We start from the raw sequence: 144,179 nt of genomic DNA, 5'->3' as shown, positions 1-144,179 counted from the left end.
TTCCTAACAGATGTATAACAACGAGCTCTCGTAGTATGCTGGTCGCACGGATTATTTGCCAATATGAACTTTGCAAGGAAGAGAGTTGTGTTTAGCCCATCGTGGGCGAGTGGAAGATGAAAAACATAATGGGTGGACCGCCCAAGATGAGCCAAACCCGGCCTGTGAGCCACAAGGGCCCATAAGGTAGTTATTTGCCTATCACTATAAATAGTAGGCACCCCTTGGAAAAACTAACGTGTTTTTTCCCATATGCAAACACACTCCTTCGAACATAACGTTTTCTCTGCTTTTGCTTCGAAACGCAAATGAGTACGAAAGACGATCGAAGAACTCTCAAGCGCAAAGTGACACTTAATCTGTGACAATACCGGGTATGTTCGTTGTGTGATATGCATGTACAATCGGTGATACAAGTTGATGGTCCTCGGGCATGTTTTTCGCATTGATCGAATTCGTTCCGAATATGTTTCGTATGTGTCGATCGGGGATTGAGTTTTCCCACATCCCCTAAGTGGGTTCCTTTCCCGACTAAGGTCGCATTCCGCCACTTTGAGATCAAGAAGATTTTCGATGCGATAATGGGCGATGCATCGGGCATCTCAGACACATATCGGTTCAGGGCGGGCCAGGAAAGCTGTGACATAATAGCACTTAGAAGCAGTTATGAGCTCGAACCCGAATGGTTAAGTGTACTCAAGGATATGCAGGGCAAGCCAGTCTTCCCTATTGGGCAACTTCCCCCGAGCGATCCCGAGACACGAGGTGAAACAGACTCATGGCAGTCGATCAAGGAATCGCTCGATGCGCGAAAGAAAGGTACCGTGGTGTACGTGGCATTTGGGAGCGAGGCCAAACCAAGCCAAACTGAACTGGGGCTAGAGCTTTCTGTGTTACCGTTCTTCTGGGCACTCAAGACTCAGGTCAGGGCTGCCGACACGGAGTTGGTCGTGTTACCAGACGGTTTTGAGGAGCGAGTCAAAGGGCACAGCATGGTCTGCAAGAGCTGGGTGCCTCAGCTCAAGATACTCGCGCACGACTCGGTGGCCGAGTTCTTGACTCATGCCGAGTGGAGTTCAGTGGTGGAGGCACTAAGCTTTGGGAGAGCCCTAATACTTTTCACATTCTTGGCAGATCAAGGACTAAATGCGAAGCTCTTGGAGGAGAGACAGATCGGGTATCCAATACCAAGAAATGAGTCCGATGGGTCGGTCATGAGGCACTCAGTGGCCGAGTCGCTGAGGCTGGTGATGGTGGAAGAGGAGGAGAGGCTTTACCGAGAGAAAGCGAAGGAGATGAGGCCTATTTTTGGGGACAAGGGCATCCAAGAACGTTATGTCAACAACCTTCTTAACTATTTTCAGGAACACAGGCTTGTGAAACACCAAAAAACAGCTGGGATTTCCAAATAAGCCAAGAAGCTATGACGTGGATTAAGCGTTCTTAGGCGTGCATATTTGTGCTGCTACTGAGTTATTCAATGTTTGGCAAGACAAAGGTGGGTTGCGTTGTACGTGAAACTAGATGTGTTCTTTCATAAGAGAATTTTAAGGAGAAAGTAGTCTATGCATCATTTGATTGACAAAGTATAATTGAACAACCATATAAGTCATGGGTATATATTCTGTATAACTTTGCGTTTAAAATTTGAAATCTCTCACTTCTGATTGACTTGTTTCTCCAAAATGCCATGTGACGTGACCTCTCCACAAAAAAACAACTTCTAATTAGGACTTTGAATATTCTCTGCCAAATAGTTTCTTGAGCAAGACAATTATTTTTCTAGGGACGGAGATTGATACCGGAGGAGTTGGAGATTTCAAAGTCAACACAAATGCGATAATGAAATTGCTCACCACCTATTGAATCCATCTCAAATTACGGCAAATGTAACCGACGCTTAAAGGAATTCACCAAAGAGGTACGAAGTGAAACTTTAATCAAAGAGTTCAAATCCAAAATATCATTAAAACACTCACTCACCCTCAAGGAATCCTTAGAAGAGTTTATATAGACTTGGAACACCTTCCAAGCATAGGCATATCTCAAGACTCCTATAAGTTTATCTTCCAAGACAAGATCAACAATCCTTAGACGAGATATAGATAAAAATTGACCCTTGACACTACTCCAGAAATAAAAAGATTAGATTGGAATTGGCTTTTTCAACCATATATTATTTGACCATATTGAAGTACAAAAACCGTTCAAAATTTCTAAATAAAGGGGAAAATGACACCACAAGTGCCAAAAAACAATTGCATGCACACTTTGCAACATTGAATGACCTTTAGGACTCATAATTGGAAAAGACGGTTTGATAACTTAGATGAGCAATCCAATCAAGTTAGAGGTACCAAAAGGGAACTAGTAGAAATCTTCTCTATTCTTTATTTCATATTCCTTTGTAAAGGTTTAGCATTGTAATAGCAGATAGTCAAGTGTACAAGTGTAAGTGCGGTCATTGTGTCATGATTGTGTGATCTATCTTGTGAAAGGAATAACACTAGCTAGTTTTAATTTGCAGTGCTAATTACTAATGGAATCCAGCTGATGTTAGGCTATTAGTTAAAGAGTGGATGTAGACTTGGGTATAAAGTCAAACATTGTGTGATCCATCACATTTTCAGTGCTCATTATATGCTTTATTTGTGCACTAGCATCACACATGCTGATAAACATCTCACATAATATGGCTTGTTGATTGTTGTATTATTCCACGAAAGATTTTCAGTATCTTTATTCAGCCTATTCTACCCCCCATTCTAGGTTGTATTGTGAGCTTCAACATTCTTGACTTGGTTAGTTGATATTTGTTAATTAAGTTGGAATTTGATGTTAAGCGTGAATAAGCCTCAATAATGGCATGATGAGATATTGTAATGATCTCACTTGTATTTATAGTTCTTGTATGCCTAAAAGATGTTTGATTGATTTCCGTGAGGTTTGATAGCATGTTGGATGTGAAAAATGCGAAAGTGACGAAACTAGACTCGAGAGTGATATTCACATAATTTATACCATTTGCCGATTATACCCGCTTGGCGATTATACCTACCTGTTAAATACCCGCTTATTGATTATACCTACTTGTAGATTATACTTATACCTACCTATCGATTATACCCGCTTGTTGATCATACCTACTCGTCGATTTTACCCATTGGCCAATTCTACCCAATAACTGATTTGTGACTGGGTTGCCTAACTAAACCCTTTTATTACATCGATGATTGCATGATGAGAAGAGAAGAAGGTATATGTTTTGAAGTGCATGTAATTAATCATTAATTGGATGAGATTGAGATGTACATGGCGATTATTATGTTGTTATGAAATGTACGTGAATAATGGCAATTAAGGAAGACCTTCGCCACAGCCAATTCCCTTATATAAGTATGTGTGAAAGACTCCGAGAAAAGACAAATGTTCAGCCGTCTAGAGACAGGTCTGTACAAAGTTTAGGGGACATAAAAGTCCTATAAATTACACACGACATGAGTTGCTTTGTATAGCCTAAGTTGGCTCGTGTAGCTAGAGTTGAGCATCATCATGTGGTCGCACAATAGCATATTTATCATTGCTGATGTGGAGGATGCCTGTGATGATTGGGCTATCTGGCGTGGCAAAAAAGTATTTATGTTTCCGTTCTTTAAGAGTTGGTGGTGACGATGTCCCGTGCGTCGTGATGCCCCGGGAGTGTTCAGGATGCCTCCTGAGTTGAGATGGGTCATGGCCAATGACGAGTTGGGAATAGATATTTCCCATGTAAGTTGATGAGCTACTATGTGGTATTTGTTTATCATTAAATAATATGCCTTGTGCTTGCATTTGAGTGAATAATCTTATGCAATATTGTTGATGGTTTTCATCATCATATCATGTTAGGAAAGATGGTGCACTTACGTTGTTTGTTAAGAGGATATCCAACTTTAGACTTTGAGATTTTATTTACTGGGCTTTAGCTCACTCCTTTATTTTCAGATATGTAGGATTGATCCCCCGTCACCATTGCTTTTCAGAGTTTCCATATATTTTGATTATGAATATCAAGATGTGCTTGTACCATCATGTGACCTCCAATCAAAGCTTAGCATAGGTCATTTGAAAGCTCAGAATGAGCACATTAAATCACTAGAAGACATCAAGTCGAGATTCCAACGTTCTCATATAGAAAATGATGAATCTTTGAAATCTGACAAAACTGACAGTTTTTGCACTTTTCTAGAAATTGGGCTTAAAAACATAGTAAATGGACTCAAAAAATTCTCAAATTTGGATATGTTATAAACAATGCCTTAACAAAGATTTTCCATGACGAACACGGAATCTAAATATTTCTGTAACTACAACTTTTAGTAGCTCAAAAACAGACTAAAATCTGTTTTCCGGAACAGAATCTTTGCTTCTCAAAGTAAGCTCTTTTAATAATCCAATTCATCTCCAAAAATTTTCAAATTTATATATGTTATAAATACATAATTTCTCAACAACTTTTGTGAAGGAAGTTTGTTTAAATTCGGCCCAGAAAAATTTGTACAAAATCGAGAAAGTGTGAACATCACAGAAATACCCATTCTAGGCAGTTTTACACGGTCGAAAATTAAGCTATCGTACTACTCATATCATGTCCCAAGATTGTGAAATTAAAGTATGTAAAATGTCAAGATGTTTGGAGAAACTTTTAAGAAGGAAGTGTTTAGAAATTCAGATCACAAAAGTCTCCACAAAAATAACAAAACGAAGAGGTACAGAGGATCCGAATCTGAGTTTTCCAGAACAAAAGTAAAATTGGCTCCGATTGGAAAACCACCAAACTTAAACCATAACCATTTCCTAGGGACTAAAATTGAGGATGTAACAGTCGAGGCGTTCAGGGAGGGGTGGAAGGCGTACGAGCCGTGCAAGGAGAGCGAGGGCACAAGAAGATGCACTTGCAAGGGAGGAGGCGGGCTGGGAAGATGAAGGGTTCTTATGTTAAAAGGGGGCAAATGTGGAATTATGATCAGTAAGTGAGGGTAAGATTGGAAATTCAAAAAATTCATTAACTCCAATCTTTTGCATGCCGAGAAAGCTAGAAAGCCAAGGCAAGTGAGAGGGAGCCTTTTAGGTATCAGTGATAAAATAGAGTTTATAGAAGAAAACTTTTAGGTATTCAAAGAGCCATATAATAGCACATATTTCATTGCCAGATGGTATTGATAGATCCCGATGTATTCATGTTTTTCATGGGAGCCATCAAGATCGACTTGGCTAAAAGTAAATAACATTAGCCAATAATAAAAAACATAAAAAAAAATCATCACAAAAAGTTTATCTATTGTCCCGTGATAGCACATATTTCATTAAATGAGCAAATCGATAAAAGAAAATTATTCAATCACCAAAAATTTAGAGAATTATAATCATTCCTCATAAATTACGATTTATTCATTGTAGCATCATCTACTGAAATTAATCCAATCTTCTTGTTGAAAATAAAAAATAAGTATGTTATAAATTTATGGGATAAATGCACTAGAAGTTTTAAAACTTGTCACAAAAGTGCAATTGAGTTCTAAAATTTGCAAAACGCGCAATCAAGTTCTAAAACTTGTCAAATTGATACAACCAAGTCATTCTGTCAACTCTGTCCAACTTGGCTGACGAAAAACGTTTACGTGACTTTTTTTTAATATTTTCTCTTCCTACATGGCAACGATGAGGCTAAATTGTTTTGGACAAAATGTGACTTTTTATACAAATTTTATTTATATTAAATAAAAAAAAAGTTAAATGAGAGAGAGAGAGAGAGAGAGAGAGAGAGTTGGAAACCAGGCGGTGAGGGCTCTGCCTACGCCCCACCATTGTCGGGAAGGGCTGGCAATGACGGGGGGGGTGTGGGGTCTACGGGGGTCATTGGGCCCCAGGCAAGGATCGTCGACCCTTGCTGACTGCAAGCGAGGGCCTGGGCGAGGATCACGGTCCTCACTCGGCGACCTTTGCCCAATTCTAACCGAGGACTGCCAGTGAAGGGGGTCATGAGCGGCGGAAGCCCTCGCCGCCTCGTTTCCAACTCTCCCTTTTTTAAAAAAAATTAGCTTATTTTTTTAAATATAATTCGTATAAAAAAATCAAATTTAAACCAAAACGACGTCATTTTGGCCATATGTTTCATGCTTTAGTCACGTCATCTGTTAGTCAAGTTGGATGAAGTTAATTGAAGGACTTGATTGCATCAATTTGACAAGTTTTAAGACTTGATTATACTTTTTGCAAGTTTTATAATTCAATTGCACTTTCGTAACAAGTTTTAAAATTTTCAATATGCACTTACCCCTAAATTTATCGACCAACTTGTTCTCGTGCTCTGCCCCTCGACGTACCCCACGCAAAAAACCCATGTTAACTAACAGTCAATCATCAGATAGTGAAGGGGTAAGATGAAACGGGAAGGGAGAGACGAGAGATCAACATCTAATCGGATCCTGGAACTTCATGGTGGAAGGAGGACTAGATTGTTGCTATCAGAAGTAGAGGACAATTCTTAATGTGTGGAGAGCGTTGTCTTCGTACAATGATTGGGGGAACCATTTGGCAAACACTGGCCACATGAGATTCTAGATGTTATCGGTAAGAATATCTAGCAACAGCCCACAGACGTCATGGATGAGGAAAGTTTCGCGACTCATGGCTCTATTTATAACTTCGCGGTCTTATAAGCTAAGCTCACACAGTTGTAAATACCCATTTGAGCGTGTACTAGCTTTTGTTGAGCTCCCCACGAAGTTTGGTCTATAGCGCAATGGCCGATACACATGATAATCTCCACATAGTGATGCTTCCGTGGTTGGCCTTTGGCCACATGATGCCATACATGGAGCTAGCCAAGTGGATCGCCAGGAAGGGTCACAGGATATCATTCCTATCGGCCCCGAGAAACATAGATCGCCTCCCGAAACCCCTGCCGGACCTCGCTCCTTTCATCAGCTTCGTGAAGCTCCCCTTACCAGCCATCGAACGCTTGCCGGAGGGCGCCGAAGCCACCAGCGACCTGCCTTACGACAAGGTCCAGTACCTCAAGAAGGCTTATGACATGCTCCAAGAACCCGTGGCCCGGTTCCTCGAATCTTCATATCCAGATTGGATCATGTACGATTTCGCTCCTTATTGGGCTGGCGAAATCGCTTCAAGGCTCGGCATAAGGAGTGTTTCCTTCGCTATTTTCAATGCTGCCAGCTTGGGCTTCCTCGGGCCAACATGGGCTTCGAAGAGGGGAGACTACCGGAAAACCCCAGAGGATTTCACCATGCCCCCCAAGTGGGTTCCGTTCCCAACTAAAGTCGCCTTCCACCAGTTCGAGATCAAGAAGATTTTCGATGTGGTTACGGGCAATGCGTCGGGCGTCACAGACTTATATCTCATGGGGGCAGGCCAAGAATGCTGTGACATAATAGCACTTAGAAGCAGTTATGAGGTCGAACCTGAATGGCTAAGCCTCCTCAACGATATGCATGCCAAACCAGTCTTCCCCGTAGGGCAACTTCCCCCAGGCGATCCCGAGATGCGAGGCGAAACTGACTCGTGGCGGTCGATCAAGGAATGGCTCGATGCGCAAAAGAAAGGTACCGTGGTGTATGTGGCATTCGGGAGCGAGTCCAAACCAAGCCAAACCGAACTGACCGAGATTGCCTTAGGGCTAGAGCTTTCGGGGTTACCGTTCTTCTGGGCACTCAAGACTCGGCGCGGCTCGGCCGACACCGAGTCGGTCATGTTGTCGGACGGTTTTGACGAGCGAGTCAAAGGGCGCGGCATGGTTTGGGATAGCTAGGTGCCTCAGCTCAAGATACTCGCACACGACTCGGTGGCCGGGTCCTTGACTCATGCCGGGTGGAGTTCAGTGGTGGAGGCGCTAAGCTTCGAGAGAGCCCTAATACTTTTCACATTCTTGGCAGATCAAGGACTAAATGCGAGGCTCTTGGAGGAGAGACAGATCGGGTATCCGATACCAAGAAATGAGTCCGATGGATCGGTCACGAGGCAATCGGTGGCCGAGTCACTGAGGCTGGTGATGGTGGAAGAGGAGGGGAGGCTTTACAGAGAAAGCAAAGGAGATGAGGCCTATTTTTGGGGACAAGGACACCCAAGAACGTTATGTCAACAACCTTCTTAACTATTTTCAGGAACACAGGCCTGTGAAACAACTAAAATCAGCTGGGATTTCCACGCAAGCCAAGAAGTTATGATGTGGTTTAAGCATGCCAAGAAGCTATGATGTGGTTTAAGCATGCTTAGGCGTGCATTTCTGTGCTGCTGCTGAGTTGTTCAATGTTTGGCGAGACAACTAGATGTGTTCTTTCATAAGAGAATTTTAAGGAGAAAGTGGTCTATCTATCAATTGATTGATGAGGTATAATTGACCAATCATATAAATAATGGGTATATACTCCGTATATTTAAACTTTGAAATTTCTCACTTCTGATTGACTTGTTTCTCCGAAATGCCATGGGATGTAGCCTCTACACAAAATACATTCTTCTAATTAGGACTTTGAATACTCTTTGCCAAATAGTATCTTGAGCAGATCAATAATTTTTCAAGGGACAGAGATTGATACCGGATGAGTCGGAGATTTAAAAGTCAACACTGATGCGATAATGAAAATGCTCACCACCTATTGAATCCATCTCAGATTACGGCAAATGTAACTGACGCTTAAAGGAATTCACGAAAGAAGTACGGAGTGAAACTTTAATCAAAGAGTTCAAATCCATAATATCATTGAAATACTCACTCGCCCTCAAGAAAACCTTGGAGGAGTTTATATAGACTTAGCTCGGAACACCCTCCAAGCATAGGCATATCTCAAGATTCCTATAATTTTATCTTCCAGGACAAGATCAACAATCCTTCGACGAAATATAGATAAAAATTGACTCTTGACACTACTCCAAAAATAAAAAGATTAGATTGGAATCGGCTTTTTCAACCATTTATTATATGACCATGTTGAAGAATAAAAACCCTTCAAAATATCTAAACAAAGGGAAAAAGGACATCACAAGTGCCAAAAACACAATTGCAAGAACACTTAGCGATGTCGGATGATCTTTAGGACTCATAATTGAAAAAGACAGTTCGGTTACTTAGATAAGTAATCAATTCAAGTTGAAGGTACCAAAAGGGCACAACTAAAAACTATTAGTGTAATCAAGTCCCCGAACCTGGAAAATTCTGGTTGCGTAGAAAGTGAACCAATCTCCCGTGCCTCGCTTGGTTTCTAGCTAACCCTAAAAGGCTACTGATGACTACCGCTTCACATAGAATCCTTTAGGATTAATCCGAACTTAAAATGAATCCAAAGTCGCGTGAAGTAATGGCTTGGGAGAGCCCACGCCTAATTGAGGGCTGTCAGCCCGTCTTTTGGGCATTACCTCTAAACCCGTCCTTTTCCTCCAACACCCCATGTCAACAGAAAAGAGGGTCGCGACATCATTACTATTTACTTTTGTTTTTGGCATACGAGTTGTGCAACTAATATTTCTTCATGCTGATTGAACGAATGGATCCTTCTCCTAAGTGCCATGCGCCTTATGTTTTATTCTCTTTGGTGCTGACAAAAAAGAGGAGAGTACGTGATGTGTTGTTTATAGGGAAAATGACACAAACAGTCCATGAACTTTGACCCAATGTGCAATTTGGTCCCTGAACTTTTAATTTGTTCAATGTAGTCCCTAAACTTTAACTTAATGTTCAATTTGGTCTCTGAACTTTTGATTTGTTCAATGTAGTCCCTGAACTTTTAATATGTGTTCAATTTAGTCCCTGAACTATTTAAAAATGTTCAATGCAGTCCTTCCATTAATTCAAGTGCAGGGACTATATTGAACATTTTTATATAGTTCAGGGACTAAATTGAACACATATTAAAAGTTCAGGGACCACATTGAACAAATTAAAAGTTCAGGGATCAAATTGCACATTTAGTCAAAGTTCAGGGACTGTTTGTGTCATTATCCCTTGTTTATAAGGTTCAAGCAATCTATGCCACGTGATAATAGTGACTACTATGTGAGCACGACTCAAGATTATTGATTTGACTGACACAATAGACAACTACTTTGAGCCCCGCTGTGATATTATATGAAGTTTTCTTGCAATGCACAGTTATATTTTCACTATGGATACCTATGTTGCCTTATTAATTTGAGATTATTTGAGAATATGTTGTCTCTTAATGCCTGTCTCAAATTGGATTAAATTTTAATATATTTATCTCGGCAAAAGGACACTATAAGTGCCATAAGTTGTGTACGGAGATCACTTTGGTGCCATAACTTTTTTTCAGATCACTTTGGTGCCAAATCGGAGGAAAAGAGATCACTTTAGTGACTCCGGCCAAAATTCCGGCCAAAAAAAGAGCCACGTCAGATTTTCGGCGAGCCACGTCAGATTTCCGGTGCACCATGTCAGCATCGGAAATTAATAAATAAAAAAAGCCACGTCAGATTTTCGGCGGCTATGTCAGCATTGGCACTAAAGTGATCGTTTTTCAAAAAAGTTGACACCAAAGTGATCCGAAAAAAAGTTATGGCACCAAAGTGATCTCCGTACACAACTTATGGCACTTATAGTGTCCTTTTGCCTATTTATCTCACTATTCTCATTGAAAGATTCAAGAGACGTGGTTTGGTCCTTATGAAGAAAAATCTACTAAAAAGCGGTCTCTTTACTTTAATCGCGACTATCTTCATATCCTATTTATTACATGTCCGCGGGACATTTTGTCATCATAAAAAAGGGGAGGATTGTTGGGAAAACATCCCTATGGAATTTTGATGATTCCAAAATTCTCTTTGGTACTAATATACACTATGATAAGTGTAGATGGTCATTTAGTTTTGCATGTCTCAATGATTCCTTTGTATCAGCAAAGACAAGAAACTACATTGTGATGATTAAGTGAGCTAGTACCAATACGAATAGTATCTCAAGATAACTCGGAGGTATCTGTGTCAAGCTAGTGTTCTTGGAGGTCTTGGAAATTGATAAAGGTGGAAAGATCATTGATATTGTCATCGCGCGTCATTTTATTGGTATCGTCACTGAAGATCATCAACCAACTTGCTCACAATATGCACATGCTGATGGTGAAGTTTCGGATCGTGCTAATGATGGGTTAACACTAATGATGGTGAGATATGCGTATAGAGATGATGACTATTGATGGTACTGAAAATAGCTGTTACAAAACTGGGTTCTTAGCTGAAAAACTAGGAAAGATATGAGAAAAATAACTTATAGGTTTCGGCCTTAGTGAAGTGACAGCTGCAACAGACTATTTTGGGAAGTCTGTCGATGTTAGAAGAATAATTGTATGGGCAATCCTGATTCTAGCAAAGGGCTTCACCTATCCTCAAATAGCTAGCTGGATCTTGTTGAAGGTCTCCAACGGTTCACTTGAAGACTTTTATAAATAAAGATCAGCGAAGCTTGGAAGAGGTTGGACACGAGATATACTGCAATTGTGCTTTGAGCTAGAAATCCTCTCTATTCTTTATTTGATATACCTCTGTAAAGGTTTAGCATTGTAATAGCATATAGTCATATGTACAAGTGTAAGTGCAGTCATTATGTCATGACAATATGATCTACCTTGTGAAAGGAACAACACGTGCTAGTTGTTACTTATAGTGTAGATTACTAGTAGAATGCAGTCGTTGTTAGGCTATTAGCGAGAGAGTGGACATAGGCTTGGTTATAAAGTCAAACCACTATAAATCGTTGTGTGATCCATCTTCAATGCTCATTATCTGCTCTATCTGTACATTAGCATCACACATGCTGATCAACATCTCACATAATCTGGCTTGCTGATTGTTGTATTATTCCGCGAAAGATTTTTTAGTATCTTCATTCAACCTATTCAACCCCCCATTCTAGGTTTTATTGTTAACTTCAACATTCTTGACTTAATTGGTTGATATTTGTTAATTTAGTTGGAATTTGACGTTAAGTGTGAGAAAGCCTCAATAATGGCGTGTTGAGATACTATAATAATTAGACTTGTATAAATGAATTATTACATGCCTAAAAAAGGTGTTTGATTGATTTCCGTGAGTTTTGATGGCATGTTGGATGTGAAAAATGTGAAAGTGACGAAACTGGACTTGAGAGTGATAGTTACTTAATTTTGACCATTTGTCGATTATATCCGCTTGTCGATTATACCCACTTATCGGTTATACCCGCTTATCAATTATACCTAACTGTCGATTATACCTGCTTGTCGATTATACATGCTTGTTGATTTTACCCACTAGTCGATTCTAGCTAATAACTGATTCGTGACCTGATTGTTTGACTAAAGCCTTTTATTACATCGATGAAAGCATAATAAGAGAAGGAGGGTATATGTTTTGAAGTGCATGTAAATAATCATTAATTGCATGAGAAATGACAAATTATTAAGATGGGCATGGCAATTGTTACGTTGTTATCAAATGTATGTGAATGATCCATGTGAGCAAGACCTTTGCCACAGCTAATTCCCTTGTATGAGTATGTATGAAAAACTCTAGGAAAAGACGGATGTTGTACCGTCTAGAGACGAATCTCTACAAGGTTTAAGGGACATGAAAGTCCTATAAATTAGACATCATATGAGTTGGCTTGTGTAGCTTGAGTTGGACATCATCACGCAGTCATAAAGTGGCATATTTATCTTCACTGATGTAGAGGACGCTTGGGCTATGTGGTGTGCCAAAGAAGTATTTATGATTCCATTTCTCAAGATTTGGTAGTGAAGATGCCTCGTGTATCAAGATGCCTTGGGAATGTTCAAGATACCTCACGAGTCGAGATGGATCCTAGCTAATGACGAGTCGGGAATAGATATTTCCTTTGTAAGTTGATGAGTTATTATGTAGTATTTATACATCATGAAATACTATGACATTTGCTTAAATTTGAGTAATTAATCTTATGTAATATTGCTAATGGTGAAGTCAACTTTCCGATCATCGGGTACTCTTTTAGCTCTGAAGATCCCTTCTATTTTTCTAATCTAACGCTCGACCGTGAGAGGATAAGATTTCCCATCATTAGTTGTTGGCTTCGCCTTTCTGAACTGGGCAAAGGTGTAGTCTCTATTATTTCGAAAATCAACAGCTCCAATTGCACTCAATTCTTTCAGCTAACGATGAAAATCGAGCACTACTTTGCAAGCTCCAAATATATCATTTTGGGTGACAGGCTACTAGTGATCATCTCTTATTCCTGCGAGTCTGAGCTTGTATCATCTCCTTTTCTTATTGAAGCCGTGCCTCAAGAACCTTGAGGCAGATTCTTGGTACCAGAGGTAATAATTCGCTTGCCCATATTATTCTTGTAAAAAGAGGCAAGTGGCTCTGAGTTAGAACTCCTGATTATGTGGATCCAAGAATGAAACTACACCTTAGTATCTAAAAGATCAATCCATTAACATCTATTACACAATCTCATGGCATATCTATACCTAGAAGATCGTAACATAAGCTCTAATACCAACAAAAGTCACACCCTTAACTCTATAAGGATAGGGGCAATGACACGGCCGACCTTTCACCCAAAGGACGCAACCTCAAACGTAATCATAACTCAACATGATATTGCAATCTATACATTGATACACACACACATTTGATAAAAAGGTCATATGGTTACAGTATCATAATTTCTATAGTCCTTCAAAAAGATATATACACATATCCAACAAACAATTAACTCAGAAGCTCATCTCCAATATAAACAATTCATATCCAAAATCCCACTATCCAAGAATCCTCCTGCTGACGATAATGCTCGCGACCTATTTGTGGCTCGCTGAAGAACCTGAAAAGCAAGTAGATGAAAGGAATGAGCAACCACAACTCAATGAGTAATATATCTTTTCTAAGCGGATCAAACATTCACCATGCACCTTTATGAAATAGTAACATGTCTCATCCAGTTCGAATCTAGAATACAATTATGTAAAATATCAAAAGTGATGATATCTTTCCACAAAACTTGTTATGTATAAGTTCAATCAACATTATCAACAAGCAATGATCTATTTCATTGATTAATCTCGACCAAATCAACGTCAACGGCCATCCATTAACTGATCTAATGCTCAACATATAACTATAGTCACAATTTAACGCCCGTATCAAAGGCGACCAAGCTTACCCTCCTTGACTAGGTCTACCACCTATACCGGCAAGTCGTTCGGCCTAGAAGGACGTTTTGATACAGTATGCATACTTACTCCCCTCAATGGGTACTAAACATAATGATATGAGCATAATCCATCAACCTCAATCTCCAATAACTCAACCAAAACCAGAAACCATATGATAAACCGGTTTCACATACCAAATCATACAATCTTTCCATTTCTCAAATAAAATGCATTTCATAAAGCATTTTTCAATCAATTGCATATAGCTTTAGCAATTCCCTCTACAAAGCATTTAATCAAGACGTTCACAAATGATCATTTCAAACTATCTTAAATAATGCTTTCCAATGCTTTGTCAATTAACTAAAAATATAGTAAAAGTTCGATCCAATTTATGCAAAAAACATGCTCTTTCATAGCTCATCCTATATATAATTCTACCACTTTCAAGATATGAGGATTTACCACTCACTTGGTAAGGCCGAAAACCAACCTACTATGATTTAAGGGTGTGAAAAAGAATCAGAAACCGCTCGAAACTGGATCGAACTGGCCCGAAACCAGTGGTTCCCGTGGGGACCAGTCTGGTTCCTAGTTCCAATTTACTAGAACTAGTGAGTATCGGTCTGGTTCCCGGTTCTAGGTGTGGAACCACCCATCTGGATCGAACTGGTATATCTATATATAATTTTTAAAAAAAATTTCCAAAAAAAAAGAAAAAATTTTAAGAAAAATGAAAATCTTAAAATCCCTAATCTGAAACTCAACGTCCATCAACTGAGTGCTCGTGTCACCTTGTCTGAGTCATCTTTCTATCTCTCACTCATGATTGCGACTTTCAAGCTCAACATCTATCGATTCACGGCCTCGACTTTCAACTCCCATCAACTCACAGCTGCACCTTCGGCCGTTCATCGCCTCCCTCTCTTACTTTCGGTCACCTCCATTTGCGTGAAGCTTGGTGGGACCGGTTCTATAGACCCAACCAGAAACCGGACCAAACCAGCGGTCCGATTCCAAATTCCAATTTTTCGGAATAGATCCTTAGTGGGCGGTTATCGATTCCATGGTGGGAACAACCCACTTGGACCATGCTCACCCCTACGATGGTTACTCGAGCCGACGCACTCGTATTCCTATCAATTAATCGAAATACTATATCAAAAACCAAGTAATACACTATCCTAACGAATAATTTGACTAAACTACGCTTATCAGTCGATAAAACAACACCTACATGCTAACGAGGAAACTCGTTTATAACAAACCATCATCTTTCTCCATTACAGTATTAACCGTTACGCGTAACTCGAACGAGAAACTTCAAAAATTCGTTCCAATCAAACTGTACTTTGGAATCAATTTTCGCTAAACCCCACAGCTCCATAGCACCCTTATCTATCATTTCCAAATAAATCTAAATCTCAATGACTTCTCAATCGAACCTCGTAGATCAACTTTCACATAACTCCAAATTTAAGACCAAACTTCAAAAATTACTCCGATTAGATGAATAATAGATTTGAAATACTTATCCGGCGTTGCAATCCGTAATTGATTCGGCTTGTGTAGAGTCCGGATCGACTACACTCTAAAATTTTTCCTCTTTCCTCTTTTCCCCATGGACAAGTTCCTTTGTCTTCCTGCTAAGTCCGCCACTGGTCTAGCTTCTTCAATGAGGCTACTGAAGAAAATTGAAAAGTGGTTTAATGGGCTGAGGCCAATTGGCTTTGGCAATTACTGATTACATTCTGGTATATAGTCGAACTTGATAAATTCATATAACATGTCAACTGCAGTGGAGGGATATTATGAAATGAGTCTAATGATATAATCACTAGGCCATGGATGTGAAGAAGACTTAAAAGAGTCGTCCGAGGTATCTACTAATAATCCTCCTCTTTGTAAGAAGCGAATAATAGATAAAACCATTGCATGGGATAATTTTCGGAGAATCATAGATGAGAAGACAAAAAAACATGTATGGTATGCATTCATAGTTTATATTACGTATTTTGAACTTCTTATGAATCAATTATATTTCACGTGTTCGTTTTTTATGGTTTGTTGCTTTTAGCAATTGGAGATTTATGTTGTTATCTTTTATTAGATTTATGTTTAATATGTACCAGTATTCATAGTTTGGTTGCTCAATGTCGCATTATTGATGGTTATAAAATTTGAAATAGTATGTTTGTGCTTTCAAGGAATACAAAAAATAAATGAAACAAAAAAGTAATCAATTGGTCCCGGGTTGACCTTGAAACCGGACCAAAGCCATAGGGTTGTTCCGATCCTTGGTCCCAAGCTCAATAAGGTCGGTCCCCAATCCCAAAAATGGGGGACCAACACTATGCGGGTTGGTCTCGGGATTAGGTGCTGGATCGGTCCAATCTGGACCATGCTCACCCCCACATAGCACCCTCTTGCCGAATTTTAGATGATTAAAACACTAACAAATAAATAAAACTTAATTAATAATTACATGTGATAAAAAAGAATTTAAAGAAGAAAAGTTCAGGTATTTAAAGAGCCATATAATAACACATATTTCATTAGCAAATGATATTGATAAATCACGATGTATTCAGATTTTTCATGGGAACCATCATGACCAACTTGGTAAAAAGTAAATAATTTTAGTCAATGACAGAAAACATAAAAAAAAAAATCATCACAAAAAGTTTATTTGTCATCCCATGGTAGTACATACTTCATTAAATGAGTAAATTGATGAAAGAAAATTATCCAAGCGCCAAAAGTTCATAGAAATATAATCATTCCCAATGAATTACGACTTCTTCATCGCAGCATCATCTACTGAAATTAATGCCATCTTCTTTTTGAAAATAAAAAAATAAAATGTGTCATAAATTTATCTACCAACTTGTTCTTGTGCCCTGCCCCTCGACGTACCCCTACCCAAAAAAAGAACCCAGGTGAACTGACAGTCAATCGTCTGATAGTCAATCGGTAAGATGAAACGGGAAGGAGAGATGAGAGATCAACAATTAATCAGATCCTGGAACTTCATGGTGGAAGGAGGAGGATAAGATTATTGCTATAAGAAAAGTAAAGAAAAGTAAATGACAATTCTTAATTTGGGAAGAGCGTTGTCTTTGTACAAGGCCAACACAGGCCAGATGAGGTTTCTAGATAATGTTGTCCATAAGCTAGTAAAGAAAGACCACAGACGTCATGGATGAGGAAAGTTTCACGACTCATGGCTCTATTTATATATAACTTCACGGTCTTATACACTCACACACTTGTGAATGTGCGTTCTAGCTTGTGTTGAGCTCCCCCACGGGTCCTGTTCTATACCGCAATGGCCGACACACATGGCAATCTCCACATAGCGATGCTTCCCTGGTTCGCCTTTGGCCACATGACGCCATACATGGAGCTGGCCAAGTTGATGGCCGGAAAGGGCCACCGGATATCGTTCCTATCGGCCCCAAGAAACATAGATCGCCTACCGAAACCCCCTCCGGACCTCGCTTCTCTCATCAGCTTCGTGAAGCTCCCCTTACCGGCCGTCGAACACTTGCTGGAGGGCGCCGAGGCCACCAGCGACCTGCCTTACGACAAGGTCCAGTACCTCAAGAAGGCTTTCGACATGCTCCAAGGACCCGTGGCCCAGTTCCTCGAATCCTCGGATCCCGATTGGATCATGTACGATTTCGCTCCGTATTGGGCTGGCCGGATCGCTTCTAGGCTCGGCATTCGGAGCGTTTTATTCACTATCATGATCGGCGCCGGCTTGGGCTTCATCGGGCCAACATGGGCTTCAAAGGGGGGAGACTACCGGAAAACCCCGGAGGATTTCACCGTGCCCCCCAAGTGGGTTCCGTTCCCAACTAAAGTCGCATTCCACCTATTTGAGATCAAGAAGATTTTCGATGTGGTTACGGGCAATGCGTCGGGCGTCACAGACATATATCGCATGGGGGCAGGCCAAGAATGCTGTGACATAATAGCACTTAGAAGCAGTTATGAGGTCGAACCCGAATGGTTGAGCCTCCTCAACGATATGCACGCCAAACCAGTCTTCCCCGTAGGGCAACTTCCCCCAGGCGATCCCGAGACGCAAGGCAAAACCGACTCTTGGAAGTCGATCAAGGAATGGCTCGATGCGCAAAAGAAAGGTACCATGGTGTACGTGGCATTCGGGAGTGAGTCCAAACCAAGCCAAACCGAACTGACCGAGATTGCCCTAGGGCTAGAGCTTTCAGGGTTACCCTTTTTTTGGGTGCTCAAGACTCAACTCGGCTCGGCCGACACTGAGTCGATCGTGTTGCCTGATGGTTTTGAGCAGCGAGTCAAAGGGCGTGGCGTGGTTTGGGGTAGCTGGGTGCCTCAACTCAAGATACTCGCGCACGACTCGGTGGGCGGGTTCTTGACTCATGGCGGGTGGAATTCAGCCGTGGAGGCGCTAAGCTTCGAGAGAGCCCTACTACTCTTCACATTCGTGGCAGATCAAGGACTAAATGCGAGGTTCTTGGAGGAGAGACAGATCGGGTATCCGATACCAAGAAATGAGTTCGACGGGTCGGTCACGAGGCAGTCCGTGGCCGAGTCGCTGAGGCTGGTGATGGTGGAAGAGAAGGGTCGGGTTTACCGAGAGAAAGCGAAGGAGATGAGGTCTATCGTTGGTGATAAGAATGTTAGATGTATGCCCTAAAGTTACTATGTAATAGTTACATGTTAGGGATTTAAGTTGTACTTTCAATTACATTATTTATTTAATGGCAAGGACGCATTCATTCATTTGTCCAATTATTTAAATATATGAATGATTCCATAAGATCAGTTGTGACTGGACCTATTCTTGAGACGTTAAGAATATGTGTGACAGGTTCACAGTTAGACTGAATCTTTAAATTGTTCTCGGTCGATGGATCATTGAGTGGATATTAATGATCCTGTTGAGACCGGTGTGTTCGTAACTTCACCAATAAGTATTGGATACTTAAGGGAATGACGAGTCACGAGTCATTGGATATTGCGATACCCGAGTTAGAACACAGGTGCTTGTATCAGACAAGTTCACTGAACGTGACATGCATAGAATGATTAGCAACATGGAAACTTTTAGCGTGGTCAATGTCTAATCGTTCGTGCTCTGGTTTTGTGTAAATAATCCTTAGACCTGAGGTACAGTGTTGACTTGTATGTTGGATGGCTATGGTTCACAGGTGCGTATATTGCCGCTTCGTTGATTCGTCTCTGTACTTGATGGCCATAGTTCGTTCACATACGAAGTTACACGTGTGCGCAAAATGGAATCTGTCTCCTTGTTATATGCAAGGTACAATAATGATGTCCTATGCAATCTAATCTTGACACTGCATTGAAATCCTCGGCCGGGGTTGTAACCGAGAATGAACTGTTCATGTCTCATATAAAATGTATGTCAATTAGATTTGTGCATATGATCGAATTGGTGACTTGACAAATACTCCATGGTCTTTGTTCGATCGGGACATAGTAAGGCAGAGGATTGAATTACACTGTAACCAAAGCTGACAGGTTCATTATGTTCTTAAAACATTCACACTATCTAGGTAGCCATGACATATTGCTAGATGTCAATCGTGGCTTGTAGGACCTAGAGGTTGATCGGGACAATCAATTCTCTTGGGAGTACTAACGTGTTAGTGCAAGTCCTACTACTAGATCAGTGATGAACCTAGGGATGTCACACACCATAACCAATTTAGAATGACGTTATACGGAGGATGCAATATTGCAAATATGTTTGCAATTATAGCAATCGATTAGTCAGATTGAGATTAAATTAAATATGATTTAATTTAATTTTATTTCAGTCATGATCGTGCGTGCATATGATGCACACGCAAACCTAAAGTGGCACATGTTAATGTGCCATATGATTTTACACTCTTAATTTTATTAATTAAAAGTGTACACGGTCAACAACGGTCAGCTCCTTACTGATCGTGTGTGTTTTAATTTAAAATAAAAAAAAATGAAAATGATGATGATAGCGCATGCACACGGTCAGCAGTTGACCGTGTGCATCACCCACGGTCAGCAACAGTTGCTGACCGTGGGCATCATCCACGACCAGCAACCATTGCTGATCGTGTGTTCTATGCACACACGATCAGCAATGATTGCTGATCGTGTGAAGGGTGGCGATCAGCAACCGTTGCTGACCCCACTAATAAAGTGCTATCAGCAACGGTTGCTGAAATAGTGACGCAGAAAGGGTGCAATTAAGGGCATTATCATGCGTTCGTCGGAGTTAAGAAAATATGTTTCTCTCTTCCGACGACGTGACTGAAATATCGAGAGTGCGGAGAATTGTCGTCACGGGATTGCTAGCACAATTATATTGGTGATTACCCGCAAGTTCTTTCTTCCGTTCGTCGTGCGATTGGTGGTGTGTCTCGAACTAGAGGTCCGACGCTTGTGGGGCTTGAACCGAAGAATATCCGAACCGAAATCATTTTGGGCACGCTACGAAAGGTAATTCGTTTAACCCCTATGGTCTTTCCGATTTTTGATTGAAATGCACGAACAACGCCTTTGGAGATACATGTATGGTTATAATTTTCCGCTGCGTTTATATTTAATTTTAACTATGCATGTTCCGTAGAAAACCAACAATGGTATCGAGCCAATCCTTAGGCGTTCTCGTGCGTTTAATTGATTTTGGTTCATATATATATTTTTGCGATCCAATGAGCAATTTACTTTGTTGAGAGAATTGCTTGCTCTTAAGTGGCCTATAGAAGTTGATTAATTTATATGATAAATTTGATCAACTGAGCAAAAATCGAAACTAAATCAATTTTGAATCAAAAATCTGTACCTTATTTTCTATTTGCCTTTTCTTCTGCAAAATGATTCACGACTATGAATCGAGAGGCGACAACGCTACCATCAGTTGGAATCACGCACGTGAAATTTGTTTCACCTGTTTTGATTTCTTGACGTGGCTTACGTTGCTCGGCCATGAATTTGATTCAGTGCAGAATTTTATTTGTGCCTTCCAAAGCTTTAAATTTAGAATTTATGGCTCGTGAGGAAGGGTGGTGATCATGGAAAAACCCCTAATCAATATGATTGATGTATGGATGAATGTATGATGATTACAGGTATTTTTTGGGGTTGTAATTATTAAATGGAGGCTGCGTCCTTCTTTTTATTTCCATGTAATGTATTTTTTTTTTAGTATAGTTTAGTATTATCAATTGTTGATGTAAACATTACATGAAGAGGAGCCATTAAAGCCGGAGAGCTCTATGGGCCCGGTACGTGAAGAGTTCAAGGATCCAAGAAGAAGTGAAGAGCGGATCTCTATTATTAAAACATTAAAATGGCTAAATGGGACTCATTGGCTCGAGACCCATTGAGCCATAATTCCATGATCACCACGTAGGATAGATTTTTATGCATTTGATATCTATTTATTTATTCAGTTGTTATGCATGTTAAACCGGTTAATGTGCAAAGTGAGACCATTAATAACGACCCAAACCTCCTTATTAATTATATTAAGTCGAAACGGGTTTCGGACTCGTGGCCTTCCATCGTCATGGTTTGGTCCAATATTATAGTGGTTGATTGACCGGCTATGGATACATAGGGGTCAATTGCCATTTATAATATTGGATCACTCCATTATGCATGTGATGTTGTGGGGTTGGAGCCAAACGATTTCCAATAACTGTTAGGTGAGGGGATCGTTTGTGTTTTCAATACTTGCATGAGATGATGTGCTAGACTTAATTATGATCATGATGTCAATAACTGTCAGGTGAGACATTCATGGTCTAAAAGGCCAAAGTTATGATTGGGACTCGCATGTGATGTGTTGAACAAGTTAGTTCACTCACTAAGTTAATAGAACACCAATAACCGTAGGTGAGGTGGGCTATGGCCAGTGGGACTCAATCCCCACTAGTAATCTTTACCCAACAAAGATTACCGTTTTCCCATTTTAAGGAGTATGGGATTCGAAAAATTTAGTGGGAGGCACTATTTCATTTAAAGGCCAAAATGAAATGGTTATTTTGAAAGACAACGGCTAACAATTTATTTTCTGCACGATATATTATTACTCCGAAAATGGTGACCACAAACCCACTCGCTTCTATACTTGACAAGAATTGTTTGACTGGACCCAATTTCACTGACTGGGTGAGAAATTTGAGAATTGTTCTCAATTCGGAGAAAATCGGGTATGTACTTGATCAAAAGATGCCAGACTCATTTCCTGAGGGTGGGACCCAAGAGGAGCGAGTCACGTATGATAAATGGCGTGATGATGACTTAAAAGTTAGGTCATACATGCTTGCTTCAATGAATAATGAATTGCAGAAGAAGTATGAAACTATGGAAGATGCTAGGTCGATCATCTTGCACTTAAAAGAATATTTTGATGAGAATGGTCGAACCTCTAGATATGAGATATCTAAGGCATTGTACCGTATGAGGATGGCTGAGGGATCATCGGTTAATGATCATGCTTTGAAAATGATCCGGCACATAGAAGAGTTGGCTAGGCTTAATCTTGTTATGGATAATGAGTTAGCTGTGGATTTGATCCTCCAATCTTTGCCCGATTCCTTCTCTCGGTTTTGTCCAAAACTTCCACATGCACAAAATGGAGAAAACTCTTGCTGAGTTACATAGTATGTTGGTAGTTTATGAGAAGGAAATGCACAACACGAGGCCCAATGTGGTGGCTATAGCTAAGGCTTCTTCTTCAAAGAGTAAAACTGTTTTGAAGAAAAAGAAATGGAAGAAGCCTATGAAACATGCTGTGCAATCAAAGCCCAAGGTTGAAAAAGGGAATTGTCACTACTGTGGTGTCAAAGGGCACTGGAGGAGGAACTGCAGGAAGTACCTCGCGAGCTTGAAGGTCAAGCCAAAGGACCAACCTTGCGAAGGTATGGTGTCTATGCTTATTGAAACTAATCTTATGGTTAGTGCTGAATCCAACTTATGGGTTCTAGATTCTGCTGCAACCTCACATATTTGTATGTCTTTGCAGAATCTGGAAATAAGCAGGATGCTTAGGCGAAATGAAATTGTCCTAACATTTGCAAATGGAGCAAGAGTTGCTGCGTTAGCTATAGGGACTTTTCGTTTATGTTTGCCTTCTGGACATGTATTGGTATTGAAAAATTGCTTGCATTATAAGAATGCTGTTAGGAACATCATCTCTATACCTCGTTTGAGTAAAGAGAATTATGAATTTTCTTTTGCTGATGATGTATGTTCTATTTATCATAATAGGAGATGTGTTGGTTCTGGCTTATTAACCAATAATCTTTATACCATTACAATGTTCGGTAATGCGATTACCAATGCCAATAAGCAACAAAATAATGATATAAATGCCATAACTAATAAACGCCCTAGAGATAGTCCAAACCCAAAGTATGTTTGGCATCTTCGATTAGGTCATATTGGAGAAGATAGAATCAACAAGTTGAGTAATGATGGATATATTAATCCATCAATGTTTGAGCCATACTCGGCTTGTGAGGCATGTCTTCTAGGAAAAATGACCAAAGCGCCTTTTGTGGGACATAGTGCGCGAGCTCCTGACATACTGGGATTGATACATACAGATGTATGTGGACCAATAAATGAAAATGCTAGAGGTGGTTATTCTTACTTCATTACATTCACCGATGATCAGTCACGGTATGGTTATTTGTACTTAATGAAGTATAAATCCGAATCTTTTGAAAAGTTCAAGGAATTCAGGGCTGAAGTTGAGAAACAAACAGGAAAATGTATTAAGGCTCTTCGATCTGATCGAGGAGGTGAATACCTTAGTACTGAATTCCTAGACTATCTTAAGGATAATGGCATTGTATCACAGTGGACACCTCCTGGAACTCCAGAACACAATGGTGTATCTGAAAGAAGAAATCGCACTTTATTAGATATGGTGCGATCTATGATGAGTTACACTGATTTGCCTATATCCCTTTGGGGATATGCCCTCGAGACAGCCGCATATGTACTGAACAGAGTGCCATCCAAATCTGTTCCAACTACGCCTTATGAGATATGGCATAGTAGGAAACCAAGTCTTAATCATGTTAAGATTTGGGGTTGTCCAGCTTTCGTCAAGAAGCTAAAAATGGAAAAATTGGAGGCTAGGTCTGAACAAGGTCGCTTCATTGGATATCCAAAGGAGTCTCTTGGATACTATTTCTATTTTCACTCTGACCTAAGAATTTCGGTCAGAAGGCATGCTTCTTTTCTGGAGAATCAGTTTGTCCAGGAAGGTGGTGCTGGACGGAAAATAGTCTTACAAGAAGAGAAAAATGAAGTACCAAATAACCAAGTTCAAACACCGATCTCTGATTCAGTGGGAGCTTCTGATACACAACCTCTTAGGAGGAGTGCGAGAACGTCTCGTCCACCTGCTCGTTATAGACACTTGGTTGAACATATTGAACCATTATTCATTGTGAATGATGGTGATCAACCTAGTGATCCAAACACCTATGAGGAGGCGATGTCGGACATCGATTCTGGTAAATGGCTAGAAGCCATGAAATCCGAAATGGATTCAATGTATTCCAACGAAGTTTGGACCTTAGTTGACCTGCCTGATGGTATTGTACCAATTGGCTGTAAATGGATTTTCAAGAGGAAGATGAATGTTGAGGGTCAAGTTGGAACTTACAAAGCACGGTTGGTGGCGAAAGGATATCGTCAAAAAGAAGGAATCGATTATGACGAAACTTTCTCACCTGTAGCCATGCTAAAATCCATTCGGATTATGTTGGCTATAGCTGCACACCTAGATTATGAGATATTCCAAATGGATGTCAAAACGGCTTTTCTAAATGGCTTTCTTGAGGAGGACATCTATATGGAACAACCACGGGGTTTTGAATCCAATGGTGAACGTCGGAAGGTGTGTAAGCTTAAGAGATCCATTTATGGACTCAAACAAGCCTCCAGAAGTTGGAACATCCGTTTTGATGAAGTAGTCAAATCGTTTGGTTTCATCAAAAACCCGGATGAACCTTGTGTATACAAGAAGGTCAGTGGGAGTGCAATAGCATTTCTAGTTTTATACGTCGATGATATACTTTTGATCGGGAACGATGTACCGATGATATCATCGATCAAACTATTCTTGTCACAGAAATTCTCCATGAAAGATTTAGGAGAGGCAACCTGTATTTTAGGTATCAAGATCTATAGAGATAGATCGAGACGATTGATTGGCCTCTCACAATCTATGTACATAGACAAAGTGTTAACACGTTTTAACATGCAATGTTCTAAAAGAGGATTATTGCCTTTTAGGCATGGAATCCATCTTTCCAAGGAGATGTGTCCCAACACTCCTGAAGAAAGAGAGCGGATGGCAAAGATACCTTACGCATCTGCTATTGGAAGCATAATGTATGCTATGTTATGTACGAGACCTGATATTGCACATGCTGTAAGCATTACTAGCAGATATCAGTCTGATCCAGGGGAAGAGCACTGGATAGCAGTCAAGAATATCCTTAAGTACTTGCGAAGGACTAAGGATTTATTCTTGATATATGGAGAAGGAGAGTTTAAAGTTGAAGCTTATACTGATTCCGATTTTCAATCGGATCCTAATGATTATAAGTCTACATCTGGGTTTGTCTTTACACTTAATGGTGGCGCAGTTAGTTGGAAGAGTTCCAAACAGAGCATAACTGCTGATTCCACCACTGAGGCAGAGTATGTAGCTGCTTCAGAAGCAGCAAAGGAAGCCGCTTGGACGAAGAAGTTCATTTCTGAACTTGGAGTCGTTCCTTCCATTGCACAACCAATAACATTGTTTTGTGATAACAATGGGGCAATAGCTCAAGCGAAGGAACCAAGGTCTCACCACAAGTCCAAGCACATTGAGAGACGCTTCCATCTCATTAGAGAAATTGTTGGGAGAGGTGATATCGCCTTGCAGAAAATTGCCTCAGCGGAAAACGTGGCAGATCCCTTCACTAAGGCCTTACCTCAGTCTTCTTTTGAAAGACACATTGACAAAATGGGTTTGAGGTACCAAACAAATTGGCTTTAGTGCAAGTGGGAGATTGTTAGATGTATGCCCTAAAGTTACTATGTAATAGTTACATGTTAGGGATTTAAGTTGTACTTTCAATTACATTATTTATTTAATGGCAAGGACGCATTCATTCATTTGTCCAATTATTTAAATATATGAATGATTCCATAAGATCAGTTGTGACTGGACCTATTCTTGAGACGTTAAGAATATGTGTGACAGGTTCACAGTTAGACTGAATCTTTAAATTGTTCTCGGTCGATGGATCATTGAGTGGATATTAATGATCCTGTTGAGACCGGTGTGTTCGTAACTTCACCAATAAGTATTGGATACTTAAGGGAATGACGAGTCACGAGTCATTGGATATTGCGATACCCGAGTTAGAACACAGGTGCTTGTATCAGACAAGTTCACTTGAACGTGACATGCATAGAATGATTAGCAACATGGAAACTTTTAGCGTGGTCAATGTCTAATCGTTCGTGCTCTGGTTTTGTGTAAATAATCCTTAGACCTGAGGTACAGTGTTGACTTGTATGTTGGATGGCTATGGTTCACAGGTGCGTATATTGCCGCTTCGTTGATTCGTCTCTGTACTTGATGGCCATAGTTCGTTCACATACGAAGTTACACGTGTGCGCAAAATGGAATCTGTCTCCTTGTTATATGCAAGGTACAATAATGATGTCCTATGCAATCTAATCTTGACACTGCATTGAAATCCTCGGCCGGGGTTGTAACCGAGAATGAACTGTTCATGTCTCATATAAAATGTATGTCAATTAGATTTGTGCATATGATCGAATTGGTGACTTGACAAATACTCCATGGTCTTTGTTCGATCGGGACATAGTAAGGCAGAGGGATTGAATTACACTGTAACCAAAGCTGACAGGTTCATTATGTTCTTAAAACATTCACACTATCTAGGTAGCCATGACATATTGCTAGATGTCAATCGTGGCTTGTAGGACCTAGAGGTTGATCGGGACAATCAATTCTCTTGGGAGTACTAACGTGTTAGTGCAAGTCCTACTACTAGATCAGTGATGAACCTAGGGATGTCACACACCATAACCAATTTAGAATGACGTTATACGGAGGATGCAATATTGCAAATATGTTTGCAATTATAGCAATCGATTAGTCAGATTGAGATTAAATTAAATATGATTTAATTTAATTTTATTTCAGTCATGATCGTGCGTGCATATGATGCACACGCAAACCTAAAGTGGCACATGTTAATGTGCCATATGATTTTACACTCTTAATTTTATTAATTAAAAGTGTACACGGTCAACAACGGTCAGCTCCTTACTGATCGTGTGTGTTTTAATTTAAAATAAAAAAAAATGAAAATGATGATGATAGCGCATGCACACGGTCAGCAGTTGACCGTGTGCATCACCCACGGTCAGCAACAGTTGCTGACCGTGGGCATCATCCACGACCAGCAACCATTGCTGGTCGTGTGCTCTATGCACACACGATCAGCAATGATTGCTGATCGTGTGAAGGGTGGCGATCAGCAACCGTTGCTGACCCCACTAATAAAGTGCTATCAGCAACGGTTGCTGAAATAGTGACGCAGAAAGGGTGCAATTAAGGGCATTATCATGCGTTCGTCGGAGTTAAGAAAATATGTTTCTCTCTTCCGACGACGTGACTGAAATATCGAGAGTGCGGAGAATTGTCGTCACAGGATTGCTAGCACAATTATATTGGTGATTACCCGCAAGTTCTTTCTTCCGTTCGTCGTGCGATTGGTGGTGTGTCTGAACTAGAGGTCCGACGCTTGTGGGGCTTGAACTGAAGAATATCCGAACCGAAATCATTTTGGGCACGCTACGAAAGGTAATTCGTTTAACCCCTATGGTCTTTCCGATTTTTGATTGAAATGCACGAACAACGCCTTTGGAGATACATGTATGGTTATAATTTTCCGCTGCGTTTATATTTAATTTTAACTATGCATGTTCCGTAGAAAAACCAACAATGGTATCAGAGCCAATCCTTAGGCGTTCTCGTGCGTTTAATTGATTTTGGTTCATATATATATTTTTGCGATCCAATGGGCAATTTACTTTGTTGAGAGAATTGCTTGCTCTTAAGTGGCCTATAGAAGTTGATTAATTTATATGATAAATTTGATCAACTGAGCAAAAATCGAAACTAAATCAATTTTGAATCAAAAATCTGTACCTTATTTTCTATTTGCCTTTTTCTTCTGCAAAATGATTCACAACTATGAATCGAGAGGTGACAACGCTACCGTCAGTTGGAATCACGCACGTGAAATTTGTTTCACCTGTTTTGATTTCTTGACGTGGCTTACGTTGCTCGGCCATGAATTTGATTCAGTGCAGAATTTTATTTGTGCCTTCCAAAGCTTTAAATTTAGAATTTATGGCTCGTGAGGAAGGGTGGTGATCATGGAAAAACCCCTAATCAATATGATTGATGTATGGATGAATGTATGATGATTACAGGTATTTTTGGGGTTGTAATTATTAAATGGAGGCTGCGTCCTTCTTTTTATTTCCATGTAATGTATTTTTTTTTTAGTATAGTTTAGTATTATCAATTGTTGATGTAAACATTACATGAAGAGGAGCCATTAAAGCCGGAGAGCTCTATGGGCCCGGTACGTGAAGAGTTCAAGGATCCAAGAAGAAGTGAAGAGCGGATCTCTATTATTAAAACATTAAAATGGCTAAATGGGACTCATTGGCTCGAGACCCATTGAGCCATAATTCCATGATCACCACGTAGGATAGATTTTTATGCATTTGATATCTATTTATTTATTCAGTTGTTATGCATGTTAAACCGGTTAATGTGCAAAGTGAGACCATTAATAACGACCCAAACCTCCTTATTAATTATATTAAGTCGAAACGGGTTTCGGACTCGTGGCCTTCCATCGTCATGGTTTGGTCCAATATTATAGTGGTTGATTGACCGGCTATGGATACATAGGGGTCAATTGCCATTTATAATATTGGATCACTCCATTATGCATGTGATGTTGTGGGGTTGGAGCCAAACGATTTCCAATAACTGTTAGGTGAGGGGATCGTTTGTGTTTTCAATACTTGCATGAGATGATGTGCTAGACTTAATTATGATCATGATGTCAATAACTGTCAGGTGAGACATTCATGGTCTAAAGGCCAAAGTTATGATTGGGACTCGCATGTGATGTGTTGAACAAGTTAGTTCACTCACTAAGTTAATAGAACACCAATAACTGTTAGGTGAGGTGGGCTATGGCCTGGTGGGACTCCAATCCCCACTAGTAATCTTTACCCAACAAAGATTACCGTTTTCCCATTTTAAGGAGTATGGGATTCGAAAAATTTAGTGGGAGGCACTATTTCATTTAAAGGCCAAAATGAAATGGTTATTTTGAAAGACAACGGCTAACAATTTATTTTCTGCACAGATATATTATTACTCTGAAAATGGTGACCACAAACCCACTCGCTTCTATACTTGACAAGAATTGTTTGACTGGACCCAATTTCACTGACTGGGTGAGAAATTTGAGAATTGTTCTCAATTCGGAGAAAATCGGGTATGTACTTGATCAAAAGATGCCAGACTCATTTCCTGAGGGTGGGACCCAAGAGGAGCGAGTCACGTATGATAAATGGCGTGATGATGACTTAAAAGTTAGGTCATACATGCTTGCTTCAATGAATAATGAATTGCAGAAGAAGTATGAAACTATGGAAGATGCTAGGTCGATCATCTTGCACTTAAAAGAATATTTTGATGAGAATGGTCGAACCTCTAGATATGAGATATCTAAGGCATTGTACCGTATGAGGATGGCTGAGGGATCATCGGTTAATGATCATGCTTTGAAAATGATCTGGCACATAGAAGAGTTGGCTAGGCTTAATCTTGTTATGGATAATGAGTTAGCCGGTGGATTTGATCCTCCAATCTTTGCCCGATTCCTTCTCTGGTTTTGTCCAAAACTTCCACATGCACAAAATGGAGAAAACTCTTGCTGAGTTACATAGTATGTTGGTAGTTTATGAGAAGGAAATGCACAACACGAGGCCCAATGTGGTGGCTATAGCTAAGGCTTCTTCTTCAAAGAGTAAAACTGTTTTGAAGAAAAAGAAATGGAAGAAGCCTATGAAACATGCTGTGCAATCAAAGCCCAAGGTTGAAAAAGGGAATTGTCACTACTGTGGTGTCAAAGGGCACTGGAGGAGGAACTGCAGGAAGTACCTCGCGAGCTTGAAGGTCAAGCCAAAGGACCAACCTTGCGAAGGTATGGTGTCTATGCTTATTGAAACTAATCTTATGGTTAGTGCTGAATCCAACTTATGGGTTCTAGATTCTGCTGCAACCTCACATATTTGTATGTCTTTGCAGAATCTGGAAATAAGCAGGATGCTAGGGCGAAATGAAATTGTCCTAACATTTGCAAATGGAGCAAGAGTTGCTGCGTTAGCTATAGGGACTTTTCGTTTATGTTTGCCTTCTGGACATGTATTGGTATTGAAAAATTGCTTGCATTATAAGAATGCTGTTAGGAACATCATCTCTATACCTCGTTTGAGTAAAGAGAATTATGAATTTTCTTTTGCTGATGATGTATGTTCTATTTATCATAATAGGAGATGTGTTGGTTCTGGCTTATTAACCAATAATCTTTATACCATTACAATGTTCGGTAATGCGATTACCAATGCCAATAAGCAACAAAATAATGATATAAATGCCATAACTAATAAACGCCCTAGAGATAGTCCAAACCCAAAGTATGTTTGGCATCTTCGATTAGGTCATATTGGAGAAGATAGAATCAACAAGTTGAGTAATGATGGATATATTAATCCATCAATGTTTGAGCCATACTCGGCTTGTGAGGCATGTCTTCTAGGAAAAATGACCAAAGCGCCTTTTGTGGGACATAGTGCGCGAGCTCCCGACATACTTGGGATTGATACATACGGATGTATGTGGACCAATAAATGAAAATGCTAGAGGTGGTTATTCTTACTTCATTACATTCACCGATGATCGATCACGGTATGGTTATTTGTACTTAATGAAGTATAAATCCGAATCTTTTGAAAATCTCAAGGAATTCAGGGCTGAAGTTGAGAAACAAACAGGAAAATGTATTAAGGCTCTTCGATCTGATCGAGGAGGTGAATACCTTAGTACTGAATTCCTAGACTATCTTAAGGATAATGGCATTGTATCACAGTGGACACCTCCTGGAACTCCAGAACACAATGGTGTATCTGAAAGAAGAAATCGCACTTTATTAGATATGGTGCGATCTATGATGAGTTACACTGATTTGCCTATATCCCTTTGGGGATATGCCCTCGAGACAGCCGCATATGTACCGAACAGAGTGCCATCCAAATCTGTTCCAACTACGCCTTATGAGATATGGCATAGTAGGAAACCAAGTCTTAATCATGTTAAGATTTGGGGTTGTCCAGCTTTCGTCAAGAAGCTAAAAATGGAAAAATTGGAGGCTAGGTCTGAACAAGGTCGCTTCATTGGATATCCAAAGGAGTCTCTTGGATACTATTTCTATTTTCACTCTGACCTAAGAATTTCGGTCAGCAGGCATGCTTCTTTTCTGGAGAATCAGTTTGTCCAGGAAGGTGGTGCTGGACGGAAAATAGTCTTACAAGAAGAGAAAAATGAAGTACCAAATAACCAAGTTCAAACACCGATCTCTGATTCAGTGGGAGCTTCTGATACACAACCTCTTAGGAGGAGTGCGAGAACGTCTCGTCCACCTGCTCGTTATAGACACTTGGTTGAACATATTGAACCATTATTCATTGTGAATGATGGTGATCAACCTAGTGATCCAAACACCTATGAGGAGGCGATGTCGGACATCGATTCTGGTAAATGGCTAGAAGCCATGAAATCCGAAATGGATTCAATGTATTCCAACGAAGTTTGGACCTTAGTTGACCTGCTTGATGGTATTGTACCAATTGGCTGTAAATGGATTTTCAAGAGAAAGATGAATGCTGAGGGTCAAGTTGGAACTTACAAAGCACGGTTGGTGGCGAAAGGATATCGTCAAAAAGAAGGAATCGATTATGACGAAACTTTCTCACCTGTAGCCATGCTAAAATCCATTCGGATTATGTTGGCTATAGCTGCACACCTAGATTATGAGATATTCCAAATGGATGTCAAAACGGCTTTTCTAAATGGCTTTCTTGAGGAGGACATCTATATGGAACAACCACGGGGTTTTGAATCCAATGGTGAACGTCGGAAGGTGTGTAAGCTTAAGAGATCCATTTATGGACTCAAACAAGCCTCCGTAGAGTTGGAACATCCGTTTTGATGAAGTAGTCAAATCGTTTGGTTTCATCAAAAACCCGGATGAACCTTGTGTATACAAGAAGGTCGATGGGAGTGCAATAGCATTTCTAGTTTTATACGTCGATGATATACTTTTGATCGGGAACGATGTACCGATGATATCATCGATCAAACTATTCTTGTCACGTAAATTCTCCATGAAAGATTTAGGAGAGGCAACCTGTATTTTAGGTATCAAGATCTATAGAGATAGATCGAGACGATTGATTGGCCTCTCACAATCTATGTACATAGACAAAGTGTTAACACGTTTTAACATGCAATGTTCTAAAAGAGGATTATTGCCTTTTAGGCATGGAATCCATCTTTCCAAGGAGATGTGTCCCAACACTCCTGAAGAAAGAGAGCGGATGGCAAAGATACCTTACGCATCTGCTATTGGAAGCATAATGTATGCTATGTTATGTACGAGACCTGATATTGCACATGCCGTAAGCATTACTAGCAGATATCGATCGATCCAGGGAAGAGCACTGGATAGCAATCAAGAATATCCTTAAGTACTTGCGAAGGACTAAGGATTTATTCTTGATATATGGAGAAGGAGAGTTTAAAGTTGAAGCTTATATTGATTCCGATTTTCAATCGGATCCTAATGATTATAAGTCTACATCTGGGTTTGTCTTTACACTTAATGGTGGCGCAGTTAGTTGGAAGAGTTCCAAACAGAGCATAACTGCTGATTCCACCACTGAGGCAGAGTATGTAGCTGCTTCAGAAGCAGCAAAGGAAGCCGCTTGGACGAAGAAGTTCATTTCTGAACTTGGAGTCGTTCCTTCCATTGCACAACCAATAACATTGTTTTGTGATAACAATGGGGCAATAGCTCAAGCGAAGGAACCAAGGTCTCACCACAAGTCCAAGCACATTGAGAGACGCTTCCATCTCATTAGAGAAATTGTTGGGAGAGGTGATATCGCCTTGCAGAAAATTGCCTCAGCGGAAAACGTGGCAGATCCCTTCACTAAGGCCTTACCTCAGTCTTCTTTTGAAAGACACATTGACAAAATGGGTTTGAGGTACCAAACAAATTGGCTTTAGTGCAAGTGGGAGATTGTTAGATGTATGCCCTAAAGTTACTATGTAATAGTTACATGTTAGGGATTTAAGTTGTACTTTCAATTACATTATTTATTTAATGGCAAGGACGCATTCATTCATTTGTCCAATTATTTAAATATATGAATGATTCCATAAGATCAGTTGTGACTGGACCTATTCTTGAGACGTTAAGAATATGTGTGACAGGTTCACAGTTAGACTGAATCTTTAAATTGTTCTCGGTCGATGGATCATTGAGTGGATATTAATGATCCTGTTGAGACCGGTGTGTTCGTAACTTCACCAATAAGTATTGGATACTTAAGGGAATGACGAGTCACGAGTCATTGGATATTGCGATACCCGAGTTAGAACACAGGTGCTTGTATCAGACAAGTTCACTGAACGTGACATGCATAGAATGATTAGCAACATGGAAACTTTTAGCGTGGTCAATGTCTAATCGTTCGTGCTCTGGTTTTGTGTAAATAATCCTTAGACCTGAGGTACAGTGTTGACTTGTATGTTGGATGGCTATGGTTCACAGGTGCGTATATTGCCGCTTCGTTGATTCGTCTCTGTACTTGATGGCCATAGTTCGTTCACATACGAAGTTACACGTGTGCGCAAAATGGAATCTGTCTCCTTGTTATATGCAAGGTACAATAATGATGTCCTATGCAATCTAATCTTGACACTGCATTGAAATCCTCGGCCGGGGTTGTAACCGAGAATGAACTGTTCATGTCTCATATAAAATGTATGTCAATTAGATTTGTGCATATGATCGAATTGGTGACTTGACAAATACTCCATGGTCTTTGTTCGATCGGGACATAGTAAGGCAGAGGGATTGAATTACACTGTAACCAAAGCTGACAGGTTCATTATGTTCTTAAAACATTCACACTATCTAGGTAGCCATGACATATTGCTAGATGTCAATCGTGGCTTGTAGGACCTAGAGGTTGATCGGGACAATCAATTCTCTTGGGAGTACTAACGTGTTAGTGCAAGTCCTACTACTAGATCAGTGATGAACCTAGGGATGTCACACACCATAACCAATTTAGAATGACGTTATACGGAGGATGCAATATTGCAAATATGTTTGCAATTATAGCAATCGATTAGTCAGATTGAGATTAAATTAAATATGATTTAATTTAATTTTATTTCAGTCATGATCGTGCGTGCATATGATGCACACGCAAACCTAAAGTGGCACATGTTAATGTGCCATATGATTTTACACTCTTAATTTTATTAATTAAAAGTGTACACGGTCAACAACGGTCAGCTCCTTACTGATCGTGTGTGTTTTAATTTAAAATAAAAAAAAAAAAAATGATGATGATAGCGCATGCACACGGTCGGCGCTTGACCGTGTGCATCACCCACGGTCGCAACGATTGCGACCGTGGGCATCATCCACGACCAGCAACCATTGCTGGTCGTGTGCTCTATGCACACACGATCAGCAATGATTGCTGATCGTGTGAAGGGTGGCGATCAGCAACCGTTGCTGACCCCACTAATAAAGTGCTATCAGCAACGGTTGCTGAAATAGTGACGCGAAAGGGTGCAATTAAGGGCATTATCATGCGTTCGTCGGAGTTAAGAAAATATGTTTCTCTCTTCCGACGACGTGACTGAAATATCGAGAGTGCGGAGAATTGTCGTCACAGGATTGCTAGCACAATTATATTGGTGATTACCCGCAAGTTCTTTCTTCCGTTCGTCGTGCGATTGGTGGTGTGTCTCGAACTAGAGGTCCGACGCTTGTGGGGCTTGAACGAAGAATATCCGAACCGAAATCATTTTGGGCACGCTACGAAAGGTAATTCGTTTAACCCCTATGGTCTTTCCGATTTTGATTGAAATGCACGAACAACGCCTTTGGAGATACATGTATGGTTATAATTTTCCGCTGCGTTTATATTTAATTTTAACTATGCATGTTCCGTAAAAAAAACAACAGTGGTATCAGAGCCAATCCTTAGGCGTTCTCGTGCGTTTAATTGATTTTGGTTCATATATATATTTTTGCGATCCAATGGGCAATTTACTTTGTTGAGAGAATTGCTTGCTCTTAAGTGGCCTATAGAAGTTGATTAATTTATATGATAAATTTGATCAACTGAGCAAAAATCGAAACTAAATCAATTTTGAATCAAAAATCTGTACCTTATTTTCTATTTGCCTTTTTCTTCTGCAAAATGATTCACGACTATGAATCGAGAGGTGACAACGCTACCGTCGGTTGGAATCACGCACGTGAAATTTGTTTCACCTGTTTTGATTTCTTGACGTGGCTTACGTTGCTCGGCCATGAATTTGATTCAGTGCAGAATTTTATTTGTGCCTTCCAAAGCTTTAAATTTAGAATTTATGGCTCGTGAGGAAGGGTGGTGATCATGGAAAAACCCCTAATCAATATGATTGATGTATGGATGAATGTATGATGATTACAGGTATTTTTGGGGTTGTAATTATTAAATGGAGGCTGCGTCCTTCTTTTTATTTCCATGTAATGTATTTTTTTTTTTTTTTAGTATAGTTTAGTATTATCAATTGTTGATGTAAACATTACATGAGGAGGAGCCATTAAAGCCGGAGAGCTCTATGGGCCCGGTACGTGAAGAGTTCAAGGATCCAAGAAGAAGTGAAGAGCGGATCTCTATTATTAAAACATTAAAATGGCTAAATGGGACTCATTGGCTCGAGACCCATTGAGCCATAATTCCATGATCACCACGTAGGATAGATTTTTATGCATTTGATATCTATTTATTTATTCAGTTGTTATGCATGTTAAACCGGTTAATGTGCAAAGTGAGACCATTAATAACGACCCAAACCTCCTTATTAATTATATTAAGTCGAAACGGGTTTCGGACTCGTGGCCTTCCATCGTCATGGTTTGGTCCAATATTATAGTGGTTGATTGACCGGCTATGGATACATAGGGGTCAATTGCCATTTATAATATTGGATCACTCCATTATGCATGTGATGTTGTGGGGTTGGAGCCAAACGATTTCCAATAACTGTTAGGTGAGGGGATCGTTTGTGTTTTCAATACTTGCATGAGATGATGTGCTAGACTTAATTATGATCATGATGTCAATAACCTGTCGGGTGAGACATTCATGGTCTAAAGGCCAAAGTTATGATTGGGACTCGCATGTGATGTGTTGAACAAGTTAGTTCACTCACTAAGTTAATAGAACACCAATAACTCATTAGGTGAGGTGGGCTATGGCCTGGTGGGACTCCAATCCCCACTAGTAATCTTTACCCAACAAAGATTACCGTTTTCCCATTTTAAGGAGTATGGGATTCGAAAAATTTAGTGGGAGGCACTATTTCATTTAAAGGCCAAAATGAAATGGTTATTTTGAAAGACAACGGCTAACAATTTATTTTCTGCACAGATATATTATTACTCTGAAAATGGTGACCACAAACCCACTCGCTTCTATACTTGACAAGAATTGTTTGACTGGACCCAATTTCACTGACTGGGTGAGAAATTTGAGAATTGTTCTCAATTCGGAGAAAATCGGGTATGTACTTGATCAAAGATGCCGGACTCATTTCCCGAGGGTGGGACCCAAGAGGAGCGAGTCACGTATGATAAATGGCGTGATGATGACTTAAAAGTTAGGTCATACATGCTTGCTTCAATGAATAATGAATTGCAGAAGAAGTATGAAACTATGGAAGATGCTAGGTCGATCATCTTGCACTTAAAAGAATATTTTGATGAGAATGGTCGAACCTCTAGATATGAGATATCTAAGGCATTGTACCGTATGAGGATGGCTGAGGGATCATCGGTTAATGATCATGCTTTGAAAATGATCTGGCACATAGAAGAGTTGGCTAGGCTTAATCTTGTTATGGATAATGAGTTAGCTGTGGATTTGATCCTCCAATCTTTGCCCGATTCCTTCTCTGGTTTTGTCCAAAACTTCCACATGCACAAAATGGAGAAAACTCTTGCGTGAGTTACATAGTATGTTGGTAGTTTATGAGAAGGAAATGCACAACACGAGGCCCAATGTGGTGGCTATAGCTAAGGCTTCTTCTTCAAAGAGTAAAACTGTTTTGAAGAAAAAGAAATGGAAGAAGCCTATGAAACATGCTGTGCAATCAAAGCCCAAGGTTGAAAAAGGGAATTGTCACTACTGTGGTGTCAAAGGGCACTGGAGGAGGAACTGCAGGAAGTACCTCGCGAGCTTGAAGGTCAAGCCAAAGGACCAACCTTGCGAAGGTATGGTGTCTATGCTTATTGAAACTAATCTTATGGTTAGTGCTGAATCCAACTTATGGGTTCTAGATTCTGCTGCAACCTCACATATTTGTATGTCTTTGCAGAATCTGGAAATAAGCAGGATGCTAGGGCGAAATGAAATTGTCCTAACATTTGCAAATGGAGCAAGAGTTGCTGCGTTAGCTATAGGGACTTTTCGTTTATGTTTGCCTTCTGGACATGTATTGGTATTGAAAAATTGCTTGCATTATAAGAATGCTGTTAGGAACATCATCTCTATACCTCGTTTGAGTAAAGAGAATTATGAATTTTCTTTTGCTGATGATGTATGTTCTATTTATCATAATAGGAGATGTGTTGGTTCTGGCTTATTAACCAATAATCTTTATACCATTACAATGTTCGGTAATGCGATTACCAATGCCAATAAGCAACAAAATAATGATATAAATGCCATAACTAATAAACGCCCTAGAGATAGTCCAAACCCAAAGTATGTTTGGCATCTTCGATTAGGTCATATTGGAGAAGATAGAATCAACAAGTTGAGTAATGATGGATATATTAATCCATCAATGTTTGAGCCATACTCGGCTTGTGAGGCATGTCTTCTAGGAAAAATGACCAAAGCGCCTTTTGTGGGACATAGTGCGCGAGCTCCTGACATACTGGGATTGATACATACAGATGTATGTGGACCAATAAATGAAAATGCTAGAGGTGGTTATTCTTACTTCATTACATTCACCGATGATCAGTCACGGTATGGTTATTTGTACTTAATGAAGTATAAATCCGAATCTTTTGAAAAGTTCAAGGAATTCAGGGCTGAAGTTGAGAAACAAACAGGAAAATGTATTAAGGCTCTTCGATCTGATCGAGGAGGTGAATACCTTAGTACTGAATTCCTAGACTATCTTAAGGATAATGGCATTGTATCACAGTGGACACTCCCTGGAACTCCAGAACACAATGGTGTATCTGAAAGAAGAAATCGCACTTTATTAGATATGGTGCGATCTATGATGAGTTACACTGATTTGCCTATATCCCTTTGGGGATATGCCCTCGAGACAGCCGCATATGTACTCAACAGAGTGCCATCCAAATCTGTTCCAACTACGCCTTATGAGATATGGCATAGTAGGAAACCAAGTCTTAATCATGTTAAGATTTGGGGTTGTCCAGCTTTCGTCAAGAAGCTAAAAATGGAAAAATTGGAGGCTAGGTCTGAACAAGGTCGCTTCATTGGATATCCAAAGGAGTCTCTTGGATACTATTTCTATTTTCACTCTGACCTAAGAATTTCGGTCAGCAGGCATGCTTCTTTTCTGGAGAATCAGTTTGTCCAGGAAGGTGGTGCTGGACGGAAAATAGTCTTACAAGAAGAGAAAAATGAAGTACCAAATAACCAAGTTCAAACACCGATCTCTGATTCAGTGGGAGCTTCTGATACACAACCTCTTAGGAGGAGTGCGAGAACGTCTCGTCCACCTGCTCGTTATAGACACTTGGTTGAACATATTGAACCATTATTCATTGTGAATGATGGTGATCAACCTAGTGATCCAAACACCTATGAGGAGGCGATGTCGGACATCGATTCTGGTAAATGGCTAGAAGCCATGAAATCCGAAATGGATTCAATGTATTCCAACGAAGTTTGGACCTTAGTTGACCTGCCTGATGGTATTGTACCAATTGGCTGTAAATGGATTTTCAAGAGGAAGATGAATGTTGAGGGTCAAGTTGGAACTTACAAAGCACGGTTGGTGGCGAAAGGATATCGTCAAAAAGAAGGAATCGATTATGACGAAACTTTCTCACCTGTAGCCATGCTAAAATCCATTCGGATTATGTTGGCTATAGCTGCACACCTAGATTATGAGATATTCCAAATGGATGTCAAAACGGCTTTTCTAAATGGCTTTCTTGAGGAGGACATCTATATGGAACAACCACGGGGTTTTGAATCCAATGGTGAACGTCGGAAGGTGTGTAAGCTTAAGAGATCCATTTATGGACTCAAACAAGCCTCCAGAAGTTGGAACATCCGTTTTGATGAAGTAGTCAAATCGTTTGGTTTCATCAAAAACCCGGATGAACCTTGTGTATACAAGAAGGTCAGTGGGAGTGCAATAGCATTTCTAGTTTTATACGTCGATGATATACTTTTGATCGGGAACGATGTACCGATGATATCATCGATCAAACTATTCTTGTCACAGAAATTCTCCATGAAAGATTTAGGAGAGGCAACCTGTATTTTAGGTATCAAGATCTATAGAGATAGATCGAGACGATTGATTGGCCTCTCACAATCTATGTACATAGACAAAGTGTTAACACGTTTTAACATGCAATGTTCTAAAAGAGGATTATTGCCTTTTAGGCATGGAATCCATCTTTCCAAGGAGATGTGTCCCAACACTCCTGAAGAAAGAGAGCGGATGGCAAAGATACCTTACGCATCTGCTATTGGAAGCATAATGTATGCTATGTTATGTACGAGACCTGATATTGCACATGCCGTAAGCATTACTAGCGATATCGCCCGATCCAGGGAAGAGCACTCGATAGCAGTCAAGAATATCCTTAAGTACTTGCGAAGGACTAAGGATTTATTCTTGATATATGGAGAAGGAGAGTTTAAAGTTGAAGCTTATACTGATTCCGATTTTCAATCGGATCCTAATGATTATAAGTCTACATCTGGGTTTGTCTTTACACTTAATGGTGGCGCAGTTAGTTGGAAGAGTTCCAAACAGAGCATAACTGCTGATTCCACCACTGAGGCAGAGTATGTAGCTGCTTCAGAAGCAGCAAAGGAAGCCGCTTGGACGAAGAAGTTCATTTCTGAACTTGGAGTCGTTCCTTCCATTGCACAACCAATAACATTGTTTTGTGATAACAATGGGGCAATAGCTCAAGCGAAGGAACCAAGGTCTCACCACAAGTCCAAGCACATTGAGAGACGCTTCCATCTCATTAGAGAAATTGTTGGGAGAGGTGATATCGCCTTGCAGAAAATTGCCTCAGCGGAAAACGTGGCAGATCCCTTCACTAAGGCCTTACCTCAGTCTTCTTTTGAAAGACACATTGACAAAATGGGTTTGAGGTACCAAACAAATTGGCTTTAGTGCAAGTGGGAGATTGTTAGATGTATGCCCTAAAGTTACTATGTAATAGTTACATGTTAGGGATTTAAGTTGTACTTTCAATTACATTATTTATTTAATGGCAAGGACGCATTCATTCATTTGTCCAATTATTTAAATATATGAATGATTCCATAAGATCAGTTGTGACTGGACCTATTCTTGAGACGTTAAGAATATGTGTGACAGGTTCACAGTTAGACTGAATCTTTAAATTGTTCTCGGTCGATGGATCATTGAGTGGATATTAATGATCCTGTTGAGACCGGTGTGTTCGTAACTTCACCAATAAGTATTGGATACTTAAGGGAATGACGAGTCACGAGTCATTGGATATTGCGATACCCGAGTTAGAACACGGTGCTTGTATCGCAAGTTCACTGAACGTGACATGCATAGAATGATTAGCAACATGGAAACTTTTAGCGTGGTCAATGTCTAATCGTTCGTGCTCGGTTTTGTGTAAATAATCCTTAGACCTGAGGTACAGTGTTGACTTGTATGTTGGATGGCTATGGTTCACAGGTGCGTATATTGCCGCTTCGTTGATTCGTCTCTGTACTTGATGGCCATAGTTCGTTCACATACGAAGTTACACGTGTGCGCAAAATGGAATCTGTCTCCTTGTTATATGCAAGGTACAATAATGATGTCCTATGCAATCTAATCTTGACACTGCATTGAAATCCTCGGCCGGGGTTGTAACCGAGAATGAACTGTTCATGTCTCATATAAAATGTATGTCAATTAGATTTGTGCATATGATCGAATTGGTGACTTGACAAATACTCCATGGTCTTTGTTCGATCGGGACATAGTAAGGCAGAGGGATTGAATTACACTGTAACCAAAGCTGACAGGTTCATTATGTTCTTAAAACATTCACACTATCTAGGTAGCCATGACATATTGCTAGATGTCAATCGTGGCTTGTAGGACCTAGAGGTTGATCGGGACAATCAATTCTCTTGGGAGTACTAACGTGTTAGTGCAAGTCCTACTACTAGATCAGTGATGAACCTAGGGATGTCACACACCATAACCAATTTAGAATGACGTTATACGGAGGATGCAATATTGCAAATATGTTTGCAATTATAGCAATCGATTAGTCAGATTGAGATTAAATTAAATATGATTTAATTTAATTTTATTTCAGTCATGATCGTGCGTGCATATGATGCACACGCAAACCTAAAGTGGCACATGTTAATGTGCCATATGATTTTACACTCTTAATTTTATTAATTAAAAGTGTACACGGTCAACAACGGTCAGCTCCTTACTGATCGTGTGTGTTTTAATTTAAAATAAAAAAAATGAAAATGATGATGATAGCGCATGCACACGGTCGGCAGCTTGACCGTGTGCATCACCCACGGCAGCAATGCTTGCGACCGTGGGCATCATCCACGACCAGCAACCATTGCTGGTCGTGTGCTTCTATGCACACACGATCAGCAATGATTGCTGATCGTGTGAAGGGTGGCGATCAAGCAACCGTTGCTGACCCCACTAATAAAGTGCTATCAGCAACGGTTGCTGAAATAGTGACGCAGAAAGGGTGCAATTAAGGGCATTATCATGCGTTCGTCGGAGTTAAGAAAATATGTTTCTCTCTTCCGACGACGTGACTGAAATATCGAGAGTGCGGAGAATTGTCGTCACAGGATTGCTAGCACAATTATATTGGTGATTACCCGCAAGTTCTTTCTTCCGTTCGTCGTGCGATTGGTGGTGTGTCTCGAACTAGAGGTCCGACGCTTGTGGGGCTTGAACTGAAGAATATCCGAACCGAAATCATTTTGGGCACGCTACGAAAGGTAATTCGTTTAACCCCTATGGTCTTTCCGATTTTTGATTGAAATGCACGAACAACGCCTTTGGAGATACATGTATGGTTATAATTTTCCGCTGCGTTTATATTTAATTTTAACTATGCATGTTCCGTAGAAAAACCAACAATGGTATCAGAGCCAATCCTTAGGCGTTCTCGTGCGTTTAATTGATTTTGGTTCATATATATATTTTTGCGATCCAATGGGCAATTTACTTTGTTGAGAGAATTGCTTGCTCTTAAGTGGCCTATAGAAGTTGATTAATTTATATGATAAATTTGATCAACTGAGCAAAAATCGAAACTAAATCAATTTTGAATCAAAAATCTGTACCTTATTTTCTATTTGCCTTTTTCTTCTGCAAAATGATTCACAACTATGAATCGAGAGGTGACAACGCTACCGTCAGTTGGAATCACGCACGTGAAATTTGTTTCACCTGTTTTGATTTCTTGACGTGGCTTACGTTGCTCGGCCATGAATTTGATTCAGTGCAGAATTTTATTTGTGCCTTCCAAAGCTTTAAATTTAGAATTTATGGCTCGTGAGGAAGGGTGGTGATCATGGAAAAACCCCTAATCAATATGATTGATGTATGGATGAATGTATGATGATTACAGGTATTTTTGGGGTTGTAATTATTAAATGGAGGCTGCGTCCTTCTTTTTATTTCCATGTAATGTATTTTTTTTTTAGTATAGTTTAGTATTATCAATTGTTGATGTAAACATTACATGAAGAGGAGCCATTAAAGCCGGAGAGCTCTATGGGCCCGGTACGTGAAGAGTTCAAGGATCCAAGAAGAAGTGAAGAGCGGATCTCTATTATTAAAACATTAAAATGGCTAAATGGGACTCATTGGCTCGAGACCCATTGAGCCATAATTCCATGATCACCACGTAGGATAGATTTTTATGCATTTGATATCTATTTATTTATTCAGTTGTTATGCATGTTAAACCGGTTAATGTGCAAAGTGAGACCATTAATAACGACCCAAACCTCCTTATTAATTATATTAAGTCGAAACGGGTTTCGGACTCGTGGCCTTCCATCGTCATGGTTTGGTCCAATATTATAGTGGTTGATTGACCGGCTATGGATACATAGGGGTCAATTGCCATTTATAATATTGGATCACTCCATTATGCATGTGATGTTGTGGGGTTGGAGCCAAACGATTTCCAATAACTGTTAGGTGAGGGGATCGTTTGTGTTTTCAATACTTGCATGAGATGATGTGCTAGACTTAATTATGATCATGATGTCAATAACTGTCAGGTGAGACATTCATGGTCTAAAGGCCAAAGTTATGATTGGGACTCGCATGTGATGTGTTGAACAAGTTAGTTCACTCACTAAGTTAATAGAACACCAATAACTGTTAGGTGAGGTGGGCTATGGCCTGGTGGGACTCCAATCCCCACTAGTAATCTTTACCCAACAAAGATTACCGTTTTCCCATTTTAAGGAGTATGGGATTCGAAAAATTTAGTGGGAGGCACTATTTCATTTAAAGGCCAAAATGAAATGGTTATTTTGAAAGACAACGGCTAACAATTTATTTTCTGCACAGATATATTATTACTCTGAAAATGGTGACCACAAACCCACTCGCTTCTATACTTGACAAGAATTGTTTGACTGGACCCAATTTCACTGACTGGGTGAGAAATTTGAGAATTGTTCTCAATTCGGAGAAAATCGGGTATGTACTTGATCAAAAGATGCCAGACTCATTTCCTGAGGGTGGGACCCAAGAGGAGCGAGTCACGTATGATAAATGGCGTGATGATGACTTAAAAGTTAGGTCATACATGCTTGCTTCAATGAATAATGAATTGCAGAAGAAGTATGAAACTATGGAAGATGCTAGGTCGATCATCTTGCACTTAAAAGAATATTTTGATGAGAATGGTCGAACCTCTAGATATGAGATATCTAAGGCATTGTACCGTATGAGGATGGCTGAGGGATCATCGGTTAATGATCATGCTTTGAAAATGATCTGGCACATAGAAGAGTTGGCTAGGCTTAATCTTGTTATGGATAATGAGTTAGCTGTGGATTTGATCCTCCAATCTTTGCCCGATTCCTTCTCTGGTTTTGTCCAAAACTTCCACATGCACAAAATGGAGAAAACTCTTGCTGAGTTACATAGTATGTTGGTAGTTTATGAGAAGGAAATGCACAACACGAGGCCCAATGTGGTGGCTATAGCTAAGGCTTCTTCTTCAAAGAGTAAAACTGTTTTGAAGAAAAAGAAATGGAAGAAGCCTATGAAACATGCTGTGCAATCAAAGCCCAAGGTTGAAAAAGGGAATTGTCACTACTGTGGTGTCAAAGGGCACTGGAGGAGGAACTGCAGGAAGTACCTCGCGAGCTTGAAGGTCAAGCCAAAGGACCAACCTTGCGAAGGTATGGTGTCTATGCTTATTGAAACTAATCTTATGGTTAGTGCTGAATCCAACTTATGGGTTCTAGATTCTGCTGCAACCTCACATATTTGTATGTCTTTGCAGAATCTGGAAATAAGCAGGATGCTAGGGCGAAATGAAATTGTCCTAACATTTGCAAATGGAGCAAGAGTTGCTGCGTTAGCTATAGGGACTTTTCGTTTATGTTTGCCTTCTGGACATGTATTGGTATTGAAAAATTGCTTGCATTATAAGAATGCTGTTAGGAACATCATCTCTATACCTCGTTTGAGTAAAGAGAATTATGAATTTTCTTTTGCTGATGATGTATGTTCTATTTATCATAATAGGAGATGTGTTGGTTCTGGCTTATTAACCAATAATCTTTATACCATTACAATGTTCGGTAATGCGATTACCAATGCCAATAAGCAACAAAATAATGATATAAATGCCATAACTAATAAACGCCCTAGAGATAGTCCAAACCCAAAGTATGTTTGGCATCTTCGATTAGGTCATATTGGAGAAGATAGAATCAACAAGTTGAGTAATGATGGATATATTAATCCATCAATGTTTGAGCCATACTCGGCTTGTGAGGCATGTCTTCTAGGAAAAATGACCAAAGCGCCTTTTGTGGGACATAGTGCGCGAGCTCCTGACATACTGGGATTGATACATACAGATGTATGTGGACCAATAAATGAAAATGCTAGAGGTGGTTATTCTTACTTCATTACATTCACCGATGATCAGTCACGGTATGGTTATTTGTACTTAATGAAGTATAAATCCGAATCTTTTGAAAAGTTCAAGGAATTCAGGGCTGAAGTTGAGAAACAAACAGGAAAATGTATTAAGGCTCTTCGATCTGATCGAGGAGGTGAATACCTTAGTACTGAATTCCTAGACTATCTTAAGGATAATGGCATTGTATCACAGTGGACACTCCTGGAACTCCAGAACACAATGGTGTATCTGAAAGAAGAAATCGCACTTTATTAGATATGGTGCGATCTATGATGAGTTACACTGATTTGCCTATATCCCTTTGGGGATATGCCCTCGAGACAGCCGCATATGTACTGAACAGAGTGCCATCCAAATCTGTTCCAACTACGCCTTATGAGATATGGCATAGTAGGAAACCAAGTCTTAATCATGTTAAGATTTGGGGTTGTCCAGCTTTCGTCAAGAAGCTAAAAATGGAAAAATTGGAGGCTAGGTCTGAACAAGGTCGCTTCATTGGATATCCAAAGGAGTCTCTTGGATACTATTTCTATTTTCACTCTGACCTAAGAATTTCGGTCAGAAGGCATGCTTCTTTTCTGGAGAATCAGTTTGTCCAGGAAGGTGGTGCTGGACGGAAAATAGTCTTACAAGAAGAGAAAAATGAAGTACCAAATAACCAAGTTCAAACACCGATCTCTGATTCAGTGGGAGCTTCTGATACACAACCTCTTAGGAGGAGTGCGAGAACGTCTCGTCCACCTGCTCGTTATAGACACTTGGTTGAACATATTGAACCATTATTCATTGTGAATGATGGTGATCAACCTAGTGATCCAAACACCTATGAGGAGGCGATGTCGGACATCGATTCTGGTAAATGGCTAGAAGCCATGAAATCCGAAATGGATTCAATGTATTCCAACGAAGTTTGGACCTTAGTTGACCTCGCTCGATGGTATTGTACCAATTGGTCGTAAATGGATTTTCAAGAGGAAGATGAATGTTGAGGGTCAAGTTGGAACTTACAAAGCACGGTTGGTGGCGAAAGGATATCGTCAAAAAGAAGGAATCGATTATGACGAAACTTTCTCACCTGTAGCCATGCTAAAATCCATTCGGATTATGTTGGCTATAGCTGCACACCTAGATTATGAGATATTCCAAATGGATGTCAAAACGGCTTTTCTAAATGGCTTTCTTGAGGAGGACATCTATATGGAACAACCACGGGGTTTTGAATCCAATGGTGAACGTCGGAAGGTGTGTAAGCTTAAGAGATCCATTTATGGACTCAAACAAGCCTCCAGAAGTTGGAACATCCGTTTTGATGAAGTAGTCAAATCGTTTGGTTTCATCAAAAACCCGGATGAACCTTGTGTATACAAGAAGGTCAGTGGGAGTGCAATAGCATTTCTAGTTTTATACGTCGATGATATACTTTTGATCGGGAACGATGTACCGATGATATCATCGATCAAACTATTCTTGTCACAGAAATTCTCCATGAAAGATTTAGGAGAGGCAACCTGTATTTTAGGTATCAAGATCTATAGAGATAGATCGAGACGATTGATTGGCCTCTCACAATCTATGTACATAGACAAAGTGTTAACACGTTTTAACATGCAATGTTCTAAAAGAGGATTATTGCCTTTTAGGCATGGAATCCATCTTTCCAAGGAGATGTGTCCCAACACTCCTGAAGAAAGAGAGCGGATGGCAAAGATACCTTACGCATCTGCTATTGGAAGCATAATGTATGCTATGTTATGTACGAGACCTGATATTGCACATGCTGTAAGCATTACTAGCAGATATCAGTCTGATCCAGGGGAAGAGCACTGGATAGCAGTCAAGAATATCCTTAAGTACTTGCGAAGGACTAAGGATTTATTCTTGATATATGGAGAAGGAGAGTTTAAAGTTGAAGCTTATACTGATTCCGATTTTCAATCGGATCCTAATGATTATAAGTCTACATCTGGGTTTGTCTTTACACTTAATGGTGGCGCAGTTAGTTGGAAGAGTTCCAAACAGAGCATAACTGCTGATTCCACCACTGAGGCAGAGTATGTAGCTGCTTCAGAAGCAGCAAAGGAAGCCGCTTGGACGAAGAAGTTCATTTCTGAACTTGGAGTCGTTCCTTCCATTGCACAACCAATAACATTGTTTTGTGATAACAATGGGGCAATAGCTCAAGCGAAGGAACCAAGGTCTCACCACAAGTCCAAGCACATTGAGAGACGCTTCCATCTCATTAGAGAAATTGTTGGGAGAGGTGATATCGCCTTGCAGAAAATTGCCTCAGCGGAAAACGTGGCAGATCCCTTCACTAAGGCCTTACCTCAGTCTTCTTTTGAAAGACACATTGACAAAATGGGTTTGAGGTACCAAACAAATTGGCTTTAGTGCAAGTGGGAGATTGTTAGATGTATGCCCTAAAGTTACTATGTAATAGTTACATGTTAGGGATTTAAGTTGTACTTTCAATTACATTATTTATTTAATGGCAAGGACGCATTCATTCATTTGTCCAATTATTTAAATATATGAATGATTCCATAAGATCAGTTGTGACTGGACCTATTCTTGAGACGTTAAGAATATGTGTGACAGGTTCACAGTTAGACTGAATCTTTAAATTGTTCTCGGTCGATGGATCATTGAGTGGATATTAATGATCCTGTTGAGACCGGTGTGTTCAGTAACTTCACCAATAAGTATTGGATACTTAAGGGAATGACGAGTCACGAGTCATTGGATATTGCGATACCCGAGTTAGAACACAGGTGCTTGTATCAGACAAGTTCACTGAACGTGACATGCATAGAATGATTAGCAACATGGAAACTTTTAGCGTGGTCAATGTCTAATCGTTCGTGCTCTGGTTTTGTGTAAATAATCCTTAGACCTGAGGTACAGTGTTGACTTGTATGTTGGATGGCTATGGTTCACAGGTGCGTATATTGCCGCTTCGTTGATTCGTCTCTGTACTTGATGGCCATAGTTCGTTCACATACGAAGTTACACGTGTGCGCAAAATGGAATCTGTCTCCTTGTTATATGCAAGGTACAATAATGATGTCCTATGCAATCTAATCTTGACACTGCATTGAAATCCTCGGCCGGGGTTGTAACCGAGAATGAACTGTTCATGTCTCATATAAAATGTATGTCAATTAGATTTGTGCATATGATCGAATTGGTGACTTGACAAATACTCCATGGTCTTTGTTCGATCGGGACATAGTAAGGCAGAGGGATTGAATTACACTGTAACCAAAGCTGACAGGTTCATTATGTTCTTAAAACATTCACACTATCTAGGTAGCCATGACATATTGCTAGATGTCAATCGTGGCTTGTAGGACCTAGAGGTTGATCGGGACAATCAATTCTCTTGGGAGTACTAACGTGTTAGTGCAAGTCCTACTACTAGATCAGTGATGAACCTAGGGATGTCACACACCATAACCAATTTAGAATGACGTTATACGGAGGATGCAATATTGCAAATATGTTTGCAATTATAGCAATCGATTAGTCAGATTGAGATTAAATTAAATATGATTTAATTTAATTTTATTTCAGTCATGATCGTGCGTGCATATGATGCACACGCAAACCTAAAGTGGCACATGTTAATGTGCCATATGATTTTACACTCTTAATTTTATTAATTAAAAGTGTACACGGTCAACAACGGTCAGCTCCTTACTGATCGTGTGTGTTTTAATTTAAAATAAAAAAAAATGAAAATGATGATGATAGCGCATGCACACGGTCAGCAGTTGACCGTGTGCATCACCCACGGTCAGCAACAGTTGCTGACCGTGGGCATCATCCACGACCAGCAACCATTGCTGGTCGTGTGCTCTATGCACACACGATCAGCAATGATTGCTGATCGTGTGAAGGGTGGCGATCAGCAACCGTTGCTGACCCCACTAATAAAGTGCTATCAGCAACGGTTGCTGAAATAGTGACGCAGAAAGGGTGCAATTAAGGGCATTATCATGCGTTCGTCGGAGTTAAGAAAATATGTTTCTCTCTTCCGACGACGTGACTGAAATATCGAGAGTGCGGAGAATTGTCGTCACAGGATTGCTAGCACAATTATATTGGTGATTACCCGCAAGTTCTTTCTTCCGTTCGTCGTGCGATTGGTGGTGTGTCTGAACTAGAGGTCCGACGCTTGTGGGGCTTGAACTGAAGAATATCCGAACCGAAATCATTTTGGGCACGCTACGAAAGGTAATTCGTTTAACCCCTATGGTCTTTCCGATTTTTGATTGAAATGCACGAACAACGCCTTTGGAGATACATGTATGGTTATAATTTTCCGCTGCGTTTATATTTAATTTTAACTATGCATGTTCCGTAGAAAAACCAACAAAGAACATCCAAGAAAGTTATGTCAACAAACTTCTTAACTATTTGCAGGAACACAGGCCTGTGAAACACCTAAGATCAAAGGGGACCACAATACAAGGCAAGAAGTTATGACCTGGTTTTAGTGTTCTTAGCTAGGAATGTCTAGTGCTTCTGCTGAGTTATCCAATGTTTGGCAAGACAAGGTGGTTTGCTTTGTATGTGAACTAGATGTGTTCTCCGTTGTGTTAAGGAGAAAGTAGTTTATGTATCGATCGCACTATGGACGAAGTATAACCGATTAATAATCGCGTGGTATGCACTCTAACTTTGTGATTGAATTTTGAGTTCTCTCACTTCTTATTGACTAGTTTCTCCAAGTGTGAATGTCACGTGACATAACCGCCACAAAAAATACCTTCTTCTAATTAGGACTTTGGATGTCCTTTGCCAAATAATTTCATGAGCAGCACAATTATTATTTTAAAGGCAGAGATTGATATCCGAGGAGCTAGAAATTTAAAAGTCAACACAAACACGACAACGAAAATACTCACCATCTATGGACCACCTCAAAATATGACACAGATAACTTAACACTTAAAGGAATTCATTAAAGAGGTATAGAGTTACGGTGATATTCTAATCGAAGAGTTCAATTCCAATATATAATTAAAACACTTACTTACCCTCTGAGGAAACCTTAGAGGAGTTTAAATAGACTCAACTTGGAACAACCCCTCTAAGTATAGGCAATTATTGAAATTACGGGATAATTATCCATAAAGTCCTAAAACTATTATATGGTGGCCAATTCAGTTTTAAACCATTCAATTATGTCAATTTAGTCCTAAAATATTTTACGATTTGTCAATGTAGTCACTCCGGCCAATTTTGGCCGGAATTCGCTAACATGGACGTCGGCCAACATACGTGGCTTGAGCAGCGCTTATGTGGATGATTTTTGAAATTTTATTAATTTTTTATTAATTTTTTTTCCTTTTTTCTTTTTTTCTCCTTTTCTTTTCGCCCATGGCTGGTCTCAAGCGATGGCCGGGCCAGGCGAAAAGAAAAGGAAATAAAAGGAAAATTTCAAAATAAATCCAAAAATTCCAAAAATCATCCATGTCAACATAGCCATGCCACTAAGATGATTAACATCCACGTCAGTGATTTCCCAAAATAATTATATTGACAAATCGTCAAAAGATTTAGAACTAAATTGACACAATTGAAAGGTTTAGAACTGAATTGACCGCCGTACAATAGTTTTATGACTTTTTTTACAATTTTTCCTCGAAATTACTATAATTTAATTCTCCAAGACAAAACTAATAATCCTTGGACAAAACATAAATAAGAAGATTGACTCTTGACTATACTTGACTCGAGGAACAAAATACCTTAGAATGGACTCAATAAGATCATAAAAAGTCTAAAGGATAATGATACAAATAGTCCATAAACTTTGGTCCAATATACAATGTAGTCCATGAACTTTTAATTTGTTCAATGTAGTCCCTGAACTTTAGCCTAATGTTCAATATGGTCCCTGAACTTTCAATTTGTTCAATGTGATCCCTGGACTTTTAGTACATGATCAATGTAGTCCTTGAACTATATAAAAATATTTTTAATGTAGTACTTCCATTAATTTAAGATCATGGACAACATTGAATATTTTCTTATAAGTCTAGTGACTAAATTGAGCATGTACCAAAAGTTCATAGACTAAATTGAACAAATTAAAATTTTAGAGACCACATTGCATATTGAGCAAAAGTTTAGGGATTACATTGAACAATTTGAAAATTCAGGAATTACATTGCACATTGGTCAAAGTTCATAGACCATTTGTGTCATTTTCCCAAGTATAAAAGATTTGTTCTTGCATTTCAAAATTGAGTATCTGGGACATAATTCTTTAGAAGACTTCAAATTGCATGAAACTTAATTCTTTTGAAAGTGTACGCATAGAAGGCTTTCCAATCATGTATTATTTGACCATATTGAAGAACAAAATCCCTTTGAAATATCTAAACAAAGTGATCTTTAGAATTCTGTCAGCATAGATGTGCTTATTCTTCAAGTAAGTTTGCATTAAGTGTTGGAAAATGTTTGACCCTTTCGAAATGACCCTTTCGAAGCGATCTTTCATCGAGGGTCCTCTTCGTTTAGGAGGTAAATGCCATCCTCAACTTACCTTTGCACTGCATGATTAACATTTAATGGGTTTCGACTGTAATGATTAACTGTACAAGGCTATAAAGCAGAGGTTGTTAGACATTCAATAGCACAAGAAGACAATGTATTGAAAATGAGAAACTTTCTTTATTGAGGTGTCAAGGCACTGGTCAATGAAATCCTTTTTCCGGTTAGTCACATTTTCAAAGGGCAAACATGTTTTCATCTACTCCGATTCATTAGTGCAAACCTCCAGGATGGTAAACAACCAGAATTTAGAACAATGGCCAATGTCGTGAACAATGTTTGATCTGCTAGCATGAGATTTCAAATAAAACAAAATCTCCTCTATGATTTCGTGGAACCCTCACAAATGTAGAACGAATAATACTTTATCGCTTAAGTGACGCAAACATCCGTACAGGGAAACACCATTCAAGTGCGACATTCTCCACACATGCTCTTCGGCGGACTAGTAGACACAACTGAAACGACGCAACAATACAAAAATGTCTTTAGAATGAATTGATGTGGCACTTCGAAATCGTCTTTCGAATGAACGGACATCATTGAGATTGATGTAGCAAAATACGGCTATCCACTTTCATTCGAGTCTTTTCCATTTTCATTGTCCGACACTACAACTTAATATTACAATCAACATGAGAATTCGTACATGTATATGCGGCTTGCGAATGTGACCACGTTCACGCGAAGAGGCGACTCCTATCTTTTACCCTGGGCAATTGTGGCATGCGTAGCATTTGTCACGCAGTCAAAAAACACAATGACTAAACAAAAGTGCCAGAGCGATGAACAATATGCATACATGCCCTGCAGAAATACCATACTCGCAAACATAGTTGCGCTCTCGTCTTGATTTCCATGTGCTTAGTCCGGTCAGCCAAAGCGACAAAATTGTTCGACGTCCATTGCCTATTTTGTGGCCAGATCAGTTGATCGAAGCTCGAAACTAGTCAACACAAAAATTGTTGCTTTCCATTTCCTTCATCCACTAAGGTTGAGGTCGCTATATTTTCTCGAACTGAATTCAAGCCACACGTAACAAGCTTAATTAAAATGCATCAAGAATCATGTTGTACCTCCAATAAGACTTTTTTACGACTGAGGACTTTAGTATAGTTGAATTTACATTACCAAAATAAGGGAGTTTTACCATGAAAAAATTAAGTGCGCAAGTACGCCATACCACAATGAAATGTGTTATACTACTCATGAGAAGTACATACCAGGAAATACAGTCTAGCAAGTGACCTATTGATTTTTGTTGCCCCTCCCTCCTATGTACCTTCTTTCCACGCCGAGAAGGCAAGAATCACATCTTAAGTAATAACAATAGATGCATTATCTTGGAAAAGAACAAGCCTAGTGAAATTTACCCAAACTTGGACCACCAGATGAACCTAATTCAGTGTGTTTTCACACAATAAAGGGGAAAGAAAAGCAAAGAAAGAATCAAATGAAAGCTCAACAACAATACTCCTGAATAATAGAAACATAAACATGCAAAGCAGGCATAACTTTGTCTTCAGGGAGACAACGATTGTACAATCCCATTTCCTCGATAAGCTGATGAAATTCCAGGGGAAATACTACAAAAGATGTCTATATGATATCTGGATCAGTGTTCTTTTTTCTTTTCTTTTTTTGTTCTATTTTTTCTTGATAATAAGATATCGGCATAAGATGCAGAGCCAGAATACCCAGTCTGATGGAGATATCGTGCATTCAAGCAGCAACCCTAAATCTGTCAGGCATCAGGATCAACTATTCTCCGTTTGCAGCGATTTGTCTAAGTTACTAAAAACCAACATCCTATAAATAATATCATCTGTACCCAGAAGACCACAAGAAAACAAGAGTATGACTATCAACATCGACCACATGGGCATCTACTATACCTATATTTAAGCACATACATCATATCTAGTGAAAGAAAAAAATAGAGATTCCTTTATTCCCTAAACAAATCGCTCAAACGATTGCACAGAACAGTATGAAAGCAACTTGACGTACAAATCTATTTATTTGATGGAGAGGTAAGCTTATTTTCATCCGGATCATGCTTCATCGTAGAATCGCCACCCATCAACTCCTGGAAACCTTCAACCTTCACAGGTTGAGCTCTAACCATACCTACATTCCTACAGGTAAACGAAACAGTTAAGAGTTTGAGCGACAGCCCAATGAACATGGAATAGACAAATAGTTTCCTTACTGAGTCTGCATTTGGGGCATTTGAAGAGTAGACATTGGTCTGAACTGACTATTGTGTTGAGAATGGAGATTGGACATTGCCGCAATCTGCTGCTGTCGGAACTGTTGCATCTGTGGGTGTCTCATATTGACAGCATTGAATGCATTACCATCAATTGGTAGATCTGATGGGTTTTCAATTTTCACTTGGACCATGGGCCTGCTCTTATCAAAGTCCATGATGGGACGAGGACTAGAAGCCTGCCGTCTTCGTAAAAGCTCTAATTGCTGAAATGTCAAACCGTGAGAAAACTGCTGCATCTGTTGATTCATCTGTCTTGGCATCTGCAGATTCATTTGAAATTCGTCTTACAACATTGTGCTATCCTTCACTGAGTAAAAGAACTAGATGATAAATGCTTTTCAATAATCATTTGGCCAAACTATTTTTGAAAAACCACATTGAGAAATTTATAATGAAAACAAAAACCAGATAATCAACTATTTTTAAAGTATATAAAAATAAGTTGCTTTTACCGCCAGAAAGATAATTCTTGTGACCAATTCTTAAATTTGATGAGAACAAATAAGTGCCAAATTGAAGTCTTAACTTATCCTATCACACATGATCAAAGACATATCAATTCCACTTGCACTTGATGAATCTAAGGCTTCCTCAACATACTATTTGGGTATGTCACATTAAGCCATTTGCATCAGATAAGAATGTGTTATCTAATGCATCATCTGATGAAACATCTCATTCAATATATCTAGTAAACATAGTTCTATACTCACAATTTCTTCAGCCTCTCAAAGTAAATTTGTTCGACACAACTACATATAAAATTAAAAAAGGGGACAAGTCCTTCCCCGCATCATGTACTAGTAAGGCAATTGCTGAAAAAACGCCTTGAATGATCTAAATCAATGTCAATTGGTAAGTGTGAATGCCAAAACTTGTGCAATGCTCTTGTGACATGCAATCTTTTGCTGTCATAACCAAAAATCATTATTACTTAAAACCGCTATAAATAAACTAAAAACAAGTTAACCAAGAAACAAAAGAATCCACACATTACCTTAGTCAATGATCAATTTTAAAAAATTGCCATTATAACTCTAAAGGAAGACAAGATCACCCTCATACGAAGACCCAGAATTAGACCTATTATGCCCTATCCTCAATAACTTTAATAATCTGATGGGAAGCATATGAAGAGCACAGCTTATTATAATTTAGACTCTAAATCATCTTTTGTTTTCTAATATTTAATTAAAATTTCTGCTCTTCCAAATGTTTTTTAAATTTTTTGCAATCACTGCCTTCAAGTACCCAAGTTTTGTTGAATGACCAATGGCCGTACATTTAGCATATTAATCCTGTTGACTTATTAATTTGTTTTAGACATCATATTCAAGCAATTTAAAGTACATTTGAAAGAACACTATCCACACAATTTGGAAACAATATATAATATAGCTGTAAGAGCAGCATGTAAGGATATGTGGCAACATTCATCATGTAATCTAAAATTTTAAATCACATGAAAAAGGAAATCATCACATTGAGAATCCCAATTCATTAAAGCCCATGGACATGATTAAATGATTGAAATTACCCAAATTCTCAAATATTATATGCTTTTGATCTTTTGAGATCCCTGAGAACCTCTTCTTCGAGATAGTTATTCGCTTATGTTCCTGGGGACACCCTATAGTGAATATCGGAACCATTTTAATCATCCGTTTGGTAATTCTCACAGCTGACTATCATTGATATCCATACCTTCAACTATCAAAATTCTCTCGCTAGGTATCATTTTCTTTTGTCATCAATTTTATTGAGTCGAGTAAACCATCGTCGGACATAACACCCCCTTATCTACTAACATACGTACTCAAGGTTGTAACTCCAAAATGTCAGAGATGCTATTTTATGCAGAGGGGAGATGGATATGCAATAACTCTCCAGACAGGTTAAGACTTCAGGTGTAACAAATTCATTATTAACGATGCCGAGAAAAATTCCTTCCGAGGGAATTATATACTATTTTATCAATCCAAGGACATAAGTAGTATCCGTTAAATTGAGGATGTAAAATGAAATTTCTAAAATGTGAAGGTTCAACGCACAACTGCAGGTTTAGCAGAGCAGAAAATATAATTTCCCAATAAGTACTTAGCATTGACCAAAGGAATTTATCAAGCAATGCAAACAGAAAATCTCAAAATACATACTTGCTGGGGAAGTCTAAGGGCCGTTTGCTGCTGTGAATGCAATAAGGGCTGCATTTCTGGTACTTGATGCTGACTTTGCTGAGAAAAGTTCTTAGGGCCATCCTTGACAAGCTCCGCTAAGGTCCCAAGATTGCTGGTAAGGAAGTCAGAAAATTAAACATAAATAGAATAAGAAGAAAAACTACTATGGCTAGCGTACATCCTCCAATCACAATCATTGCCTAAATGCCATTACTTCTACCAATACTGAATTTCTTTGGCAATTCAACAAAGCTTGCGCAAGCATGCTTTCCCTCTGCCAAAGCAGTTGAGCCCAGTAAGTTCTGAATCTTAAATTTTGATGACACATCAACAAAGTTGAACTGGTAAGTTTTGGTTCAACAATCCTAGCATTCCTAATTCATGACAACGACAATGAAACAACAACAAGGAGAATCCTTTTCAGCCATAGGGCTCGAGACTTCACTAAGTAAAATTTAGGCTTAATAGAGAGAATAATTAAAATTCTAACTTATGAAAAAAATAACTAGTACCTTCATCAGAAATTTAAACGAGGCGAAAGAGCAGGTGGTGGAACAAATAAGAAAAAAAAAAGAGGATAGTCACTAGAGAGACTTCAGAATTACATATTTCATTATGCTCTATCGAGGATATCTTGAGCTTACCTGAACCCAGATACTTGAAGGAACATTTTAAGCAATTCAATGGCCGAATATTGCTTCCTGTAGCTATCTGCAAGGACTTTCAAGTTTTGGCTGAGTTTACAGATATGCGAACCCAGTAACTGAGCTAACACTTCCATTGGAACTTCTGTGGCACCTTCAAAACCCAAACTAGTCAACATTCGTGCAACGACTTTCTGAGAAACAAGTGATGCTCGTTCTTCACCAAGATGTTTCCCACTCCCTTCTAAACCATTTTTCCCTCTATATAAACTTCCTCCCTGTTCAGAGCTCAGGTACTCAGGCCTTATGCCAAGTCTCTCGATCATAACTGGGCTCCTGGTTACAACTTGAGGCAACGAATCAAGAACGCCACGAAACTCCACTTTACTCTTGTCTTCTAACCTATATGATACTGGCAATGCACTATCAGGTACACAATTACCCATGAACATCACCTCTGGTAGAAAAGATGTGTCATCATCAATTCCAACATCTTGAACAGGACTTGCAATCATGCTGATGGGTGTGTGCTGTGTGGGATTTAAAAAGCCAGCTTGATCATCCTTGTAGACGACACGCTTTCTCTTATGTTTCTCCAGAAGTTTGAGATAACTAAACATATCTTCAGGCGTGCGCTTGTTTGAACCTAGACCCCCATTGGATAATCTATATGGTTTACTGGCTCTATGCTTCTCAATAAACTGATCGTACCACGTCTCTGGCAAGTCTTCCTTTCTCAATCTCTGGGATGAAGCATCTACTTCTGGATCACTGTATCTTGGGCCAACACCAAAAGTCGCTCTAGATTGAGATTGCATACCCTGTCACACAGCAAGCGGCAGTTTATTGTTTATCCAAGGTCCAATCCAAAGATGTCCGCAGAAGGACGAACGCGCAGCAATTTGCCCAATACTCAAGCTTTTTGTTGCAACATTCAAGTTGAAAACAGAGGCAAATACTATGCCTCAGAATACACCTCTCAAAAGTAAATCAGCCTAACCCAAATCCGACAATTCTTCCAGAATACGGAAAAGTAATTAATCCTCGCAGAAAGAATTTTAAAGGGAATGTAACCGAATCAAACTATCAAAGTGTTCCACGCCTAACTATGGACAAGCAATCCCACGACCTTATCACATTGCAGGGACTTCATTCCAACTCAACTTCAGTGGAATGAAATGAAATGATCCAATTTCACAAAGATGATAACTCAGCAAAATCAAATCTTTGTTCAGACCAAACGATCGATGAAATTAGGCTACGATACCTTCGACGACGTCGAGACTTCTCGCTGAGGAAGGCCATCCTGCGAAGCACCGTCGAGCGGGAAGTACAGATCATCGCCGTGCAACTGCAAATCTAACGAAATTGTCCAATTCGCCAAGAGATGAAGAGAAGGAAAAGGGTGAGTTCAGATCAACAACAAACGAACGAACTTCAATCGAGAGGAGGAGTAGAATCACGGAGACAGACATGCGGGATTGAGCCTCGAGACGGCGACGGCGGAAGAAGAGGAGCCCTTCGCGGCGGCGGCGGCGGCGGCGGCGGAGGCGGAGGCGGAGGGAGGGGAGCGGAGGAAGAGGGAGGCGCTGGCCTTGTCGAAGAGGAGGGCGCGAGCGCGGAGCTGGAGGTGGAGCTGAGCCCTAGGTTTGGAGTCGTCGGCACGCATGAAGGAGTCCCAGGAGGAAGGGGAGGAGAGGAAGGGGGCGAGGCTCAGGTAGCCGGAGTCGCCCAGCCACGTCCGCCACACCCCCAAGCTCTCCAGCTTCCTCGCCAGCTCGTAGCCCCGGCCGTCGTCGCCCAGGAGCGCCATCTTCCCTTCCCCTTCTTTGACACCCCCGTCCTTCGAAGTGAGGAAGAAGAAGAGCGTCGGAGCGAATCGGAGGACGAAGGAAGGCGTTGTTGTCTAGGAGTTGTGCAAAAGAAGCCGCCTAAATCGGGACCGAACCGGACCGGACCGGTCACTTCGGGGGCGGTTTTGTACTGTTCCGATTTCCGGTCCCCAGAGAAACCAAACTGGTGATTTTTCGGTCTGGTTTCCGTTTCCGTGAGTGGAACCGCCTCCGGACCACCCGAAACGAACTGATTATATATATCTAATTTCTTACAAATTTATTAAGAGTAAGCCTTAATCCCTTCACATTGTTCACAACACAAAGTCACGAACAGAGGTATTAAACTGTTGTTTCAACCTTTGATTGCTAATCATAAGTTCCATTGGCCTGCCTGGAAATCGAATCAGACTGGTCGGTTCGGTCTAATCAAATTTCAGATAGCACCGATCCGATTCTCGATTTCACCGGTTTGGGAACTGGTCCCATCGGTCCAATTCTTGATTCCTATATGAGAACCGGACTGCTCGGGAACCGATCACCCTTGTCGTTGTTTCAGGAACCGGCACGTAACCCAATTGCCAAAACTTGCCCAATGGGCTCAGGTCCTGGGTTCGGGCCTAGGCCCGTTTGGACCTAGATCAAGTCAGGCCTATCGGCTTTCAATAGCCACCTTAGGCTAGAATTTTTTAGTGGAGGTCGAATGGCCCGATCTTCGGGAAGGTCACACTGCGGTCCCCTCCCCCTCCCATTTTCTTCGCCAGTTCTTAATCCTAGAGGTGAGCATAGTCCGGATTGGACCGGTCCAACACCTAACCCAAGGACTAACCCATATAATGTTGGTCCTCAATTTTTTAGATTGAGGATCGACCCTGTTGAGCCTAAATCGATGACGAGACCAACCCTATGGGTTCGGTCCGGTTCCAATGGGTTCGATCCGGTTTCAAGGTCAACTCGGGACCAACCGATTATTTTTTTTATTTTTTGTATTCCTTGAAAGGACAAACATATTATTTCAAATTATATATCCATCAACAATGCGATATTAAGCAATCAAACTATGAACACCAGTACATAATAAACATAAATATAAGATAAGGTAACAACATAAATTTCACACTTGTTAAAAGCAACAAACCATGAAAACAAACATGTGAAATACAATTAAACCATAAGAAGTTCAAAATACGTAATATAAGCGATTAATTATACAACTTCATATCTTGTTCATTTTTTAAAATAAATAAAAAAAGGGGAGGCAAGCAAGGCGAGAGGCCGAGGCGAGCGAGCTAGGCCAAGGCGAGTGAATAGAGCAAGGCGAGCGAAAAGGGTTTCCATTTTTTTTGGGTCAAATTAGGGTTCGATTTCATTCTACTTTCTAATTCACACGGCAAACTGAACTGCATAAGAAAGAAGGGAATAGAGGAGAAGGTGCTAAGGTTTAGAGTTGACAGAAGCATATAATATATAACATCTAAGACATATTATATATTACATATAATATAGGGTTGGTTCGGGTTTGACCAACCCTAAACTCTCAGGACTGAGGACTAACCCGCACAGTGCAGGGTCCAGGGGTCCTAGGACCAAGTACTGACCCAATCCCCCTGGAAACTGAACCAGGACCGGCCCCAGTCGATCCAAGGTCAGTCTAGGGTTGACCCTGGACCGATGCTCACTCCTACTCAATTCTCACTTACCACTTTGTAATGGTATCGCTCTCCAAAATCGTTCGACAATCCCATTTTTCCCCTTTCTCGTTACAACGATTAAATCGCGCTTTAAATATCATAATGGAAGATAACAACAACCATTTTCCCTGGTCTGGTCTACCCTGCTCCTAGCGAAACACATTCGAGTTGTTCAGTGAGTTCCGCCACAACGACGTCCATATGCTGGCTCCAGCCAAGCAGCTAGCCTTGTTCGACGACGAGGAGACCGAACGAGTGGATGATCGGAAGGAAATTCGGGGGCAAACATCGCGAGTTGGTTCTCGTTAAGATGCTATCCCAAAAGAAACCTCTACCTCCCGGAAGACAACTTCCAGACAACTGTGGCGATGTCTTCACGGGGAAGACCAGTCAATGTCGGGAGGACATTCTGGCTCGAGATCAATGCAAATGGTGTCAAGAAAGACCCTTTGCATGTGTTATGTAGCGCCAAATTATTCGGCGAATCCACGAATGGGATGGGCCACCAAAAGTCGCACGAAACTAGACATGATCTAGAGATGTCTGAGGCCCGGGGGAGCTCTTCAAGTACAATGCTGCACATCAAAAGCCCATTCAAGTATTATGAGGCGAGGAATCCGGGGGAGCTTGCATTTTGTTGTTTTGGGTCGTGCAATCCTTCGCCTTCATGGACGATTCCAGCTTCATCCACTATGTGCAAACCCCTCTACAACTTCAGTTCATGCTTGTTCGTGAACAACACACACTAGTAAATAAAAGTTGATATACAAAGAGAAAAGGCATTGTAGGTGCAACTGTTGTCCACAGGTAACCTTCAAGTCTCTTTAACTTATGACTTATGGACCAATTCTACAAATTACGCATCGAACTCTGACGTTTGAAGAAGTTAATATTAGCATGACTCCTGAAACATGGCTATCGAATAACAAGAGTTGCCAATATGAGCGTGGCATGTCTGGTAAAATCTTCAGCATCACCTTAGACAATGCAAACGTTAACGCCTCCATCTAGAATCTAGTCCAACGGATAAAGCCTATGTACAATGACTTTTTTTTTCATGTACAGTGCATGTGGCCCTACATTAATCTATGCATACAAGACAATTTTCGTCAGCTATACGATTTTGTAGTTATTATACATAGGTGGATTCAATACATTAGATCCATTTGACTCGAGCAACAAGAGCTGGAGGGCTTCTACACGATACAAGAAAGAAAAGTAGAGAATTTCTCTTTGGACGTAAAAACGAGGTGGAATTTCAATGTATAAGATATTGAAGGCATGCAAGAAGATGGATATGCTCACGGTATACTCCACTACTCATAGCCCTGGTATTGGTCTCTCTCCAAGCTTGACCCCGGTCTCGGGACTTCGCAAGTCAATGAAAACCAGAAAGTCAAGCCTTTCACTTCATTTTTCAAGCTCTTGAACATGGGTTGAGTTCATACATTATGAATTCTTTCCTATCCAAGACATACTACCAATTCCTTTGAAGCTTCTACCATGCTCCAACAAGATTAGAAAGTCGTTGCAATCTTTAAGGACTTGCTTGCAGATTTTTAGTAATGCAATGGATGCTTTGTCGTCAAGCGATTATTTAATCAATTACCTGTCTCGTACTATTTCTATAAATGATGTCGGTTGAACTTTTCTTATTGGCATGATGTTGGCTGCATGAGCGAACAAGGATGGTGATTCCTTCTTCAATGATGTGGGACAAGCCATGAAAGCCAAATTCCTCAACTATTACAAAGACATTCCAACTGTTTTTTTTCTTTTTGGCTGCCCCCGTCTTGGATCCAAGGTTCAAGTTAGAGGGGCTCGGTACACTACTTTTTAAGGCTAGTGAGGAGGTCCAAGTGGAGCACATATGAGCAACGATGAGGAATTAGCTCCATTATATGTACGATATATACGCCAATCAATCAACGAACTCTACCCCACAAACGAAGATGGCAACCTCATCGAGCAGTGACCAATCGTCTATATGATCTTTGCTTTGTAAAAAGAAAAAAACCCTACCTCAACCCCCAAAAGATTAATCAATAACTCAAAGAGTCTCAAACACCTTATTGATTTAATAAAAAAAAAAGAATATAAATATAATACGCATACAATGATATCAACTCAAATAAATTGCCGAGCAAAGATAGAATTGACAAATGTTGACGCAACACAAGGGCTTATATTAGTTGTAGTCCATGTTGGCCACGAAAACGGCACGCCCAGGATCACCATAATCAGAAACCGAAACACGTTAATGGAGAAATTATCTATTCACGTACCTGGTTTGAAATCCATCGAACTTGACGCGGAATTTGCGACGGTTTCCGAACACGAACTCAAGTGCTTCTCCCCTATACCCTTCGTTAGAACACTGGCCTAATAAGATTGCCACTCACGAGAAGAAAGTTCTCTCTAGATCCGTATGTGAGTCAAATTGTGCATCATCCGATTAGGGGAGGGACTTGAGCGTTATTTATAGAGTCTTCGACCACGAGCCTTCTCATTACGGACCGGGCCGTACTCGGCCTACACCAGCCAGCCTCATATTAGACTTCTTAAGAACCCATATATCTTACCTTTATTAGACCAAACTAATTCAGTTAATTTCAATTAATGAAGCCCACATTAGGAAATTCTTACATTCTCCCACTTGGGCGATATTAATTGAAACAAAACTGTGTGCGCACCCTTATATTGGTCTAGAGATTATTCTTAATAGTCAATCCGATCCCATAAAGTCTCGAACACTGAATCATGGCGGTAACTACATGTACTCACGCAGAGCCTTCTATGGTCACGAGTGCTTTCAACTTTACTGATATGGATTCAATATGGTAGTGTGTCAAATGGACAATACCTCATAATGAGTGATACTTCATGTGTTGTCCATTTTGTTAGTCCAAATTCTCTCTCCTTAAGTGTCACAAAACCTAGTGTGTCACCAGATAATATCCTTCATGGTTCCAACGAACTTGCATATGTCTTACCTTGATAGTTAACTGTACTTTATGTGTAACAAGACATATCGTTAAGGCTAATACCAAAAATGCCCCATAGCCTGTACTCAAGGTTTACACAATGCCTCGAGATTTTCATCAAATATGTGTACGCAACTTGATAAATCTACATTCACAAATACCTCATTGAATGTAAAAGAGTTTATATATATTCAAATATTACAAAATGTAACAAAATTAGATACAAACTTCATAAGAGCAACATAAAACTAAACAGCTCCCACTAATTAACAGTATCTCATGATACTCCTAAGCCCATGTTAATGACATGTCGATCAAATACACAAGGGCGAAGGCCTTTAGTTAGCGGATCTGCAATCATATCATCTGTTGAATTGTGTTCTACTACAATGTCACCATCCTGAACTTTTTCCTTTATAGTCAGGTACTTGACCTCCATATGCTTAGACTCCTTGAGACCTCTGTTGTTGTTAATAAACAACACTGCAGAGTTATTATCACAATACAACTGTATGGGCCTATCCACAAAATCAAATACGGTCAACTCCTTAATGAGGTTCCGGAGCCAAATTGCCTAAGTAGCGGTCGAAAAGCATCCTACAAACTCCGCTTGCATGGTAGAGGATGTCATTGATTTCTGTTTCTAACTTTTCCATGATACTGCACCTCCTGCTAACTTAAAGATGTAACCTGTTGTCGATTTCTTTTCATCCTGACAGCCAACAAAGTCTGAATCCGAATACCCAACCAGCTGTAGGTCCTGAACATGTTTGTAAATCAGCATATAGTCTTTTGTCCTCTTTAAATACCTCAAAACCTTCTTGGCAGCAACCCAATGATCGTGACCTGGATTTGACCGATATCTGCCTAGAAGTCCTGTTGCAAAAGCAATATCTGGTCTAGTACATACTTGAGCATACATAATACTCCCAAGTGCACTAGCATAAGGTACATTCTTCATTTGGGCTTTCTCAAAATCTGAATGAGGACATTGTGACAGACTCAACTTATCACCCTTCCTGACAGGAGCAATTCCTGGCTTGCATTGCTGCATGTTGAATCTTTCTAAGATACGATCAACATATGCCCTATGAGATAAACCCAATAGTCGGCAAGAACGATTCCTATGAATCTCAATGCCAAGGACAAAAGACGCCTCACCAAGGTCCTTCATATCAAAGTTCTTTGACAACATCCGATTTGTCTCATGCAGTAAACCAAGGTCACTGCTTGCAAGCAGAATATCATCAACATAGAGTATAAGGAAAATGAATTTCCTCCCACTGACCTTGCTGTATATACACTGATCTACTTTGTTCTTAACAAAACCAAATAAAGCGATAACACTATGAAACTTCAAGTACCATTGTCTAGAAGCTTGCTTGAGACCATAAATAGACTTTTTCACTCTACATACAAGCGTACCTGAATCATCTGCCGCAAAGCCTTCGGGTTGCATCATATAGACTTCTTCATTAAGATCTCCATTAAGAAAGGCAGTTTTAACATCCATCTGGTGTAACTCCATATCGAAATGAGCTACCAATGCCATGATCACCCTGAAAGAATCTTTAGAAGAGACCGGAGAAAAAGTTGCTTCATAGTCTACTCCTTCTCTTTGAGTGAAACCCTTGGCTACCAGTCTGGTTTTAAACTTCTCAATCTTTCCTTTGGAGTTCCTTTTAGTCTTATACACCCATTTGTAGCCAATGGGTATATGACCTCAGGTAATTCAACAAATTCCCAAACACCATTATGCTTCATAGACTGCATTTCATCTCTCATTGCATCCAACCATAGTTCCGACTGAGGACAAGAAACAGCTTCTGCATAAGTCACTGGATCAGCCACAGAACCGATATCGTAGTCTTGGTCTCTTATATAGACTAAATAGTCCAGTGGTATAGCTGATCGTCTCTCCCTAATGGATCTCCTTACTGGAGCAACAACAGCCTCATTCTGCACCTGAGAGCCTTGAGGAACTTCATTAGGAACTGTCTCGACAATAGGATCCTGAGCCTCAACAGGTTCAGTCTGTGGTGTGAGAGTCTCCACAATTATCTGTATAGGAGGAGAAAAAGATACAACATTACCCATCGTATTATTATCCTCAATAGTCTGTGAGCAGCTACTTTCTTCGGCCACATCAAACTCTAGAAACTTCGCTGTCTGTGATTCCATAATTATTGTGCCTCCATTGGGATTATAGAACCGATATCCCTTCGAATGATCCGGGTAAGATACAAAGTAACACCGAGTGGTTTTGGAGTCCAACTTACTTAATGTTAGATTATATAACTTCACTTCTGCAGGACATCCCCAAACATTAAGATGGTTTAAGCTAGGCTTACGTCCGGTCCATAACTCAAAACGAGTCAATGGAACAGCTTTAGTAGGTACACGATTCAGAATGTACAAAGCTGTTTTCAAAGCTTCACCCCACAGAAAACCAGGTAAATTTGTCCTACTAATCATACTCCTCACCATTTCCATAAGGGTGCGATTGCGCCTTTCGACTACACCATTTTGCTCAGGACTCCCAGACATAGTAAACTGAGCCACTATCCCAGAATCCTCTAAGTATTTGGCAAATGGCCCCTTAAGCTGTCCGGCATCGCCATGCTTGCCATAATACTCTCCACCTCGGTCAGATCTAACAACCTTTATGACTTTTCCCAACTGTTTCTCGACTTCAGTCCGCAAAATCTTGAACTTATCAAGAGACTCAGACTTTTCTTTAATCAAATATAGATAGCCATATCGAGAATAGTCATCAATAAATGTGATAAAATAAAAATTTCTACACAAGGTTGCCGTATAGGGTCCACTTATATCAGTGTGAATGACCTCCAACATGTCAGAACTTCATACCGCAGTTTTCTTCCTTATCTTGGTCATTTTACCTCTACAACAGTCTACGTATGTCTCTAGGTCATTTTTAAGAGCAGGCATGATGTTAGTCTTTATCAGCCTTTCTACTCTATCCTTAGAGATATGACCAAGCCGTTTATGCCACAATGCATAAGACTGTTCCTTAGGTAGTGGTCTCTTGGAAACAACCTTTTCAGCCGTATAAGCGACGTATATGTCATTGGGAGACAAACACAATCTGTACAATCCGTTGGACATATTACAGCACCCAACCTTTTTTGAATTAAGAAACAAAGAAATAACATTGTTCTTGATTTCAAAAGAGTAGCCATATATGTCCAAACACGATACGGAAACTAAGTTCCGTCTAAAAGAAGGTACATAAAAGGTGTCTTTTAACATCAATCTAAAACCAGAATCTAGAATTAAAATAACATCTCCCACAAACACAACATTGACTTTCTCGTTGTTTCCCACAGTGAGTCTTGATTCATCATGATTTGGCTTCCTCCGATTTATGAATCCCTGTATGGTAAACGCAACATGATTAGTTGCACCGCTATCGAGCCACCAAGAACTGGATGATGCTTCTGATAGGTTGGATTCACAAACAAGTGCCAAAGAATCATTACATGTAGGCTCACGTTTGGACAACCAAGCTTTAAACTTTCCACAGTCCTTCTTTATGTGACCTTTCTTCTTACAAAAGAAGCAGCGGTCACCATCCCTTTTGGAGGATGTTTTCTTTGGATCCATATTGTCAGATTGACCGGTAGTGTCATGAGTACCTTTATGAGTACGATTTCTAGACTTCTTATCCTTCCTTTTGTGGGAACCAGAAACATATAAGGCTAGATACCCTTTTTCCTTCTTAAGTTTCTCTTCCTCTGCCACCACCCTTGCTATCAAGTCATTAATTGACTAAGTCTCAGCTTGGGAATTGTAATTTGTCTTTATAATCCCAAAATCAGGTGGAAGGGTGTTCAGGGCTTGATGCACAATGCAAGCATCAGGAATGGAAACATTAAGAGCTTGAAGCTTCGTCTTTAGGTCTACCATCCTAAGGACATAATCTCTAACCCCAGCAGTACCATCATACTTCATATTGAAGAGCTTTTGAAGAAGTGTACCAACCTCAGCATTAGATGAAATGCGGTTTCTAGCCTCTAAGGCTGCCATCATTTCTTTAGTAGTACAGTCAGCTGGCAAACCACTTTTCAAGTGTTCTTGAATGGATTTCTTCATTGTCAATAAGCAAATCCGATTGCTCTTTTCCCAGGCAGCATAGTCCGTTTTCTCAGCTTCAATACTGGTGGCCGTGATATCTGCCGGCTTATCCTTTGTAAGAGCAATGTGAACATCCGCCAGCTCCATTCCAAATAGAAAATCCTATTTCCATTTCTTAAAGTTCAACCCAGTAAGGACCTTAATGGAAATGGAATTGCCGTTTACAGAAAAGGTGACTGGAAAACAGCAAACAATACAATCAGCATCATGTGAGTACTTATCCAGAGAGTTACATACATCATCACATAATCACCTTTGAGCAGAAAATATGACATGCAGTTGTACACTCTCCACATGACAGCGGCCATGAGAACATATTCTAATCTTTCATGAAATCATCACCTTTGGGTGTATGAACCACTAAGATCAGTCATTTCTCAAGCACATGCTATACATGTACCCCTCCATGAACTAATACAAGATCACCTCCTTTGGGAGTATGATCACGCAATAGAACAGGAGACATCCCACCACAATATGAGGCCGATATTTCTCAAACCCAGTCAAGTGTACCACTTTGGCGGTCACTACCCAACTGAATCCTTGAAAATCTCTCATACCAGGGATATGAACTTTATGTATAACATTCACTATATACATGTAATGCTAGACGTAAAGACAGGGGTGTATATCTCTAAAATTACATGTCATGCTAATTATATTGTTCCATTCATTGATAGACAATGAATTACACTCTACACAGTCCTTATGCGGTGCTATACATGTGAGCTACCATATGTATTTCCGAAACCATAGAGAAATACAAGAAAATACGCAAAAATACCCTAAAAATACGCGTATATAGGGTTCTATACATATTTTCACATCTGTAAAAGCTTCAAACATGTAAAATAAATACACCACAATGTAGAGAATCTCGATACGAGCGCGTTGGTACCAAGAACGTCCAAAACGGACGTCGGACGCGCCCTCACACGCCGCCGGAAGGCACGGCGCATGCGCTCGTGTTCAGCCGGTCAAACCGGTTTGAACAGTCGGTCCGACTGGTTGACCGGTCCAACCGGTCAACGGTCCGGTCCGACCGGTTGACAGGTCGGGTCAACAATCGGGTCGGGTCGAAACTCGGGTCGAGTCAACGGTCGGGTCGGGTCAGGATCCGGGTCGGGTCAGGATCCGGGTCAACCCGGATCCGTGCCCTCGCTGACGTCAGCCTGCTGTTACCGGCGAAAAACGCGCCGGTTCGGCACGGCCGCGCGTGGCCTTCACGCGTCGCCTCGTCCACGGCGCGTGTCGGCGCGTGCAGCCTCATCCGGTGACGTGCCGCCCATCAATCTTCTCGTCTCGACGAGTAGATTCCAAATATGTAATAAAATTTTACATTCAACCGACAAAAAATTTCGAAAATGGGTAAAAACCTCTCGAACATAACGAAAACGGTCCTAATCCGCATGTTTCAGTTCTAATCTATGGCAGGCTCTGATAGTCCATGTTGGCCACGGAAATGGCACGCCCAGGATCACCATAATCAAAAACCGAAACACGTTAATGGAGAAATTATCTATTCACGTACCTGGTTTGGAATCTATCGAACTTGATGCGGAATTTGCGACGGTTTCCGAACACGAACTCAAGTGCTTCTCCCCTGTACCCTTCGTTAGAACACTGGCCTAATGAGATTGCCACTCACGAGAAGAAAGTTCTCTCTAGATCCGTATGTAAGTCAAATTGTGCATCATCCGTTTAGGGAAGGGACTTGAGCCCTATTTATAGAGTCTTCGACCACGGGCCTTCTCATTACGGGCCGGGCCATACTCGGCCCACACTAGCCAGCCCCATATTAAATTTCTTAAGAACTCATATATCTTACATTTATTAGACCAAACTAATTCAGTTAATTTCAATTAATGAAACCCACAATAGGAAATTCTTACGGTCTATACAGGTAAAAAGTTCAGCTTATTTTTGGGAGTCATTGTGGTTTTGTCCTCCAGGCAAAAACTTCAAGTTTCTTTTTGCGGTTTTGGGGGTCGTTGAGGTTTTGTCCAACGTATGAATTCCTTCGGTGGCAAGTTCGAGATCTAATTCTGGTTTTTGAAATTTTGTCCTTAATTGACCCAAATGAAATTTTTAAGTTCTCAATTGACTAACAACCATTATCCCAAAAAGAAGGTACTATTATATTCTATCATTTTATTTGGCAAAAGGACACTACAAGTGCCATAAGTTGTGTACGGAGGACACTTTGGTGCCATAACTTTTTTTCGGAACACTTTGGTGCCAAGTTGGAGGAAAAGAGATCACTTAAGTGCCAATTTGGCCGGAAATCCGACGTGACATTTTTTATTAATTTTTGACGCCGACGTGGCTCGCCGGAGGATGAGTCAGCGTGTACAGTCAACATTTTTTATTTTAAATAATTTTTTTCCTCTTCTTTCCTTTTTCCTTTCTTTTCTTTTTTTTCTTTTCTCCCCTCGCCGGCCGGTTGCCGCGGGGCCGGCCCGCCACCGGCCGGGCCCGGGGAAGGGCCGGGCGCGGCGGCCTTGCCCATGGCCGGCGAGGCGGCCTCGCCGTGATCCGGGCGAGGCAACCGGCGACAGCGAGGCCGCCCCTCGTCGGCCATGGGCAAGGCCGCCCTCACCGAGATCGACGAGGGGCGGCCTCGCTAGATATGGGCGAGGCGACCCTCGCCGCGACAGCGAGCCGCCGCCTCGCCCATGGCCGGCGAGGGCGGCCTCGCCTGTCACACGGCGAGGGCCACCTCGCCCGAGATCTCGGCGAGGCCACCCCTCGCCCATGGTCGGCGAGGCCGCCTCGCCAGTCGCCGGCGAGGGTCGCCTCGCCCAGATCTGGCGAGGCCGCCCCTCGCCCATGGCCGGTGAGGGGCGGCCTCGCCTGTCGCCGGCGAGGGTCGCCTCGCCCAGATCTGGCGAGGCCGCCCCTCGCCGGCCATGGGCAAGGCCGCCCTCACCCAGCCCTTCCTGGGCTTTGCCGGTGGCCGGGGCGGCCACCGACAACCGGCCGGCGAGGGGAGAAAAGAAAAGAAAGGAAAAAGGAAAGAAGAGGAAAAAAAAAAAAAGGAAAAAAATTATTTAAAATAAAAAATGCTGACCGTACACGCTAGTAAAAAATTATTTAAAATAAAAAACGTTGACTGTACACACTGACTCATCCTCCGGCAAGCCACGTCGGCGTCAAAAATTAATAAAAAATGCCACGTCGGATTTCTGACCAAATTGGCACTTAAGTGATCTCTTTTCCTCCGACTTGGCGTCAAAGTATTCCGAAAAAAAGTTATGGCACCAAAGTGTCCTCCGTACACAACTTATGGCACTTGTAATGTCCTTTTGTCCATTTTATTTCATGGAATCTATACGGCAAATTCTCTCCACTTTCTTTCCGAATGATAGGATGGTTCTTTGTTTTCCACTTTGTGTTTGGGCCTTATGGCCTTTAATCTTTATTTGTCTTGTTCAAGGCCTTTATGGCTCTATGTTTATGAGCCTTCTCGGCTTCTATTCCCAACTGGTGTACTTATTTCCACTATAACTATAATCTTTATTTGTCGAGAAAAAATGAATTGATCTACGACCTCTGGGAAAAGTGCCAAAAAAATCGTTGAATTATTGCATTTGTACCAATTTAATCATAAACCTTATAATTTGATTAATTTAGTCTTAAACCTTTTCACATTGGTAACAATTCGGTCCATCAAGCTAATTTAGGTCGGAAATCACAGATGTGGACTCTGGCCGTCCTATATGGCACGGCCCATGCTGATGTAGACATTTTTAATAATATTTTAATTTTTTTTTCATTTTTTATAATATTTATACAATTTTTTTCCATCATTTTGGTTGGTAAGGGCCGCTAGCCCAAAGCTGATGGGGCAGCGAAGGCCTGAGGCAAGGCCATCGCAGCCTTGCTAGCCAAAATGAAGGAAAAAAGGAAAGAAAAATAAATAAAAAAAAGAAAAGAAAAGAACAAAAAAATAATATTTTATTAAATTAGTATTTAAAAAATGTCCATATCAGCGTTGGCCATGCCACGTAAGACAGTCAGTGTCCACGTCAGAGAGTTCCTGCCTAAATTGGTCACATAAACTGAGTTGGAACCAATGTGAAAAGTTTTATGACTAAATTAATCCAATTAAAAGATTTATGACTGAATTGGTACTAATGCAGTAGTTTTAGGATTTTTTTGGTACTTTTCTGAGAGGCAGTAGATCAATCCTTTTTTTCTCGACAAATAAAGATTATAGTTATAGTGGAAACAAGTACGCCAATTGGGAATAGAAGCTGAAAAGGCTTATAAACATAGAGCCATAAAGGCCTTGAACAAGACAAATAAAGAATAAAGGCCACAAGGCCCAAACACAAAGTAGAAAACAAAGAACCACCCATCATTCGGAAAGAAAGTGGAGAGAACTTGCCGTATGGATTCCTTGAAATAAAATGCTAGAATGTAATAGTACCTTCTTTTTGGGATTAGTGCAAAAACATTACTTAAGATATTGGTTGTTAGTCAAATAAGAACTTAAAATTTCATTTTGGTCAATTAAGGAAAAAATTTTAAAAACCATAATTAGATCCCTAGCTTGCCATCAAAGAAATTTAGACGTCGAAATGAATATGCCCAAATATTTCACTTTGAATTTTCAACGGCCGATTTCAACCAACAGCGAGCTGAAATCTGATTAAAGCTTTTTTCTATAACATTAGCTTCTCCATTATCAAATCCTCAATTGATCAACAATCAAAATGTGAAGTCCCGTTTGTGCGATTATCGCTTTTTTCTTCGTTTTGAATAATATTTTAGGAGTTGCAAAGGTGTCGACTTCACAATTTGGCTGAGCACATGGCTTGCTTATGCCATTATGATGTTCTCTTTGACTCTGATTGTACTCAACGCATGGTGGTTTGAGAGAGAAACAAACACAAACCACCAATTCCATTTCATTTGGCATATTTGAATACCCAATGCTCCCTGTACCCAGGTGCACCACCCATTTTTCCAACGGACTTTAGACGTTCATGATTACATTCATGACTTATATTGCGAAAGGTATTTACTGTATATTGAAAGCATCCCATTTAAAATAATGTGCACCTTGATCATGTGAATCTAGAGTGTTGTGATTGCTTACTTTGACAAAAAAGAAAAAGGAAGGATTGGAATAGTCATTTTATGGGAAAAGAGTCACTTACCTGGACAGGTCGATAGGGCGATCGAGAATGCCTATGCATGGCCGAGGTTGGCAACCTCCATTGCACTCTCGGAGAGGCACTAGCCTAATGTCCGCCCAAGTAGGGTGAGCCTAGTAAATACTTGGATGAAATAGCTCTGCTTTAGTTTGGTTGCAGAGTGAAATAGTTATTTCAAGATCATACTATTGTTTGCACCTTGATCACGTGAATCTAGGGTGTTGTGATTGCTTACTATGATGGTACGTTTGCATCTCAAAAAAGAATAAGGCAGGATTGGAATAGTCTTTTATTGGGAATAGAGTATAGCAAGTATAATGATGAAATAGATATGTTTTAGTTTGGCTTGCATAATGAAATAGTTAGAGTAGAGCAAATTCCATATCCCTAATGAGTTTCAAATCCCTATGACTGGCTTCATATCCCTAATGAGTTGAGCCATAATTACTGCTAATTTTGAGTGAGCCCATCACCGCCGCTCCACCATGGTACCAATGGGAGTAGAGTCACCATTATCCTATGACATGGCAAGGCAGAACCTACGCCAGCAAACGAACCAAGACTTCATGAGGCCAAGGAGCGATTGGGAGAACCGTCACATCCAGTGAAAATTAGTCAGGTGCTCAAAGAATCTTGCACACCCCCATTGATTTAATTAAAAAAAGAATACAATACAAGGGGGCCTCTATGTGGAACTAAAGCCCTACCGTTAAAGAGTGGACCCTGGCATGCTTGAACAGCACCACACACTCGATACACACACAAGCAAATGGACGTTGAAACAATACCCGCTGTCCGTGTTTTGCTTCCGAATTTGTTCCTACATGACCCCAATTCGATCCAGAAATAGCCCCAACCCTTCCTCCCACCGTCCCTCATCTATACCAGCATGAACATATACAGAAAATTAACATGTGATCCCATGGTAAAGGAACCAGACATAGGGAGCATTCTTGAGAGAATGGCACAACCGGTGGACCATGTAATGAGCTCAAACGGGGCCAATGAACCCAAAAGGTTGTTGCATATAAAATTTCTTGATCCATGTATCCATGCAGAGAACCACTGCTGATAGTTAACATCAAGTTTGTCGAATAGGCCAATGAAAAGTTGTGGTTAGCACGAGGACAGCTCGAATAATTACAAGCTTCACCATATTAGACTTAATGTATCCTCATAATTCGCATCTACTTGCTAGTGAAACATCAAGTTATTGCGCATTATAAATATTTAAAATTATAAAAAAAACAATTAAAACAGCAATATGGAAAATTGAAAATTGAAAAAACTCTTATTTCCCTCTTACATTAATTTTTTTGGGGGGCCAACGTTTTCTTATCATCACATTGACAGAGAGTGACAATAATAATTGCAATGTCCCCCGTGAATGCCCAGTCACATGCTTCTCATAAATGCATAACTGTTCGTACATTTGTAGTACCGATTGATTGATTTCCATCTTAGGGTATAGTTTTTATTTTTTTGGTCGAAATCTAGGGAAAAGTTAAGCAGCAGAAATATCAAAGATCCTTTTGCGTGATTAATTATAATGTAATATGATAGATTTCTATTTAGTATTCGAACATGACAAATTTATTTACAAGTTAATTTAAAATTTGGAACATATTCACCTCATTTAAACTATATGAATTGATTTTCGAATCTCTTGAATTGCTCAAAAACAAAGTAGAATCATAAATTCGGCCGGCAATCGCTTGAGAAGCAAACACAACAAATGATAGTTGTGTCGGCAGAGTCCCTTGTTGTTTGAAGGCTTCTTCTGCGTCCCAACATTTAAGTTATTTTAATTTTTAAAAGGCCCAAAATTATAGTTATCATCTATATATTTATAATCTATTACAGTTTACATATATACACACTTACATAAAAATGCAATTTTTCCTAGTAATGGGTGCCTGAAACTCTTTAAATACTGGTCTAAGACTTATTTAACGTGATAATTCTTGTCCTATCCACAACAGAAAATTACGAGAAACGAAATTTTTGTACTTTTGGGAGTGTTTCTTCTAAAAATGGCTTCCCATTGAGCTGATGTCGATTGAAGATAGAACGGAGCAGAAGATAGTTGACATTGAATAAGCAAAAAATAAAATGTGTCATCTGGAATTGCATATGTCAAAGCCGTCATAATCACTTGGATGAATATGCGACATCAAATGTCCCAAACTTGCCGCCTTACATATGGCAACCTCCCTTCTCAAATACCACAGGTGAGAGATAGGAAGCATATTTCAGGAGCTCCTAATAATTTCCAGGAACAACAAAAGGTTCATGTAAACAAGTGCTTGTGGATAACTTATTAAACAAATTTCATATGGAACGGTCGATGTAATGAGAATTACAAAATGTTTTCGATCGGTTACTTGACCAGTGTGTCCGAGGCGCTCATTAACAAAAGTCGGTTGCGAAATCCCATTAGAATGGAATGTGTGTATGGGTAAACTCAAAAGGTGGCTTCTTCCATTTGCTCATAGGCACCGTGTGACAAGATAAAAGCTCCAATATTAGCTGTGGAGAGATTGATGCATGGGGCTGCCTGTACCATTGACAAATGAAGGCTGGTGTTGATCCTCCATTTGCTGTCAGTCCCCCGCAGGAACATTTGTGTGGATGGTAAGTCAGCTGAGGACAACGGTTTCTAACAGTAGAAACCGGTTTCCAAGACCTCCCTAACCCCACTCACTGACCCACCGACACCGTTCTCATGGTTTTGGCTCAAACGGGAAAGTCACTATGTTTGTGTAAGTGAGAACTTTTTTACAAAAGGAAAAGAAAAAATATAAAAAATTTATTTGGGAAAATATCATAGACACACCCCATTTTTCACCGGCAAAGCACTTACGTACATCCGTTTTCTAAGCACCAATTTATATCTTTGAGTTTTGCCTTCTAGAGTCCACCTTGCGTTTTGATATCGGTTTTCCTTTCCTTACTAGCTGTGATGCGTGTGCGTGAGAGGAAATGTGTTTGAAGTGGGATTTTCGATAGAGAATGATCATCACCAAGGTATATAGGACACACCATCAGCCAAGGATAAAGATCGGAATACATGGAGTTCACCGCCATGGCCTAAAGGATTTCAAATTCACCATCTAGGCATAAAAGATTTTAGATTCATCTCCAGCCAAGGATAAAGGATTTCAGATTCACCACCTAGGCATAAAGGATTAAGTCATCCGTAAAAAATAAATAATTTCGGGATAGCAGAAGTTCACCACCAAAGTCTAAAGGAAACTTATCAGCCAAGGATAAAAGACTTTATGGTTTACCACCAAATAAATTCAGATAAAGAACCGAAATAAGAAGTTCACTCACTAGAGGAAAATCTCACGTATATTTAAATGCGAGTCTAGTTTGGTTTGTAAATGAGATTGTACATCTATTGGGAGAAGTGTCAAAAAAAGTCCTAAACCTTTTGCATTTGTGCCAATTTAGTCCTAAACCTTTTTTTGGTGCCAATTTAGTCCTAAACCTTTTGCATTTGTGCCAATTGAGTCCTAAACCTTTTTTTGGTGCCAATTCAGTCCTAAACCTTTTGTATTGGTGCCAATTCAGTCCTAAACCTTTTGCATTAGTGCCAATTGAGTCCTAAACCTTTTTTTGGTGCCAATTGAGTCCTAAACATTTTGCATTGGTGGCAATTCAGTCCTAAACTTTTTATATTTGTGCCAATTCAGTCCTTCCGATTAATTTAGGTAAAAAAGATTTATGACTGAATTGGCACAAATGCAAAAGGTTTAGGACTGAATTGGCACCAATGCAAAAGGTTTAGGACTCAATTGGCACCAAAAAAGGTTTAGGACTGAATTGGCATAAATGCAAAAGGTTTAGGATTGAATTGGCACCAATGCAAAAGGTTTAGGACTGAATTGGCACCAAAAAAAGGTTTAGGACTAAATTGGCACAAATGTAAAAGGTTTAGGACTCAATTGGCACCAAAAAAAGGTTTAGGACTAAATTTGCACAAATGCAAAAGGTTTAAGACTTTTTTGACACTTTTCCCTACATCTATTTATAGAGTGATTTTGCTAAACAAAAGAAAACGACTATTGGAAATATAGAAACCGAAATGAGTCTTGGAGTATTCACATAATTATGACCGACATCATAATATAGACTAAAACTAGGACTAAATGCATTTAACTAAGATCAAATGCATGATAACTAATATTAGACTCTCCAAATTCATCAACAAACCATAGAAGCCGAAAAGCCATCTTAGAAGATACACAAACAGCTATGGAAATCGATTAGAACAACCTTCTGTTGCTATGTCGTCGATTAGTAGCCTCAAAATCGACAACAAACTTGTAGATCGACATCTTGGTAGTCAATCGACAATCATGAAATCAACAACTAGTCCATTGAATCAACAACTTTCCTATAGAATCGACATCTTCAACCTTGAATTCATCGAATCAAACTGTAACCGAAATTGGCCTTTGCTTGCAGGAGTACGGATTGTGCTAGATCAATCGACAAGATCTGTGGGTTGAGCTTAAGAGTTGTCCGATAGATCCTGATGCTCCCACATCAAGATGCTCTTGACCTAATCCTAAGTTCTCCAATCCTAGAAGAACCTTTGAGCCAAGCCAAAACCAAAAAATAACACCCTAAATGCAATCGTCGTCACCAACCACTGCCATGCCCACCTCCGCCTAGCCCGCGTCATCTGTCGGCGACCTCGCCATCATCCGTGTGCCCCCTCCCACTCCCTCCTTTGAGCTGTTGCCATCACTCTTCTCTATTATGCTCGCATGCTCTTCTTTGAGAGAGAGAGAGATGCGCTGTCAGGGCCAATGACAGCCATCGCCGCAAGATTTGCGATCTCGAACCAAGGTCTTTAAGCCCTTATAACCTAGCTTGACCTCAGTTCAAGGTATCGTCGACGACTATCATGACCTCACTATGGTCTTTCCAAAGGTGCACAATGTGCAGGATGGAAGGGAGAGAGAGGGTCGTGCAAAGAGTAAGGGAGACAAAATGAGAACGAAGAGAAACTAGACAGAGAAGAAGCAATTGAGAATAGGACACAATGGTCGATGATGGGTGGATGTAGGGGAAAATTACTAAAAAAATTTCCTAAACATATTGTACATATACCAATTTAGTTTTAAACCTTTCAATTTGATCAATTAAGCCCTAAGTCTTTTGACAATTTGTCAATATAGTTCATCTGATCAATTTTAGCCGAAAATCACTAATGTGAATGCATCGCCAATATACATGGTATGATCGATGCTGACGTGGATAATTTTTACAATTTTTTAAAATAATATTTGAAATTTTTATATTTTTCTTTTTCTTTTTTTAAAAAGAAATTACTAAAATATATATTTAAAATTCAGAAAAAAAAAATTAATAAATTGAAAAAATTATCCACATCAATGCCAGCCATCACAAGCTATGCCATGAACAGCGGTCAGCATCCACGTCAGCGTTTTGAGGTCAAAATTGATCAAAAGGACTACATTGGTAAATTGTCAAAAGCCCTAAGACTAAATTGGATTGAATGGTTTAAGACTGAACTAGCATCCGTACAATAAGTTTAGAACTTCTTTGATAATTATCCCAATACAAAGGCGGCTAATGGCGATGCTGAGGTGGGATGACGGTGGAAGTTGGTTCTACATTACGGATGTGGCAATTATTGGTGGTGGGTGGTAGAGAGATGAGAATATGTGGGAGATTTAGGGGCTTAGGCTGCGTTTGATAGTCTAAATTTGAACTCTGATAGAATAGCAAAATATCTTATTTGGTGTGTCCTCAGGACCGGATAAACCCACATACACCCGGATAAAATGCCATATAAAAAATCCGAGTTAGGAAGCGGGATAAACCAGAATTGGATAAAAAATATTTTAAAAATAACTTAATAATTTTCTTTCAATGATGGAGTGATGACTGATGGAGTGACGCATCTAGAGACCACCTCCACGATAGCTGATCATCGTCACTTCCAATCACTGTACAATCATCCTTGCCTCTGACCACTACCGATCGACATCGTCGTCCAGCCGATCATGCTCTGACAATTCAGGGTGAAAAGGAAAAGTTATACATCATATGGCCATCACCATTGAATAACTCGATTCCGTCCACCTCCTCTCCGCCTCTCACTACCCTTGATCGTTGGCTTCGACTTCAAATGGCACCTGAGTTTTGCCGCGGCATCCACCACCCGTCGCCAACCTTCACCTCTATATTGGTTGTTGTTGCCTAGTCTATCAGTTTGTCGCGGCCGCTACCTCCCTGATCGCTTTGCGACGCCCTCGGCAACCCAAGGCTTGTCTTCGTCGGTGTTCGAATTACCTCTAATACGGTGAAGTTGAGCGAGGACTGCAGTCTGGAGATGGATCTGGCGAAATTGGCGGTGAAAGAGATAAACCTAAAGGAGTTAGAGAGAGCGGGTTTGAGACTCCAGTCATGATCTTAAAAATTAGAGGGAAAGGAAAAAAGATTTCATGATGCAGATTCATCAATTCGACACGAGGAGTCTGAAATTGGACCTAAGTGGGAGAGTGCGAAACAGAGGGTCACATGGGCTAACATGCCTCCCCTAGGGAAGGGGACAATGCACGTCGGCAGCTTGACGGGATGGAACAGACTTTCCAATGTGTTCGAGCTTTCTGTTGATTTTCTATCTATAGATTTTTCTAACCTTCATAAAAAGCAATAAATGTGTGATGGACCAAAATAAATTTCTTGTTAAAATAAAAAGAGAATAATCAGATTTCAGAGAAGATAGGAAAAGGGTCAGAGCATTCATTTTTCCGCTGCTTCAGATCCCAACACTCTTCATCCCCACCATCCTTTTCTTTCTGAAGGTAGACTAATCAAGGGAATTTTTAAATATCCGATTATAGTTTTTCGACGGGCCCTCGCCATTCACGCAATCGATTTTTTGCGTATTGAGCAGACATGTGTATTTTATATGTGCAATATCAAACCAATTTGCAATCGATACATTGAACCTCATAATGCGAGCAATGTAACTACATTGTAGCATAGGTCGTCTCGGGTCAATGTAGTTGATGTTGCTTTCTCACTAGCAGCAAACGAGCGCATTGGTGTGTGCCAGCTTGAGAATTATTCTAGTGCCAACATGTGCTTACAATGGAGTATGGACCATACAAGATAATTCATTCATATGATGGAACGAAAGGCGAGAATGAATTATACATGCATGATGTTGCTATGGATGATGGAGAAAGCAACCAAAGCAAGCCCACAAAGCTTCACTTAGAAAACTGTCGGTGTGAAGCTAAGCGGGCAAGGACAGTGTGCTTAAGATGAAACAAACATGTTTGGTCTTCACCATAATGACTATAAGCTTTCCCTCTTACAACACCCTTATTGCTAGGTTGGTACATCTTGCTCCTCCCTAAACAACCCTTGTCCTGATATATATATAAAAAAAAAAAAAAAAAACAACCCTTGTTCTTTTGGAAAACGAGACAAGTGATACCTGAACTTTGGCTCAATATGTAATGTAGTCTCTAAACTTTTGATTTATTTAATGTGGTCCCGAACTTTAACCCAAAGTGCAGTGTAGTCCCTAAACATTTAGTTTGTTCAATGTGGTACATGGACTTTTGGTATATGTTCAATTTAATCGTTAAACTATCTGACAATATTCAATATTTGTCCTTGTACTTGTATTAATGGAAGGACGGCATTGAACATTTTCATATAGTTGAGGGACTAAATTGAACATACACCAAAAGTCTAGAGACTACATGGAACATATTAAAATTCATGAATCGCATTGCACACTAGGCTAAAATCAGGGATCACATTGATTAAATTAAAAGTTTAAGGACCACGTTACCTATTAGGCCAAAGTTAAATTACTATTTGTATCGTTATCCCTATTCTTTTCCTCGAAAAATAGGTAATTGAGAGAGAGTACTGGGACCTTGAAGTGAGAAATTATTCAACAATTTGGGGCCCAAACACGACGCCCTAGTAAAGCACCTTTGCATACCTTTGTTTCCTTTATAAATCCGTCGACCACATCTTTTCATTCCTGGAAACAGCCATCACGCATCCCTCTCTAGCCAGGACCAGCAATAGAGCAATGGCAATTCATCCACGCCTCCCACTTCTCCTGATGCACATTGTTCTGGCTCTTCATGCATTTGCTTCTTCATCCCCAGTTCAAGATCCTGAACTAGTCGTGCAAGAAGTAAATGAGTAAGTACCCTCGGATTATTTCCTCAAGGCACTAATCTGCCTTTGCTACTCACAATCTGATTTTCTCCATATGCTCTCTTATGGTCTTCCACAGGAGCATCCGCAATGCGTCGAGAAGGAACCTCGGCTTCCTCTCCTGCGGGACAGGCAACCCGATCGACGACTGCTGGCGGTGCGACCCAAACTGGGAGACGAACCGGCAGCGGCTTGCCGACTGCGCAATTGGGTTCGGCAAGCATGCCATCGGGGGCCGGGATGGCAAGATCTACGTCGTCACGGACCCGGGGAACGACGACCCGGTGAACCCCAAGCCAGGGACGCTGAGGCACGCCGTGATCCAGGACGAGCCCCTATGGATCGTGTTCGCCCGGGACATGGTGATAAGGCTCAAGGAGGAGCTGATCATGAACTCGTTCAAGACTATCGACGGCCGGGGCACGAGCGTGCACATCGCGGGCGGCCCGTGCATCACCATTCAGTTCGTGACCAACATCATCATCCACGGCCTCAACATACACGACTGCAAGCAGGGCGGGAACGCGTATGTGAGGGACTCACCGGATCACTACGGGTGGAGGACCATCTCGGACGGCGACGGGGTGTCGATATTCGGAGGGAGCCACATTTGGGTGGACCATTGCTCCCTCTCCAATTGCCACGACGGGTTGATCGACGCCATCCGTGGAGCCACGGCCATCACTCTGTCCAACAACTACTTGACTCACCATAACAAGGTCATGCTCCTAGGGCATAGTGACACTTACACTAGTGACAAGAACATGCAAGTCACCATTGCCTTCAACCACTTTGGGGAGGGGCTAGTCCAAAGAATGCCCAGGTGATTACTGGCAATGATTTTGTCTTACTTTTATCATTATACTAACCACATTTGATTTTCTGAACTAATAAAGAATGGCAAAAGCTCGAATTTTATTGATTTAATTATCATTTATTTATTTATTTATTTTTGCAGATGTAGACATGGGTATTTCCATGTGGTGAACAATGACTATACCCATTGGGAAATGTATGCAATCGGTGGCAGTGCGGCACCCACAATCAATAGCCAGGGCAACAGATTCGTTGCTCCAGACGACGTCTTGAACAAGGAGGTGAGACGATTACTCTCTATTATTATTTTCAAAGACAATTTTAAAAGTTAAAATTAGGAAGAATTTGGGTGGTCCAGGAATTAATTATCTTAAGTATGCTCCTTTATTTTCGAATTGTCGCGCGAAAAATTTGAAGACGGGCGATTTTCAAGCAATGCGTACACTAAAAAATTCAATTTTTTCGAAGTGATCTTAGTGTTATGAATTTGCATTTTATCGAAATGTAGTATGATTAAATTTGGAATTCCATGTGAATGACACGGTTAAGTGTGTGGTTTTGGCTCTCATCAGGTGACTAAGCACGAGGACGCGCCGCAGAGCGACTGGAAGCACTGGAACTGGAGGTCCGAGGGAGATCTTCTGATGAACGGGGCTTTCTTCACGGCCTCGGGAGCCGGCGCATCCTCGAGCTATGCGAAGGCCTCGAGCCTGGGCGCGAGGCCGTCGTCTCTGGTGGGTTCCATCACGGCGAGCGCGGGCACGCTCGGTTGCAAGAAGGGCAAGCGTTGTTAATCAGTTAATCCATAGACGGATTAGTGATTACCTTGATCTGGCCTTAATTAAGTTGCTTTGCTTGGGGGATTATTAGTGAGAATGACTGCCAAAACGGGGGGAGAAAAGTGGATGGAAGGGGAAAGAGAAGGAAGGGCAAGGAAATAACTATGGCGACTGTAATTACACAAGAATTATAGCGATAAGCAGAATTATAGTGATAATGCTTATGTTTCTCTTCTATGATGGGAATTCGGGTTGCATATTCCGACTGAATTCACCAAACACCTAGACATTGTCCGATCGATAAAGTCCACAATAAGCCCTATCGCGAATGTTAGTGGGAAATTATTCAGTTAATCGATGTGCGCATTCCGATCATTCGAATTGTCCATCTGACCCAAACAATTGCCCGCTCGGACCGGCTCATTTCTATAACAAAGAGATTGGAAACCTCTTCATATGAATGGCCGGGGCATGAAGTGTGCTCAACTGAGAAGCCTAGTACCAAAACCAATCTCTAAAACTTGACAGTTCACAGAACTTTTAGCTCGTTTTAACATGTAAAAGGCTGATGATTTGGCAACATATGCATGACAAAGCCTCCAGACTGATGAGTGATTGAACAACAATGTGATCAAACGGGACCAAATTGTTTTCTTCTTGGTGGGCTCTTTTCAAGTACCATTATTGAAGTAACATGCTCGTCCATTCCATACGACGGAGGGCAATGCTTGCTCTCAGCTTCCATTTATTAAAGCTCCTCTTGTCCCCGACAAGCTCAGATTTGCCATGAATGACCACCAACGCACCTCCTACCACCATCACCCCATCTTATCCACAAACAGCAAATGCAGCGTCGGCAGACAAGGGAAATCTTCTTCTGTCTAGAAAATGGAACAGTCAGATTTTCTTGGAAATGTATGGTGTTTTTCTATCAGATACATGATCAGGAGGCTAACCATGCTGCATTAGAGAAGTTCGTGTCCTTTCGAGGGATCTCCGATGTGAATCTCATTGTTTTCTAAAGCATGAATCGATTGGTGTATCGAATCAAATCGGGATAATTTCTATTACCCCCCAATCCGACTTCAAGATGTCTGTGCTATGAATGTGTTCTAAATAAGTGATCGATGTCTTACTGGTACCGCAAAAACGAGTGCTTGGATGTACGATGACCGTCCCTTACAGAGGCATTTAGATGATGAAGAACTTACGGAGACATTTAGATGATGAAGTTTTCGCTTAAACTATTTTTGGAAGACCGTATTACGTAATCGTCCATGCAACCAATCATGAAGCTCCAAGAGTCATTATAATATGAAGTTTTGAAGAAAAATAGTTAAGGCCTATTGTATAACCCACTGTTTCAGGATTGGTTCGACCGGATAGTCATCTAGTGCTTCTGGAGTAGGACTACCAAATGGAAAACAGCTAAGTTCTTATCATATAATTCGTGATGTGGCGATAAAAGTGGAGAGACTTAGATCCCGAACATGTGCATATGAAATTGACGACCTACACATACTCAAAACATGCGAGACTTTTGTCAGATCCCAAGCTTATTGCATTATTGAAAGACACGAACGCCAGCTATTGTACCCTTCAAGATGTCCCCGTCTTTTTCGAACACTCGCCCTAGGATCCTGCCAGCCCCACTCCACTCTGAGAGGAAAAGGGTGTTGATTCATGGACGGATTGACAGCCTCTATAATTAGAATTCTCTAAAGTTAAAGTTATTTTGAAAACATTAGTGACAAGTGAATTAGATGACTCAGATCGGATGTTGTTTTGCCTTGGGTCCATCCACACATTCACCCGTCCACCGTGCATAGCTGCCGAGCCAACCGTAACCATGGCTCCGGCCGCGCATCTGTCGCCCGATACCGACACTCCCTGCTCTTGTCGTGCGAATGATGCCTCCGTCTCCAAGCACCCATCGTGCCACTGTCCCTCGGCTCTTTGCATGCTCTATTCGTCACAGGTCGAGTTTTGGCTCAAGGACATTGGACCTGGTGACAATGAGGGGGTCGCGGCCATGGAGCCCTCCTCCATCCGCGAAGATGACGAGGCAAGAGAGAAAGGTATTTTGGTCAATGGATAATTTACTAATTAAAGTCATCCCCTTATATATATATTTTAATCAGTAAACAAATGAGATAAAGAGAGCTATAATGCGGTTCAATAACGGTGCACGCCTGGTAGGACACCCCTTTATAAATTTAGAAGATTCCAATCCTAATTTGGAACAGGCTCCTTATGTGCGTGACACACATACACGCACAGAGTGTCACATGTGGCATGATATTGCATAAGATTATTCAAGGTTCACCAGTTAACATGGCAGAAGGACACGAGAGAGCTTCGTATGTCAGTAATTAGGCCGCTCGTGTGGCCTTTTTTGGGGGGCGAACCCTCTCATGTGATGAGGACCTTCACATTTATTATTTTGGAATGTGTAACATTTTCAAAAACTCTGAAAGTTCATTCAATGTAAAACTACAAGTTGGGAATTGAGGAAAATAAAATATTGGCTAAAGTATAACTTTGGTTTGGACTTCTTAGATTGCGATCAGGTTGGCAAACTCATTGTGCGATCAAATAATTCCATCACTCGTTATATAGACAAGAATTGGAAACCTATTCAAACTAAGTAATCACTCACATAGAAAACCTGCGTGGATTGGGAAAATTTCTTTTTCAAGCTCAAACTCGAAACATGTTTTTTTCAATATGTACCTTGACTCGATGTTTATCGTTTTTCTGGAATTCGAACTTCGCTTCTATCTCTCATAGTCTCAACTATCACAGACAACTTTCAAGCCACATTTGAATTTCGCCATAAATGTGGACCACATTAGAACACCAGCTCCATCTGCACCTTTAATCGCCCCCAAAAGGATTTTTAGACACAATGTCTTGTACTAAAAATAAAACAAAACCATCGTTACATCCATATATGTCAAGAGATCGAAGGCGTACCTTGTCAAATTCAACAGCTACAGAAACTGTTGGCTCTATAGGCTCCACCTTGCTACATGCACCATATGTGTCGGTTACCACGCTAACGCCCACTACCTCGCCAAATTTTTTGTTGCAACTCTACCTTAAGCTAAATACCGTCCATATCAGTGTAAACATTGTCAACAACACTTTTACCCATAAATATTGAAGACTCGTCAAACGTAACTTTTCTACTAACAACAAGTGAATTTAATTCCAAGCACCACAATCGATAGCCCCGCTCACCTTGTACAGCCTAGATATAGTACTTTCTTCATCGAGCTTACTATTACTCACTCGAACATAATACGAACAACCAAATATTCTAATAATAGATTTAACAACAAGATTACCTGACCATGCTTGTTCGAGATTTCAACATCTAATCGCAGTCGATCATGATCTATTAACCAGGTAGCTCACCATACTAATCGCATCCATCAAGAATTTTCTCGCTATACCAGCACTAAAGAGTAGTTTTTGGGATGTCTCTAGTAATGTTCTAATCATCAACCTTGTAATATGTTGTGGTTCACTGACATTAGTGTGGTGTCTCACTATGCCTTTTTTCATGCAAAATTTGTTGATCTTCTTACCAATCTCCTTTTCGATCAAAGTGCTCAATTGTCTTATCCCAACAACAACATCAAACTTGTACCTCTGTACAAACATCCACAACTTTTAGCATAAATCTATCACTTTTTCTCAAAGAAAATCACGTCGGTTTACGAACATCTAAGTGAATCACTCTTCAATCTTTGTGGTTTCTCTACTAATTTTACTGAGCTGCACTTCTCATTATTTGCCCGTGACACAGCACCAGTATACATACAGTTCTTAGGCCACATAATCATATAGCAGATTCCTTTCTCGTAAAACCTTTAAGCTTTTCTTACCAATGTGCCCCAAACGTATATGCAACAATTCAAACTTGCAAACAAATGCATTCAACATCTCCACAACAAAATTCACCATTATCTCACCTTGAAGCTTACAAGCCACTGTGCTTAATTCATCTCATTATCACTAAGGCAACTCAAATAACCTTCAAAACTCTACCTTCTGAAGTATACGACCACCCAGCTCAATCTAGGGTACTCAAGGAAATTAGGTTCTTCTTCAACTACAGAACACACATCACCCTGTCAATATCCTTAAGTTACCATCATATATTCTGATTTTGACATCACCAAAACCCACAACATCGTTTCCCAATTGCACTTTACCACTATTCGTGCATTAATAAGTAGTAACCCATTCCTGTTTGATGTAGCGCGAAACTAACAGCCAAAATCCATAATTCATCTGTCAAACAATGAATTATCAGTGATAGATGAGACATAGCCAACACTATCCAAAGTATAGTCAGTTACAGCCGCAACATCATTTATAAACTCAACTCCAATTCCCTTGCCATTCTTGTTTTTCAATTTAAAGTAATCTCTTCTTATATGTCCCCTCTTGTCACAACTCTAACAAACAACACCAATGATCTTATATTGACTTCGTCTATTCACATTCACACTACTCCTACTAATACGAGTACTAGATCTCTCTATCTTCACCAATGAAAGTAGTAGACATAGGTTTACCAAATTCTCTCTTCGAAGTCATCACTTAGAGTCAAGTGGCGGACCTCATTAAATTTTAAGCTTCAGTAATAGTAGTATCCCAACTATTGGGTAATAAGGATAATAGGATTAAAGCACCTACCTTATTATTTAAGTCAATCTCAACTAAACTCAATTGGCTAAATACCACATTGAATTCACTCATATGCTCAATAACCAACATAACTTCGCCCATCTTTTGAGTGGAATAATGTCGTATCAAGTAGACCTTGTTGATCGCAGAGGGCTTCTCATACATGTTCGACAGCACATTCATCAACCTCATGCTGGTCTTCTCTTTCACAACGTTAAATACGACGTTACGAGACAACGTTAGTCAAATAACACCTAATGCCTAATTCCAATCAAATTCCTTCATTGAATATGATTTCTCCCTAGATAGAGGTAAGGGCAAATTTCTCTAGTAGAGATTATCCTCAATCGGTATATTCTAGAAACCAAAACCCTTCACATCAAATCTGTCGATGGTTACTTTTCTTTCTTTTGCCGCCATTGATTCGCTTCAACTCAGTCAAACTTGGCTCTCACAGCAATTGTTGTGGAAGCGATCAAACAATAAAATAAACAAAACGAAGATATAGACCAGACACGAGATCTACGTGGTTCGATCGATGGAACCTACTCTACAAGGAGAGTAGCACACACTTCCACTATAATTAAAGCGGTACAACGAAAATTGCAACTACACTTTAGTCACTCAAATACTCATAGTGTTTCAAAGTACTTAATTACACCCAATAATTCACAATAGTTAAGCATCACAATTCCTCGTAAAACAATCTCTCAATCTCATAAAGAAATTCACAAATTTTACCCACGAGATTTAATTGACTTCAACACTCTCAAATTGATTCATAGTGTAATTTATGAAGACGCAGCCTCTTGGATATTCTTCCTATTGTTGGCTCAATAAAAGTTGACACATGATGCTAACACGAAACGGAGATAGACAAACCTTAGTATCTTGCGCGAGAGAGAGAGAGAGAGATCACCACTAGCAATGCAGTGATCTTTGTCAGACGACGGCGGTTGTGCGAATGATGCTATCAGATAAATGAGAATCTTGAAGGACACTGGCTTCTCTACCGCTAGTGAAGTACCATCACAACATATAAGTTTCGATGCCGTTAAATCGATTTGTTACTTATTCTCTACAAGTTTCATACCTCATGCATAATGAATTAGAATGGTCTCTTTTTTTTCATTCCAAAAGCATTGTCGGGTTAATGCCGCGAACAAAGTGCAACTCGCCTTTGTCCGCAGACAAGGGAATTCATCATTCACACAAAACCGAGAACGATGCTTGTATGTCTTCGCATTACAGCTTCGTGTTATACCTGATATCCCCCGACGGTTTGCTGTTAATGACATCTTTCTGTACAACCTGATCAAGATAGATCGATATCGTCAATGCTGCACAGAGAAAGGCTTAGCAAGAATTAGGTTGATGAATATTTGGCGCTTCAACCCGTTATATTCCCAAAAAGAAGGAAACAGATTAAGAGCCGCAGAAAACGATGAGCTAAAATTAGCTTGAAGCCAGAAGAAAGAGGCATGCACATTCATGGCTTTCCTCACAAACAGCATGCCTTCACCTCCGCATTGACCGCTCCATCCTAAGTTAATCGACCCAACTCTCTTCAAATTCTCCCCCCAACAACGTTGTCTCTTTCACCTACCAATTCTGCAGCTGTTTCTCTGTCAAACCTAAGAGAAAACATCTGCACGAATATCTCCGTCCCCCGAAAACTTGAGCAAAAGCCGAAAGATGGCACGTCAACTTGTTGTCCTCGCCCTAGTGCTCATTGCCGTCCTCGGCTTGGCATCCGCCCAGGCACCAGCCAGCGCCCCGGTTGCAGTCTCCACCGGCGCAGCGTCGGCCCCCGTTGATGACAGCACGATCGGAGCCATCGACGAGGGTCCCGTCAGCGGAGATGACGCCGTCGAGGCCCCGATAGGCGGGCCCATCCCGGAAGGAGCTTTCCCTCCCACCGAAGACGGAACGGCCCCAGCACCTTCCACCGCAAGCGGCGCCACCGTTGCCAAGGTCTCCGCCGTCGCAGCAGTCGCAGCTGTCGCCGGGTACTTCTTTTAAGGGACGAACTACGATAGCTTTCATTAAGAATGTCAAAGAATATGGTACCTTGTTCATCACATAACGATTAAAGAACGGTGCCCTTCTAAGACGACCCTTTTCTATTTCATTTGATTTGTGATTGCTTGTTCATTCCCACAAAACGTTGATGAAGGTGCAATAAAAACGGGACACGCTTTTCGAGAGGAAAGCATAGCAATGAAAGTCGCAAAATGAGAGAACAAACAAATCTTGGGCGTCGATCTAATTAAAAGAGTCCACCACCGTCAAACAATGTGGTTGTTTAAGCACCAGGTTAGAACTCGACTATAGTACCTTAAGAAGGCGATGCACAGGTTAAAACCAGCTCAATACTCCGTACTCCCATCGTGCTCGACCAAGTTGCAGGAGATCCTACGCGCTCGATCAACTCACGGGAGACCCTTCGTGTCCGCGCGCTTCTCGCTCGCCTCGTTTGACATAGGAAAAAGAAAATGCAACGACTATCGACATCGGAGCGCCTTTCTAGCGAAATGATCTGTCCGAACCACATTTTGAATGTTCAAACTTTTAGTTCAATGGAGGCGGATAAGAAAGGAGGTCGTCATTCATCGAAATTGAGTACCTATCTGGTTCTTCAAAACGTCTCCAGTTTTGATTTTCAGTGACAATCAGAATGAATAATCTTTAGACTTCGTGAAAACGTATCAGGTATATGAGTATAATATTTTCAAACATGCGTAAACTTTATTTTTAAAACATATCTGGTCGTATTACCTTTAAAGGAAAATTTCAATTATCATCCTCACTTTTTTATACACATCAATTTGCATCCTCTTCCGACCAAACAAAAAAAATTCCGCATCCTCACTTTAAAGCTAAGAGGAGCAATGCGCCGTAAATTCACAACTTTCAGCAATCACTGCAGACATACATATCAGACGTTGCGAAAGTAATTCACATTATCTTATGATCCAACTCTGTCCAGAAAGAATCGAGTTCCGACCTCAAAATGTACGTCATCTAAAGTAATCGAAGAAGGAAATGGTAAAACCGAAAACAAAACCTTCTATTCACTATCCCCTATCCATCTAACCTGCAACCTAAGAATGCAATTAAGCTTCTTCTGTATGTGACTGAATGAGAACTACCGGTCGAATCCGGCATGGTGAGACCTCTTGGCGGCAAAATCAGAGCCATCCTAATCTCCTATATCCTTAATGAAAGAATGAGCACCAGAAGTACATTCCTTGAAAGTAAGACAGAGCAGTAAAAAGGCATGTATTATACACCACCTCCGGACGCAATGGCAAGAGAATATACGAGTGTATGGCAGGGTCGGTCTCAGAGCTAAATGGAGGTGCCACAGTTGCAAATGGTCAAGCATTTCTGGGCAATTTTCACCAGGCATGTCAACCAAGTCGAGTTCCTCGTCATGTATCAATACATCCCCTTGAAAACTGGATTTGTACGGCATATGCTTGCCCCATACTCCTCGTACTCTGCTTTCGTATGGCAAGCCTGCACACATATAAAAACCGTTATAACCAAAGAATTCGACAAAAGAAAAAGGCATAATTTTAGATTCTTTCAACAGATTATAGTCACTATTCAAATGAACTACAGATTAAGTAATTCAACAAAAGTAATCCCAAGTGCATGGTCCTGAAAGAATAAAGAAATGTTTTTAAATGGTCATTTGTAATCCACAAGTAAGTTCATCCTCCTAAAAATTGCAAATACAATGACAGTCGAAGCTAAATGCGATGCAAAGAGAACGGCAGGTTCAGTCAAAGGTGGATTTAGAAAAGTACAATAGTGCAAGTCGAACCTTATACAATAAACAAGATTTGACCACATCAAAAACAGAATTAACTTATGAAGCACCGGAGAAAGAAACAGTCGATGTATCAACAGTTGACTCCTCTTCTTTTCTTTTGTTTTCTTTTCTTTTCTTTTTAGAATTGCTCAGTCGAATCTGATGCTCACGCATCAAGTTTTCTTTTTCCTTTTTTTTTGAAATGAAGAATGCTCTACTGATAGAAACCACAGACCGACCAAGAGTCATGAAGGATTCTACCCCTAGCTTAGTCAATCCACATGAAAGCCACTAGAAGCAGCTCTGGCGAAGTGGCAACAAGTGGCACCGACATTAAGAGGTATACTGATACAGGCAGAGGTCCATGGGAAAGGAGACTGAAATGGTGAAGCAACAAAGTTCTTGCCTTGAAAGGCACTCAACAGAGACTAGGACCGTGACCTAATTATATTGGTTGAGCCTGACGTTACTTTAGATTAAAGAACGCTTAATACAAGCAAGATGGCCATTGGACCTGTTGATGGTAACGAACAGATGGGACAGAAGACTAACAACAATGACACATGCCAAAGAAAATTCGCAATTGGAAGTGCTAGCAATTAGTGTGGGCATACGAGAACGGCCTCAAAACAAAGGCAAGACTGGCGGCTCTATGGATGGCGACACGGCTTGAGTGACCGACTGCATCCACAGATAACGACAGAGATTGATGGTGACAAAGAAAGTTTAACGAGTTCGCCATTGACTGTATGAGAGATTGTCAATAAGAGTCGTAGGCCAGGTGCCAAGGACTTGAAAACAAGTCAGCGACGAGATCAATGGCGAAGGAGAGTAATAATAATGAAAGAAGGTGGTGATCGATGCTGACAATAGATTAGGAGCATTTTTTTGTACTTAAGGCAAGAGGAAAACACAAAGCTAGGGTTTTTGTTTCCTCTCTTTCTTTGAGGCTTACAGAAACAGGGAGAGAGAAAACAAAAATGGTCACCTCGTTACTCACTTGACTTGAATAAGATTTCTAAGAGCTCTATTTATAGAGCATAGAAACACACTCATATCTGATACATAAATCCCTAACTTGATTATTTATAAACCCCACACTTCATTAAAAAATTTCCACCAACTAATCCCTAGTTCTGCTAAATATAGTTTAACAGATACTAAACATGTGTCTATCATTTCAAAACTCTATGGATGATTTTCTGGAAATTCGGTGTTTTCAGTCTTCAATTTTTTTTTTTTGTCGAAATGTTTTCGGTCTTCATTACATTGATCATAGAACAACTCAATCAAGTTCTGTAATTAAAATTCGGACTAAAATAATGATTTGACTTATGCTCTGCAGCATAAGTATTCAATACTAAAAATGCAAAGCCAAATTCCTAGTCTTATCAGACAAACCCTTATTCTCCCTTTACCAACAATCTTTCATAAGGTCTCAAGCATTAAGACCATCATACCCAACAATTCCGAGGAAGACCCTATTTAATTTTTTTCATCTTCATTCTATATAACACACTCCCTATGTTAAAGCAATTTTAAATAAACATCAGTAGCGCAACGGATACAGCATTAATTTCCACAGAACTCGATACGAATTGAGAAGAGTTCCAATACACAGAAGAAGGAAATCTAATCTGTGCAGTATCATGTTCCGACTACGAGAATAAGCATGAGTGACATACCTCAAAAAACTCGGGGGTCGATCCAAGTACAGAGCCCCCAAACCAAACAGCAAATTTCTGAATAGGATGGCTAACAACATTTACTTCTACTGGTTGTGCCTGAAGGCAAGATAAGAATGGCAAAACCATTCAGCCAATTAGTATGACAGGAAATAGGCTTAGTCGGTAGATCTCAAGGAGTTGATACAATCCAGCGAGCTCACTTTTACTTCACCACCAAGTCGGGCATCAGAAGCAAGAACACGGGCATCCACAATCTTTTTCAAATCCCGCTGTAACCTTCTGTGGAAATCCTTAAACATGGTAGATCCCCCAGACAACACAATATTCTGCAATCTCACAGAAGGAATTTGACACATACAAATGAGCCAACCAAGATCCTGGTCAAGTACTACATACAAACAATCCAACAAGTTTCAACTATTTCCATCCATTATTTCCTTGCAAATAGAGCTTTTCTTCGGTCTTTCAACTATATAAATGAATCTTCCATATGTGTATTTTAATCTTCTAAGTATACAATAAGTATTCCTGCATTTGCTCTTATTGGTTTCTGCAGAGAACTAAAATAAAACAGCTGTACAGAGAATATAAAGATCAATCTTATAAATGAGATGAGACTGTTGTAAGTTTATATAAGCATGTACTAAGTTACAAATATAGTTAAGGTCATTTATCATTATTCTAGACTAACAATACTGTACCTTGTATAATGCCCTCCGTGTGTCTATCGGTGCAGATTGAATGCACTTGTCAATGACAACAGGCAAAGGGGAAGAAAAGTCAGAGCTGTAGATCTCTGGATTAAAGAAAACCTGAAATCGAAACAGATTATTACTATAACAAAGATGCAGCAATAACTATATAAATCAACAAAGAACATTTTCAGATTGAACGTGTATACACATACTTTAAGAGAATGATAATAAGTAAGTTACGGATGAGCATCGGGTATATTTTGATTCCTTCAGCTTCGATTCACGAAAGGGTAGCTAGTCTTTCCCAATATCAGGTATTATTGAGTTGTCTGACAAGTGGAAACAAAGGAGAGAAGTGTGTTTCCAAAACCAGGTAGTTGAACTGGTTGAATTGGCAACAGAGCTTCAGTCTAATCGGATTTTGTACGTTCAGGTAAAAAGATGGATAAAAACACGCTGCTGACTCAGTTCAACAGGTATTTGCTCCTGACTTACAATTTGAAGGAGTATATCACACCAACTCAGATACATCACTTCTTAATACTCTAAGGACAAACAATAGCTATAAATAAAGAACTGGGATTGTATTTCCACCAAAAATAAAAAGTGAATCGGAGGCACATGAGTAATCAACCCAATGACCAATAATTTAGAGTACCGAGCACTGTGCCACCTAAAATGCATGGTCTTCCTTGTTTGAGAATGTACAATGGATAACATCAAGTTCACATGCAATGAACAAGCGGTCCAACCGGTTGAACAGCGAAACATAGCCTAAAGGGTTTAAAGACTGAACCGGTTTTGAAACCCATGGAAAAGGATAAAGGAAGAGATTTGAGAAGCTAACCTCAGGTCCAAGAAATCGTTCATATCCTATGTCACAAGTGTATGGTGCTCCTGTCTTTGGTTTAACACCTTTCCACTGCTTAATATACTTTGCTGGTTCCTTGTCATGCTTATTGAATTCCTGACATATCATTACCAAGTTTGAGTCTCATCAGAAAATAGATTCTAATCCTCAAGAGAGATACCTAGAAATGGAGAATCGGCATAAATTTCAAGTTGAGTTGACCTTGACAATGTCAGAACAGGTATAACAATAAGTTTCCTTCACTTTCCTCGCTACTTCAAAGGAATCCTCCGGTGGTACGTGTTCCCCTCTTTCCTACATGAAACAACATCCCTCCTCTAGTAAGACTGGCTGGACATTAATCATATCGTACCATGTTCAAATGATAAATCATAATGAATTAACACTAAAAAAAAATCAGGGATGTAAACAAACAAAAGTGTCAGGTCATGACTGGGCTTGAGGATTCATTTGAATGAGTAAATTTACTAGTAAAGATTATGGAAAAGAAAATCTATCGAGCATATGGAGAAATAAAGGAAGTTGAAGAAGTCTTCCTTTCTCAGATAAGTAGTTGGGGACATTGGAAACAAACGAATGGCTGCATGTGAAATTAAAAGGAAAGCAAGCATCATTGTCCATTCAAAGATACCATTGTGCTGGAAGAATACAATTTACTAGAAAATAGACAACATTAACTTACAAATAGGGAACTACATGAGATAGATTTCAGGAAGGTCACAGAAAATGCTGGTACTTGCCCAAAGCGAAGCAAAAATAATCTCATAAATAAGTTAGTCAGTAATGTCATCATGAATCTCAAAGTCATGCACAATCGCAACACGTAACCAAGTATGACAATAAGTGGGGTCCTAAGCTAAGCCTCGGCTAAACCTTGAAAATCTTAATGCCAGAATCCCTTTTAGATCTTTCCACGCAATAATTCTTGCTAATATAATCATTGGCATACTCAGTGATTGGGATTTTTAATGTTGAATCGTAAAAAAAGCATTAGCTCAAACTCTTATTTGGTGTCAAAACCTATTCCTTGACTTAAGAGAGGGTAGAATAGTGCCACCTATTCTAGGGCATGCGATGCATTGCAAAAATATTATCATTACCATCTTAAATCAAAGTACGCTAATTTATAGTCATTCATGCTCCCATTATAACCTACAACACAATATTCGCAAGATAGGATTGAGTAACTCAACACCACATCAACTAATCTTGAACATCTTGGATCCGAGCCTTTGTTTAGTACTATTAAAACACGAAAGTAATGGAAAATTTGGGTCCATTCTCATTTACTCCAATTAAAGACTGAATAGATTCGACCCATAGCACAGGATTCCATAACAACGTATGATTTTATGTGACTCAAATAGAAGTCATTACAATTTAACCAAAAGGGTGTATTTTATAGACTCCACAGCAAGGTTTTGAATGATTGGGCAATTTTTTCAACTTCAGTATTGCCTTCAGCAGGACACACTCCAAGGTTTTAAAAGTTTAATTTGTTTATTTTCTTCGAAAAAATTGCTCAAAACTAAGTTGAAGGCATATGAGGCTTGCAAAGCAAAAGGTCAACTCTTCTCAAGTCATTTGCAAGACAAAGTACTTAGAATCGGTGATTGTTGGTTAGTGATACATATGATTGATCAAAGAAGTCTCGAGTTGGATATCTAGTATGTATAGATTCCATTGTTGGTGAAAAGAAACAAAGCTTTTTGTAATCAGCCCACTAAAGTCAAATCACTAAACCAAACAATTGATTTTTATGGGGAGATTATTACGTACACTTGTTGTATACTTCTTTTCTCTCACCCACAATTATGTGAGAGAAGGCGTATACACTCTACGTGCGCAAAATCATATCTGGTTTTGTATTTTTGTTGCAATACTCCTTAATTTTTGTCCAAGGACAATTAAACTTACAGAATAAACTGTACGAGGCTATAACTTGTACAAGTGCAAATAATAGAAAACTCAACCAGCAAAATTTTACCCTCAACAAACTAACGCTGCCTTCCTAGGAAGAAACTTTTGCAATCTAAAGATTTCAGATCACAAGGATATGTGCTGACATGACAACAATCACATTCTTATTTAGACAAAGCAAGATTTAAGGATAAGGTACCCGCATGAGCTGTTGAATAAAGAGAGTAACATCTTTTCCAGAAATGGGTATTGACTTAATGCTGCTCCCAATAACATAACCATCAGCGACGGGCACAACGTGAGTAGCACCATCTCCAACATCCACTACAACGCCTGTCATCTCACACTAAGAAAAGCTATTGTCATTCTAAAGGAAAAGGAAGAAAAAAGAAGAGTACAGAAGATGAACAAAAGGCCTAATCGTTGTGGCACGGAAAACACAAGGACATCTAGACTATTTTTCATGCATTCAAAAAATATTGATTCCAATAAACTATTTTCTTAAGTATTCTTGAGCGTTAGACCAGAATATCTAACTTAATTCCCCACACAAGATCAACCAAACAAATAAGGCAATTGTTTATCTTTTCAATTATACCTAAAACCATGTAACCAGGCTATCTTTGTTAAGTAGTAAAACAGACAGAAATTTTAGAAAAAAGTCAGAACTCCATTCTAATCATTTGAACCATATCAAAACAAACCTATCCAGTAACATGAACAAAATAATTCAAATATTGCAGCAGTAAACGCATGTCAATGTCACAATTTCAGATTAAAATACCAGAGATTGTCCTAGGTGAAATCCACCATAGAACCAGAAGCCTTAAACAAAACTAACAAGCTTTAAACACACTCATTCCACAATCCATCAGATCATGAGAAGAATTAATCCTGGTTAGTTAATGGAAGTTAAAAGTAGGCAATCTGAAGATCATTAATGTTCAATATCAAGCAGTAAGCACGAGTCACTTAGATTCCAGTTCAAGAAAGCATCAATTACTGCTTCAGTTTAAATAGCCAAAGAAGGTTCATATCATAAATCTAAAAATCCAGAATACAGGCACCAAAGAGGTAACCTACACCCAATCAAGTTCAACAATCTCATGTCGCATTTTATTGAATGACTGTTCCATATGCAATACCCAAAAAGAAAAGGCAGAGATCACATGTACCGTGGAGTTTTATTAAAAGATTGAAATGTATCAAGAATATTGAGGTGTTGAGTTCGAGGTATTTCACCACAAGCTCGGATTTCCAACCCAAATGCAAAGTAAACCACACTCTTCAATGCATAAACAGATTGTATCTAAAAATGATTTGTTCTACTGATCTCAACTACCATAACCATATTTCAGACAACCTTAGCGCAATCATTTCTCCAAGGCCCAACTTACACTAAAGAGAGAAGATTGTACTGTTATGCAGCCAACCCTCCGTCCATTGCTGCTCAAGGATTCTACAAGAACTATGCTGATCTACCTGTACATTCTACCCACAGGATGCCTCCATTTTCAAGTTTATACAGGAGAAAGGACTACGAAGAAGTACGTTCTCGTTACTACAAAGGAAAATCTCCAGAAGCTGATCTCAAAAAATAGAGAATACAGACGGATTTGCCTCTAGAAATGACATGACTTGCACTAATGGATAAAAATGAGGAAGCACTTAGCAGTTTCATTAGCACTCTGAAATAAATCTTTCCGGGTGCTAATCACAGTGGAATTCCAAGAGGTCATTCAAAAATTTCAAAAATATTCCATCGAGACATCAACATCTTCCTACAGCACCAACTCCATTAAATATAGCATCTGCAGATCCTACAACTCTGCCATCGATAAAGATCTATAGAGCAAAATACCTTCCTCGTAAACAGTTTATCTTAGATGACTGAACCTTACGATAACTCCAGTCCAAACCATGTATTTCTAAAACGAATGTCTAAAGTTCAATGCAAACCTTGGAAGTGGTGTACCCAGCAGCAAGGGCGAGCACCGGCTGCACCGCAATGTAAAGCCCGGGAACATTGAAAGTCTCGAACATGATTTCGCCGGTGTACTCCCGACTCTCCGGAGCAGTGAGGGGACTCTCCGTCAGCAGGAAGTAGTGATCCTCCGGATCGCACCGCAGGTAATTGAAGATGCAATGCTGCCAGAACCTCTCCATCGCGTCCCAATTATCGACCTGCCCGTGCTTGATCGGGTAGGTCAGGTTGTAAATGCTGCTGGATCGGGATCTAGCGTGCGCCTCCTCTCCGATGTAGAAGTCGAGATCGGCCATGACCCCGGCGCTGTGCTGCGCCAGCCAATTGCTGCTCTTCGAGGAGCTCCGCGACTGGTTCTGAAACGACTCGTTCACCGCGACCACCGTAGGGACTATGAAGCAGGGCTCCACGTTACCGGCGAACCCCATCTTAGTGTACCTGCAGATCGAATTCCACGCGGAAAAGAGCCATTCAAAACCCCCACCGAATCGAGCTGAGGGGCTCGCTCGCTCGCGCGCGCGCGCCCCCCCACCGGCGCTGCATTAACAGCTCAAAATTGGCAAAAAACGGGGGCGGAATCTCACCCGGTTCCGTTATCGATGACGACGGCGGGGCGAGAGGCGGCGGGGTCCATGGAGAGAGAACGCGGGGAGGAGGAGGACGAGGAGGGAGCGGCGACGGAGATGGACCTGCGACAGAGATCCGACGAGAGAGCGCGGGAGGCAAGGGATCATGTTCAGGCGACGCGCCTACAGAAGCGCCGACGTCGTCGTCGTCGTCGTCGTCGTCGTCGTCGTCGCCGTCGCCGTCGCCGTCGCCGCCCCCGCCGTCGCGGCGGCTCCGGATGGCGAGCAAGAGGAGGCTTCCCCGAGCGGGCTCTCGTCGGCGTCGGCGGCGGCGGCGCTGCTGCTTGCTCAGGCGCGACGGGCGCGCGACGGGGAAGGAGGAGGAGGAGCAGGAGGAGGAGTAGGTGAAGTGGAGGAGTCGTGCATCGTTTGGTAGAGAGAGAGAGAGAGAATGGATGCTTAACTTGGGAATGAATCAAAATTCAAGATGAAGAAGAAGACGTGGACGACGACGACGACGAACAGCGAAAAGGACTGAGCAACCTGAGAAATTTTGCAGAAAGAAGAAAAGTTAATGAATTATAATGAGAGAGAGAGAACCAGAGAGAGAGAGAGCAGCAGCAGGAGGACAACGAACTCGGGCTAGACTCAGCAGCGCTTTGCTTGCTGCTTCTCCCTTTTGTTTCTGCTTTTTTGGGCCGGAGCCGGTTTGATTTTGCGAGTTTGACTCGGTGGTGCGCGTCCCGTGCGTGCGTGCATGGTACGGTGGCCCACTCTGGGCCGTTCGATAGGGGGAGACACTGGACGGTCGCTGCCCCGCGCGACGTGGGTGGGACCCGGCGTGACGTCGGATATTAACGACGTAAAACACAAGGTTGCTTGGCGACAGGTTCATGTTATGTCGTGTGTCCTCGCCACCATCGAAGTACACGCCTGACCGACCGCCGGACGAGCTCGGATCAGGCCCACCCCCGAGCTCGAGGCATCAAGCCCCGTTCACCGGGCTAGGCCTATATCTCACCCTTTACGTACTCTAGGTAGGAATGTGCCATTGCGATTTCAAATCTTAAACCGCCGTAGAAATTGTCACCAATCGATTTCTTAGGCTGATAGGGAAACTAAGGTAACGCATGATAACCATTCTGGTTCTGTCCAGAACTGGTTTTCTGTTCCCAGAAATAATTTTGGACCAGAAACCCGTTTGGTAACGCAATTCCATTTTTCTATTTCTGGAACAACTTTTTGTTCCAGAACCGATTCTGAACCAGAAATCAGAACCAAAAAAAAAGTAGGTTTTCTATTTCTAGACAAAAAATGAGAATCATTTCTGAGAGAACTCTTTCTTTAAAACACATGTTTATCTGGAAGTCACGATCTTTGAGATGGGAAAAAAAAGCAAAAAATCAAAAATTTCAAAACTTCACATAATGGTTTAGAATCTGTGGCTACCCACTTTGAGCGAAATTTAAATTTTTTTAGGTGCGGAAAAAAATCAAAAAAATCAAAAAATCAAAAATTTCAAAATTTCACAAAATGACTTAGAATACCTATGGCCACCCACTTTGAGCAAAATTTAATTTTTTTTAGATGCCAAAAAAATTAAAAAATAATCAAAAAATCTAAAATTTAAAAACTTGACAGAATGTCTTAGAATACCTGTGGCCACCCAATTTGGGCGAAATTTAATTTTTTTTAGGTGCCGAAAAAAATTAAAAAAAGCAAAAAATAAAAATTTCAAAACTTCACATAATGGCTTAAAATACATGTGGCCACCCACTTTGAGAGAAATTTTATTTTTTTAGGTGCCTAAAAAAATAAAAAATCAAAAAAAATCAAAAATCAAAAATTTTAAAATTTCACAGAATGGCTTAGAATAGCTGTGGCCATCCACTTAAAGCGAAATTTAAATTTTTTTAGGTGCCGAAAAAAATAAAAAATAAAAAATCTCACAGAATTGCTTAGAATACATGTGGCCTCCTACTTTGAGCGAAATTTAATTTTTTTTAGGTGCCGAAAAAAAATAAAAATAAGCAAAAAAGCAAAAATTTCAAAACTTCACAGAATAGCTTAGAATACATGTGGCCACCAACTTTGAATGAAATTTTATTTTTTTTAGGAGCCGAAAAAAAGAAAAAAAAGCAAAAAATAAAAAATTGCAAAACCTCACAGAATGGCTTAGAATACATGTGGCCATCCACTTTGAGTGAAATTTAATTTTCTTTAGGTGCCAAAAAAAATTAAAAATTAAAAAAAATTAAAAATAGCATTTGGGCACCTAAAAAAAATTAAATTTCACTCAAAGTGGGTGGCTAGAGGCATTCTAAGTCATTCTGTGAAGTTTTAAAATTTTTGATTTTTTTTTTGCACCTAAAAAAATTTAAATTTCGCTCAAAGTAGGTGGCCACAGATATTCTAAGTCATTCTGTGAAGTTTTGAAAATTTTGATTTTTTGCTTTTTTTTCACCTCAAAAAATTAAAATTTCACTCAAAATGGGTGGCCACAGGTATTCTAAGCTATTCTGTGAAGTTTTGAATTTTTTGAGTTTTTGAATTTTTTTGGGCACCTTAAAAAATTTAAATTTCACTCAAAGTGGGTGGCCACATGTATTCTAAACTATTCTGTGAAGTTTTGAAATTTTTGATTTTTTGATTTTTTTTTTTGCACCCAAAAAAATTTAAATTTCACTAAAAGTGGGTGGCCACAGGTATTTTAAGCCATTCTATGAAGTTTTGAATTTTTTGATTTTTTGATTTTTTTTTTTGAAAAAATTCAACAAATTTCCTATTTTCCCGAAATCTGAATTTTTTTTTTATTTTTTGGAAATTGTGATGAATTTTTCTAGAATTTTTCAGTTTTTTTTGGATTTTTTGAATTTTTTTGAGATTTTTAGGAATTTTTGGATTTTCTAATTATTTTTATTCCATTTCTAAAAAAATGGATTTTTGTTCCTGGAAATAGAATTTTGTATTGTTTATCAAACGGGTTTTTGTTTCAGGAAATAGAAATTTTGTGCTATTATCAAACGGATTTCTGTTCTAGAAATAAAAATTTTTGGTCATTATCAAACGGGTTTCTTTTCTCAGAAACTCATCCTGGAATCAGAAATAGAAAAATCTATTTCTGTTTCAGGAACTCATTTTGGAACAGAATGGTTATCATTCGCTGCCTAAAATTCTACTGTTAGGAAGAAAATCGACTAAATCATATTTTTTTTGTGGAGGCTACTATTCCTATCTACCCAGTGGTAAGCAGTCGAAATTACTTTATCCACTCAAGAGATCCCTAAGTTCCCTCTCTATTTTTTTCTTCCCAAGAGAGAAGAAATACGAAAAGAACTTATAGAAAGATCTCTTTACCGTACCGGAGAGTACCTTGCCCCCGTCTCTCCTAAATCGACTAATCACTTAGAGAGCAACAAATACACAAAACTAAATATTTAGGTCGTTGAGTTTGGTGATGCGTGACGGGGAGGATTAGCAAGTTCAGTATAGCATTCCTTGATTTTTAATCCTATCTGGGGGGTTTCACCGCCCACCTTCTGGTAAAATTGCCCCATCATGAGACAGACAACGACCCAACTCCATCATGCTATGTGTGATTGGTAACTCCATCATGCCATGGGTTATTTGGTGTCATTTCAAAAAGTGTGCAACGCATTCAGAGCTAAAGTCTCATGGATGAATCCAATCCATATCAATTAGACATTCGAATGACATTCAAACAAAGGAAGACGAATTCAATCCAAACAACATGTATAATCCATAGACCTCGCGGATATTCAAAATTCTAAGTTGATCCGGCGAGTCGCAAATCCGGTCCGACACGCAAAAAAGCCATTCCAAATCAAACAGGTGGAAGAATTCAATTAATATGTAAACAAATAACCCAAATTGTGTATAGTGATTTAAATTCAAAGTTAAAACAGCAGGGAAATCTAATCCCATCGAAAATCAACATATAAGCAAACGAGCATGAGTCCGATACCCAATTAATGCACCATGTTAATTCTTATTCGATGTTATGCAATTCAACGATGACAACGAGCAATTCGAAATCAGCATGTAATTTCAAGGCAGCATATGATTCAGAACATCATTTTTTTTTTGGTCAGAACATCATATGAGATGTCATGCATTTTTATGTGCTTAATCATGCATATGGCCTAATTTTATCATCAACATGCACAAATATTCAACATGTTATTCATCATCATCATATTGCAATTGACCTTTAAAAACAAAACCAATCATATTTAGTCAGCGTGCAAAACACTTAACGTGCAAAGCATAAAAGTTCATGATTTCAATGTACAATGCAATTGTTAAACTTACTCATGCGAGGAGGTATCCAGCTCTCGATGATCCTACAAAACTTGTCACAAAGCTGTATCCATATTCGAAAAGCATCTCATTGGCGCTTTAGTGGTGCATTCTGATTTAATTGATCATAATTGGATTTAGATAAACCTGTCAAAATAGATCATTAGATCATTTCTTAACTCATATTTAATAGGTTATGTTGTTATACATGTTATTTATACTCGGTAAATTGATCATAAATGGATTTAGACCCAACTCTATGGATCATAAATGAATTTAATATGAATATTAAGTGGGTTCCCAGCTTATCTAGACTCAACTCACTTCTGTGACTCTCTTCACTCTCTCTCACCCCTCACTTGATCTCGCGCTTGCTTGCTATGTACTCCCACCTCAATTGAGGTACAAGTTTTCCTAAATTTGGTTACATATGTTATGAATAGGATATGGATTGAGTATGAATCACTAAATTTGCATTGCATGGAAATAAGTTAAGGCGATTCGATCCACCCGTACGACATTTAGATTTAGCCTAGGAGAGGAATAAACAGTGCCCCTTCGGTATTTGACAGGCTAAAAACTCACGCACGGTTTTTTCATGCTACAAGTCAAGGATGAGGTCTTTCGGCACTTCCTAAGGACAACGTCAGATCATCCTAGATCATAGTGGTCTTTCCCAAGGTTTGTAAAGCTGCCTAGGCTTTGATTCTTTTGGACAGGGGATCTTGTTCCAGCCACAGAACGGGAGTTCGAGCCATACAAAAGAAGACCAACTGAAGAAGGAAAAGCCCCCAAATCGTTTCAATCCCAAGTTCTCGTCCTAAACTGCAGTACTAACGACATGAATGTCAATCGGTTGAGCACTGTCAATAAGGCATCATCCTTCCATTTCATCCATGAGATAAACAACTTCCTCACGGACTTCATAATTGTTTAATTTACAGAACAAAATTGTGACCCGTACAGACAGGCCTAGACTGTCCCTCTCAAATGGGCAGAGAAATCCCCATATCATGCAACCTTAAAAGAGAGAGAATAACTACAAAAGGTGAAGGAAAGTTATACAGCTCTCCATGAGAATTTAACACCGTAATGCGCTAACATCGTAAGCTCCACTTGCGTTACTGTCTTGATTCACAAGATTATTGCCATGCTTTCTTCCCTCGGAACTGTTTACCAGATCGCCCTTGTTTCCTCTTTTTCTCCTGGCGAGATCTGTGTACTTTCGCTCTCTTAGCAGCTTTAGGCATAACCTTTCTGTGTTCCTTCTGCTTGTTGCTCGAACCACCCGTCTGTCCATCATAGTTAATTCAATGTCGTTAAGGTTAAATCTTGCGAAGTAGCATCAACTACTTGTCTTTGGGGGATATGCCTTTTATTGCAAGTCAAAACATCAGTTTGTTGCTAAGAGCTGCCAACTTCTAGGCAAATAGAATTACATATCGTACCTTCTTCTGCTTTATGGCAGCTCGAGCTTGGTACTTTCCTCTTTCCTCCCTTCCAGCCTTCACGAGCACTAATCTTTCTTCTTTACTTAGCTTTTGTTTCACATGAGCCTGAATCCCACAGCATACCATGCTTAAGTAAATACTAAATAGGAATACAGAAGCACTCCAAGTAAAAAAAGGTCAAAGCAGATGAACAGAGTGACAGGAGACGAGAGACTTCATCCAAACAAATAACTTCACCATTTGAATTATATCAACAAAAAACTTCAAGAAAACTTCATGGGGCAACTATTATCACGGTGATAAGTAATGATGTATGGGGCCAAACAAAGTACCTCAAATTTTGCAGCTTTTTAAAGCGTAGAAAGTAAACATGGGGCCAAACAAAGTACCTCAAGTTTTGCAGGATCCACACGCTTGAAGCTTAGTTGATCAGAACTGGGAACCTTAAACGCTGACTTCGTTTCCACACCCTTTCCCAACAACCCATGCTTGGTCAAAGCAACTTTTGCTTCTTTCTTGGCCTGATAAATAACCCGAAGCTTCAGAAAATCACATATTTTCAAAACCAATCGACCTTACCATGTTTAGAGAAACATATCTCTTCGGAATCAACTGATGCAACAACACATCATACGCAAATTTCAGTACCTTTAGTTGCTTGATACGCTGAAAGTCCTCATTAGAAAGAATGCCATCAGCCGAATCAGATGGAGGCTGACTCAATTTTGTTTCAGCTAATTTCTTTAAAGCCCTAAGACTTGTTTCAGCGGCATTAATCTGTCCATCAAAATCAGTGAATTTCCTCTTCCTTGTCTCAGAGATTTTAGCTCTGGATCCAGTTTTTTCCTCACCGCTATTAGTTTCACAGACAGGATTAACTTCATCATGCACCTCTTCATTATCATCGCCACAATCTGCCTTTGCATCCTCATCATCATCCTCGTCCTCATCTTCATCTACCTCATCACTGCTTACTTCATCCAAATCTTCAGCAGAAGAGCTATCTTCTCCATGCACACTGTCACCCTCCAAAGATTCATCATCACATTCATTATCATCAGTGGATGCGTGGGTTTCTTCATCATCACTTGTAGCATCCTCGTCATCTGACCCACAGGATACAGAATTGTCAATGCCAACGCTACCTCCATCATCACTGTCTTCAGCGTCAATGTCCTCATCACTACCAATGCTGTCGTCGTCCTCATCGTCTTCATTATTCTGTAGCAGTTCAACACCAGGAACAGCACTGGCAACACTTACTTCACCATATGCCTTTGGTCGTGCTGTTGGGTCACTGGGGCGTCCTCGGTCTTTCTTTACCAGCATTGAGGGACAAAGCTGTGATATGTCAAAACAGCAAATAAGTGAGACACCCTCTGAAAAGAGTAATTATAAAACACTGGAGAGACAGAGAGAGAAAGTATACCTCTCTAAATAAAGAGATAAGAGACCGAGCAGCTGCTGATATTGCCTTCTCGTGTGATTTTTTATATAAGACGAGATCTTGCAACAAGTCTTCATTCATCAACTAGATTCCAGAACAAATATGTTAGTCAGAAAACGAAATAAAAACTATCAGTAAGAAAGTGACTCAAAAATCGAGACGAAAAAAAGGAACTAGGATGATCAAATATCAAACTCATGACTCCAGCAAATTAAGAAAGAAAAAGAACAACTTCCTCCATGTTCACTTTTTGCGGAGTTGTGAGCAGCATGTTCAAGTTCACCAATAAAAGTATGATTATGAAAGCATCATCACTAAATATTACAATGAAAGTCAATCCTATCAAGTCTTGAAAAGAAAAAAGAATACAGCCAGAGAAATAAGAGGTAGTCACCAGGGGCATGCGTAGACATATCTCCCTTACTACATTAATTCCAACTGCAATAGCCTGGAAAATGCAATCAAAAGATCAGAACCTTGCAAAAACCATCACATTATAAAGAGGCTAGTTTCAAAAAAGTACCTCAGGACGTGATCGATCATGTACAAATTGGTTTACTATTTGCTTAAATAGGGGTTCAACTGCATCAGGAGGCACCTACAGAAAACATAATTACTTGAAGAAAACAGAATAATACATAGGTGACAAGAGCCAGTAATCCAAGTGAATATACTGACTCAGCGATCAGGAGGAAAATGCTGAAGAAAACACAAAGAGAAAGACAGAGGAGGGGAAGAAAAAGCAAGCAATCTACACTACCATATCATGACAGGCCTGAACTGCTGCTGCTAGCAAGGTCGTGACATCACGCTGGTGGGGCTGTAACACCAATAGAAAGTAATGAAGACCCCAACACCTAGCAAACAAGAAATGAGCTGCACAGTATTTTTCCAAGCACTTACCTGAACATACTTTTGGAGAAAAGGATAAAAATTTAACAAAATCAAGTGGTGAAGGCCCACAGTTCGTGCAACCACTTTCAACATCATCATCTTAACCTGCAGCACATATAAAGGAGACAACAGACACAAGCAAACTTTTAGGCTTTGGGTTAATGTATAAGTACATTGCACAGAAGAAAAAACCTGAAATTCTTAGTGACAAAGTTAGAAATTAATCATAATTAAGATTTCACCGGCAGCAATTGTATTTTGGAGCTTAAAATGCTGAATCCTGAAAGAACCCATCTTGCCCGATGAAAATAGCAATTATACATACTAAATTCAGAGAAAAATCAAACCATAAAAAGTAACAGAAAAACCACACCTACTGAAACTTTTGGGGCAGTGAAGAAATTTCTAAAACTATAAATGCTCATCTGAGAAATTCTTGCAGATGGATTCCTTGTTCCGTCACTATGGAAGGAACCCAAAGATTCTACAATCACGAAACTGATTCGGCACAAGATCTGCCTCACTCTCTCACTGGTATTGTATGAACACTTCTCCTCAAAGCCCTAATACCATATTCTTCAAATTGAATTTATAAAATGAATTAGTGCCAGCAAATCTCCTAATGTAGCCAGGTAATGCAATGAACTTCAATTTATTGATTAGAAAAAACTAAAACATAATACTACGCTAAGTGAAGAAGAAGAATGAAGAAAACCTAAGTTGCTACGAAAAGGTAAAGTTCAAGATATCCAATTCAATATCTTCACTAAATAAATAGTAGTACAGACCTCAAAGCGTTCATTGCAAGTCTGAAGGCGTGAGAATAATTTTTCAGCGAACCCCTGAAGACAAGGTGAATGTGATAAGAATAGCCGGGTAAGCTAAGGTGCAGAAGTACAAAGACAAAGAAAATGGCAAACCTGAGCATCTTTCAGATGATTAAGGGGTGAATAATAATTTGAGGAGCTATTTTCTGAAGACAATCGTTGTTTCCTTTTCATGCTTCGAATAGCTCGCTGCAGCTTTGCCTTCTTTTTCTTCTTGCTAGCAGCAGTACCTTTATGGTGTGCCTGAAAGTCGTTTCAAAATAATACGCTAAGAGTTTATCCATGTTTGACATCAATGAGACAATAGAAGCAAATAGAAAATGCAACTCGACAGCTACGGAAGAGAGCCTGACCTCTGACATCATACAGATGGCTCTTTACTCTATTAGACATTGGAACTCAAATTCCAACTGATACTTTTATAATGTAATCTCTCAAAAGTTGATTAAAGCAATTGCATGTGCAAAAAGCTTTCGAGCATGAACATAGGCATGCAATATTAAATTCTTGGTTGAAGAATGCACAATATGATTGTACAAGATTTTCCAGAATCTACCGACCTTATAGGCAGCTTCCTTACTAAGGGTGACATGAGGACTTTGATGAGATAATTCATCATCACTGCTTGAAGCATCACTGTCTGAATCATCTTCAATCTTCTCATAATCAAGAAGAAACGATAGAGCGGCAATAATGATCCTGATGGTATTAAACATACAAATGATTTTTCTGAAGATGAAGAATACAAAAGATTAATGAGAGACAGGCAAAAGGACACTACCTCGATGCTGGATGAAAGCATGCTGTACATATGGCATTAGCTGTTCTATCATCAAACCACACCTTCCTTCTGTGAAGCTCGCAGAGCATAATGAGCGATTGCTTAGCTTTTGTTTCCTCCTCTTGCTATAACAGAACGATCACAACTTAGCATAGGTAAGCATACCTAGACGAAGTCAAATTCCACAGGCTACAAGAAGATCAGAATTCCAAACCTGTAGCAACGAAAACAACACGTTTTGAAGTGATCGGTTAGTAGCTTCGTTCTTGTGTTTCTGATTCATCTTCCGAATGCCGTGAACCACATGTGAGAATGCCAATTTCCTCAAGACTCTATCCCCCAGCGTCTGTAGCTCCATGAATAACGCCAGAGTATCTCGCATATCGATCATCTAAGGAGAAAAGGGTGACATCAAATCATGTCCCCAAAGCCGAATCAGCACAATCAAAAGACACCCAACTATAAATTGCTAATCTAGCGTCCATTAGTCAAAAGAAAACCCAAAAAATTTTGAAGAATGTCAACTTTCCGACCATCGCACAATCACAGTACATAGAGGCTTAATACTAATTATCCAGCTTCATCAACAAAAATTCTCCCAGAACCATAAAGAAGCTGAATTGCGAACGTAAATCCTAACAACATCATATGTGAACACATAACTTGAGAAAAAAAACTACATTTCCGAGAAATAACAACTCCTAGAATTTGGCATACGCAACATCAACGATGAATTGCAAAGTTCCGCACCGATATCAACCAAGAGATACGAAATTCAATTCCATATCAAGACCGACCTTCCGATTGACGAGCAAGATGAGCGCCTGAGTCACCGTGCACCTAAGCCCGGAGGGCAGCGACCTCGCGGAGGAGCGGAGGAACTCGGCGAGCCGACCCGGGAACTCGGCCAGCCGCCCGGGGTAGAACGGCGCGACGTGGGCCAGGAACGTGGCGCGGTCGCCGAGGTCCTTGGCGACGGCGGGGTCGGCGGCGACGCCGCTGATGGAGGCGAAGCTGAGGGCGGCCTGCTGCTCGAAGAGCTCGAGCGAGGAGTTGAACTGGCCGTGGACGAGGCCGAGCTCCGCCTCGTACCCCTGCGGGTCGCACTTCATCTTCGACTGGAGCGACGTCAGGCTCAGCTTCTCGGAGCTCCGGCCGGACGCCGCCAGGGCCTCCAGCGCGAGGTGGGCGGACGACATCGCCGGCGGCCGCGGGCGAGGTGCCGAGGAGGGGTCCCTTCTAAAACCCTAGAACCGGAAAACCCCCCGGCGTTGTACGCTTGCGCTTTTTTTTTATATGTTAGTTTTTTTTTTCAGTTAACTAATCTACTTTATTATAAAATAAAATAAAATTTGATATTAATATTTTTGCTAAATTTTAATGTAATGTTCTTTTTGTGTCATTTTTAAATAAATGCCGCCTTGAAGTATTCCTAAATATTTAATATATCATTTTGTCTGACCCAACGAGAGAGTTAGCGCAAATTCCAAAATTACTATGAAATGCGCAATTTAGCTCCTATACTTTTATATTTATTCAGCATAGTCCATCAACTTTTCATAATAAAATCACATCGGTTTTCCGGTATGAATGACAGATTTTCATAATTATACTATCTTTTCATTTCAGTTTATTTCTCAAATCAAGATAGAATTAAGTATCTATCCTTTTATTATTATTTTACTTTCTTAAATCTTTATAAAAATTAACACAGTTTTATTTAGGAAAAATGACACGTGTAATGTAATCCCCGAACTTTAACTCAATGTGCATTGTTGTCCATGAACTTTTAATTTATTCAATGCGGTATATGTCAATCTAGTACTTAGACTATATGAACAACATTGAAAATTTTCATATAATTTAGGGACTAAATTGAATATGTAAAAAAAATTTAAGGACAACATTGAACAAATTAAAAGTTTAGGAACGATATTTCATATTGGGTTAAAGTTCAGAGATCACAGAGTACATTGAGCTAAAATTCATGAATCATATTGAACAAACTATATTTGTGACATTATCCCTTCTATTTAAATATAATTTAAATTATAATCTTTATGATAATGATAAAAGCAGAACCCAAAGTATTCTCACATATATAACGACACAAATGGTCCATGAACTTTGGCCCAATATGCAATGTGGTCCATTAACTTTCAATTTTTTTCAGTGTGGTCGTTGAATTGTAGCTCAATGTGCAATATGCAATGTGCAATGTGACTCACGAACTTTAATTTTGTTATATATTTAAACTAATTTCTGAACTATATAAAAGTTCATGAACTATATTATATATTAAATTAAAGTTTAAAGTTTACGTTGAAAGAATTAAAAATTAATGAATAATATTACATATTCGGCTAAAGACGAGGGATTTGTGCTTTTCCCTGTTCAGACACCATTCATATGAAGCCGAAGCGTCTCCGTCTTCTCCGAAGTGGAAGAGATTGAAGGAGGAACGATTTTCAGACATGAAGCTTCAACGTCTACCCATGACCATATCGTGTGGATTTCACTCTTCTGCCCATCTTCCTCGCAGCCCTCAGGTCTCTCTCTCTCTCTCTCTCTCCCTCTCTCTATGCAACTGCTTGTGTTGCTTTTACTTCACCCAGTTGTCTGATTTCAGAGAAGTCACTTCCAGGTCGTCCTTCCCAATGGAAGTTGCTTAGCTCTCTGTTGAACACATGTAGCTGCTTGTGCAGATGATTTTGGTGGTGTTACGCTTCTAGGTTGTATTGGGTCAGCATGTATTGATTAAGCGAGTTCGAGCGCTTCACTGAACGTCCGGAAGTAGTAGTGATTGTGTTGTGAAAAAGCAGCAGCTTTCTTGGAAACATTAGTTAGAACCGAATTGTTTCGATGCTTATCTCTTTTCTCCGGTCTTGACTTTTGAATTTTGAGTGTGTTCAAAACCCCAACCTCACTGCTAATTGTGGGTAATTAGGAGTTGCACCATATCTTCAAATATGATCGAACGGTTATTCGCTTCGATTGCCAGGGGATTTCTGAAGCCAAACTGGGTTGCGAAGAATTCGTTGCAAAACTCCTTGACCGGAGGTGGACATTGCTCAGCCCAGATACCAAAATCCAGCAGATAATGTCGTCTCCTAAGCGAATCGAAGACGAAGACGGGCCATTTAAGGTGAAGACCTGGTTTAACATTCCGAATCCATTATTGGGTGATAAAATCACAGACAAGAGTGGTCCAGACTCTTCATTCTATGTCGTCAGGGATGACTTTCTCCATCCTCTAATCAATGGCAATAAAGCGAGGAAGCTGGATGCAGTGCTTCCTCTTCTTGAGGATCACTCAGTGACTGATGTGGTAAGACCCCATTTATGCAACTAAAGATTCATGTCTGTGTTTTTCTAGTACTGTATAGCTGGATGCATCTTTGGAATAATACCCTATTTGATTCTTTTTTTGGAGCATAATATTGTCAATGGATAACATAACATGAATACGTTCTTCAGAATTTCGATTAAAGTATCTACGAGCTATCAGGTCAGTCATTCACCTTTATTATGCTTTTGCTGCTAGCCTCGTGCAATCCACTTCCGGGATTGTGGGATCCCTCTAAATTAATTTTTGACTTGCCCATTCAGATTCAATCATTTGTTTAACCATGGAGTATGTCCATTCAATTCGCATGACATTCTGCTGGGACATTTTATAGGTGACATGTGGAGGATGTCAAAGTGCACATGCAGCAGCTGTTGGTATTTTCCTTCTTTTAGAAATAATCACATTTATGTATTCCTGGCAAAAAGATAGATCACATTGATACTTGAATTAGACAAGCAGGTAGAAGTAGGGAGAAAAAAACACATTGGATTAGCTATGTCTGGAATTTCTCAACATTTTTGTGAAATAAGTCCCCCACTTTCTGGATCTTCTAAATCTCTGTTGTAATTCAACTCTTTTGGGATAGTAAAAGCGGAAAAACAAGTGAAATTAAGGGTAGACATCTTTAATGAGTGTGCAAAAATGGTCTATCATGAGTCATCATATCTTAACGATGTGCACATTGCAGCTGTTTCATGTGCAGAACGAGGACTAAGATCACATTTGCTTCTAAGAGGAGAGCAGCCTAATATTTTGACTGGATATAACCTGATTTCAACAATGTATGGAAATGTCAAATACGTGCCTAGGTCTGTTTATGCCAATAGAGAAGAAACTCTAAAGACCCATGCAAGTTCAGTGGCCGGTGCGGATGGATGCGTTCTTTCACTGACCGATATTCTTGAGGCTCCTTTGACTGAGCAAAATATTAGCTCTTACCATCCTATTTCAACTTCAATGAAAGACCAGAGAAGTTTAGGAAACTTCTCGAGGAAGGTCGTTATCATGAATGAAGGAGCAGGAGATTCTATAGCATTATTAGGTAACACCTTTGTGGACATAGACTTTTTGTTCCTGTCTGCATGTTTACTGGGTCCACTAATGTGCTTATCTATTGACACAAGCATACAGTAATTTGTGTTATTGTTGGTAAGAGATGCATCTGGGTTGATAGTAGTGACATATCTGGTGTCTCCTACATGCTGCAATGATTCGTATAAAGAAATCTGAAGGTGGTTTTTAGGTGCATATATAAAATATATATTTTGTTGACGTGAGTTGATATTAGTTTAATCAATGACTGCATCCTGATTTTTGTCAAGTAAATGAGCGCCAATGTGATCGTTTGATTTCTTTGGGGGGCTTCAAATGATCATCCTGTCTTCTCTTTCCTTAATAATTCAGATGATGATACTATTATATTTTCTCTTAGGCGTCATTCGCTTGGTACATCACTTATCTCAAAGTCACTTGTTCGGAAAAGAGAAAGCCATGAAATTTGTCGTAGATGCTGGTACAGGGACTACGGCTGTTGGTCTAGGACTTGGAGCCATATGTTATGGGTGTGTTTCATCTTGAATTATTTGTCTATTCTTGTTATCAAGCTAACTATTTCGATGATTGCATTAATTTTGAATTAATCAATTTAAACCACGCTATTTGCATTTTGCCAAGTTGAGCCTCAATGAATGAGGTCAAGTGATGACTTATTCTTTCCTCTCCATCAGGCTCCCTTGGAAAATCACTGCTGTGATACTGGCTGATACACTTGATAACTACAGAGAAAGGGAGAGAAGGTTGATCTCTGACTTCAAGAGGCATTTCAGATTTGATCTTGATCACACCTTACGTGAAATTGACAGGGGAGTAGTGCACTGGGTGGAGCGATATCATCCAAGAAAGTGAGTATATCTCCCTCTATAACAGCTCCATTGGTTGTAGCAGATGCATTGCAATGAGACATATGGATGGTGCACATTTTTCAATCCCCTACACCCCACCTTCATTTAGTCATACTTGTGTGCTCGTAATGGTAAATGAGCTCATAACTTGCTTTGCCTATCAGTTAATCGTTCTGGGTTTTTTGCATTGTTTCAGTTCTGGATGTGGATGTCCTCGTCGTAAATTCAGTGCCATAATGCTTTGGTTGAACAGTTTGTATGAATCTCATGGAAAACATGATGCAAAATTGGGAGTAATTGTTTAAACTAAATGCCTTTTAGCAATGGTTACTGCTTCATTAAATATAATAACTGCCTTTTTTTTATCAATACTCAATAGTTGTTGTCTCGTTGACTATAAAAACTGCTTCTTTTAGTATAATATGGTAATTGACATTTTAACTCAGCAGCCGTGTATCCATTGACTTTCACTCCATTATGTCTCTATAAGCCTGGTTTTGAATCTTCCGCGCACTTTCAATGTTGACTATTTATGCTCATAATATTCTGGTTTTATCTCAGTCAACACCTTAGTTCGACTGATGTCGACATCGTCTTCATGTTTTCAGAAGACACTACTGTTTTTAAAAGGTGCTTCTTTAGACATAGCATTTTTAGGCAATCTTCTTGTGACGGTGTATTTGTATCTGCAAAGTCATATGCACATTATTCTTTCTGGCTAAACCATGGCTAAATCAACATTGGCAAATCATAAATTCAAACCATTTTATGGCTATTCCTCACATGCGGGGCTGATGGCCCATATCCAGATTTTGCTGTTAAGACTTTCTTGGGTGACAACTGATACTTTGCAGATTTTGATGCTAATTGTCTTCATAGATTCGGAAATGTAATTAAAGGCGAAGTAGAAGTATGCCAAGAGATCGCCCAGCAAACTGGTATTCTCGTGGATCCAGTTTATACTTTGGCAGCTTGGGAGCTGGCAAGTTTGCTTAGCGAAAAGGAAGCAAGAGGTGACGCGGAGGTTGTGATGCTTCACACTGGTGGCACGCTCGGCATGTTTGGACTGGCGCAAAGGTATAGGTCCTATTTTCAGATGCTGAAAGATAGATAGTTGAGTTGTTGAATAGTAAAACATGGGTTGTAATTGTCCAATTGTTCTCACTAGTCTGGAAATCATTTTTCTCATGGAAAGGTGAAAGCTTGATGGCAAAGTGTCAATGCATACACTTTCGTTCCACAATTTTTGCTTGGAAATTCTTCTCTGTCATCGCTTCATTTTGCACATGTATATGTCGGTGGCATTTTATGAAAATTTCGTTGAAATACCTCACGGTTAATGTGAATAGGTCGCGTCTAATGGGGTTCATAACAGAATTGAAGTGTATAATTGCTGCTGTTGAACAGGCCTGATAAAAAACTGGCAAAATAAAGGAATAAAGGCCTGACAAACACATAAAACTGAGTATACTGCTTAACCATGAAGAGGGAAAAAGAAGTGAGTATGCAGAACCATTATTGGAGAATCCACTGTAAGGGTGCATTTGGTAACTGGCCAAATAGTAACTGATTTTATTCTTTTGTGTCCAGAATCAGTTTTAAAACAGAAATCTGTTGGTAAATTTTTTGTTCCCGAGCACAAATTTGCACAAATTTGTTCTCAGAATCAATTTTGGAACAGAATCAAGAAGCAAAAAAAAGTTGCTTCTTGATTCTGGGAACAAGAAAGAGAAATAGAAAAGATTTTTATTTTCTTTTTATTATTTCGTATTCTTCTTTCCTGTTCTTCTTCTTGGCCATGGTCGGGTCGCTAGCGACCGGCGGCAGGCCAGGGCCGGCGAGGGCGTCGCGGCCCTCTCGGTGACGCCCTCGCCTGTGGCCGGTGAGGGCTGCAACGTCCTCGCCGGCCCTGGCCTAGGCGGCCCTTACCCAAGCCACAAGTCTCGAGGGCGGCCCTCGCCGGCTTGGGTGAGGGCTGGAAATGGCTGGCGATGTCCGCCCTCGCCGCTCGCGGCCTACCCTCGCTCGATCCGGCGAGGGCGGCCCTCGCCCAGGCCGCAAGGGTCCAGCCCTCGCCGGCTATGGCCAAGAAGAAGAAGAAGAAAAAAAAGAAAGAAATATTAAAATATTATTAATTAAAAGAAATTATATGCAGTTACCAAAAGCATTTTCTATTACAAGAATAGAAATTTTGGGTCGTTACCAAACGCCTTCAAATGCCTAAAAATTATTTTTGGGAACAGAATAAAAAAATTATTTTTGAGCAGAAATTATTTTCGGGAACAAAATGATTACCAAAAGCATCCTAACCTCTCTGGTATACAGTTATTGACTGGGTCACGATTCATGGAAGCGAGCATACACAATTTGGAGAATCCACTACACACCATCTCACTTCTTTCTTGATAACTAAACTGCAAAGTCCGGTGTACATTCGATCGAGTCTCGTACTTCACGGAAGTGAGTATACACAACTCTGCTACCTGTTTTTTATTAGGATGTTGAGTTTTTAAGGTAGCTAGCTTCTCCTGGCTTTAGAAATTGGTGAGGTCTTGGCAGTTCATGTTTGGGAAGAGAGATGATAGGAAAGCACTGCATAGCCTTTCCCGCACCCGAGTGGCTGTTTTCTTTTAATCCCAGATTGGAGTTTGCGCATCGACGAAAATGCAGACCATGAAGATGAATGAGTAACCCAAAGTTACTACGTACGAACCCTTTATTCGGCACAATGGATGCAAGAAATTTGATTACGAAGAGTTGCAGATCAACACCACAAATTTAAACAAGCCTCCTCCCAACCTCTTTCTTATGGAAATTGCTTCTCGTTTCAGCCAAAACAATGCTTCTCATTATTATAATAGCGTAGTCGAAACTTGACATTCTTGATCACAGTGTTGCACGGTCTAACTTAGACCCAAAAAGAAATTTTATATAAAGAACTGGTGGGGGACCCGACATATAATTGAACTCTTAAAAAGCAACCTCGAACTCCACACCCAACTAGAAAATCAAAATAAAAAGGAAAAAAATAAATAAATTTAGTGCCTCTTTCTTCAATTCCCAACATGCTTAAATTGCAATACGATTCGCCACAGTAACAGAGCTAAGGGAAGCAGGACGTGCTGACTCACACACCAAACGAGATTCAATTCAATTTTGCTTCTCCTCAATCGAACACCCACTACAATATTTATATCACATGCACACACTTAATAATTGAAAAGATAGATGGTAAATACCCTTTTGACCCAGGAATTGAGGTAATAAAGTAACAAAATAATAATAATAATAAAAAAGTGGGCCTCCTGAGAACAAGGGGGAAGCAAATGGGGATGGTCCCAAATGGTTCTTGTGCTTGCAAAACACTAGAGAAAAGAGCAACCTTTTTGAACTTGTCTTATTAGGCATGAGAGAGAGACCTGAAGTGGCAAATGTACGAGTGCTTGAAACCCAAAATGGAGGATGTGCTGGTTCAGAAAGAGGAGGCCTCAAGTGTCTTTCAGTCTCTGCCATGTCTCTGGCTCATGTTGGTTTCGGTGGACATCTTCAAGTGACCAGACAAATATTCTCCTGCCCTAAAAGAGAAGGGAATGAATGGGGGTAGATGGTGAGACTAACAGTAAACAAAAAACTACACAGTACACAGTGTGGGTGAGCACTAGAGAATGAATCGGATGGGTAAAGTGGCGTGGGAGCCTTTTTAGGATCAGAGGCTTTTGCTTTTGTGACATGCTTGTAACTATTTCTTTGTTTTTTTGTTTTAGTCCTTTTTGTTTGGTTCCAATGCTTATTGTTTTCAAAGTGTGGCACATTGAATTAACCAAAAATGAATGTGTTTTGGTAATGTCCTTGATCTGCATGTAAACCTTTGGTGAAGTTTCTGCTAACCTCACATATGATGCTATTAAACTGACTCAGCGGATGGCTAGTGCCATATTATGCATTGGTGTGTCAGGAGAGATGTCAATAAATGAATTTATACTCCTCCAAATCATTAACTTAATTACCTAATTGAAATCAAATTCGCTAAAAACTTAAATAAATGAGGCATAAGTGGAGACAATTGGTGCAGTTAACTCATTTTTGAATTTTTTCCATAAGAATTATACGTGCTCCAGAATATCCAATTTGAACCATTGTTATTCGGTAGTATCACCGACGACTCAAAATCATAGTTCGGTAGAAACACATCTCACTTTTCATCCAATAACTGCTTTCATATTTCTCTTTTCATTAAAAAAAAAAAAACCTACCTCACTCTGATAAAAAAAAGTGAGGAATGAAAGTGGTCGTAGGGTAAAAGTAGGCATGGTTTTGGTACGCTTCTCGTTTTCTATTCATTTTTTCCAAGTGACAATGCCTTATCTGGTTAAGCATGCATGACAAAATCCCCTCCATGCCATATATATGTGAACATGCTTAGGAAAGAACAGCAGCAGAAAGGCTAGCTATAGTCAAGACCCTGCAGCACCCGCAATGCAAATGGAATAATGTCTAGTCTTATTGGAACAATGTGCACACAGCCCTCCTTAAAAACAGGGAGTGAAACGGGCATGAGAAAAGAAAACATCCCTTTCGCTCACTTTTCGTTAGCTATAGAAAAGTGGGGGGATCTTACTTTCTTATTCACATGCAATGACCCCGTTTGTATCATGCGGAGCAAATGGGGGACACAGTGTATCAAAACCTAGGAGGAGGTCTAGTCTACATAAATAGTTTTGGCTATCGACCATATAAAAAAATAATAATTTTAGGGTTTTGGAAGGAAACCTGACAAGCCAGAATCATTCAATGGAGAGAAGACAAGTTTATTATTGCGAGCTTTATGATGTTATCCCACTTTGTTCATTGATGATTACACAACCAAAAGCACATTGCCAAAATTCCATGATTATGTCTTACATCATGCATCAGCGAGGCGGCTTTTCATTAGTTTATCATGACGAGGGATTAAACATGATTCATAGCAGCTCGTGTGGTCTTAAAGGCAACCCGCTTTTTCATCTGAAGATTAGTACACTCAATGGAATAATAACGTTTCAGGATGTACAGTTGATGTATGATACGTCGTGTACTAAACAGAATTGTGATCGGTATATACTTTGACCCTGTTACTGTCGAGTTATACCTCCGTGTTGTGAAGATCCGGAGGAGGGATCGGTTCGCATACCTTGCTTGTAGTTAAATAGGTCGTGAAGGGTAGCTTAAGCGATTGGTCATCTTCTTTCATGTTTTCCATACTTAAATATGCATATATATATATATATATATATATATATATATATATATATGTAGTTATTGCGAGTGCTTATGTCTCTCTCAGTTAAGTGTACCCCGAAGAAGAAAGTTGAAGATGTTAGAGAAAGATGCATAATTTGACGTCTTGTCTCGAGATTCTCACTCTCACGAAGAGACGACAGGATAAAGAAATCTTGAGCATAGTGGGATGAGAAACGCCTAAAGAAAGCAAAGTCGATTCAAAAGGCTCAAAACGTATAATAGAGAAAGTAAATGGACGAGCGAAATGCATGGAATGGGACACAACAGCTTTCTCTAATATTATCGTATATCTTGTGTGTGCGCACTAGTGTGTCCTAAAAGTTCTACATATTGCAAAACCATGGGTTGAGTCATATTCTTTGAGAAAATACTAATAGAATGCTTCTACTTTCAAAACTACAAGTTTGCTACTTCACATTAGTAAATTCATTCATTTATTTATGAATTTGTCATTACCCTTTCCAAAATGCTCCTACCGATATTCTAGAACATCCAAACCCTAATCAACAAATCACAATCTCATTACCCTACCTCAATCATCACAGACAGTCGTATGCCGTGACTTAACTGCTCACTATTGGAATATTTAAATATTAAAACACACTTTCATCCAATAGTTTTTAAACTGTTGGCAGTGATCCCACAAAATTTTTATCTAACATCAAAATAGGAGGTCTTGAGTTCAAATTTTTCCAAACCCATTATTTGCCTTCCTTCCTATATATATCCATGCTTAGTTTTAGGTCAAAATCCAGTCTACATGTATGGGGGAGTATTAGAATATTCAAATATTAAACCAAACGTTCGTCTAACAGCTTAAGTTATTATAACAATTGGCAATAATCTCACAAAATGTTACACTCGCTGCTTGTTTCACTGCCGAGGCCAAGGTCCATTGCTCGCGACATCATGACAAGCTCGACGTCCCACCACAAAGAGCAAGATCGTCCTTGCTCCTACTAGACCTTCTCTCTCCAGTCGTCCTCAACTCCCCTCTCACAAGAACGACGGTGCACCACCACACCTAGGCGGCCTCAATCTACTGTTGTTCATGGTGTTGCAACCTCGGACGAGGCCATGGAGGCCATCGGCAACCTCATCGAGGTTGCCATAGTTGTCCATGGGCATGATGACTTCGATTAAGGTTTCCCATGCTTGTGTCACGAGCCAACAGATTCTTGATCGCGAAATAGCCCATACGGCGCCTGGTGAGCCGAGAACATCGAGCTAGCCTTTCTTCTAAAGATTGTTCCTAAAAACGATATGGCAAATCGCATCCTATACCAGATTGTACCACGCTCAGTTTAGCTTAGGGATTCAGTCTCTCGAGCGAGCCATACATAACACTTTAATAAAATAATTGATTTCGGCCTGTCATGACCTCATCAAGAGAGTGGCATTAGCTCCAGACCAATTTGTATATGGGAGGCCAACTCCGCCTTCATAACTCCTTAGAGTTATAACCATTTTATCATAGAACTCCTAGTACAAACACCCTAACTCCACTCCCACAAACCTATTGTATCATCCCTTTTGCATTAGTCACTCTTCAACTCGATGCCGCAAAGCTCCACTCTTCAGCACGCAAGGGTACGGGAGAATTCGGTCCATGACATTGGTTGGTCTTCCGTGTACAAATTGGTCGATAGCTAATGACTCTCTTCTAATGAGGCCACGACAGGCCGAAACCAATCGTTGTACTGAAGTGTTCAGCATGTCTTACTTGAGGGACTAGATACTCGAGCTAAACTGGGCGTGATACAATCCGTTATGACGATGTGATTCGTCATACTATTTTTAGAAATAATTTTTGGAAGGAAGGCTCTTCTAATGTCCTAGGCTCACCAGACGCCACACGGGCTATTCCGTGATCAAGAATTTGTCGGCCCGTGACATTTGCGTGACCTCCAATCGAGGTCGCCCATGTTGTTGCAACAACGATTTGAAGCTGCGGCAGCCATGGTGACTCTCCCCAAGGTTGTCGTTGTCGTCCAACGGGAGAGATAGAGAGTGAGACTCAGGGAGAATCGAGATCGTTGAGCAATAAAAGTGAGGGCTCGACCTGGGGGGAAAGACGAGAAGTTGAATGTGTGGATGGTGTGAGACTAGGGTTTATGGGACCTTCACGACGTTTTCTGTACTTTCCCTATTAATCATCTTGATTTTGCGCCTGGGGTAAACGATGCTAGGTCAATGGAAAATAGAAGTGCGCGCTCACTTGAAATTTCGACAGATTTAACTTGGAATCATGCAAAGAGAAGGGAAGTGAAGCAGTAATAGAGGAGAGGAAATAGGAATCAAGACAATCGAAATGAGGTAAGAACCAATGACTATTCTTTTGCAACAAAGCCTTATGAAACCAGTGACATTTGGTAGCTTTGATACTATCTAAACTGATTGGATTCTTTTGAAATTTTGAGTTATCATGGTGAATCATATTTCCTGTACCATCTACCATGAATCATCGAAGCTGGGGGGGATACCATCGGAAGCTGAGTGCTATAAATAGCTCATTCTTGTATACCATGAATTTAATATTTTCTATCTGGAACATTGTACTGACCGGACAATAGATGTGATGTTTAGGTACCTAAAGCCTGTTTCATCGTGTTTAATATATTAGAAAATGAATTGCATTCCTTCCACATTTTCAATGTTCATAAAAGAAATCACCGGTGGAGGTATAAAGTTAGTGGCGGGACCAACCCTTTTTCTTTTGGCCGTCAAATGTCTCGTCAATGCCCTAATGCACGAACGTGAAAATTTTAGTCACTTCCACCGCAGAAGTCGGATTCTCCATGTTTTTTTACATATTGATATGATAACTCCCCGTTTAACAACTTAAATTTTTATATTAAATTTTCTAACGTGATATCAAAATCAGTGTTATCACTTTCGTATATATACATCCACCTCTCATCAATTAAATTTCACGCATTGCTCCTAATCTAATTTATACATGAGAGGAGGATATTGTAATATTGCATTGCATCTTTCGATAACAGATTCTATATACTTTTTATATTTATTCGATCTTCATCCACTCACCTAACAATTTAGGCTTTTGGAACTAATTTAACCCCCTCAATATCAAGCACATCGGTAGATACTTCTTTTTGTGAATCAACTTAAATTTTTCGAATGCAAAAGAGCAAGCGCATCATAACAAGGACCGATTCGAATCCGGGACCTCCGTTCCGATGCGAAGTCAAGCAAATCGTTCGCCCAGAAAGCTAAGACGGGTCCAGAGAAATAGAGTGATGATTCACAACGATCGAATCCCTCGATCGCCATACCGTCTCCGAGGTCAATTTGGGGCAAAGCACATCCTCTGTTCCACGTGATGTTCGAAACGGAACACCCATGAAACTATGTCCTTTTGGGGGCGTGAGGAGGGTGGGGAGGACGTGGTGAAGTGGGAGACAAAGGCATGCACCAAGTACAAACTCGAAAGCATGTGTGACGCGCATTAAATTACTGCGATTGAGGAGGTGGTGTCGTGGTGGTGGGCTTTGGAAGTCTCGTATTGCAAAACACGTTGGACCTTCGAGACCGATGTGTGAACTTCGGTGCATGTGTGCCGGCCGGTCATTACTCGATCTGTGCATTGCATGGTCTCTCCCTCGGGTTTTAAACTATAATATCACGCTTCCTCTCTCCCATTGGCGGGAGCCGAGAAATGTATGCCATGGAACCCGAGGAAAGAGCTTTCGCTTTGTGCCTTCCGTTTCCAAAAGGTCGTGCCGGACGCTTGGAACCCAAGAAAAGAGGCTTTTGCTTTTATGCCCTTCCATTTCAAAAGATCGTGTGAACAGGTGTCTCGGTGACACTTGTTAATGTACTTGATGAGACGGTAGTGTTTACGCAACTCGTGAGAAGAGTCTGTGAGCGATGTCCGAGACCCACGTTGGATGGGGGAAGACGTGCGACTTAATTTCTTAATCGTGGCCTCTCATCCCTTGACAAATGACGACTTTGAGCAGTCACACTTGAATACACGAGTCGGGTAATTACAAACGATATCGGAGCATGAATCTCTCTAGTAGATGTCTGGTTCGATATCGGGCCATGTCCCAAGCATTGAATTTGGACACAAAGTGATCGTCGGGGAGGGGGGGCGCAGAGCTTGGAGGTGTGACTCTCGACAGGCTTCGTTGATGGCAAAAGGGCAAGAAAGGGGAAGTATCATCAGGCAACGCGAAACCGACACTAAATAGGACATCAATTCTATAAGTTCAAATGTTTGTGACACCCCATGCCCGCATCAAATGAGAGAGGACTTATCGCTTTATTTAAAAGCTAGCAAAAAAATTAATAAAACACTTGGACTTTATTTATTTCACTAAAATTGAATGATTTGAAAAATATATTTCTAAAAATGTTCGCTCGTATCGCTTATGAAAATAAATGAACGAAAACTATTTTCATCATTAACAAAAATATTTGGACATAAATTTTTTTCAATAATTAAAATATTTTTCGTCAACTAATTAATTCAAGTGATACGAGATATTTTGCGGAAAATCAATGATTTGGAAAATAATTTCCAAAAAATGATTGCTCGTATTAGGGGTGAGCATGGTTCCAAGGTAGAACCCGGATCCTGAGAACCTGACCGGTAAAAACCTGTAGGTCCTAGGTTCCAAGGTATACAGGGTAGGTTCCAGGTTCCAAAAATTGCAGAACTTATTTCGACTAGTAGGTTTTAGGTTCTAGGTAAGCGGAACCTGGAACCTGAAACCTAAACAAGTTTTTTGTATTTTTTCTTGGTTTATGTCTTCACGTAATCCTGCGGTATTTCATGACGTTAGATGATGGGTGTATAATCTGGAACCACTACTTTAAGCTTTTCATTTAATGACTTGTTAATGTTTCATATTCTTCAAGTGTCTAAATATAAGTTGTGGTCAGTGGATCATAGTAGCAAGTGGTAGTCATGAAAGATGATGATTTACTGCAATTGTTCATTTAATAATATAGATGGAACCTGAACAGACCTTGGAACCTATGATAGGAGATTATATTTATTTGAACCGTAATGCCAGGAAAACTAGTATTTTGTATTCTCTTTGATGAATGACAAGCTTGTTCAGTATTGTTACATTCTTTTTCGTTTCGTTTAACTAAAAATGAAATTAAAAAAAAAAAGAGAACCTGTTAGACAGGTTCCAAAAAATGAGGAACATGTACCCGATAGTAGGTTCTAGGTTCTAGGTAGAACCTGTAAGGAACCTGTAACCGCTTACTCGTATTGCTTACAAAAATAAACGAACGAAAACTATTTTTATCACTCGCGAAAATGTTTAAACATAAATTGTTATCGATAATGAAAACAATTTTTCCATTAATTAATCATTTCAAGCAACAAAAAAGATCAATTTTTAGAAACATATTTTTCAGATCAATGATTTTCCGCGAAATATACACAACCTTAATTCGACTGTGATGAATCATCGGGAGATAAAAGAACGAGGTTCGGTCGAAACAATACCAACATTGAAAATGTCAGTGTCAGGTACGCTCGAAATGTAATGGTTGTCGATAGCAGAAAATGGATAGTTCTCCGAAGAAGTGAATAAAATGACGAGTTCTTTTAAATTGCTTTTTATTATTTAGCACACGGATAATTTCGAAAAATCGATTTATTTATTTATTTTTCCATTTGTATGGCGATATTGAAAAAAAAATTGGAGAAGTGTGGTAAAAGAGCAATTTCCAAAAAACTCTGGACCTTTTTTTTTTTGTGCGTGTTTCCTTTCTTTGCCGGGAGCACCTGGGGTCCTAAGATCACACGACATTCCCACGACGCCACGTGTATGGCCCACAACCCTCCTCGGACGAAAATAGCCCCTTTAACTTCTAGTGCCCCCCTCGCGGGGCGTTTGGGCATAACCGTAATTTCGCGCGCGGAGGCTTTGGCTGGGGGCAAAAGGACATTTTCACAGCGGAACTTTGGCTTTCAAGAGGCAGCTGAAGTGGGAAAAAGGCAAGAGAAGGTAAAAATGATTGTAAGCGTCTGTCGTATTTCATTTGCTAAAATGGCTTGTATCAACGAAGGATGAATACCCAAAAAAAACAAAAAAAAAAAAGCCTCCGCATATGCCACATTTAACCTCCGAACTGATTTCAACATCACGAAAAATCACAAGACCGGTACAGCCATGCTACATTTACCGTAATTTCGCCTTCAAATATTGGTAAATTTGTCATAGCCGAAATGGTTCGGGATTTTTTGCGGCGCGAAAATTCGTCCAGGGCAAATGCGAAGCGGGTATATACCGGTTTGGGATCATTAGCGGTATTAGCCCTATTGATAACAGCGCTTCGGTGCACTTACCAGTCGAATCCATACATTCCTCCATCTCCCAGCAGACAAAACCCCCCCTCCAAGCAAGTATGCTATCGATCAGGTCACGGATCCTACATAGCCCAGTTTATAAAATCGCGCACGTGCGATACTCCATGTAAAGGCGAAGCAACTCCTTCCCGGATCAGATATGGAAGGAAATATGACCCCTTTTGTTCGACCCATGGAGCAATGAGAGAAAACACACCCGTTTGTTGAAGGAAAAGAATCGGGTCGCGTTGCTCTTTAAAAGGGATATTTTTTACGAGAAAATTAAAAACCCATACGATTTGACATTCTTTATTGACGAGGGAAGGGTGGTGGGGGGTGGGGGAATGAGGAGGATCTATTACATATAATCCGAAAGGGGGAGACATGGCTTGATGGTCTTGGTGATGGGGGCAAAATTTTTTTGGGACATCGTCATCAGTTGGGGTCTTGGTCCGAGGGGGAAAGGCCATAATCTCGTCAAAGCTTTCCCTCGTTCTCGTGCTGCTCCTGCGCACTTTTTACCACCACCACCACCACCACCACCACTGTACTGAAAACTTTTTGAGGCGACCCTGCTTAGGTTAGAGAGCAAGAAGAACACATAGGCGCAGGCAGAGAGAGAGAGAGAGAGAGAAGACAGAGAGTCGCCGTCGCCGTCGTTCTAGTACTTGGGAAGATCACTGGAGCTCGAGGCATGGAATTACATGGAGTGCCCGTCTCGTGAGAAGCCTTCCCCCCTATCCCCCGGTCCGACCCACCACCGGAACCGACGACCCGTTTGTTCGCTAGGAGCGCCGCTTCGTGATGGCGGAGACCGGCGTCGTCCGGTTCCACGGCAACCTGGACCCGGCGGCCCAAGAGTTCCGTCCGGCGAGGAACCCTAATAGCCCACCCTTCTTCGCGCCGCCGCCGCCGCAGCCGCCTCCGCTGCCGGCGCCGGCGCAGCAGCTCTACTACCCGCCGCCGTACGAGGTCCGGGTCGTGCCCTTCCAGTACCACCACCACCAGCAGCCCCCCGCGCCGATGCCGCCTCCCGCCGCGGCGGCGGCGGCCTCCGTGGCCCCGCCGATGCCGCCGCCCTCCCCGACGGCGACGCGGGCGCTGGCGCTGTGCCCGGTGCCGGGGACGCGAGCGAGTCGTGGGTGCGGCGGGAATTGGAGGTGTTCGGGGACGTGAGGGCGGTGCAGATGGAGCGGGCCCGCCGCGACGGGGTCGTGACGGTCCACTTCTACGACCTGCGGCACGCGAAGCGGGCGCTGAGGACCATCCGGGAGCAGCATATGCAGCGGCAGTGCCGCCTCCGGGACCACTACGGCGCGCCCCCGCCGCGCCCGCCGAGGACCCCTGCTGCCGCGGCGGCGGCGCGCCTCCGCCGGCGGGGGGGCCGGCGTTGTGGGCCCAGTTCGTGATCCCGGCCGTCCACGCCATCCCGGAGGGGCAGAACCAGGGCACCATCGTGGTCTTCAATTTGGACCCGGACGTGTCCGCGGCCAGCTTGCGAGAGCTCTTCGAGCCATTTGGTATCCACCAAAGCATGTCTTAACGAATGCAATTTTCTCTTTCGCTTCTTTGTGGTTATGGATCAAATCCATCGTCTTTGCATGAAAAGTCTTTGCTATGATCGAGTTCTTCGTATTCTTGGTGGGGGCTGCTGCTGCGGTTCAGATGGGTGTGCTTTGTTTCTTTGTGGGGTAAAGTGGGGCTTAAAGCTGTGAGACTCGAGCGTTCTTTCTCTTCTCCTTTTCATCTCCTTTCATTCGACGATGCGTCTCTTTCCTTGCTCCCTTTTCGTGCCTTATCCCGAATTCCTCCCTCGTTTTTGCATGGTCAAGATCTCTTTGATGATTTCGTGCAGGTCCGGTGAAGGAGCTTAGAGAGACTCCCTTCAAGAAGCACCAACGGTTCGTGGAATTCTACGACGTCCGAGACGCCGCCAAGGCGCTGGCCCAGATGAACGGCAAGGAGATCCACGGCAAGAACGTCGTCATCGAATTCAGCCGCCCCGGCGGCTACAACCGCAAGTTCCTGCTCGACCCCCCCGCCAGTCCGACCCCTTTCGCTCACAATTCGTCGTTCCTCTATAACCCCCCGGCGGCCTCCTACCATGCCAAAATTCTTAAGAATTCGCCGCCGCCGCCTCCCCCTCCTCCGCCTCAGCCGTTGCTGCACCGAGTGGTCGCCGCTCCCCCCGGGCTGCGAATCCTGCAACCCAACCAGCCCGCCAAGAAACTACTAATGGGTCCTGGCGAAGCGAGCCCTACCGCGGAGAAGAGCTCGGAAGTCGAGGCGTCGATGAGCCGCTTGAGTTTGAGCGGCGGCGATGCTCATGGAAGTGAGAGAGTGGAAGGAGAGTATTGCAACGAAGGGAGCGTTGTTAGGAAGGGTGCCAAGAAGAGGCACGGCAATAGCATTAGGCAGCAATCGCAGTCGTGTAGGAATAGCAGCAGCAGCGGTAGTGGAAGGCCATGGAAGAGCAACAAGCAAGGCAGGCACAGGCTCGATTCGCGGTTCGTCATTAGCGAGGAGGACGACGCGGTGGCCGAGGCGAGTTCCGGCGACTCCAGGACCACCGTCATGATCAAGAACATACCCAACAAGTACAGGTGAACAAGGAGGGGGTCGTTCTCGTTCTCGTTCTCGTTTTCGTTCTTCATCATACATGCTATTTTGGGGAATAAATTCGTCTTCTTCCTCTTTATTTTATTATTAAAATCTGCAATTGTTTAATGTCGGGCACAGTCAGAAGCTGCTGTTGAACATGCTGGACAACCACTGTATTCACTGCAACGAGCAGATTGGAGAAGACCACTGCGAGGACGACGACGATCGCCAGCCGCTGTCCGCATACGATTTCGTCTACCTCCCCATTGATTTCAAGTGATTATCTGAACATAAAGAGTCGCAAAACCCACTTGGTTCTTTCTTTTCCTACTTTTGATTCTATTCGGGGTTTGAATTGCTGATGTTGGGATTGATCTTTCTCGCATTTGGACAGCAACAAGTGCAACGTAGGCTACGGGTTCGTGAACATGACGACGCCGCAGGCGGCGAGGCGGCTCTACAAGGCCTTCCATCTCCGCCACTGGGAGGTCTTCAACTCCAGGAAAATCTGCGAGGTCACCTACGCGAGAATCCAGGTATGACAAGCTCTCGTTTTTATTGAGAATTTCGTCTAAGACTTGAGTCCATTAGCGATTATAGCACAATGGGGATTCAAGCGGGGGCTCAGATAGCAAAGAGAACTTCGCCTCTCTGAATGAATCCCCGCAAAAGCGAAAAAGATGGAAAAATGAAGAATTGGGTTTTGTGGGGTTGAAGGGTTTGGAGGCGCTGAAGGAGCACTTCAAGAACTCCAAGTTCCCGAGCGAGGCGGAGCACTACCTGCCGGTGGTGTTCTCGCCGCCGCGCGACGGGAGGCGGCTGACGGAGCCGCTCCCCGCGGCGGGGCAGCAGCAGCAGCACCGGCGGCGGCAGCACGAGGAGGGGGACGACGAGCGCAGCGATGAGGAGGACAATGAGATGGGCGGCGGAGATGAAGGGGCGGGGATCGATGGGCATGACGTCTACTGCAGCAGCAGCAGCAGCAGCAGCAGTGGGGAAGAAGGGGAGGGGACGGGGGGCGGCGGCGGCGGCGGCGGCGGCGGCGGCGGGTGCAGAGTGGGGAGGGACAGTCAAGGCCCGAGCGGCGGCGATAATGGTGGTGATGATGGTGACAAAGAGAAGAATTGAATGCCGTGTCGCGTCCCTTCCCTCCCCCTTTGGTTCGGTTTTCGCGCGCAGAGAGAGAGAGAGAGGGAGGAACGCGAAGCGTCACGCAGCGCAGAGCGTGCGTGGCACCGCCCAATGGGCGGTCGTCGAGCTCTGCGCCAGTAGCCCACCGTCGCACAGCTTCCTCCTCCTCCCTCCTCCCTCCTCCCCCTACGACTGTCTCTCTTATGCTATCTCTCTCTTCTGGTTTTAGTATGTGCATGGCTCTTTTTTTTTGGGGTGCTTTTCTCCTTTCTGATTTCCTCTGTAGAATCTGCGGTGACGTTTGCTTCATTTCGTCAGGAAATAATTTGTTTTTCTTCCCTCTTTTGTAATAGTGTTGTTTATTTTTTGGAGTAATTTTGGACATTTTGATAGGGTGTGAATTATTTCATTTGTTTTGGAAATGTGAAAGGTGCATTTTGGGGAAGATCCGAACTTTGTTTTCCCTCCTCTTTTTGTTGGGGGGTGTTTAAGATGGAAGTGCAACAATTAAGGATATGTAACTAAGCTACTCGGGCTCGATTCCTCGGTTTCACGAAATCGAAGTCGAGCTCGAATATCTTGATTGTGTAAATCCCAGTTGGAGCCCGAATTCGAAGATATTTAGCTGCTGAGGTTTCACTTTGTGTTCGGTATTGATGATCTTCTAAAAGTTTAAGCTTTTGAAATAAATTGTCATGCATTCAACTGAAATGATGGGGATATGAGAGATCGACCGTCTAATGATTGATCTTAAGCTCGATTCGGCGAATCGCTGGCTTAGGGTTGTAATCACATTGAGTTTCCTCCCTTGTAAATCATGGCTTTGATCGTGTGAGTTTCGCATGCCCTGGTATTCGATCATTCAATCAACTTATCACATATGGAAGAAATTTTTGAGGATGTTACAGATAGTTGTTTAAGTTGTTCTTTAATAGGTTAAATTTTTAGGGAAGTGGTAACGCATATACTTAACTTCAAATGTGATAGAAAAATGACTGGTGTTTTATGTCTTTCTTTTGCCTTAGTGTTTATGTCTATTTACTCGTTAATTATTGAGACACATAATAGAATCAAATTTTTATTTATGACCACTATATTTTGTTACATTGTACAATCAAATCATTCAAGTGAGATTGGAAATCTATTGCTAGCGATGCACTCTAAATCTCTGGTGTACACTTGCATTGATGTGGCACCCAGTTAGCACTGCATCGACGCCATACCAACACTTACTAAAAAAAAATAGCCGAAATTGCAATCCTTTTGAAATATATATGTGTGCGTATGTATGGTGGATCAACTATTGTTTTCCCATGCTCCGACAGAGGGCCGTTAGCCTTGAGTCGCGAGGGTAGCGGCTAGGGCTCATGAACCCTCTCAAGTGACGGTGAGGGCTCACCGTCACCACAGACGAAGGCCTTAGTCGAAGCATAATTCCTCCTCCCCTCCCCACCCCCGGCCCCTACCCCTTGGCTTCTTCACTCTCTCTCTCCCTCAAAGTTTTTTCAATTTTCCATATCAGAATAATATATGTTGGTATTAAACATCGTTTTGATAGTCTAAGTGAGATGCTTTTCGCATATGTCCCGCCATGCAATCTTTCGGTGAAATACATGAGATGCCACATTGGACGTTCGATGAAAAAATCGGTTGAAAATTAGTCATAGTACATCAATCACAAGGAAATATATATTCTCATTGCATTTGGCTAATCGAACTATAGTTCATTGGCTTGATTGCAAAATGTACCAAAGTTCATTATCCACCGGTCGAATTTACATAGTTCATCGGCCTCAATGGAACCGAGCCCAGCCGCCTGAGACTTGATCCTGAACGCCGGAAATCGAGAATCAATATCAGGATTTTCGTGTCCAAATATAGAGTTTCGGGTCCATCACCAATACTTAGTCATATTTTAAAATATGTTTTCCGAATTTTTAAAAAATGAAATTATTTTTTAAAATTTAAGTATAAATTTTTTATTGATTAGAAAAATATTTTTCGTTGATTCATATTCAAACGAAGTTTAAATGCAGGTTTTCCAGGATGAATACTCATCTATCTGCGAAAAGCACGAATCGGAAAATAATGACGGAGATGGTGCGAAGTACGGAAGTAGGACTCATAGATAGGTACATCTAGTCACCTGTCTCAATAATAAAGCACATGGAAAATTGATATCAATATGATGTTGTTATAAAACTATAATAATGAGCTTATCTCAAATATATCGTTATTTGTACAAAAAAATATTTAGAAAAAAAGTGACTAAGATTTCGTTTATTTTACAAAAATAAATTATCAAAAAATTATTTTTCTAAAAATGATCGTTTGCATTACTTACAAAAATAACCGAATGAAAAATATTTTCATTGTCTAAGAAAATATTTAGACATAAATTATTGTCGGTAATGAAAATATTGTTCATTAACTAAACATTTTAAGCAATAGAAGCGATTAGTTTAGAAAAATATTTTCCAAATAATCTATTTTTCGTGAAACAAATGGAACTTATATGTGATGGATTATCAGGAAATGCGGGTTATTTTCACCTTTGTACGACTAAATTCGCCGTATTAGCTAAAGAGACAATATTGCTCTTAATCATCCAACCCCCATGTGTATTCAATTTCCTTCTTTATCTAATTTTTAATTGTATATTGGGTCTAGTTGCCATCATTTTGTATATCACATCTTTCTTTCTTTTTAAAAAAATTAATTGGGTATTACCATGCAAGAAATTTCCAAGAAACTTAGTTCTTTGCCATGTTGTCGAGCAAATTTATGGATTGATCATCAATTGGAAAGTCCAGAAATGAGCAACTTTTTACCATGTCAAATATTTATGAACTTTTTATTTTTATTGTGCATGTCACTGGCTAACTTTTTTCTTAGCAGTTGTCTTTTATACACGCATGGCAGGTTATGGGATGATAAAAAGAAAAAAGAGACCCTTGTAATAGATTTGCCTAAATAAAATCACAAATACATTCTCCAATACAAAAATTGCAAAGATGAAATTTAATTTAATCAAACCTTTTGCATAAAAGAAGAAAAAGTAAAAAAAAAAAAAGCCAATTAAAATTTTCTAATTTTGGATTGACAAAAATTAATATTATCCATGGAGTGTTTATGAAAATCTACCAATGTGCCTCGGTATGCAGAATATTTTTTAAGTCTTTATTTTTAGTGTATTTTAATATACCCTTATAATTTCTTACGTATTCTGTGTAAAAGTGTCTCATTGACGGTAGAAAAAAGAATCATCAATTCTTTGACATGGAAAATAAAGAGATTAGATATTTTTTCCCGGGATTAATCAAACAACAAATTCACTGAAAAGTGAACTTTTGAGGTAGAAGTGACAAAAAATTTAATAAGTTGTGAGACGTATAATGGTAAAAAAGAGGTTAATTTTTTTTTTTAATTTCTAAGTAGCAATAAGTTTAAAGTCTGAAGGAAACCCACAACAAGAAAATGTGTGAATTAGGGAATACTGTGCAAAAGTAAAAACCATCAATGGCGATTTTGTCTAAATATCGTGTGCATTTAATCGTATAAACAGTGGAACCAGCCCCACCCTTTCAAGTATATAATAAAGGAGTTTGCTACAAATATTTTGAACTTTAAAACAAACCTCATGTTAGACTAAAACTGCAGGCATTAAAGAATTTCAAAAAAATTGGTATAAATTGAGTTTCATTACAATATCATAAAAAATTAATTTGCTGGTATGATTTATTTATATAAATTGGATGTAATACCATCAAATTTTGTGTATGTGAACATATTTGATATGTTATTTAGATACTGAATTAGCAAATAAATCGAGAACGAGTAAAAGAGGTACTTTTATCTTAAAACAGCATGGTAAATGTTTTAAACGCATATAAACCATTTAACTAGGTTTGTTTACCTCCATAATCAATGCGATTGGCTTAGTGGTTAAGGAGCGGACTTGCACGTGAATGCCACGCACGACACGGGTTCGATTCTCCGCGCCCATCAAGTGCAAACAATCCCATGACCGCTCATCCCGATTTCAACTTGCGCCTGATCCGGGTCACGAGGTCGGCGGGGCGTTCGGATCCACCCGAGACGAGCTTTCTCGTCGGCGAAAGGAGACCGGGTTCTCCGGTGCTAGTGGCACGGCATCATCTCCCATTCAAAAATGCTTGTGTGCGAGAGAGAGAGAGTGGGACAGACAGAAAGCATTGCAACTTAGGAGTGGTCCAATTCGCCTGGAGTGGTCCTCCTCCTGCCTGCTGGCTGGCTGCTGCTGCTGCTGCTACCGCGAGCCGCTCGCAAAATCTTTGTTTCTAGTAAAGGGAGAAGGGGAGCGCAGCATTTTGTCTCGACTCCTGAACGTGTAGGTCAAAGCAGCTCATGTCAGAGAGAGAAAGAGAGGGAGAGAGAAAGAAATTTAATGCCGTGTTAGAGAAATGGAGATAGGCACAGGACATGGAAGCCTCCCACTGTTTTGGGGGTGCTTCGAAGCCGTGTCAGCATCTCGACACCAATCGTACGAGGTTGAGCCGAGGCCATATATAAAATAATTAATTATTTAAATAACGCATTCATCTAACATCTTAAATAATTTTATTAAATATCATAATAACCCGTTAGGGGCGTAAAAAATCTTTAAAATAGTCGATAGTGATCTCGTGAAATCTCGGGAAATATGGATAGGTGGCGCGGTTGTGTGATCGGATCTCATCCCGCGGCACCGGGGAGGTCCACGTGTCGAGACCCCAGGACATCGGGTAAAGAGGAGGAGCAGGACGAGGGAAAGGTCAACTGGGACTGACAAGAAAGGACGGGGGTGTGTGTGGGGTGACGGGAGTGTGAAAAAGGCTGTGGCGGACAACTGTGGAGGTGAGGGACAGCCATGAGTGAGGGAGAAAGAGAGTGTTTTTTTAGAGACAGAGGGGGGAGCCCTAGACAGAGAATAATGACCAGCAAAGATCAAGATTTCCAAGCCAGCAACACATAATGATACCAATAGTATTTTGAACTTTAATTCAATGAGAATTCTAATTTTTTATTTAATGTGTGATATCGTCTTTAAATTTTTAATTTATAAAGTACGTTCACGAACTTTGGTTTTCAATGTTCAATATGATTCTTGAAATTTTTTACATTATATATATTTGACTAATAGTTCGTAGTTCGTATCAAATAAATTCAAAGCCTACGGATGGCATTGTATTTTGAATAGAAGTTCTGGAACCATTCGTGCTATTACCCTTAATATTAATGTCACGATTAAATCGCCTTTTCTACACTTAATAAATCCGATCTAACGATAAGAAAGCGATTAAATCATTAAGCCACGGAATCGTAGAAGCTCCCCAAACATGATTTAGATAATAAACTTACTTTAATCACCCTCATTATTTATCGGAGAAGAAAAATGAAGATGACATTTTTTATGATATAGCTCGTTATATATTTTTATGCGGATTTTTTTTTTGTTAATAAATGCCATGGTAGCACTTGCTAAATGCCCATATAATTGTTTTAACTTGGTTTATGCTTTCTTCTTTTAAAAATTCAAAACGGTTCTTTATTTTTTAGAATTTCACCCTCCATTTTCCTCACCTCCCCCCCCCCCCCCCCTCCCTTTTCTCAAAGAAAAAATTCATATTAAAATGATTAATATCACGAAAAATCTCAAATTGGTATATCTGTAATAAATTTACCCCAAATAAATTGTTGGGTCACCAAAAATCCCAAACCGGTATACTCGTGACAAATTTGCCCTATGTTAGCTTCTGTCAAATTTTCTCGTGAAATTACTAAGCTGGATGATACGTGTCAATAATTCAATTGATATGACAAGTCAATGTGGAAATCCTTATTAGTTTGGAGTAAATTTATCATAAACGTACCAGTTTGGAATTTTTTGTGATATTAACTCATATTAAATGACACTCAAATCTCAAACAATCAATACAAAAGTTGACGCTAAAAGAAACAAAATCTAAAGAGAAAACCAATCATTTTCTACACCATGAGAGAGTGAAATTCATGCTAATCTTTTACCCAAACAACTTTCATTCTTAGTTCATGACAAAAGTTAGTTTCCCATCTAATTTACATCGTGATCATCATCGTTGATCTAGATAATAATATAACCAAAAATTAGAGCCGAACCGTTCTTGTAATTTGTTTTTTACTTCTTACCACGTAACAAATTTTCATAACATAATGTTCAAATGTAGTCGTGTCGGTAATAAATAAACTCCTTCCGTCGTCGTAAACATTTTCCCCATGGAGGCGAATGAAAAGGTAACGAGAGGGATGTGCGAGCATACAAGGACATGGATAAAAAGCGGGATTATATCAAGGAGAGGAGCACGCATGTCATGAACTCAGTAAGTTCATGAGTATTTGTTTGAACGAAATTTTTTTTTCACAAATTAGTTTCCCGAATTCTCATACATTTGATTTGCTGAAGATGATTGGTCAACGAAACATAATTCCTACCTGAAAAAAGGGAAAACATTGATTTCCCTAAAAACATCTTCCTTTATCATGAGATTTTCCTTCCAAACAAACACACCCTAAGTTTAATTTGAACCGGCGGATTTTACGAAACTTATTGGAATTCAAATAAGGGGTAATTACTCAAATGGTCCCTGAACTTTGCCTCGATATGCAATTTGATACATGAACTTTAACCTAATGTGCAATGTGGTCCATGAACTTTTAATTTGTTCGGTGTGATCCATCACAATTTGATAAATATTTAATCTAGTCCTTGAATTACTATATCTTTAGATTCAATCCAATCCCTAGATTATGTAGTCTTTTCGGGGGCTAAATTGAACATTTATCGAAAGTTCAATGACCCATATCAAATTAAAGTTTAAATATCATATCAAACAAATTGAAAGTTCATTAATCGGATTACATGCTGAGGCAAAGTTCGAGAACTATATTTGTCATTTTCCCTTCGAACAAAATTCACCATGTTTGGATGGTTTAAATCCAAAAAAATTCAGAAAAAGGCATAATGATTTTGTGCAGGCAGAGAGGAAGGAGATAGAGATGAAGAGACTAGCTGTGGAGACAGGGACATAGCGTAGGTGGCCTAGGCAAGGGATAGGTTCGCAGGCCTTCTCTCCTTTTCTCATGCATGTAATGTATGCATGCGGGGGCATTTAAAGTCCCCCTGCTCGGGATTCAGCTGGGGTCTCCGTACGGACAGCCCGGGGGCCAAACACCACCACACCAGATGCAACCACACGTTACATTACAATATACAGAGGGATGGATGTTTCCCGATCGTGGCGGGTCCCGGTTCTCGGCATCGGGTGGGGCCCGGCAGTCAAGGGGTTTTCCCCGGGTCAAACGTTCCCTTTCCCCCGCGGCCCCCACCACGACGACGGGGCGCCACGTCAGCGGGCCCCCCACGTCTGACCTGGCGACTGTCGCGACGATGGGATTTGAGCTTTGCCCCCCAAGGAGAGGAGAGAGGAAGTCTCAACTGAGCTGGTTCCCTCTGTTCACTCGTTCATGTCCATTTACGGGAATTAATAGAAATAATTTTTACCGTGCCGCTATAAATTTGCGATTCCCATAACGTTCCTTTTCTCTCCACCTTTCTTTTCAGTCTAATTTCCTAAAACACCTTGACTTAAAGTTCCAAATCTAGCCCGAACTTTTTTCGGTCTTTGAAAAAATCCTAAACTTTAGGTCTAGTCCCATATCTGCTCCAGATTTCTTTTTTTGTCTCAGAAAAAACCCCAAACTTTAAGTCTAGTCCCAAATATGTCTCGAATTTTGTTATTTTTTTTTACATAAAACAAAATTCGGGGCAGATTTATGATTAAACTTAAAGTTTGGGCTTTTTTCCGAGACAAAAAAAAGTTCATGGCAGAATTTGGATTGGACCCAAAGTTTGGAGTTTTTTTTTTAGATAAAAAAAAATTCGAGACAGATTTAGGACTTGACCTAAAGTTTGGAGTTTTTAAAGGGAATTCACCCCTTTCTTTTTATGACGAATTACTTAAAACGACTCAAGCTTAGTCTTGCATTTTCGATTGTTATCCAAAAATCATGGGAAAAAAGTCACCAAAAGCCCCAAAAATCTGTCAACCAAAGGAGAGAGAAAAGAAAGCCTCAAATTTTAGTTTTTTTTTTTCTCCATGTTAGAGGACACCTGTTGCCCTTTCGCTGGAGCTGATTAGGCTTACGCATGCCACATGGGCTGATGACGTGGTGGTTACTAACCGTCGAATATTTTCCCTCTTCTTCTTACTAGAAACAAAGATTTGCGAGCTAACCTAAAGTCGACGCAAGTTCACGCTAATTGAATAATCCGGATAACAATTTTTAAAATGATGATCGCTTGTATCGTTTGAAATAATTAGTCACAGAAAAATATTTTCATTATCGACGACAATTCATGCTTAAGTATTTTCGTGGACGATGAAAATAGTTTTCGTTCATTCATTTATATAAGCGATTATTTTTTTGAAAATGTTTTCCAAAACCGTTCATTTCCCTCGGAAAGAAACGCATCCTAAAAACAATCCATTTCTAATCCTCGATCGGCGATCGTTTGGGCACGTCGCGTCCGCCACCATCCGGCGAGGGGCATCTCGCGAGAGATACATCACGACATAAAAATCTCGGGTCGAGCGTTCTCATTCGGTACTCTATATTGTGTTATCTCCGCGACAAGGGGGATTCGTTCGTCCTTTTTCCCGAGCGCACGGCCGTGTCGTTCCGAGGTCAATTTTTTATATTGTGTTGTCGTCGGGTTTCGATCTGAGGCGTCGGTGGGCGCATTTTCATCGTATTTCTCAATATATGTTTTTTTTTTTCTCTACTTTTTTTTTCCCTCTCTCTCGCACTCGCTTTGACCGGGGCGGTCAAAGGTTGGGGCCCACACCCGGTGGGGAAAAGCTCGTGTGCCCTTTTCGGGCTGATCAAGGCCACACGGTTGGCCACTTGGGACCATCTCCTTCCTTTCAATATTATACATATATATCTTTTTGTCTCAATAAAAAGGTCAAGATTTCTTTTTCTTTTTGATATACGAAAGTGCAGAAATTATTAAAACTGAAAATCGATATGCCTATGTGTCGGTTCGAGAGGGCTCCGGAAGGGACGATTTGAAATATATATATATATATATTTTTTTTCCAATTTTTGATCGTTTATATTTGGGAAAATGACACAAACAGTCCCTGAACTTTAGCTCAACGAGCAGTTTGGTTCCTGAACTTTTAATTTGTTCAATGTGATCCATGAACTTTAACCCGATGTGCAATATAGCCCCTGAACTTTTAATTTGTTCAATATGGTCCCCGAAATTTCGGTACGTGTTCAATTTAGTCCCTGAACTATATGAAAATGTTCAATGTAATGAACGAATTAAAAGTTTATGGATCAAATTGGACATTGGGCCAAAATTCAGGGACTGTGTGTGTCGTTATCCCTTTATATTTCTCTGAAGAATTAATGAATGAAAAATGTTCGCATTTTTTAACCATTATGATATACCTACAAAATTTCATTTATAATGAAAACATTTTTTGTGAGCTCGTTTTCTCAAGCTCCGCTTACTTCACGAAAAATAAATAATTCAAAAAATGTTCTAATTAAAATGATCGTCCGTATCGCTTATACTCATGGAATTGTTCAAACACAAATAACCGTCGCTAACGAAAATATTTTTCATCGACTAATTATTTTAAACGATATAAGTGATCTTTTTTTTGGAATTTTTTTTTAAATCGCTCGTTTTCAGCGAAACAAACAGCTTTAAGGGACTAAAGTTTGGAAAATATACTTGAAATTATTAATTTTTTTACGAAAGAAACGGATTAATTCGTTTGTTTTTGTTGTTCTACTGCTCTGCACTCTATGGATAACTGTCGAGTGTTGGCCCATTCTGTATGTTGGTGGGCCTGCAGAGCTAGGCTTGTGAAAGATGCAGATGCAAGGCAACGTCGTGTGAACCGTGAACATGGTGAGCTTTATAAAGCGAGAGAAGAGGAGGTAGAACATCTTACAGATTCGTATGTCACTCCCTATTGTATCAGGGCTGGTGTTTGAACTTACCTGTCGCATCTCTGCATGCTTTCGTATATGCCCACGTTCTCATCTTCAACTGACTGTTCATGCATGGACACGATTTAGTTTTCTTTGGGAACGCCTTTTCGGCTTTTGACATGCAAAAACGTTAGAGGAAATGCTGAGAACTTCGTGCTTTTTCCATGATAAGTGAAAGCTTTTCTCCAGAGGTTGTTTGCTTGGCTGGACAGGTTTGGATGTTTCTTTCGCCCAAGTTTGCCAAACATGTCTACAGACGCGTTTGGTGCAGCATTTTTCAAAGAGTTTTGGGCCTCCATAGGTTATTGAACCAAACATGCTTGGCATGTAGGAACTTCTTAAGAGGGAAAAAGACGCGCTTTAATTATTCTAAAACAACTCCATGTACCATGCATATTTGAATAGAGCCTCCTTCAATAAATTTTGTATGGTTTCACACCCCCATTCGTTGTGGTGAAGATAATTATCCAAGAGTTATAAACTTGTTGTACGTCGGACAATTCAGTTTTAGACCTTTCAATTGTGCTAATTTAATTATAAACCTTTTGACGATTTGCCAATTTAATCCTTTCGGCCAATTCAAAAAGAGTCGATAAAAAATTAATAAATTTTTTAAAAATTGTCCACATTAGCTCTGACCATGCCACATAAGACGGCTGGTGTCAATGTTAACGATTTCTAGTTAAAATTGGTCGGAAGAACTACATGGATAAATCGTCAAAAGATATAAGTGCAAATATATTTTTTTTCACCGGAAATACTTTTCAGTTGCCTTACCATTTTTAACGTTCCGAACATCGAAAAGTTTAGAAAATATTTTCGTAGAAATTTTTTTCGAGAAAAGAAACACACCCACTATAGTATTTTCTTTTCCTTTTTGTCAACCAGCCAAAAGGCACACACCTGTAATTTTTTTGGGTCAAAAGGCACACACTTGTATGCTTATGCAAAAATGGGAAAGATTTCAAGTTTCACATGCCCAATCTTTGAAACATTAATCCAAACTTTGCCATACGTGATCATTTTGTAAAATTTTATTAGGAGATCCCATTAGAATCTCTGTGCTTTAAATTCATTCTTTGCTCCATATACTCCATTAGTGTTAGAAATTAAACCAATTTTGTTAGTACTTGTTTCCTTTTTGAGTCTGTTCGTATTTCCATATTTTGATAGATATTGTGAGATATTGTTTCTAGTTATATTTTAGGAAAGTTTCCTAAGTCAATTAGATTTCCTAATTAGAATAGGTTTCCTAGAAAGAGGTTTCCTATTTCGAATCAAACTATGGTCTATATATAGTCTATTTCTCTTGTAATTGAGACATGCAATAGAAAGACGCGAATTGCGATTGTTTCACCTTCAAAAATTCCTTTCATCAAATCAATATTGTTGCCGCGCCTCTGACGCTCAACAAATTGGTATCAGAGCTTACGGTTCGTGATCATGGCCTCAACGAACAATCAGCTTCCTCTTCAATACCCTCGTCTTACCAAAGAAAATTATGGTAACTGGGCTGTTAGAATGAAAGCTCTACTTGGCGCCTACGGTGTGTGGGAATTTGTTAACACTGGCTATGATGAGCCAGAGGATGAAGCCACGTTGAACCAGAATCAGAGGAATGCCTTGGAGAAGGCTCGAACGAAAGATCAATATGCCCTGTCGATCATCTATCAAGCGTTAGATGATTCCATGTTCGAAAAAGTTTCGAACGCCACTACCGCTAAAGAGGCATGGGAGATTCTTCAAAACACATATCAAGGAGTTCAGAAAGTTCAGAAGATTCGCCTTCAAACCTTGAGAGGCGAATTCGAGGTAATTCGTATGAAAGAATCTGAATCGATTGCTGATTATTTCACGAGAATTTTGGCAATTGTTAATCAGATGAAAAGAAACGGAGAAGAAGTTTCCGATGTTCGTGTTGTTGAGAAAATACTTCAGTCCTTAGACAAGAAGTATGATTATATTGCGGTTGCAATCGAAGAATCCAAAGACTTGGATGCCATGACGGTCGATGAACTTATGGGTTCATTACAAGCCCATGAAGAAAGGTTTAGAAAGAAAAAGATTGAATCGGTGGAGGAAGTTCTCCAAACGCAGTTGACCATACGAGATGAAAAGGAGCAAAGAAGAGATCCCGTACAAAATCGCGGGACAAATCAAGATCGTGATCGAGGTCGTGGCCGAGGTCACTTTCAAGGAAGAGGTCGCGGACGAAGCAGAGGAGATCCTGCTCGAAGTGATGGAGGATACCAGTACCAAAGAGGTGTTCGTGGAAGAGGAAAGAACTAGACAAGCCAATGGTATGATAAATCTAAAATCCGATATTATCATTGCAATAAACTTGGCCATTATGCTTCTAACTGCCGGAATAAAGAAAGTAGTAGACCAGACGAAAAGGCGAACTTGGTAAATAATGATGATCAAGTTCTCTTATTGGCATTCAAAGAAGATGAAGAAGGTCAAAGCGATACGTGGTATTTGGATACCGGCGCAAGTAATCACATGTGTGGGAGAAAGGAGATGTTTGCCGAGTTAGATGAGACAATTAAAGGGAATGTCTCATTTGGTGATAACTCTAAAATTCTTGTTGAAGGGAAATGTACAATTTTGATTCGCTTAAAGAATGGTGCACGTCTGTTTATTACTAATGTTTATTATGTTCCAAAAATGTCAAGCAATATCTTGAGTTTGGGACAACTTCTGGAGAAAGGTTATACTGTTCATATGAAAGATCTTAATTTTATGTTGAGAGATCGGAATAATAAATTGATTGCAAATGTGAAGATGTCGAAGAACAGGATGTTTATTTTTAATATAAAGAGTGAGATGTCTTGATGTCTAAAGACGTGCGTAGATGATCCTTCATGGTTGTGGCATTTGAGGTTTGGCCATCTCAATTTTGGCGGACTCAATTTGCTTTCTCGCAAGAAGATGGTTTATGGCTTACCACATATTGATCGTCCCGATCAATTATGTGAAGGGTGTGTTATCGGCAAGCATTCCAGAACTAGCTTTCCGAAGGAGGCGACTTATCGAGCGAAGAAGCCGCTTGAGTTGATTCATTCTAATTTGTGTGGCCCGATCAATCCTCACTCATATGGTAATCATCGATATTTTGTTACTTTTATTGATGATTTTACTCGAAAAACTTGGGTGTATTTTTTGAAAGAAAAGACATAAGTGTTTGATATTTTCAAACAATTCAAGAACTTGGCTGAAAAGGAAAGCGGCTATTTTATCAAGTCTTTGAGGACTGATCGTGGTGGAGAATTTACCTCAGCCATATTCAACAAATTCTGTGAAAATCATGATATTCGGCGTTTCTTGACGGCCCCGTATTCTCCTCAACAAAACGGTGTGGCTGAACGGAAAAATAGAACCATTCTTGATATGGTTCGAAGCATGTTGAAGAGCAAAAATTTGTCCAAGGAACTTTGGGCAGAAGCTGTTTCGTGTGCCGTCTATCTTCAAAATAGATGTCCAACATATCGACTTGAAGGCATAACTCCACAAGAGGCATGGACCGGGAGAACACCAAGTGTTTCGCACTTGAGAATTTTTGGGAGCATTGCATATGCTCATGTCCCGGATAAAAAAAGATCGAAACTTGAAGACAAGAGCAAAAAGCTCATCTTTATCGGGTATGACTCATCATCCAAAGCCTATCGATTATTTGACCCTAACACTTTGAAAGTGTATGTAAGTAGAGATGTCAAGTTCGATGAAGATGGAATGTGGGAAGAAAATCTAAAAGAAGAAGCAAATGTTCGTGATGATTCCGATCAAACGGAGTTGAAAGATCAACCTTCACCTTCTTCTCCAACATCTTATTCAAGTTCATCAACACCATCCTCTTCAAATAGTGTCGATGAACCGGTAGTGCCAAGATCAAGAAGATTGTCTGAAATTTACGAAGCTACCGAAGAGCTTCATCTTATATGTCTTCTTGCAGATTATGAACCACTTGCTTATGATGATGCGGCCAAAGAAGAAAAGTGGAGGAAAGCCATGAACGAAGAAATTGAAGCCATCGAGAAAAATCAAACATGGGAGCTTGCTAATCTTCCGAAGGACAAGACATCAATTGGTGTTAAATGGGTGTACAAGGCCAAGAAG

The 144,179-nt window shown here is 40.3% G+C and overlaps 9 protein-coding genes and 1 pseudogene across 11 annotated transcripts in view; 7 read left to right on the top strand and 3 right to left on the bottom strand.

Annotated features, from left to right (window-relative positions):
• LOC115692350 (UDP-glycosyltransferase 91A1-like) overlaps nt 1-1,490 on the top strand; it is a 9,148-nt gene extending 7,658 nt beyond the window's left edge. The window contains exon 2 of the mRNA XM_056320302.1: nt 497-1,490. Coding sequence (XP_056176277.1) covers nt 497-1,412 — 916 coding nt within the window. The 3' untranslated portion in view covers nt 1,413-1,490. The remainder of the gene's footprint in view (nt 1-496) is intronic.
• A 5,206-nt stretch (nt 1,491-6,696) lies between these two features.
• LOC115692351 (UDP-glycosyltransferase 91A1-like) lies at nt 6,697-8,424 on the top strand (annotated as a pseudogene).
• Nucleotides 8,425-17,466: 9,042 nt separating this feature from the next.
• Nucleotides 17,467-50,807, top strand: LOC115692352 (UDP-glycosyltransferase 91A1-like). Its single transcript, XM_056311852.1, has 2 exons — nt 17,467-18,856; nt 50,508-50,807. Coding segments are annotated over exons 1-2 (1,347 nt in total). The 5' UTR covers nt 17,467-17,511; the 3' UTR covers nt 50,510-50,807.
• A 3,616-nt stretch (nt 50,808-54,423) lies between these two features.
• On the bottom strand, nt 54,424-59,635 carry LOC115692326 (uncharacterized). Its single transcript, XM_030619141.2, has 6 exons — nt 59,251-59,635; nt 59,045-59,136; nt 57,778-58,598; nt 57,113-57,245; nt 54,894-55,216; nt 54,424-54,819 (listed from the first exon to the last, which is right to left on the bottom strand). The coding sequence occupies exons 1-6, from the start codon at nt 59,588-59,590 to the stop codon at nt 54,696-54,698; spliced, it is 1,833 nt and encodes a 610-aa protein (XP_030475001.1). The 5' UTR covers nt 59,591-59,635; the 3' UTR covers nt 54,424-54,695.
• Nucleotides 59,636-81,629: 21,994 nt separating this feature from the next.
• On the top strand, nt 81,630-83,785 carry LOC115692355 (probable pectate lyase 5). The gene is made up of 4 exons (XM_030619174.2): nt 81,630-81,821; nt 81,916-82,659; nt 82,795-82,933; nt 83,225-83,785. The coding sequence occupies exons 1-4, from the start codon at nt 81,706-81,708 to the stop codon at nt 83,444-83,446; spliced, it is 1,221 nt and encodes a 406-aa protein (XP_030475034.1). The 5' UTR covers nt 81,630-81,705; the 3' UTR covers nt 83,447-83,785.
• A 6,042-nt stretch (nt 83,786-89,827) lies between these two features.
• LOC115692354 (anther-specific protein BCP1-like) lies at nt 89,828-90,154 on the top strand. The gene has a single exon (XM_056308575.1). It carries the CDS (start codon nt 89,828-89,830, stop codon nt 90,152-90,154), a length of 327 nt encoding a protein of 108 aa, XP_056164550.1.
• A 923-nt stretch (nt 90,155-91,077) lies between these two features.
• Nucleotides 91,078-99,921, bottom strand: LOC115692324 (actin-related protein 3). Its single transcript, XM_030619137.2, has 9 exons — nt 99,695-99,921; nt 99,086-99,548; nt 97,326-97,472; nt 95,408-95,500; nt 95,183-95,302; nt 94,342-94,452; nt 93,841-93,966; nt 93,638-93,736; nt 91,078-91,654 (listed from the first exon to the last, which is right to left on the bottom strand). The coding sequence occupies exons 1-9, from the start codon at nt 99,742-99,744 to the stop codon at nt 91,574-91,576; spliced, it is 1,290 nt and encodes a 429-aa protein (XP_030474997.1). The 5' UTR covers nt 99,745-99,921; the 3' UTR covers nt 91,078-91,573.
• A 4,931-nt stretch (nt 99,922-104,852) lies between these two features.
• LOC115692332 (uncharacterized) lies at nt 104,853-110,670 on the bottom strand. The gene is made up of 15 exons (XM_030619152.2): nt 110,194-110,670; nt 109,611-109,787; nt 109,397-109,521; nt 109,176-109,314; nt 108,709-108,858; nt 108,577-108,630; nt 107,798-107,893; nt 107,655-107,714; nt 107,418-107,492; nt 107,289-107,342; nt 106,877-106,978; nt 106,096-106,788; nt 105,837-105,968; nt 105,445-105,552; nt 104,853-105,288 (listed from the first exon to the last, which is right to left on the bottom strand). The coding sequence occupies exons 1-15, from the start codon at nt 110,593-110,595 to the stop codon at nt 105,139-105,141; spliced, it is 2,517 nt and encodes an 838-aa protein (XP_030475012.1). The 5' UTR covers nt 110,596-110,670; the 3' UTR covers nt 104,853-105,138.
• Nucleotides 110,671-111,798: 1,128 nt separating this feature from the next.
• On the top strand, nt 111,799-115,860 carry LOC115692357 (D-cysteine desulfhydrase 2, mitochondrial). Of its 3 annotated transcripts, none has more exons than XM_056310766.1 (7): nt 111,799-111,945; nt 112,398-112,724; nt 113,077-113,119; nt 113,449-113,787; nt 114,178-114,307; nt 114,473-114,646; nt 115,526-115,860. In XM_056310766.1, exons 1-7 carry the CDS (start codon nt 111,871-111,873, stop codon nt 115,758-115,760), a joined length of 1,323 nt encoding a protein of 440 aa, XP_056166741.1. In that variant the 5' UTR covers nt 111,799-111,870; the 3' UTR covers nt 115,761-115,860. The 3 variants fall into 3 exon arrangements, with proteins under 3 accessions (XP_056166741.1, XP_030475037.1, XP_030475040.1); XM_030619177.2 differs by having other exon boundaries at nt 113,434-113,787; XM_030619180.2 differs by having other exon boundaries at nt 113,434-113,787; nt 115,501-115,669.
• Nucleotides 115,861-126,912: 11,052 nt separating this feature from the next.
• Nucleotides 126,913-129,992, top strand: LOC115692348 (protein terminal ear1-like). Its single transcript, XM_056308571.1, is given in 7 exon segments — nt 126,913-127,383; nt 127,386-127,602; nt 127,641-127,783; nt 128,119-128,866; nt 129,003-129,140; nt 129,259-129,400; nt 129,582-129,992. Coding segments are annotated over 7 exon segments (2,115 nt in total). The 5' UTR covers nt 126,913-127,067.
• Nucleotides 129,993-144,179: the final 14,187 nt, after the last annotated feature.

This window comes from Syzygium oleosum, unplaced genomic scaffold, assembly GCF_021117445.2.
Source record: "Syzygium oleosum isolate NSW1041296 unplaced genomic scaffold, Sole_v2.1 Sole_v2.01, whole genome shotgun sequence".
Classification (NCBI taxonomy): domain Eukaryota; kingdom Viridiplantae; phylum Streptophyta; class Magnoliopsida; order Myrtales; family Myrtaceae; genus Syzygium; species Syzygium oleosum.
The sequence above is the reverse complement of the archived record's forward strand: the minus strand, read 5'-3'. Positions and strand labels throughout refer to the sequence as shown.

Excerpts from the sequence above, each read along its gene's own strand:
- LOC115692352 (XM_056311852.1), top strand. The coding sequence starts at position 17,512 with ATGGCCGACACACATGGCAATCTCCACATAGCGATGCTTCCCTGGTTC.
- LOC115692326 (XM_030619141.2), bottom strand. The coding sequence starts at position 59,590 with ATGGCGCTCCTGGGCGACGACGGCCGGGGCTACGAGCTGGCGAGGAAG. Across the intron at positions 57,246-57,777 it reads CTTCAAGTATCTGGGTTCAG|CAATCTTGGGACCTTAGCGG; the intron begins GTAAGCTCAAGA and ends CTTCCTTACCAG. Across the intron at positions 55,217-57,112 it reads CCCTTAGACTTCCCCAGCAA|ATGCCAAGACAGATGAATCA; the intron begins GTATGTATTTTG and ends ATGAATCTGCAG.
- LOC115692355 (XM_030619174.2), top strand. The coding sequence starts at position 81,706 with ATGGCAATTCATCCACGCCTCCCACTTCTCCTGATGCACATTGTTCTG. Across the intron at positions 82,660-82,794 it reads CTAGTCCAAAGAATGCCCAG|ATGTAGACATGGGTATTTCC; the intron begins GTGATTACTGGC and ends TTATTTTTGCAG. Across the intron at positions 82,934-83,224 it reads ACGACGTCTTGAACAAGGAG|GTGACTAAGCACGAGGACGC; the intron begins GTGAGACGATTA and ends GGCTCTCATCAG.
- LOC115692354 (XM_056308575.1), top strand. The coding sequence starts at position 89,828 with ATGGCACGTCAACTTGTTGTCCTCGCCCTAGTGCTCATTGCCGTCCTC.
- LOC115692324 (XM_030619137.2), bottom strand. The coding sequence starts at position 99,744 with ATGGACCCCGCCGCCTCTCGCCCCGCCGTCGTCATCGATAACGGAACC. Across the intron at positions 94,453-95,182 it reads AACGATTTCTTGGACCTGAG|GTTTTCTTTAATCCAGAGAT; the intron begins GTTAGCTTCTCA and ends TTTCGATTTCAG. Across the intron at positions 93,737-93,840 it reads GACTTGGTGGTGAAGTAAAA|GCACAACCAGTAGAAGTAAA; the intron begins GTGAGCTCGCTG and ends TCTTGCCTTCAG.
- LOC115692332 (XM_030619152.2), bottom strand. The coding sequence starts at position 110,595 with ATGTCGTCCGCCCACCTCGCGCTGGAGGCCCTGGCGGCGTCCGGCCGG. Across the intron at positions 105,969-106,095 it reads AGCGTATCAAGCAACTAAAG|GCCAAGAAAGAAGCAAAAGT; the intron begins GTACTGAAATTT and ends GTTATTTATCAG. Across the intron at positions 105,553-105,836 it reads TGGATCCTGCAAAACTTGAG|GCTCATGTGAAACAAAAGCT; the intron begins GTACTTTGTTTG and ends TGTGGGATTCAG.
- LOC115692357 (XM_030619177.2), top strand. The coding sequence starts at position 111,871 with ATGAAGCTTCAACGTCTACCCATGACCATATCGTGTGGATTTCACTCT. Across the intron at positions 111,946-112,397 it reads ATCTTCCTCGCAGCCCTCAG|GGGATTTCTGAAGCCAAACT; the intron begins GTCTCTCTCTCT and ends TTCGATTGCCAG. Across the intron at positions 114,647-115,525 it reads GAGCGATATCATCCAAGAAA|ATTCGGAAATGTAATTAAAG; the intron begins GTGAGTATATCT and ends TTGTCTTCATAG.